A 136,511-nucleotide genomic window follows, 5' to 3' on the forward strand; every position below is an offset into this window, starting at 1 on the left:
ATCACTTTTTCCTTTCCTGCCTCCCCCATCGTACTTTTTGACTCTCGTTATTGCCTCTCGTTTGATCTGGTTCTGCTCTTCTCTTTGGTTAGATGCTGGAGGCAATACCGATAAATATGGAAACTAAGCTTTGGTCTCAGCCACAAATACGAACCATTCATACTTACATAGAAAGTTGACAGCACCCTTCATGTACAGTGCCAGAGGGTAGCTGATTAATACGCTATATCCAGAAATGCAGGTGCCCATATTAATCAAGGGGGCAATTTTCAAACCAGCAGGGAGCTGGCAGATCCGATGGTACTTGATACCTTGTGGAATTTCCCTTTAAAATTTGAGGGTGGTGTGAAGCATGGGTACTTTTGTACATATCTACTTTCAACCTGCTTTACGCCTGTACCTTCCTTCTCTTTGAAGCTTGGTGTAAAGTCTGTGGGGAAAAAGTACCTGCAAACTTTGTCCCAAAGTGGATAGTCTGAAAATTGGCCCCAGGCTTATATCTAATCAGTGATTTAGAGTTTTGCCATCCTTAGGCACTCTTAGTGCCCGGGTCAGAAAACAGGGAGAAAAGAAACTAAGGCACAGCCTCAGTTTCCTGCAACAGCTCAGCAGTAGATTCGGCACCAAAAATTAGAAAATTCTGAAGTGAACTGGCAAACATGGGGGCCAATGTAATAAGATCCACAGCAAAACAAGCGCTCATTAGGAAGCATGGGTTTTGATCACCCCACGAGGGTGAAGCTGCCGTTTTCATGGGATGTATTAAAAAAATATATATATGCAAATGACTTGTGCGCAGAAATCTGCGCCTGTACAGAAAAATGCGCATACCTAAGCATGGTACAGGGGCTTTGTAATAACTGGCCACATCCGTGCTCAAAACGTGTACCGCTAATCCACGCATAAAAGCGAATGAGTGAGCAAACGGGTCTCCCTATTAAGAGAAAGTATGACCCTGGAAAGTATTTTTTAATATTTCAATTAACTGTGCTGCAGAAAACAGGGCAAATATTTTCATGGGTGATAATTCACAACAATCTGGCCGTGTATCTGTCCACCCAGGGAAGTGCCTACCTCGGACGCTGTGAAAAGCTGGCCACTCGGAAGCAGAGATAAATGCTTAGCCAGGCACTTATCAGGCCGCGCGAGCTCCGTTTGTGGCAGAAAGATCTGTACAATCAGGCAACCAGAAAAGCGCCTAGCTACCATTGCCACTCGGGCGCAACCAAGTAAGCACCTAGCTCAGCGCCCGAGCGGCAACGGTAGCTAGGCGCCTTTCTGGGCGCCAGACAGCATACATTCGCAACCCAGTAAAGCACCTAGCCTTTCTGGACACCTAGCTACTGTTGCCACTCGGGCGCTGAGCTAGGCACTTACTTGGTTGCAAATCTATACATTCCAATGCCCAGAAAAATGCATAGCTAAGCTGGCCATTTGGACATCGAGATAGACACTCAGGTGGTTTTCAGGACGCTCAGACGCAGACATAGCCCCCGCCCCCCCAGGTCAGCGCTGACACTTAACTCGTGCCCTGACCATGGAGGTAAAAAACCCACACTAGCGTGGCTCCCTGCATTGCCTATAATTACCTAATCACCTCCTTTGCATGCCGTTAGCATGCATTCGTGCAGGAAAAACCATGGATCTGTGAGTGCATTCATATGCGCTGTTTTCCCCACACACAAAACCCTTATTACATCTGCCTACAGGTGTTCACAAACCCGCGGCAGCTTCAGCGCACCTTATTACATCAGCCTCATTATCTTTTGTATTACTATAAAAATAATTTTCCAAACTTGCTTACTGCTGCTTTCCTCCGCCTGCCAGACCAGGTCAGCAGGCATGACAGATATCATTAGGGAGAATGGAGATCAGGCAGGGTAGGCAGCAGAGCTAAGGTGTTCAATCCCAACAGGTCACAGATGAAGAGTGGGAGTGGGGGAACAGCATAAACTTCATCCCCTCCATGGACACACTGGGAGGCAGTGGCACTAGCAACCAGAAGAATTGCTAGATATTTAAGCCTCAAGACTCAGACCTGTGGGGGCTTATACCCTAAGATTCTGATAATTAAACTCATCAATCATAAGTGCTTTCCCTCTTCCAAGAATAATCCTGTCAAAACTCAAAATACTAGTATAACTGAGATCCTGCTGGCCTTACACTCGGGCTGATACAGAAAAAAGTGCGGGAAAGCTGGCGAGTGCTTGCTCCTGTGTGCTCGATTTAGTATCGGCCCGCATGCAAATGAGGGCCCGCGATAAAAAGAGGCACTAGCGCGTCCCTAGCGTCTCCTTTTTGACAGGAGCGGCGGCTGTCAGCGGGTTTGACAGCCGATGCTCAATTTTACTGGCGTCTGTTCTCGAACCCGCTGACAGCCATTGGTTCGGAAAACGGACGCCAGCTAAATTGAGCATCTGTCTTCCGACCCGCGGGCTGATTTTTAATTTTTTTTTTTTTTTGCTTTTGGGGCCTCTGACTTAATATCACTATGATATTAAGGCTGAGGGTGTACAGAAAAGCAGTTTCCCAGTACCGGCCGATAATTTCTGAAAGTAAAATGTGCGGCTTGGCTGCACATTTTCTGTATTGTGCAGGAATGACTAATAGGCCCATCAACATGCATTTGCATGTTGCGGGCGCTATTAGTTTCGGGGGGGAGGGTTGGCCACGCGTTTTGGACGCACTATTACCCCTTACTGTATAAGGGGCAAAAATAGCGTGTCAAACGCGCAGGCTAACAGTGCGCTTCACCGGAGCGCACTGTACTGTATCAGCCTGACTGTGCACTAACACTGCAGGGAAACACACTGCACTAGAGTGATCGGTGAGTCTCCACGCCTGCAGGGGTGGGGAGTCCGAAGGGAGAGTCAGGAAGTTGAGGTGGTAACCCTGTGCAATTATCGCTATCACCCATTGATCTGTGGTGATATGCTGCCAATTTTCTAGAAAGTGGCTTAACCGACCTACTGGTATAGTTGGAAGAGGGATTTGGCATCTGCTCTCTAATTGAAAGTCAAAAACCCGATGCAGGGCCAGGTTGTGGAGCTGTTGTGGGTTTTTGTTTTCGAGACTGACGAGGCTGAGTTTTATGGTAAGGCCTCGCAGGCCTAGACTTGGCTAGTGGGGGATAATACTTCCGTGGACGGAAGAATGACTTTTTTGAGTCCTTCTTAAATGGTTGTTTAGAAGGCAAGTCAGAAGGAATAGATGAGAGCTGTTTAAGTGTCTCATGATGATCCTTTAGTTCAGCAACAATTTGCTGAATTTGCTCACCAAATAAATTATCCCCTAGACAGGGCAAATCAGAGAGCCTGTCCTGAACTTACGGGCGAAGGTCAGACGACTTAAGCCAAGCCCAGCGTCTGGCAGAGATGGCCGTAGCAGAAAGTCTAGTGGAAGCATCAAAGATGTCATAAGCTGTTCTTATTTCATGCTTCCCAGCTTCAAACCCTTTGTTTAGTAGGGACTGAAGCTGTGGCTGGAACTGCTCTGGTAAGGCATCTGAGTACTCCTGTATCTGTTTCAGGATGACCCTATTGTATTGGGTCATATACAATTGATAAGAAGCTATTCTGGAAATTAGCATAGCTCCTTGGTATACTTTCCTACCTATACTATCTAGGAATTTATTTTCCTTAGTAGGAGGTACGGAAGAATGTGGCTTTAATCTTTTAGCTTTCTTTTGAGCTGATTCTACCACAACAGAGTGATGGTCTAATTGTGGTTTCTGAAAGCCAGGTGCTGACTGTACAAGATAGGTAGAGTCAGCTTTTTTGTTCACTGGAGCAACAGATCCAGGAGATTCCCAATTCTTTTTGAGAAGGTTCAGAAAAACCTGATGAATTGGAATAGAGGTGATGACTTTAGGAGCATCCAAGAATTGGAGCAACTCCATCATCTGGTGCCTGTCATCTTGTTCTGATTGAAGCTGAAAAGGGACCAACTCAGACATGTCCTTCACAAAATTTATGAAAGAGAGGTCCTCAGGGGGAGAACGCTTTCTACTCTCCGCAGGAGAGGGCGGTGAAGGCAAATCATCGGTGTCAGTAGAGGTATCATCACCCCAGGTGTCATAAGGATCAGGCTGCTGACCTGTAGGACCATGAGGGGGCTGTATACCTGAAGGCCCCAGTTGAGGCTCCGAGAGATTCGAAGGAATTACCGGGGGCATCGAGAATGTCCTCGATGGAATCGGTGCCGGTGCCAGCATCGAAGGAATCTGTGCCGTCATCAAATCTCGGTGGAGCTGATGTGCGTATCGCCCCCGAGGAATGTACCGGTGGCGAGGGACGACAAGGCACCGATGGAACTACCCCCGAAGGGGGAATTCGGTACGGTGTTTCTCCACCTGATGAGAAGGCTGTCGGTGACCCGGGTGTTGCCGGTGAAAGGGCATTCATAAGCGCTTCCATCCGAGCAAGCAGCGGTGCCAGTGCTGCTGGAATCGGGTCGGTGACTGGTTCCACTCTCAGTGCCGGGGTCGGTGCCGAAGGAGTCTGGAACCGTAGCATCGCCTTGTCGATGGCCTCCTGGACCAGCCGGTCCAGTTCTACCCGGAGACCTGGGGTAACAAGACCCAGCTCTACGGGAGAGGGAGGCTGAGGCTGAGCCGGAGGGACCACCGTCACCGGTGGAATTGCGGCTCCCAAACCCCGGAGGGGTGAGGGTTGCCTCGGTGTCTGCAAGACAGGAGTGGACGGTGCCACTTCTGGTCGAGACTTCTTAGACGGAGGCTCGGACAGCACGGAGGTCGATGACTTCGATTCCTTGACGGTCCGAGACTTATGACGTCGATGGCGATGTTTGTCTTTCCGATCCCCTCAATCTTCGGGGGAAGGGACAGGCGTCGATGGCCGTGAAGACGTCGATGGCGGACGGTCACCGGGAGGCTGTCGATGACGATGGGACTTCGACGGTGCCGTTTCCGATGACGTCGATGCAATCGACGGCATCTGAGTGTGAGCATGGAAAAGGAGTCCCATCTTCTCCATTCTAGCTTTGCGACCTTTTGGTGTCATTAAGGCACATTTGGTGCAAGTCAGGACATCATGGTCACTCCCTAAACACAAAACACAGACGCTATGTGAGTCTGTGATGGACATAGTAGGTGTACAGTCCGGGCACCGACGGAACCCCGACGCCATGGCCATAGGCCAAAAATTTAGCCGCGGGACGGTTGACTGCCAACAGGCCTCGAGGGCCAAATTCGAAGGTAGTCGACAAAAACAACGGCAAAAAACTTACCGAAGTACCGCGGAGTAAAAATTGAAGAAGGGAGACCCCTGAGGAGCAATTTTTTCTTCAAGAATAAAGTTGAAGAGATTCCTGTCAGGAATGTGGTAAGAGCTCCTTAACCGCGTGGCAACTGCTACGCGGAAAAAAAGAAGACTGAAGGGAGACCCCTGCTGGCTGCAGGGTTAGTGCCGTGCTGGGCATACCCAGTAGGGGCCAGTCAAAGTTCCTGAAACTTTGACAGAAGTTTTCCGTGGTTGGGCTCCATCCTCGATGTCACCCATTTGTGAGGACTAACATCCTGCTTGTCCTGTGAGAACCATGGTTTTTCAGTCTTCTTTCAGCTTCAGTCTTCAGCCCTAGCAGTAGAGGAAGATACATATACAGAAGGCCTTTGTCCCAATACAGGACAAAGGCATCTAAAAGTTAGTTTGGCCTGTGCCTGTTTTCTGATACAAGAGAGCAGAGGACACAACAAACAGATCCCACTGATAGAAAATCAGGCTTGCTGATTTGATAAGTGACTAGAACCATTCAAGTGGTTCCAGGATCTCACACTGTCTGCTAGGAGATTCTCCACTCCTTCCAAATATGTGGACCTGAGAACTATCCCCTGAGAAATGACCCAGTCCCATAACTAGACTCCTGACACAGGAGTGATGATCACATGCTTCCTGGTTTGTCGATGTAATATCTCAACCTAGTTGTCCATTTGAACTAGGCCTTTTTTGTTGGCCAACTGATCTCTGCATGCCTTTAGCACATACCGGAATGCCCTTAACTCCAGGAAGTTTATCTGATGACATTGAGTGAGGTGGGAAGAATATACACTGAGCACCGTTTGTAATTCACTGAATGCTTGGAGAAGCAGCCGAGGGGGTGCTCTCTCAGCCATGAGTCACCTCCAGTAGCAATCAAGGTACCTAATTCAACCAGCCTCCCATAAAACATGAACTTGTATACAAAGAGAGCTGGAGTCTTCTCACTGCAAGGAACTGATGGATTAGAAAGAGGAGACCATGCATGATGAGAAGCTGATAAGAAACTAGCGGGAGTCCAAACATAACATGGAAAGCAAAGTTGCTTACCTGTAACAACAGTTGTTCTCATAGGACAGCAGAATGTATTTCCTCATATATGGGTGACAACATCAGACGGAGCCAGGCACAGAAAAACTATGTAAAGATTTCCAGAACATTAACTGAGCATGCTCATGGCATGCCATTATACCATGCATCAACAAAGGGTCCCTTCCGTCACCTTTTAGCAAAAAATGAAAAATAAAGTTGGAGTTGGGTGGGTTTTATGAAGACAGACATCCTGTTGTCCTTGGAAATGCCTGTTACAGGTAAGCAACTCTGCTTTCTCAGAGGACAAGGAGAATGGTAGTCCTTACATGTGGGTAAACCCTAGCTCCAGGCTGTCCCCAACAAAAAAAAAAAAGGGATAACAAAACAGTATCAACAGTTTTAAGAAAAGTATTTTTGTTAGCAACAAGCCTTTTTTGTATTCTATTCTCATCCTATGAGGGACAGCCTGGAATAAAACAGACCCTAGGAGGGAAGGAGTTAGGTTCTACATTTCAAACACATTCAGAAGGACAAATTGGCCAAATCTACTCGTGCTGGCCATCCCTGTCCAGATTGTAATTAGACATGAACGAGTGGAAAGAACTCCAAGTTGCAGCCTTCCACATCTCCTCCATGGGGACTGACTGCAGGTAAGCCACCAAAGCTGCCATGGCTCAGACAGGATGAGCTTTGATATGGCCCAACAGATTCAACCCCACCTGGGCATAACAGAAGGAGATGCAATCTGCTAATCAATTAGAATAGTCTGTTTGGCAACTGCAATCCCCAGGGATGGAGCCCACTCAAGAGGTTTGGCAGGAGAGGGGGTAGGGAAGACTCCTCAGCCACTCTGGTAGAAGTCACTGCCATAATCTCTGCCTGTAAAGCAGGCGCTTCTGAGGTCCCTGCTGGAACAAACTACCCTGTAGAGATCTCTCCGTGGGCCTCCACATACTTTTGACACACACTGAAGGACCTCTTGGGACTATGGACCCTTATATGGCATGCTGAGCAGATGCGAAGCTTCTTCCTGCGCTGCTCCCTGAATGCTATGTCACACTCTCTCTCTCTTCCTCTAAAAGCTGAGCAATGCGTCCCACCACGTGCCTCAGCAGTTCCTGCCAATCAAAATGGTGCCTGCTGCGTGTGGCTTTGCCGCTGAAACTTTGCTGGTTCTAAAATTAGCCCCGCAGCCATCCTGAATCAGGTGACTCAGCACGGCTGTGATCGCAGTTGTCTGTTGCCCAGCCTGCAAAAGATCGTGCTGGCACCTACGCTTTTTTTTTTTCCTTTCAATAAAATTTCCACAGACAAAACCAGCAAAATAAAGAAAAGCAGGAAGAGAGTAGAGGGAAGAAATCAGGACCAGACACAGAAGAGGACTATGCAGCAGGGCTGAGCCCAAGGCCTCCTTTCCCTACTGAATCTCTTCTGCTGCCTGGAGGAGGGCTAAGGCTGCAGCCTTCACCTCACTCCTGTCTTTTTATTTTTTTTATTTTTTGCTTGTCTCTTGAGATTGGTTCTCAGAAATTCAACTGAGGTAGGGAGCTACTGCTTTCACCAAAGGAGATCAAACCAGTCTGTTCAATCCAGGCAGGACAAGATCCACAAAAGCAGGATGCATGTCCATCACACCTGCTGGAGATGGAAAAAAATTGGCTGGCTGGTAACTGAGCAGAGCTCTATGAGGGTGATGTCAGCGAGTCTTTGTTCTCGGTCTCCACCTGCTGGTTGGAGTGCACAACCCACTGGTGTAGACTGGCTTGACTGGATGAAGAAAGACAGAATTGAACTCCCCTCCCCTGTAGGTTGTATGCTTGGATCCTAACCTTATCCTCTCACTTGTCATTAAGTGACAGTCAGCTCACTACTGGCAACAGTCACTGCACATCCTTTCAGCCAAATTGTTTAACAGTACAGTCTTAGTCCAGTAAAAATAAGACTAAAAGAATCTTTAGCATGTAAAATCTTGCTGCCATAGTGTTACTAGAATGGTCCTTAGCAGCGACGAAAGCTTGCATCTTAAGCACTCAGCCTGATAAAGGCATCATCTCTGTAAGACTAAATTACTGGTTTGCTTTTTTATTGATTTTATTGTTGCCTCTGAATCAGTGACATTTATTCTTACAGGTTTTTATTTTTTTCTTTACTTTCTTCATGAAAAAGTTAAAGGTTTTAAGGGCAACATGGACATTTCTGGACAGCAAAGATGTGAAAATGAAGCAAAAAAGGCAGGATGGGACAATCTTGTGGTTCCAATGTATATCTCTTAAGCCTGCAGTAACATGGTGATAAAGAAATGCTAGCAATTTCCAAAATTCCTCTGTTAACAATTCCTGGCACTGTTCCTTTTAACTGCAGCCTCCATGTTACCCAACAATATTTCCAAAATATACAAAGCAAGTGGAAATACAGACTAGTTTCTCATTAAATACTACAGTTAAGCCATTGTTTAAACACCACTTGAAATTGCTGTCATAGAATCAGTCATGCTTGGAAGAACATTGCAAGCAACATCATAATACATGTAGGCCAAATGGATCCAGTGAGAGTTTGAAGTCATATTGACATCGTTCCAAACAACTTCAAAAGTAATGGTACCAGGTGTAAACTGAATCAAGCCTGATTTTGCCCGATTGCATGTTAGGACAACTAGTAATTGTTTTTCTGAGATTCTGAAACTGAAGTCCCACAGCTGTAAAGGGAGGCAAATTCCAGGACTGCCTCAGCCTATGCTTTTTGACCTGGAGTCAGAAGGTCACTTTATAATAGAGATCCTCTTGAAAATTGTTTCCTAAGTATGGACAAGGAACGATCAAAACTGATAACATGGGAAATGGAAACAATTCCAGTTCAGTGCAGTAGAGCAATGCTTTTTAACCCAGTCCTCAGGACACACCTAGCCAGTCAGGTTTTCAGGATATCCACCAATGAATATATATGAGATAGATGTGCATACAATGGAGGTAGTGCATGCAAATCTATCTCATGCATATTCATAGTGGATATCCTGAAAACTTGACTGGCTAGGTGTGCCCTGGGGACTGGGTTGAGAAGCACTACAGTAGAGCCATATCCATTGTACAAGAAAAATTTAAAATAATGGAGAGGATTTGGATTGGTCTGACACACATATAACCAAGCAGTCCTCACAGCACATAATAATTATAATAAATAAATAAACTCCCCATCAGGAGGTGATTTATCTCGGAAGGAACACTTCACGAAGCAAAGTTTTACTTTCCGCAGTTCTCCAATCCTCTGGAGGAGGAAGAGTTGGGGAAGGTAAATTTAAAATCCATTATTTACACTTTTAGAATCTGATGCTTTTTAAGACTCCTGCCCTCCACCGCCTTCCACGGAGGGGCTTACACTGGGAGAGCACTGACGAGAGAATTGCTCTGTGCCTGCAGTGCAAAATACCACCCAAAAGAGATGGGAGGGGAGATGGGAAATTACTGGCGTATTTTATTTCTAATGGGAACACAGATGAACTGTGTATCTCAAGAGTCCATGGGGACTCAAGAGTACATGGTTATTAACAAAAAAAAAATGAAAACAGGAGTGTTTAAAGATCTACATATTCATTATTTCTTATGCTTTACCCAGATCTTGTGCTTTACATGTTCCCCAGCAGAAATGTAGAGAACGCCAAAACCCCAAGGCCAGTCCCAAAAGGGATTCATGGACATAATCATTTTTTTAAACTAAAGTTTGTAATGGGAAGTGAGGCCACAGATTATAACATAACTCTCTCTTACAACAAAATCATATAAAATGACTAATCCTTTGCATATATTCATGGCAGCAGAGCTCTGTAATTTTTGGTGAACAGATGCTCACTCTGTCATGAACTCTAACACAGCTCTGGTTTCTTTGTATTGTATTCTAGGATTGATATTTTTGCAGTACCATACTTGCTGATGTAGGACTACAAATCCCAGAATGCTTAGGTATGAAAACCCAAAGCTACCTCTCAACTGCTTCCTCAAATGGCTAGAGTGGCTCTTTCCCAACCTCGGACTAAAAAAAGGAAACTAGTCACTGCCAGCATTCCCTTTTAACTGGCAAAAGCAAATATAAAATATTTCAACATGGCACAATTCAATCCACTTCCCCGAAGTCAACAAGACCATTTCTCAGCATAACACAGCAGCAGCTAGAAACGTTTTACAGCAAAAGGTGGTCAGTCCTGCGGGAATGTGGTTTAGGAGGCACCAAATTAGGAATTCAAATTAGTTTTCCCAATCTCCTCCTCTTGCTGCACTTTTCTCTCTCTCACCATATCTGGGCCTGGCTCCGGGCTGTTAAAACAGAACAGTATGCAATGAGATCTATCACTAATGTTGAGCATCTGTCTGTGTGAATACATCCCTGCTTCCCTCTAGGGGGCTAGTATTCATGAGTTGAGGGTGGGAGGACAAAGCAAGTTTGATGTTACCCCCCCCCCATTGGAGCAAAGGCGGTACACACAGGCCCAGAATACTGCCTTGGGATGAGATGATGAACTGTTCTTGCCTAGGACCATGTTCTCGCCTTCAACATCCTTAGATGTAGGCATCCCCTGGGACTGCACTAGCACTGGGCCGGTTCTCAGAAACTGCTTCCACAGCAGCCTTCCTCTTCTCCGAGCTTGTGATACTGATGTCACCAGTCCCTTTCTCATCCAGTTCCTTCTGAGGATTCTGTGGTGGAGACTCTTTCTTGCGGAAGGAGGTCTTCTTCTCTCGTTTCTGCTTTGCCACCTCCTTGACCCGCTCCTTTTGCAGTCTCTTTTCCCTCTCCCTCTCCTGCTTTTCCCGCTCCTTCTGCTCCCGAGCCCGCTGCTTCTCCAGAAGCTTCTCCTGCTCCCTGGCTCGCTCTCTTTGCTTCTCTAGATCTTTAGCCTGCTGCTTCTCCAACTCCTTCTCCTTTTTCCGCTCCTCTTTGCTCTTCTTTGGGTCCCCTAATGGCGTGACAGTTCCTGTGGGTGAGGGCAGTGCAGGGTACAACCCTTCTGACACAACCTGGCTGCCTAGGACAGGCCCTTTTCTTGGTTGCGCATCTTTTTCCTCCTCCAAAGGTGCAATGGAACTAACAGATACCACGCTGATAGGAGCCGGTGCAGCCGAGCCAGGGAGATTGCCAGTGGAACTTGCTGGGGTGATGCCAGAAGCGTTTCGTGGCCCTTTCTCCCGCCATCTGTCCTCCTTGGAAGCTCGGCGCAGGCCAGTTAGGCTAAGTAAGCTGGAACTGGCAGCCAAAGGTGGATTTATGCGACGGCTTTCTTCATAGACAGCATGGCAGCCGTGCAACCGGCGTGAGGGCTTGTGCTGCAGCTCCCCCCGACTCTCCCGCCACTTCTTCAGCTGTGTGGTGTTCTCCCGCTCGATCAGTGCTTCTGTCACAGGAAGAGAGGTAATCTGCCAAGGTGCAAGAAAGGTAGCAGAGATGTTAACCATTTCAGGTAATTTTAATGTCTTGAAGTTTAGAGAAAACAAGATGGAGGCAAGACAGGTATTCATATTAAGTTTCACAGAATTCAGACCTCCATGATGCAAGGAGATAGATTGATATCACAGTGCAAAGAACTGGAAAGCAAGTTTGCTTAGCTGCAAACAGAGTTCTCCGAATTAGCCATTATGTGTGGATGACATTATCAAACTGTGCCGACATGGATCCAGCTCTCAGAGCTCAGTAAAAAATTAACTGAGCATGTGCACATTGTCTTGTGAGCCTCAGTCTCTTCCAGAATTTAAACTTTAGTGAGGTCGCTGATTCTCCAGGAAGGTGAATGGGAAACTATAGATTGGTGAGCTTGATGTTGATGCCAGGAGAAAGTGTAGAAGCCATTCTTGAAAACAAGATAACCGGCCATATAAATATACATGGCTTAATGGAGAAAAGTTAATATGGTTTTAACAAGGGGAAGTCTTGGTTTATCAATCTTTTAGAATATTTTGAAGATATAAACAAATATGTAGATAAAGGTGAGCCAATTGACAGTGTATTTGGATTTTCAGAAGGCAACTGACAGTCACCCATGAGACAATCCTCTGGAAATTACAATCATGAGATATGAGACAATGTTCTATTTTGGATTGGTAACTGGTTAAAAAAGTTAGAAACAGGGTAGGATTAAATAGTCAGTTTTCCAAATGGAGAAAGGTTGTTAGTAGAATACCACAGGAATTGGTACTAGGGATGTGTATTTGTGCGCCCATACGATTCGTTTCGCCACTAAATGCGTATCTAACGAATGGATGAATGTACGCACAACAAATGGTGTGCACCTATGTGGACGCACAATACATGTACATGCATACCATTTGTTTTGTGTGCACATTTGTTATATGCATGCTTAGTGGCAAAACAAATGAAACGAATGGATGCACAAATGTCAACGAATGCACATCCCTAAATTCGGTACCGAGACCTGTGCTGTTTAACATTCATAAATGATCTGGAAAAGGGGAAGATGAGTGAGGTGATCAAATTTGCAGATGAGAAAATTTTCAAAGTTGTTAAAACAGAAGTGGATTGCAAGGAACTGGAGAAGGATCTTGTGAGACTAGGAGGGAAGGCAACTGAATGGCACAAAATTTAATGCACAAAAGTGGTGCACATAGGGAAAAATGATCCCAGCTGTAAATACACAATACTAAGTTCTATATTGGGAATCACTACCCAGGAAAGGACCTTGGAGTCCTTGTAAACAATATATTGAAATCCTCTGCGCAATGCATGGCAGTAGTCAAAAAGGCATATAGAAAGTTAGGAATGATCCGAAAAGGAATGGAGAATAAAATGAAAATATCATACTGTCTCTGTATCAAGCCATCGTGCAACCATACTTTGTATATTGTTTGTAGTTCTAGTTGCCCCATCTCAAGAACGGCATAGCGAAATTACAAAAAATACAGAGGGTGACAAAAATGATAAAAAGGATGGAACATCTCTCCTATGAGATGCTACAGATGCTAGGGCTCTTCAGCTTGGAAATGAAACAGTTGAAAGGGGACATGTTAGAAGTTTATAAATCTTGAGTGGGGTGGAATGGGTAAATAAAGGACAGTTATTTACCCTTTCAAATAATACTAAAACAAGGGGACATTCCATGAACTTAACCTGCAGATTCAAAACAGATCATAGAAAGCACTTTTTCCACTCAGAGTACTATCAAGCTATGTAATCTATTGCCAGAGGACATACTCAAGGCAACTAGCATAATGGGATTTAAAAGAGGTTGGGAAAAGTTCTTGGAGGAAAAGTCCATAACACATTATTAGCCAGGTAGACTAAAGCGAGTAAAAGAAATTAGATATACTTTATGGGATCTGCCAGGTACTTGCGACCTGGACTGGCTACTGCTAGAGACAGGATGCTGGGCTTGATGGGTCTTGGTCTGGCCCAACATGGTAATTCTTATTAAGAATGGCTGATTCGCCCTTTTGTCTAAGGAGAACTTTTTACAGTTAAGCAAACTTGCTTTCATTGTTGACAAGCAGGTATGAATTTGCCATGAGTTGTGGGAGTCTCAGGCTGAAGGCTGCACTGCAGAAGCACTTACTTAAAAGCATCCTTGCCCCTAACTAGGTAGAGAGTGGGCTCTTCAGTCTGATAACAGAATTATGATAAGATAAAAATTAAAAAAAAAAAATAGGAGAAACCCAATTCCATGGGGTGTCAAGAAGGTTTCATGAAGACTAACATACTGCTGTCCTTGGAGAACACCTGTTACAGGTAAGCAACTCTTTCTCTGGAGACAAGCAGGATGATAGTCCTCACATATAGGTGAAAGGAAAATTGGTTCTTACCTGCTAATTTTCATTCCTGTAGTACCACGGATCAGTCCAGACTCCTGGGTTTTGCCTCCCCTCCAGCAGATGGAGACAGAGAAGTTTTAACGGACTCCGTCCTATACCCCTGAGGTGCCACCTAGAGTGTCAGTATTACACTGTTCCCAAGCAGAAACATTAAAGCATAACTTCCACATAAACAACCTCCAATGAACGAAACCATGCCCATACTCTTTCCCTCAAAAGGGGGGCATTCGGTAAACTTGCAGAAATATGACTAACTACCGGCCGAGCGGACTGTTTTCCCATGGGCGGGACTCTGGACTGATCCGTGGTACTACAGGATCGAAAGTTAGCAGGTAAGAACCAATTTTCCTTTTCCTGTATGTACCTGGATCAGTCCAGGCTCCTGGGATGTACCAAAGCTTCCCTAGACAGGGTGGGACAGAGAGTCCCGCTCGGAGTACACTGGCCCTGAAGGAACCAGGCTCAGGGGCCCGGACATCTAGATGATAATGCTTGGCAAAAGTGTATAGATTTCCAGGTAGCTGCCCCACAAATTTACTGCAGCGACACCTGTTGACATTCTGCCCACGAGGCCGCTTGTGATCGAGTAGAATGAGCTTTAAGACCAACCGTAATCGGATGGCCCTGAACAAGTTCAGTGGCCTAACCATCTTACACAACACAATATACAACATTGAAAGCACCTCTCTAAACAATATAATACAGACCACAACGCACTACAAGAACCTCTTGCAAATTACAACTTGACGTTCCATCAATAGCACACGCCAAACTATCCAACGTAAAAAACAGAGCCCTCTCCATAGCAGGACCTATACTCTGGAACTCACTACCAGAGTAACAAATCTCACAAAGCAACACCAAAACATTTAAAAAAGAACTCAAAACATGGCTTTTCAGACAAGCCTTCAAAGATGGAATTGGATAATCACACACAACATTAATATCCACTGACTGTTAAATAATAACACTGACGAATCTATTACAGTTGACAATTAGCTCTATTATTATTCAAAATGTTGATATTCAATATTTAATCGCAGGCTTAATTGGTGTCGATATCTGAAGTTGGATATAAACAACTCGCTACCGGTATCATAATCCAACTATAGCCTTTACCTCCCCCGTTACATTGTTTCACCAGATATTACTTAAATTGGAATATGTACCATAACTTGTTGCACGTTGATATAAGTTGATCCATACTTTGTTTCTTAACCTGTAATATAACTGTATTTCAGTTGCTTCTCAAATTGTAAATTGTTGTTTTACCTGTAAACCAGAGTGAAAGCATCTAGCTAAACTTCAGTATATAAAAGCTTATAAACAAAAAAAATAAAATAAAAAAAAAATAAAGATAAGCCGAAACAATAGCTTCCTTTAGCCAGCGTGCGATAGTGGCCCTTGAACCTCCTGGGTCCACTCCACAGAACAAACAGATGGTCCGAAAAACGGCAACTGTTCGTGACCTCCAAGTAACACAACACCACCCTCTTTACGTCCAACTTCCTTAAATCCCTAGACTCTGGAGTAGAAGAATCCAGACCCGCAAAAGAAGGGAGCTCCACGGACTGATTCAAATGAAAGGAGGTCACCACTTTTGACCGAAAGGAAGGAACTGTTCTTAAGGAGACTCCTGCTTCAGAAATCCATAAGAAGGGCTCCCTGCAAGATAAGGCCTGAAGCTCGGAAACACAACTTGCTGAGGAGATAGTCACAAGAAAAACAAATCTTCAATGTCAGATTCTTCAGGGTCGCTTGTTTCAATGGCTCAAAAGGAGCATTACAAAGGGTACGGAGAACCCGATTGAGCTTCCACGAAGGACAAGGGTTCTGGACATGAGGACGCAAATGATTAGCCCCTCTCAGAAAACGAGCCACATCCGGATGAGATGCTAACGCAACCCCCTGCACCTTTCCACGAAAATAACCAAGGGCTGCCACCTGAACTCGTAGGGAATTAAATGCCTGCCCCTTGGCTAATCAAGCCTGTAAAAAATCCAGAACATCCAGAATTGAAGCCCTGGACGGCTGCACTTCGTGGTCTAGACACCAGGATTCAAACACTCCCCAAACTCTAATGTACGCCATGGAGGTAAAAGTTGTACGGGAATGTAAGAGCGTGGCAATAACCGCATTGAAGTAACCCTTACTCCTTAATCGTTGCCTTTTAAAAGCCATGCCGCTAGACAAAAGCAATCTACCTCTCCGAAACAAATGGGAGATAAGGTCGGCAAACCATGGACACCTCAACTACCCCGGAGCCACGAGTATCACCTTGCCCGGATGAGCTTTGATGCGGCGCAGAACGTTTTCGACCAATGGCCACGGTGGAAAGACGTACAACAGAATGTCCTTTGGCCAGGGAGGGACTAGAGCATCTACCCCCCTCTGCTCCTGGTTCCCGTCGCCGACTGAAAAATCGAGGAGCCTTGGCATTGCGGCACGTCGCCATGATATCCATGGAGGGCATGGTCCAGCGTGTGCACAGAAGACGAAAGGCCTCTTCAGAGAGTTCCCACTCCCCCAGGTCCAACTGGTGGCGGCTGAGAAAATCGGCTTGCACATTGTCCACCCCAGCAATGTGAAAGGCCACAATCTTGTAGAGATGTTGCTCCGCCCTGTTGATTAAAAGCTGAGCTTCTGCCGCCCCCGGATGACTTCTGGTTCCCCCCTGACGATGGATGTAAGTCACCGTCATCGCCTTGGCGGAGAGTACCCTCTACTAAAGGAAGGAGGGCCTGCAGCGCCAACCGAACCGCTTTGGTTTCCAACCAATTGATCGACCAGGAGGATTCCGTTCTTGTCCATTGGCCTTGCACTGCTGTTCCTTGACAAACTGCTCCCCACCCGGAGAGGCTGGAATCGGTGGTTACCACTATCCAGGAGGGAATTTCCAAATCCACCCCCGCCGTAAATTGTCTGGACACAGCCACCAAAGAAGACTGGACTGTGCTGAATCCGTAGGTGGGAGGAGAAGATGAAACTGTTCAGAGAGTGGATTCTACCAGGAGAACAAGGCTGACTGAAGAGGATGCATATGCGCAAAGGCCTAAGGCACCAGTTTGAGAGTGGAAGCCATCGAACCAAGGACCTGCAAATAATCCCAGACCCTGGGACGAGGCATGGATCGCAAGGACTCCACCTGAGTGAGAAGCTTGGACAATCTTTCCTCTGTAAGAAAAACTTTTCCCAAGATAGTGTCAAACCAAGCACCCAAAAACTCCAAGGACTGGGAGGAAACCAGGTGACTCTTGTCGGGGTTGCCCACCCAACCCAACGAGCTCAACATCTATAGCACCCTCTGCACCGCTGTTCTGACTTCGCTCGAATCAGCCAATCGTCCAGGTAGGAGTGTACCAGAATCCCCTCCTTGCACAGGGCCGCTGCCACAACCACCATCACCTTGGTGAAGACTCTGGGTGCTGTCGCCAGACCGAACAGTAGAGTGCAAAATTGAAAATGATGCCCCAGGATCGCAAACTGCAAATATTTCTGATGATCCAGGCGTATAGGAATGTGCAAGTAAGCTTCTTTCAGATCCAGAGCCGCTAGAAATTCCCCTTTGTGTACAGACGCTATCACCGAATGAAGAGTTTCCATCAGAAAACGAAGCACCTTTAGAGTCCGATTGACTCTAAGTCTAGGATGGAACGGAAGGTGCCCTCCTTCTTGGGCACCATGAAGTAGATGGAGTAGCGCCCTCCCTGAGCTCTCCTGCGGGTACCGGAACTATGGCGCCTAGGTCCTGTAAACTGCCAAAGAGTGTGTCTTGTACTGCCTGGTGTTTTTGGTGGTACCCGCATGGGGAAACCAAGTACTGCTCGTGGATCGGCCGAGCAAAATCTAACGAGTAACCGTGTTCTACTATACTGAGGACCCACTGATCTGAGGTTAAGTTGGTCCACTCTTCTAGAAAAAGGGATAACGTCCCCCCTATTCTTGGGACGGAAGAGTGGACCGGCCTCACTTCATTGCGCTGACTTGGGACCCCAATGAGATTGTGGGGCTCCATCTCTGGCAGGCCGGTACCATTGAAAGGACAAATTATAAGAAGATTGGCAGCCGGGACCCTGTCGAAAGGACGAACTGGGAGACCGTGAAGAGCGAAACCAGCGATTTCCCCGAAGTCTCGCCCGTTGAGGAAAGGATCCTCTTGTCCTGGGTCTATCCTCCGGCAACCTATGGATTTTATTCTCCCCCAGAGATTTTATCATGTCCTCCAATTGTTGCCCGAAAAGCAGCTTACCCTTGAAGGGGAAGGGACCCAGTTGAGCCTTAGACGATACATCCACAGCCCAGTGTCTAAGCCAGAGGAGTCTGCGGGCAGACACAGCTGAGACCATATTACTGCCAGAAGTCCGTAACAGATCATAAAGCGCGTCAGCACTGTAAACTACCGCTGCCTCCAGGCGCCCTGCTTGTACCGCCTCACTCGCAAAAAGGGATGCTGCTGCTTGCAAATCCTGCACCCAGCAGAGACTGGTTCGTAACGCGAAACTGCTGCTCATAGCGGCCCAGACCCCTAGGGCGGAAACCTCAAAAATCTTTTTCAGTTACAACTCCAATTTGCGATCCTGCAAATCCTTCAGGGCAGTGGCTCCTGTTACCGGGATACTGGGTTTTTTGGTCACTGCCGAGACCGCGGCATCCACTTTAGGGACCTTAAGGAGGTCCAGTACTTCCTCCAGAAGCGGGTATAACTTGTCCATAGCCCGACTTACCTTTAAACCAAGGTCCGGAGTGTCCCACTCCTTAAACAAAAGATCCTTAACTGACATATGAAATGGAAAGGATTGAGCTGAACCCCTGAGCCCCACCATCACCAGATCCTTAGCCCCAAACTGTGAGACCTCAGGAGGAACCTCAATGCCCAGTTCCTCCAGAATGGCCAGGATAAGTAGACCTAGTTTATCCCTTCTGAACAGGCAGACCACTTTGGGATCATCGCTCTCCACTAGAGGCGCGCCCACTGGCTTGGCCGGCTGGAGCTGGTAATCCTGATTCGCAACCGGTCCCTCACCAGGGGCTTGCAGAGGAGACTCCCCTTCATCTGAACTGTCCACTGGACCAGAAAGGGACCGGAGAGGGCATTTGGCCTTGGGGGCTTCTATGCCACTGTGTGACTTGGTACGCTTGTGGAGTGATGAAGTTTCTGTCCCAGCCCCCAGCAATGCTGGGACCTCACGGGGTACCTTAGTACCCTGGCTCTTTGCTGCTTTCCATGCTTTGAAGGCTTTATACAGCAACAAAACTCAGAGTCTTTCCCCTGTTCCTCCTTAGAGGAAGAGATCTGAGCTGCCTGCAAGTTGCACCCTTCCCCCCCCCCCCCAGGGGCAGCAAGACGCGGCGGAAGAGGTGACGGGGAGCTCCCCTCCCCCAGGGCAGCCTTTTCCTGCTCCCTGAACATTCGCAGTAAGGCTTCAGTACCTGCGCTGAGGAGAAAAGGGTCCTGAGGCTGCCACAGCAATTCTGCCCTCCCAGGGTCCCTGCATGCTCTAGAGCTGCTGAGATGCGATTTCGCCAGAATTGGCTTCCCCGAAGAGCCTTCCCCTCCCGACAAGCAACCGGTACAAACTCCAGCCCGCAGGCCGCACCATGCGGCATGATCCCCAAGCTAAATTAGGATCGGGGCCCGAAAAAAGAACCAGCGCGACCAAGACAAACCCCCAGGAGCTGGTAGGAACTGAAAAGGATGACGAAAACGGCGTCAGAAGGAAGGATGGCCGAAAGAGACCGCTAGGCCGGCTCAGAAATTAAATAAATCACCTGAGCGTTTTGTTTTTTTTTCTCCTGTGTGCAGATCTTCAGAGGGTGAGTGAACCGGGCTCCCTGGTATCATCCTCAGCCGCGGGCAGTTACAGAGCTCCCAACCCTCTGCTCCAGAGCCTCTGCTACCAGGGGGGATGGTCCCACCAGGACCTAGCAACCCCCTGGGAGGCTTAAAGAGATATCTTCTCTCTTTGTTTTGTTTTTACTAAATCCTTATCTTTTTAAGATTCCCGAAGGAACGAATACCAACAAACTAAAAACCTAACACCAAACCCAGACTAAAGGTTTTGCACCTCCAGCATCTGCTGGAGAAAAGAAATACTGACAGACTCTAGGTGGCATCTCAGGATTTAGGACGGAATCCGTTAAAACTTCTCTGTCTCCATCTGCTGGAGGGGAGGCAAAACCCAGGAGTCTGGACTGATCCGGGTATGTACAGAGAATCCCTAGCTACAGGCTGCTCCCCAACATAAATTGGGACCAACAGATACCTAAACAGGTGCCAACAGGCACATCACCACTGGTGCTGTTGGTAACAGAGGAGGAGACAGCCTGAACCCTAGGTAGGGAGAGTTGGCCAACTTGCTCTGCAGGGGTCATATGTTCTGAGGGACCAGTTGCTAAAATGACAGCTGTTTCTACCGAAAACACTGACTCTAGGCTCTGGTGCCCTGCTCCCTGAGCAGGAAGAAGACAACTCAATTCTCGTGGCAGCTAGCCCTGCTGATATAGAAATGGAGGCATTAGAACTCTCTCTGGGCACTCCTCTGACTTTGAGGCAAGCCATGCAGAAAATCCCTGAAGTGGAAGAGGTATGCTTGCAGCCACAAGCCAAGCACTGGCAGCTCTTCTCCTTCTCTATCAGGAGCATGGGTGGTCAAATTAGAGCAGCGCTAAAGGAGCTCATACTCAAAAGTTAGAGGAACTTATCCCCAATGCCAGCAACAGTGCTCACACAAAAAGAGCCTCAAGCTAGTCCAGAGCTGCTCTTCTTTTTTAATTTTTAAAGGAATCTTTAAAGACAGAAAAACCAGGTGGCGAGAAGAGTGTGGAGGAGAGGAAGCAGACTCAGAGGATCTTCAATATTTTTTTTTTTTTTTTTTTTTAATCATCTGCCAACTCAAGCCCTTCAGGCTCAACCAAGCCACTCTGGGGCTGTCTGAGACAGACATACTACCTTGTTATTACAAAACCAGGAGCCTATCCCTATGACACTGGAGAAACCCTTGCCTTACTCCAACCTACCATTTGCTGAAGAAAGAGAATATTGAGGGATTTGCTGAACTGCACCACATGTAAGTAGCTGTGATGAAGTCACAGAGAAATCTGTGCTCTCTATATCCATGTGCTGGTAGGGAGGAACAACCCAGTTGTTTGCACTGGTGTAGCAAGACGAGGAGGAAGTTCTGTTTCAGAAGCTGCTAAGACAGCAGCAAAAAGTTTGAAAAACAAGCAAATAAAAAAAGCCACAAGGCCAAAAGACAAGAAAATTTTAAGAGAGACTGGGACATGTCCATGTGGTAACTTGGATGACGTTAGACTGAGGGGCTCATGAGGCAGTGTGCACATGCAGAAATATCTCCATTTGTTCAGTGAAGTCTTGAGTGAGCTCTGCGTGCAGTGTCCATGTCAAGGCCATCGAATGACATCACCCACACGTAATGGCTAATTCATGCTTGCATGTCGACAGAAGAGGAGATATGAATGAACACTGGAGGTTCTAATTGTTTTGATGCAATTATAGCAGAAGAAAAGACAGGAGAAATTAGTCTGCAAAGCTTAGAAATACCAGATTGTACCTGGTACAGAATCCTAGGAGGGACCAGTTCCCCTGCTCCCCATATTGGGCTGCTTGTAATCCATGTCCCTATTGACTGATTCTGTAATAGGGAAGGGCAATGCAACATTACCTCATGAATGAGGAAGTCCTCCTGCATATATTGTGTAGGCAGGTTCCTCAGCTTCTCCATAGTTTCGTACATCCCCTGACAACTTCGCAGCTTGTCCACTGAGCCCAGTGTATGCCGCAGCAGCACTAGCCCCACTCGAAAGATGATCTTCACTCCTGTAGAAAAAGAGGGAGGAAAGGAATCAGTGATGGATTTCCCATCCATTATGCCTACCTATACATAAATGCATTAGACATACACAAATATATATGCAAGCAGAGAGAGCGAGAGAGACATGTATGTATTTAAAAAAATGTAATTTCTGCAGTCATAGGGGCCGATGCAATATTAAATGCGGAAAGTGGGCGCTGACTTTTCTGCGCCCGCTTTCTTAATGCGTGCATGGCGCCCACAAGGGGGCGCCATGTAATAAACAAATTAGGGGGATTGCGCTAGCAAGGAGGATCTAGGGTCGCTTGCGTGACCTTAGCGCTTCCTTGCTAACGCAACCCTGCGGTTACCGGCGATCTGCCGGTTATGAACACTGATAAACTCGATGTTGGTTTTCAAAGCAGCTGGCAAGAGGTTTTTTTTTTCTTTTAACTTTTAAAAAAGTACAGAAAAGCATTTTTTTCTGCTTTTCTGTACTTTTTTCAATGCGCTCAGCTATTAACACGATAAATGTGTATTAGGGGGTGTATTAGCACTTATTTAACCCTCGTCCGACAGAGTTATACAGTGTGCTGGCTGAGCACACTGTATTGCATCGGTCCCATACATAGTATGCTCGAAGCGGATTACATAACACAGCATCCTCTGTCACGTTTGTTTGTTTATTCAAATAATAAAAAATGTTTGAACTAAAAGGACATTTTTTGAACTAACGATAGTTACAACATAACATAAGAAGTTGTCATAGTGGGTAAGACCAAGTGTCCATCAAGCCCAGCATCCTGTTTCCAACAGTGGCCAATCCAAGATATAAGTACCTGGCAAGGTCCCAAAATTTAAATAGATCCCATGCTACTAATGCCAGTAGTAAGCAGTGGCTATTTTCCTGTCAACTTGACTAATAGCAGTTAATGGACTTCTCCTCCAGAAACTTGTCCAAACCTTTTTTAAACCCCGATAAACTAACTACCTTAACCACATCTTCTGGCAAGAAATTCCAGAGCTTAATTATGTGTTGAGTGAAAAATAATTTTCTTTGATTTAATTTAAAATGTGCCACTTGCTAACTTCATGGTGTGCCCCATAGTCCTTGTATTATCTGAAAGAGTAAACAGATTTATATTAACCCGTTCTAGTCCTCTAATGATATTATATCTGCCCTCAGCCATCTCTTCTCCAAGCTAAACAGCTCTAATCTCTAAAGCCTTTCTTCATAGGGGAGCTGTTCCATCTCCTTTATTATTTGTCTCTCTTCTCTGTACGTTCTCCAGTGTATCAGTATCTTTTTTGAGATGAGGCAACCAGAACTAGAACCAGTATTCAAGGTTCGATCTCACCATGGAGCGATACAGATGCATTATGGCATTCTCTGTTTTATTTACCATTCATTCCCTTCCTAACATTCATTTGCTTTTTTTTTTTTTTTTTACTGCCACAACACACTGAGCCACCAATTTCAATGTATTGTCCACTATGACGCCTAGATCTTTTTCCTGGGGGGGTAACTTCTAACATGAAACCTAACATTGTATAACTACAGCATGGGTTATTTTTCCCTATATGCATCACCTTGCACTTGTTCATATTAAATTTCATCTGCTATTTGGATGCCCAATCTTCCAGTCTCGCAAGGTCCTCCTGCAATTTAGCACTATCTGCCTGTGATTTAACTGCTCTGAATAATTTTGTCTCATCTGCACATTTAATCATCTCACTCATGGCTCCCCTTTCCAGATCATTTATAAATATATTAAAAAGCACTGGTCCAAGTACAGATCCCTGAGGCATTCCACTGTTTACCTTTTTTCACTGTGAAAACAGACCATTTAATCCTACTCATAAGAACATAAGAAAATGCCATACTGGGTCAGACCAAGGGTCCATCAAGCCCAGCATCCTGTTTCCAACAGTGGCCAATCCAGGCCATAAGAACCTGGCAAGTACCCAAAAACTAAGTCTATTCCATGTAACCATTGCTAATGGCAGTGGCTATTCTCTAAGTGAACTTAATAGCAGGTAATGGACTTCTCCTCCAAGAACTTATCCAATCCTTTTTTAAACACAGCTATACTAACTGCACGAACCACATTCTCTGGCAACAAATTCCAGAGTTTAATTGTGCGTTGAGTAAAAAAGAACTTTCTCCGATTAGTTTTAAATGTGCCCCATGCTAACTTCATGGAGTGCCCCCTAGTCTTTCTACTATCCGAAAGAGTAAATAACCGATTCACATCTACCCGTTCTAGACCTCTCATGATTTTAAACACCTCTATCATATCCCCCCTCAGTCGTCTCTTCTCCAAGCTGAAAAGTCCTAACCTCTTTAGTCTTTCCTCATAGGGGAGTTGTTCCATTCCCCTTATCATTTTGGTCGCCCTTCTCTGTACCTTCTCCATCGCAATTATATCTTTTTTGAGATGCGGCGACCAGAATTGTACACAGTATTCAAGGTGCAGTCTCACCATGGAGCGATACAGAGGCATTATGACATTTTCCGTTTTATTCACCATTCCCTTTCTAATAATTCCCAACATTGTTTGCTTTTTTGACTGCCGCAGCACACTGTACCGACGATTTCAATGTGTTATCCACTATGACACCTAGATCTTTCTTGTGTTGTAGCACCTAATATGGAACCCAACATCGTGTAATTATAGCATGGGTTATTTTTCCCTATATGCATCACCTTGCACTTATCCACATTAAATTTCATCTGCCATTTGGATGCCCAGTTTTCCCATCTCACAAGGTCTTCCTGCAATTTATCACAATCTGCTTGTGATTTAACTACTCTGAACAATTTTGTGTCATCTGCAAATTTGGTTATCTCACTCGTCGTATTTCTTTCCAGATCATTTATAAATATATTGAAAAGTAAGGGTCCCAATACAGATCCCTGAGGCACTCCACTGTCCACTCCCTTCCACTGAGAAAATTGCCCATGCTCTGTTTCCTGTCATAACCCAGCTTGCAATCCACAAAAGGACATCACTTCTTAGCCCATGACTTTTTAGTTTTCTTAAAATTCTCATGAGGGACTCTGTTAAATGCCTTCTGAAAGTCCAAATACACCACATCTACCGGCTCACTTTTATCCACAAGCATATTCACCTCTTCAAAAAAAATGCAGCAGTTTTGAGAGGCAAAACTTTCTGTGGGTAAATTCATCCTGGCTGTGTTCCATTAAATCATGTCTACCTATGTGCTTCTGTGATTTTGTTTTTTTAGAATAGTTTCCGCAATTTTTCTCAGCACTGAAGTCAGGTTCACCCTTCCTGGATCAACCTTGGACCCTTTTTTAAATATCAAGGTTACATTGGCCACCTTCCAATCTTCAGGTCAATGGACAATTTTAACGATAGGTTACAAATTACTATTAATAGGTCTGAAATTTCATTTTTGAGTTCTTTCAGAACCCTAAAGTATGTACCATCTGGTCTGGGTGATTTGCTACTCTTCAGATTGTTAATCTGAACTACTACATCTTCCAGGTTCACCGTGATTTGGTTCAGTTTATCTGAATCATCACCCTTGAAAATAATCTCATGAATGGATATCTCCCCAACATCTTCATTTGTAAACATGAAGCAAAGAATTAATTTAGTCTTTCCACAATGGTCTTATCTTCCCTAAAAGCCCCTTTAACCCCTTGATGATCTAATGGTCTAACCAACTTCCTTGCAGACTTCCTGCTTTGGATATCTAAAATAGAGGCAGAAACTTATAATAAAAACTATGGCCAACTTTTCAAATTCCCTCTTAGCCTGTATTATCAGTGTTTTACACAACTTGCCAATGCTTATGTTTTTTCCTATTTTCTTCAAATGGATCCTTCTTTCAATTTTAAAGGAAGATTTTTTTGGCTAAAATATCATTTTTCACTTCACCTTTTAACCAAGCCAGCAAGATTTGGCTTTCCTTCCACCTTTCTTAATATGTGGAATGCATCCGAACTGCGCTTTTAAGATTGTTTAAAAATACTATGTCCATGTCTGTTGTATATACTTAACCTTTACAGCTGCACCTTTCATTTTTTTCTCTTTTCCTCATTTTATCAGTTTCCCCTGCAAGTTTAGTGTTAGAGCTGTAGATGTATTTATTGTCCCCTTTCCAGTCATTAGTTCAAATTTGATCATGTTATGACCACTATTGCCAAGTATCCCCACCAATGTTACCTCTCTCACCAAATCCTTTGTTCTACTAAAAATTAGATCTATAACAGCTCTCTCATCGGTTCCTGAACCAATTGCTCAGTGAAGCAGTCATTTATTCCATTCAGGTTTACCTCTCTAACATGTCCTGATGTTACATTTTGCCAGTCAATATTTGGTGAGCTTCCCTTATTTCTCTTAGCATGTCATTGTCAGTTAGACGGTAGTAGACACCTATCAAATTCTTCCCCAACTTGTATGGGATTTCTACCCATAAAGAAGATGATGCATTAAAAGGTGCCCAGCCTAGCGCACAGGTTTACACGTGGTTGGATGTGCATTTTCAAATGTGTTACACTAGCAACCAATGCAATAAGTAGATTAGCGTGTCCAGAAGTACGCACTCAAACAAATGCATATCTGATAGCGCCCATCACATGTAAATTCCATGCAGATGAGGCTATTAGCTATTACACCCCAATGCAGAAAACTGCTGGATGCCCAACGCATAGTTTTTAATAAGGCAAATTTGGAGGTGGTGTAAAGTCACACTGCGAGTCAAGGGCTCATGAGAAATTTTAAAAATATGGTTCTCTGTGGTTCCTCCTACTTAGTAACATTGTGACACTTAAATTTGCTACTTACGGTATTGAAAAATAAATGTATATTGACTTGATTTTAAAAAAAAAAAATTCTTCTGGACGCACAATTTAGATGCCCATAGCAAAGGACGCTTAGCTATGGGCATCTTCAGCAACCTCAGCAAAAATAGACCAGAAGAAGCAGGATAAAAGTGGACGCTCATATTGAGCACCTGCTGCAATTGTGATTGTCTGATGCATTTGAACGCTAGGGACGCACAACTCTCCCCTAGCGCATCCTTTTTTAGGGGGACACAAAGGGGATGTGGCTGCATGCGTGTTAGGAAAACCAGCACTCAACAGGAGCACTCGTTTTCAACTCGCGATTTACTGTATCGGCCCCAAAGTTTCTACTATGCATTTGGTCTCTTTCAGAAGACCTTATCAATTGCCCGCAGATCACTTCAGGCCTATCAATCCAAGTACACATACTGCTTTCCAACCCTTAATCCTGAAATGATCTGCCCTCACCCATGTGGGGACAAAAGAGTAGATTCATCATTTCCATGCAACAAACCCCAGGCTCCTGTTTGCAAATCCTCTCCCCAAGTGGGGGTCTCACCTTCACAGAAGAACATGTCCCAGACTCGCAACACAGATGCCCAAGGAAGAGTACGGGAGAAGATGCACATGAACCACTCAGTCATGTAAAGAATAGGGTCAATCTTGTACTTCTTTAGGTGGCGGTAGGCCATAGGCGACACACGGCGCAGCAGTGCAAAGAAAATCTCTCCATCCAGCTGGATTGCCTCCTGGAGGAAAAGAAGAGAACAAGATCAGAAATCACATGTAAAACCTGTCTGACCTCTGGGAAAGAGATAAGTAACTGCTTACCTGTAATAGTTTTTCTCTGATAACTACAATACAGTGCACCACACAGATGGGTCACATGACCTTGACTTGTGTTCAGTTAGACGACTCTTCCAGTGCTTTCTAGGAAAGTTTTTGAGTAAGCACTGAAGTTTCCCAAATGATGCACGACCTGCTGATCTTTAGTTGTTTGTATAACTTATTTAAACAGCTAATTTATACAACTGTAGTAAAAACAACTCCAAGAGGCAGGTGAATTGAGTGGCTTTCAGACAATAGGTAAGCAATTACCTTTTCAGCAGTAACAATGAGCCACACTGAAGCCTTTTATGACAAACAATCCAAACCTAGAATCCCAATCAGAGACTATATCAAGGCCAAACAGGCAGTAAGTTTGCTTACCATAAACGGTGTTTTCCGTAGATAGCTGGATGAATTAGCCATTACATGTGAAATGTCGTCATCCAGCAGCACCAAATGGATTCTTCGCTCCCAGCTAGTAGAGCTTTGAGCTCTAGAGTACATGCGGGAGTTCCCAAAGGAGCGTTGCCTCATGAGTCTCCTCAGTCTATACCAGAACTAATCTATATTTATTTATATATTTCCAAACTTTGATATTCCGTTTTCCAAGACTGAACTCAAAGCATTAATTTAAGAACAGTACAAGTTCAATACCAGAATCAGAAATTTAAACAATAACTCTGTTGCTCTCTGAGGCAAGTGCTCAAGAGTGGCAGAAATTAGTCAATTTAACAGACAGACAAATTATATCATCTTCGAATGGACTAGAAGTACAGAATCACTAGAGTCTAGAACAATAGCTCCACTTGCCCACCATGGAAGTACTCATGGATGGCAGGGCTTGATCAATTTATCAACAGACTGAGATCTGGTTAAATAGCCAGGTCTTTGTTTTCTTTCTGAAAATTAGGTAGCATGGCTTACGATGAATGAAAGAGGCATCTTGCTCCAGAGTTTGGGGGCAAAGCAAGCTGAAAGCCCTCTGACTTAAGCAGGTTTAGTTTTGCAGATAGACTTTCCAGTGAGGCAGGTACGTATTCCATGTCTAATTCATCCTACTATCTGTGGAAAACATCATTTACGGTAAGCTTTTGATAAGCAGGCTGAATAAGCCATTACATGTGCGTAGTCCCAAGCTGAGGGTTGCAGTGGAGCATTTACTTAGTAAGCAACCTAGCCATCACCATGGAGAGTGGACTACTGCAAGATCAGATTTTGGAAAACTACTTCTTCAAATTTAGTCAGTCACTCTTCGTGGAACATAAAGGTGTGAAGGGAAGACCAAGTTGCAGCTTTGCAGATATCTTCAATAGGTACTTCTGGAAGATGTGCAATGGAAGCAGCCATGGATCTCACTTGATAAGCCTTCATAGAATCTGTGATTTGCAGCCCTCCTAAGGTTTAGCAGTGATGAATGCACTCGGCCAGCCAGTTAGACAAGCTTGGAAACTGCTACTCCTAATCGGTTGGGATTGTATAAGACAGTTGAAAGGTTTTTTTGATATGGGTGAGTTTGATTCTTGTAATACACTATCAGGCCGATGCAATATAGTGCGCTCAGCTGAGCGCACTGCTTGACATGCGTCCAAAACCTCTTATGCAATACGGGGATTATAGCGTCCAAAACGCGCATCCTAACCAATGCATAGCTAATAGCGCTCATCACATGTAAATTCATGTTGATAAGGCTATTAGCTATCATCCTGATGCAAAACAAAATGTGCGCCCAACACGCACATTTTCTCTCTCAAAAATTAACGTCTGCCCCGAAGCAGGTGTTAATTCTTGAGGAGCCCCTAAAGAAAACAGAAAAGGAAAATTGGTTCTTACCTACTCATTTTTGTTCCTGTAGTAACACAGATCAATCCAGACTCCTGGGTTTTGCCTCTCTGCCAGCACATGGCGACTGAGAAAGTTTCACTGACACTGTATATAACCCAGTGTGCCACCTGCACTTCCTCAGTATTGACCTGCACCCAAGCCAAGATGACAGCAACAACCATAAATTTCTAAGCAAGCTCATTCCCCTCCAACAAGCTGGAAGAAGGTAAAGTTGCCTAAAAAGACAATGGAAAACTCATTTCCCAAATTTTTCATAAGCGATCAGCACTGAAACCTCTAACAACTCTGCATTATATACAAAGCAACAATACAAGTGGAAGACTCCCCCTCCCCCACTGTGGTACTAGAGGAATGAAAATTAGCAGGTAAGAACAAACTTTCCTTTCCCTATTCAAACCCAGATCAGTCCAGACTCCTGGGATGTACCTAAGCTCCCCTTAAGTCGGGTGGGATGAGGAGAGTTCCACTCATAGAACACACCCACTAAAGCACATGGAAGCTGGAGCTCCAACATCCAAGTGATAATGTCTAGCAAAATTGGGCGACTTCCCAGTACTGCCCAGCAAATTTCATGCAGACACACCTGCTGTGACTCAGCCCAGGAAGTCGCCTGAGAACGCGTCAAGTGTGCCCCTAAACCCCGGGCAGCACATGCCTTTTAGAAATGTAAGTCGACTCGATCGCTTCCTTCAGCCACCACATAATTGTAGCCTTAGACAACTTAATTCTCTTCTTTGGACCACTCCACAGTACAAAGAGGTGATACAATCTACAAAGAGGTGATGCAATCTATGGAAATCATAAGTGATCTTTAGATACCTCAATAATGCATGCCTTCAAATTAAGAGCCTAAGCTTCCCTACATGAGGTATAGACGAATCCAAATCCATAAAAACTGGAAGTCCTACTGTCTAACTAAGATGGAACTACCTCAGGCAAAAAATAAGGCCCCATGCATAAAGATACCCCCGAATCAGACATCTGTAGGAAGGGATCTTAACATGACAGCGCCTGGAGCTCCAAAATGCTCCTGGCTGAACTAGCCACCAAGAAAACCACTTTAAGAGTCTAATCCTTAACCGTAGTTCTCTTTAGTAGTTCAAACTGAGCCTCACACAATCCTTTAAGGACTAGATTCTGATTCCAAGATGGACAAATGTTCCGCACCTGAAGACGCACGTTCTTAGCTTCCCAAAAGAACCATGTACAGACAGAGGATACCCTTGCACCTTACCCCAGAGACAACCTAATGTTGCCACCTGGACACTCACAGTTAAAAGCCAGTCCCTGGACCAGAACCTTTTGGTAGAAAAGCCAAAATATGCAAAACCACAGTCTGAACAGAATAGAAAACCAGGACTCAAAGATTCTCCAAATCTGAACATATTTATTTATTTATTTGTGTGTTTTTATATACCGAAGTTTGGTACAGGCCTTCACTCCGATTTACAGAGAAAACAACTTGTTACAGCGAATTTCATAACATAAAACCTATACTCATATATTCATAATAAAAAAAAACTGTTATATTCATAACATAAAACAGTGAAAGTCATAGCATATATAAGACAGATATAAATATAGATTATAACTTCTCGATAAATTAAATCTCAATTTAAATACAGGTTAACTAAGTAGCTTGTTATAGAATTTAACTTTACTATGCAGATTTACTAAAAGATTTATCTTTACTATAATTAACATGGAGATATTACGATATGCTGTAGGTAGTTTGGTTACATTCAAATTTTTGTTAGCAGAAGGGGTGAAGATGGATATGTCAAGGATTTAGAAGGTGGAAATAACTGCTTCGGAATATCCACTCCATCTCAGCTGTCTCCTCGCAGTAGCGAAACCGCAAGACAGAAGTGAGCCATCTGACCCAAAAATAATTGGCCCTAGTAGAAAACAGTCGACCGATGTCCGAAACTCAGGAGCCCTTCTATGGCCATGCTGATCCGATCTGGGTAGTATGGTTGATGTGGCCACTCTGGAGCTACCAGGATCACGTTCCCTGGATGTTTCTCTATCCACCGTAATCCCTTGTCCACCAGAGGCCTCAGAAGGGAAGACAAAGAAGAATCCCTTGAGTCCACATTAGTTCCAATTCCTTTGTACCATGTTCTGTTCCGGGGCTGTAAAACCACAACACCTTGGTATTCTCTTTAGTCAAGATATTCCCATCTTCCGTGAACGAGACATCACTGTCTCCAACAGCTCCCATTCCCTGGGGTCTAATTTTCTCCGACTGAGAAAATCCACCTGAACGTTGTTCACTTCGGCAATGCGAGACGCTGCCAGCTGCTCCAAGTGCTGTTCTGCCCAGAGAATCAACTCCCGGGCCCCTCGAGCTGCTGCCTGATTCTTGGTTCTGCCTTGACAGTTGATGTAGTTCACTGTCATCACAATGTCTGATAGGGTCCAACCTGGATGGCCGCTTAACCTTGGAAGACAGGCAAACAACGTGAAATGCACTGCTCTAGTCTCTAACCGAGTGAAAGACCCCGACGCCTCCTGTTTCGACCACTGCCCCTGCGCCGACTGATCTTGCCACACCACCCTCCATCCAGAGAGGCCGCATCGGTAGTGACTATTATCCAATTAAGAATCTCCAATTCCACACCATGCTCAAGATTGGTGCAAGTAAGCACCACGAAAGACTGTCCCCTGGCTTCCTCCTCTAACAGAAAACATCATAAGAACATAAGAAATTGCCATGCTGGGTCAGACCAAGGGTCCATCAAGCCCAGCATCTTGTTTCCAACAGAGGCCAAAACCAGGCCACAAGAACCTGGCAATTACCCAAACACTAAGAAGATCCCATGCTACTGATGCAATTAATAGCAGTGGCTGTTCCCTAAGTAAAATTGATTAACAGCCATTAATGGACTTCTCCTCCACAAACTTATCCAAACATTTTTTGAACCCAGCTACACTAACTGCACTAACCACATCCTCTTCCAATAACAGATTCCAGCAAGAGAAGAGCCCCCTATAGACGCCGCACATGCGCAAACGCCCAATGCATTAATTCTAGTGTTGATGCCATAGAACCCAGACCTGTAAATATATCTGGTGGATATTATAAACTGCTCCTTTTCCCAAAGAACTGTTCCCGACTCGCTGAAACTCGCCACACTCAAACCTCTGCTAAAGAAACCCAATCTGGATCCCGCTAACTCCGCAAACTTTCGCCCCATCGCCAATCTACCATTCATCGCCAAGCTAATGGAAAAATTAGTCAACAACCAACAACCAACCAACTATCCAAATACCTAGACTTCCACAAGATCCTCTACTCTTCTCAGTTCGGATTCTGTAAACATCTAAACACAGAATCCTTCCTGATCTTACTCACCGACAACATCTTAATGGGCCTAGACAAAGGGCAATCCTATCTACTGGCTCTACTCGACATTTCAGCAGCTTTTGACACCGTGAATCATTCAATCCTCATCAACCAACTTATGGACATCGGCATCTCTGCTACCGCCCTCAATTGGTTTAAATCCTTCCTCTGCAACAGGATCTACAAGATCAGAATAAGTAATAAGGAATCCCACCCTATCTCCTCTACTCATGGAGAACCCCGGGGTCGTCTCTCTCCCCAACACTGTTTAACATTTATCTGCTTCCCCTCTGCCAGCTCCTCACAAGTCTAAACCTGACACACTTCATTTACGCTGACGACTTGCAGATCTTGATCCCCATCACAGATCCCATCTCCAAAACCCTCAATTTCTGGAACAGCTGCCTTCACTCCATTAACCTTCTACTCTCCAGCCTCCACCTAGTCCTCAACACTTCCAAAACGGAGCTCCTCATCATCTCTCCCAGTGACTGCAACCCCCTCATCAGCAACCTCAACATACCATCAGTGAACCACAAAAGAATGCTTCTATAAGCTACATGTTCTAAAACAGCTCAGACCCCTCCTCCACTTTCATGATTACCGCAGTCCTTCAAGGCCATACTGTTTTCTAAAATCGATTACTGTAACGCATTACTCCTCTGTCTTCCTGCCTCCACAACTAAACCATTGCGGATGCTCCAGAATGCCGCCGCGAGGATCCTAACCAATACCAGGCAAAAAGACCATATCACACCCATCCTCAAAAATTTACACTGGCTTCCCATCAACTTTAGAATCCTGTACAAGTCCCTGACCATTATCCACAAAACCATCCACCTTCAATCCACTCTCCAACTCAAAATTCCTCTCAACTTCCACGAGACCAATCAGAACGGCCTATAAAGGATCCCTTGATGTATCACCTACTAAATCCTCGCTTCACCCCTCCATTCAGAAACGTGCACTCTCCACAGCTGGACCCGCTCAATGGAATTCACTACCACCAGAGCTTCGCCAGGAACAATGTCCTTTCACCTTTAGAAAGAAACTGAAAACCTGGCTTTTCAAACAAGCCTTCCCTTGAAATGCCAAGCCTCAAATCCTGTCTCGTACATCAGTCATTTCTGATTCCATCCAGAACAATTCTAATCTTTTAAGAACCTTCATTATTCCTGCTGCACTCTTGCTTTAATCCTGTAATTACATCCTCCACCCTGCTGGATCCTCAGCCCTCCGTTCCCTTACTACCAACCTTGTCTCATTCTTCCTCCCACTCCCCTTTACCCCCCTCCCCCCTTCTCCTCTAAGGTTGGATTCCAATTCCATTTTTAACTCTCTTAATGTAAAATAGGGCAGAACTCGCCCTATTCTCTCAGTTACCTGGAAACCGATGTGATATCTCGATTGAATGTCGGTATATAAAATAAATAAATAAATAAATTTAATTACTCTATTAAGAACTGATTGTGTGCAATTCCGTTCTCATGCTAAATTACTCTATTTAATTACTTGTTTTACACTAATTTAGCTCTATGTTAAGCTAAATCTTCCTTTCATAGTTGTCCTGAATTCATCACCCCTGTTTTTTGTAACTTTCTCCTATATCGATGGTTTTCCCTTGTTTGATGTGACCCGGTACGATAAGACATGTGTCTTGAATATCGGTATAGTAAAAAGAATTAAATAAATAGTCCCAGATCTTTGGGCACTGAAAGCTCTAGCAGAAGCCTAATCTGCAATTTCAGCAATCTTTCTCCGTGCGAAACACTCTCTCCGCCAGTGTGTTGAACTGAGCTCCAGATACTCCAGAGTTTGTAAGAGGACTAACTAGCTTGTTGCTAGGTTCCCCATCCATCCTAGAAACTTCAAGCACATTGGTACCTTTTGCACTGATTGTCGACAGAAATCATTTGATTTTGCATGAATAAACCAGCCATCCAGCTACGGACACACCAACACACTCTCCTTTTGCAATGTGGCTGCCCCTACCACCATCACCTAGGTGAAGGTACATGGAGCAATCACCAGTCGAAGGGAATGGCTTGAAACCGAAAATGTTCCCTCAGCACCATGAACCTCAGGAATCTCTGGTGCTCCGGCCTCATAGCTATGTGCAGATGTACCTCTATCAAGGCAAGAGATGCAAGAACTCTCTCCCTTGCGTACAGCCACTATGACGGACCTCAGGAGTTGGATCTCAGAGTTTCCATGCGGAAATGGGGAATTATGACAGTTGCATTTACATTCTTTAAATCCAATCTCTTGAATTGGATACAGGGGGAAAAGAAACAGGACACTTAATTTAAAATTGACCTCCGGCCACACTAAGCGTGTTCAGGATCTGAGCCAACAAATTCAGCAAGGCATCTTTGTGAAAAAAGAAAATATCAGAACAGAGTCCAAAGCGGCTCTCAATCATATGCAATTTCTCCCTCTTCTAGAAGTGAGAAAACCAATTCCCCATCGGAATCCTCTGATGTCTCATGATCCACATCTCTTGAACAATATCAGGGACAGCCTCCCTGCAGCATTTGCCCTCTGTGACTGACAAATGGGAGGCCCGAGCACGTGATCCCTATTTCGCTTTGCCTTCACTGACTTGGCACCCCTGCAGAAAGGTCTGCAGGCCCTGGAAACATTCCACTCAGGAGGAGGAGGATGGATCTATACCAGAGTCCATAGGTCCAACCTTGCTCTCTCTCAGGGAAGCTTCTGACCTTAGGAACAAAGGAGGAGAACTGACCATTGCCGGATGGAGGAAGTGACGTCACTCAAAAAAATGGTGGCTTAAGCGGAGCTCTCCATGCCCGAGCCAAGCAAATCCTCCTGATCTGCGATCAAATCGGAAGCATAGCATACAAAAATACAAAGTCTGGTTTCAGAGGGAGAGAGGATGTCAGCGCAGTGAAAAATGTTGGATTTAAAGCAGTTCTTGTTTGAATAAACGGCAGTGAAGCAACAAAACAGCCCGGAGGGGGATCCCTCACCAGAAAATGGCACCAGTTTGGTGGGAACAGAAACAGGGGAAGAGGATGGTGCACACAGAACATCGCAAATAGAACAACCCCCTCTCGGGATGATTTTAAACAATGGTTTAATGAAATGAGAGCTGACATGGGGCAGCTGAAACAGGAGCTACAAACAATAGTGGCTGAGCTGAGAAGTAACTGCTCAGCACTGGGAAGCCATATGAAGGAAGTGAAACGACAGGAAGATCAGGCAGCAGCAGTGGGGGAAGTCCAGCAAACATTACAAGAACTTCAGGAGGAAAATGGAAAACTAAAAGACTGGGTGGAGGACCTCTAGAACCGGTCCTAGGAAGAGCAACCTCAGATTTAGAGGGATCCCTGAAGAACCTGCTTACTTAGATTGCCAAAAAGTGATCAAAGATATATGTAATAATTTACTGAACCCAATGGAGAGTGAAGCCGAACCTGTGATCATTAAACTAGTGCCCATAGCGCGCTGGCTAGAGCGCAAAATAACTCTCCCAGAAATATCGTGGTCTGCTTCCATGAGTTTGCGATCAAGGAACAGGTGATGTTGAAAGCGGGACAAATGAAAAGCATCCAATGGCATGGGCACAAAATTGAAGTATATCAGGACCTCTCCCCACTAACAATAAAGAAAAGAAGAGACTTTAAGGAAGTGGTCCAAGCCCTGAGAGAAGCAGGACATTGCTGTAAATTATTTCCCTTTGGATTACAATTCACTATAAATGGTACATCATCAAGAGTGAAGTCGGTGGAAGAAGGTCAGAGAATCCTGCAAGAAGCTGGGCTACAATCTGGGACAACACCTAGAACGAGGCAGGCGGTGACTACTCAAGGGAAGGGCCTCACTGCAAGATGGCAGAGTGCAGAATGGAGGGAAGTGGTTACGCTGCCACTCGGAAGACCCCTTTCCAAGGAGAGACCCAGACACCTGAGAGCCGACGGGTAATATGGAGTGTCAAATTTATCCACGGAAGAACTTTGAATCAATACTGAACTTCTCCTGAACTATAACGATGTACGACACGTACTTTACTTTGAGTTCTAGGCTCTGCTTGCAGGGCAAAAAATGTGTTTCTAGGAGTTAACCTTTATTGCTACACTAAATATTTAACTTCAAGAGGTGTTTAACAGTTAAAATTTTACAGTAATCAACCAATTTAGGCCGGGGAGATGGTGGGGCTGTCAAGAAGTTGTAGTGGCGCCATTCCTCACGGCAGAAGGCGATACTGACCTGAGGAGGGAGGGAAGGGAGAGGTGGGGGTGGGGGGAGGTGGAAAGGGAGTGGGGAAATGGAAACTGGAGAAAAGCAGGGAAGGGCAAGTCACCATGCGAACGGGTGGGGGTATTTCTCACAAGCACTTCAGGGCTATGTCAAGGGCAGATGTAGGCGAGGGTTAAAGTTATCATGGCAGCTTTGAAATTTATTTCTTGGCATGTGAAAGGTCTCAATACATATACAAAAAGGAAAAAGTTAATACTAGATGCTGTACGTATGCAAGCAGACATTCTCTGCCAAGAAGCATATACGCACAAGACACAAGTGTTTAATGATCTCTAAATATTTCCCCCAGCAATATTTTGCATCCGCAAATTGCATACCCCACTATATTTAGACCTTGCATTTTAATTTCCCAAAAAGTAGCCATCGATGTAAAATCGGCAGTGAGGGACACTGACTGCAGATATCTGATTATAAAATTTAAACAGGGGACAGAAATGTATTCCAGTAGCTAACTTGTATGGCCCGAATACAGGGCAGGAGAGATTCTTGGAAAATTTTTCAAAGATACTAAAACAGTGGGCAGAAGGACATATTATTCTAGGTGGGGACTTTAACATTACTTGATACCCATATCTAGGCAACAGTGGGAGTGCTGGGGGCACCTAAAGTGGAAAGGAAGGGGCTGAAAATGCCAATGGAGGATTGGGGCTCGATTGATGTCTGGAGGCTATTCCATCCCTCGGAGCGTAATTTTACTTTTTTCTCAAAGCTGCATAAAGTTTTCTCTAGGATTGACTTCTTTTTGGCGGACAAGTCGCTGGTAAACAAAGTGGTTGACTCAGGGATCCAATCTATAACATAGTCGGATCATGCAGCTGTTTGGATATCCTTGCAAGGCCTGGGGGGGCAATCTGGGCAAAAGAGTGTGGAGACTAAATGAGAGCCTGCTGGAAGATACAGCATTTTGTGTACAATTAGGTAAAGAAATGGGAGAAGATCTTGCAGACAATGAGAATGGGGAGGTCTCGCTAGGCAGCATTTGGGAATGCTTTAAAGTGGTTGCCAGGGGTAAACTTATAGCTAGAACATCCCACTTGAAAAGAAAAGGTCGGAAAAACGATTGGAACTATTAGAGCAATTAGCCAAACTAGAAATTAAACATAAGAGAAATTTGGACAAGAAACTAGGGAGGCAATTAGACATTCTAAGAACAGAATTGAAAAATATGGATGCAGCGGAAATTGCATTCCAGCTAGAGCGGGTTAAACAGGACACCTATGAAAGTGGCAATAAGGCCAGCAGACTATTGGCTAGGAAATTAAAAACCAAAATACAGAACCACATTTTCAAGATCAAAAATAAAGATGGAGCAATGCTCTCCGATAGTGAGGCTATTAGAGCCAGGTTCTCTCAGTTTTATAAAGAGCTGTATACCAACCGGTCAGATATAAAAAGTCAAAACATTGGGGACTCTCTCAATAACTCCCATCGTTAGACAATCAACAAGTCATTTTAAATAAAGAAATTTCAGAGTTTGAAGTAACGGAGGCCATTACCGAACTGAAATATGGGAAAGCACCAGGGTTGGATGATTTTCTGCAGGTTTCTACAAGCACCTCAAGGAGGTGATAATGAGACCCTTAATGCCAGCTTTTAATAGTTTAGTTTACTGTCGGCAAATCAGATTGCTAAGGATACGAATACAGCAGGCATAACAGGGCTCCCAAAACCAGGCAGGGACGCGACACTATGGGGTTCCTATAGACCTATATCATTAATCAACATCAATTTAAAAATGTTAGCAAAACTCCTGGCCAATAGACTCTGGGGAGTAGTGGATACGCTAATACATCCAGATCAAGCTGGGTTTATGCCAGGCAAATTAGCGGCAGATAACATCTGTAGAGTTATAGACTTAATCTGGTAAGCCCAAACTTCGCAGGCCCCAATGGCCTTACTAACAATAGATGCAGAAAAGGCCTTTGACATGGTCCACTGGGAATACTTATTCACCTTGTTAGAGAAAATAGGCGTAGGAGGGAATTTAACGACCTGGATAGGCAAACTATATAGTAATCCAAGTGCCTGCATTAAAGTTAATGGAGGATACTCAGAAGTGTTTCCGATTGGCCGGGGGACCCATCAGGCCTGCCCATTATCGCCGATGCCATTTGCCCTATATTTAGAACCACTGGCTATTAAGATCCAAACAAATCCGGGCATACAAGGGATCACAGATAACCAAGATTATAAATTATCCATGTTTGCAGATGATATCCTGTTTTCTCTGATAGACCCCGAGAGCTCATTGCCCATATTGATGCAAGAAATTTCGACCTCGTAAGGTCTCGGGATATCAATTGAATGCATCTAAATCGGAATTTTTGACTATTTTATGGAAGAAGCATCCATAGCAACAATCCGAAGTAGTTTCCCATTTAAAATTCAGAAATTAGAGGTCAAATATCCGAAGATTCAACTTTGTGTGGATTTGGATAAGCTTTCTAGTATCAATTATACAAGGATCTGGGATAAAATTATGGCAAACCTTAATAAATGGGAGAGACTAGAGCTGTCCTGGCTAGGAAGGATAGCAGCCATAAAAATGAATGTGCTACCAAAACTATATCTTACTTTTTTCAGTCCCTAGCAGTTGAAATAAGGGACACCCAATTATCCATATGGCAGCGCAAATTCTTACACTTCATTTGGAAAAAAAAAAAAAGACTGCCAAGGGTGGGGAGACACATACTATATTTACCGAAAGGGGTGGGTTAGATATTCCTTGTTTAGAGTGGTACTATGCGGCTGCACAATTAAAGTTTATCTTTGATTGGCAAGCAGGAATGAAGGGAAATGCTGGGTAGTTTGGAAGCAGCTCTACTACTTAAATGTTACCCAGACACCCTGATATGGCTGCCAGCTAAGGCCAGGGATCTCCGAGCCCCAATCCCTCCACCAGTTGCATTAACGTTAAAGATATGGGACAAATGGAAGACAGAGATAGTGGGTAGTAAATTCTATTATTATAGTTCCCCAATATTCATGGATAGAGAATTTATTCCAGGTTGCTCCAGAGCCACAGCAGTCAACTGGGCCGGAAAAGGCTGTAGTAAACTGGAACATTTATGGACTGGAAATAAGATAAACTTCCAAGAACTTCAGGACCTATTCCTCTTGGACAGATCGGATTACTACTTGTATCTGCAATTAGTTCATTTTATGTCTCAACCGTGTTAAAGAGGGGTTATTAATGGGGAAAATCCCTGTTTGAAGGGCTATGTGCTAACCCCACTTAATAAAGAGAATCATATCTAGAATTTATCGTATGCTGAATAAAGACAGACCCTCCAATCCTTCACATAGCACACGCTGGGAAAGAGATCTAGGGCAAGAAATGGGGGACAAAGACTGGGACTTGTGCTTTATGTCCATAAGAAATAATTCAATCTCAGCCTAATATCATTGAAAACGATACAAGGCTATCGATTCCGTATAGCCGGCGCGCGCCAATCCAGGATTTTAGCGGCTACGCGCGTATCTACTAAAATCCCGCGTACTTTTGCTTGCGCCTGATGCGCCAGCAAAAGTACGCCAATTCGCGCGGTTTGAAAATCTACCCCTTAGTGCATAACACAGCATCTACCCAACACCTGGGAGGAAGGGATACTAGGCATGAGGGGGTGAAAACAATAAAACATTACACTAAATACTCAAGACACAAAAGAAAAGTGCTTTACAAAGAAGCAAAATGTTTATTGTTCAAAACAAAAATATTGTTTATTTATTTATTTATTTAACATTTTTATATACCGACCTTCATGAAAGAAATTCATATCAGATCGGTTTACAAATAACATGAGGGGAATAACAAAGTCAATCATATAACAAGAAATGAAAGTTACATATAACAGGGGGTATTAACCTGGATGGCTAGAATAGCCGGAGCGATAGAAGGCATAACTGAACAAATTAGATAATACAATAATATGATGAGAAGAGGCGTAAGTGTATAGGCTACACTTGTCATAGAGTTTAGCTAGGAGTCAGTGTCTGAATTAGTGAGGAATTGCTGGAACTGTTGGTTAAGTGAAGGCCTGGATGAAGAGCCATGTCTTAAGTTTTTTGCGGAAGGTAGACGGGCATGGTTCTAATCTGAGTTCTGTGGGCATCTTGTTCCAGATGGCTGGGCCAGCTGTAGAGAAGGTTCGTTCTTTGGTAGATGATAGGCGGGTAGATTTCGTTGTAGGGGGTTGCAGGGTGCCTTTATATGCTTCTCGAATCGGTCTGTCTGATGTGTATAATTTGAGGGGAATCTGGAGGTCTAGTTGTTGTTGGTTGTTTACTACTTGACAATTGTTCTAGTTGACATAAGAAATACATCTGCATATGATGCAAACACTTTGTACCTTTTTACAATGTCATGTGCAATAATATATAATGCTTATGTGCATTTGCCGAATAAACAACAAATTACAAAAAAAAAAAAAAAAAAACCGACCATTGCCTCGCCTCCTACTCTACTCCCCCTCCAGAGACATCATAGACCAAGGGGATGCCCCAAATAGGCAAAAGCTGTAGTAGTCAAATCACTTTGAGCATCTAAACAGCGCTGACAAATGGAGAGCGAGGACTGAATTGCTATCAGACGGCAAGTCTCCAGATAGCAAGGCGCTTGGACCTGTTCATCCCCTGCGCCTAGCTCTCCTGAACTCCGGCTCTAGGCGGCCTCCTGTGTGCACACCAATGCCCACCTGGGCGTACACGCATATCCCTCCAGGATGCACACAAATACCCCCTCAAGATTAGGTCACAGTCGTATGCGCACAATTACACACACAAATACGCGCTCGTATAGGCCATGCTCCTATGCACAGGAACTCCAAATACACACTCCAGTCTAGGTTGCGGCCTTGGGCACATAAGGACCTATGTAAACACGCACTCAAGAACCTGAGCAAATACGCGCTCAAGTCTAGGTCACAGACGTACGTGCTTAAATCTAGGGCGTGACCTTATGCACACAGGTCCCTGTGCATGCAACCGACATGCGGTGAGAATGCGCGCACACATCTACGCACGCGGGAAAAGAACTACTGCCGTGGACTACCACATGGCTAAGCAAAGCCTTCCTCCACCTTCAGCGCGTTTAGGCCCATATCCATTTAACATCTGGCACCAAAAATCATTGGCCTGAAGAACTTTTCAACTGCTTAGGCCTCTTGACTGGCCGAGAATCCATATAGCCTGGGGCCAGGTGCCAGCATCCCGCTAAACACAATTTGCGCATAAGCGAATTAAAGCTGGCAGGAGACCTCTACAGAACCAGAAACGACTCCTCAGTGCAAGTGCCTCTCTGCACCTCTGCAGGACAGGGAACCACTGGCAATAGTTGAGGAGGAGATTCCCCTACCTCTCTCGCCGAAGCTGCTAGGAATCGAAAATGGCCGCCGTTTCCACCCTGGTAGGGAAAGCCTCAGCGCTAGACCCTATCACCCGTGAGACTTGTTCTACCGGTGCGGTCAAGCTTGACGCAGACCCCGAATGCTTTTGCTGCACGCACATGCTGTTCCTCCCCGTACCTGCGGCACCACCAGCACCTAAACAGGGGAACAGTCCCTCAGTGCCACAGAGCCGACACCCGGCAGGCAGAGAAGCTGATGAAAAACCTCACTGCTGAATTCCCTGAGCTGCTGAGGTAGCTTCCCCCTGGAACCTCGCTGCTGCACAAATTCCTCAAACTAGTTCCTCGGTTTTTTTTTTGGTTTTTTTTTACTCTGAGAACAAATAAAGATACATAGAAACCAATACTTTCCTTTAGTGCAGAGGTTCAGGTTCCAGGAGCGCAGGCCGCATGCAGATCAGAAAAAAGCCAAACCACTGGCTATATCAGTCTCCTTTTTCCAAAATTTAGCAACCCAGCCCAGGACAAACTGTATAAAAGGATACTTCCCTGCTCCACTGGGCTTGCCACGCAAAACTGCCAGCAGGTTCCACCGCTCTCTCGTGAGGTATGAGGGATCTAGACCATCAGATGTCCACTCCACGGACCTCTGGACTGAGCTATTAGAAGGGTCATCAACCCCAAGCTCGTCCACCTCAACCCAGGGGGGATGGCCCCTCCCGGACCTCACAACCACCTGGGAGGATCGAGAAATTTTGTCTTTTAATCTTTTTCTCTCTCTCTCCAGACTGCAGGTTTTACACCATCTACCATCTGCTGGACACAGAAAAATACTGAGGGACTGCAGGTGGCACACTGGGTTATGACCAGTGTCTGTGAAACTTTCTCTGCCTCCATCTGCTGGCAGAGGGGCAAAACCCAGGAGTCTGGACTCATCTGGGGACGTATAGCGAAATACTGCTTTTCTGATCCCTTTTTTGGTTCCTCTGACTTAATATCGTGGCAACAAACGGCTTGGATTATGGGATACTCATTTGTGTATTGGGCTGAGCGCCATGCCTCGAAGGGTGGACACGGCACACACCTGGGTCTCATGCCCAGGAATGTGATGGTGCTATGGATGGGTAGAAGAGAAATGCATTGGAATCAGCTCATTCCCCCTTCTGCAACACTTAGTAGCCAGATCCCTTCCCCTCCTCCCCCCGAGGTACTCATTAGCCTGGGAGGCAATGATCTAGGGGAAATTCCCAGATGGCTTCTAATTGATAACATCCGGAATGATAATGCCCTCAATTCATCCTTGATGCCCTGCAAGCAGGTTGTATGGTCCGAGATCATTCTTCGCCACCAGTTCATGCACTCACGACTCTGGGGACACTGGATGCAAAAAATGAACAAACATGCAATTTCACCAAGTGTCAAGGAGGTTTTCTCAGGCACAACTGAATATGCATCGAGTGTGAGGACCTTTTCCATAAGGATGGGGTGCACCTTTCAGACATGGCCCAGGGCTTCTTCCTGAATGCTCTAAAGCGTGCCATCCTGAAGGTAGTGCTCGAGGTTGGACACTGCGGTTGCAGCATTAGAGTGAAGATGGGTCCCGAGATGCCACATTGCCACCTGGTCCGTTTGACGGGGTACCTGAGCCAGGAGGGGGGAGGGGGATTTATAACCAGAAGCAGTGCAGAGAAGGCCATGTTAGGCTTTCTATTCATCACAAAAATAGCACTCAATAACCATAGTGTATTCCAGAAACCTTTCAGTACTAATACAAAAATACAATTGGTTTCACTTTTATATCATTTCAATTAGCCACATAATCAATCAAATCACTACACATTTATAATTTGATTTGTAGGACCCATACGCAAGGAGTTTGTCTATCAAACTCACAATTGGTCACAGGTCACATTCCTTTATTTATAACTCCAATATTTTTTGGTATTTACTTCATTTTCTATAAAAGTCACTTGCAATAAATATTGCTAAGCCTTGTCGAACTTAAATGTTAATAATACATATCTCAATTGAAAATAAAAAAAAAAACCGGTAGTATGAGTGCAAAAAAGTCACTTCCTCTGTATTTTTTTCAAGTGAAACAATGCTCATCTCATAGAAGACAATGTTTCAGCTCAATATCCCGACGCGGTTGCGTTTCGAACCCAAAGGTCCTGCTTCGGGGGAATTGTCCGCTCCAAACTTTACATCTCCAAATCAGATCTTCCCTTCGTTCCCACGGCACAAAAAATGGCTTATTTCATCTCTTTTTCCCGCGGTGTGAGTCTTTTATAGAAAATGAAGTAAATACCAAAAAATATTGGAGTTATAAAGTAATGTGACCTATGACCAATTGTGAGTTTGATTGATAGGCTTTCTATTCAGCCAGGGGGATTGTCTGCCGTCAGAGCCGGGAGGCCCTGGTGCGGGGGCAGCCCAGATGTCCCTGTATGATGGGCAGTTACCTTGCTTGTGTGTGGCAGGCCAACCGGGAAGGCCCACAAGAAGCGCCTCTTGGAAGGACTGGGCTTTGCTTGCCCGTGGCGGGGCCAAGTCTCAGAGGTGATGCACTGCCTGCCTCATGTACTGAGGACAGTACCTATCTCTGTTATGGCTCAGGTATGTAGGTATGGTTTGTATTGCTGTTTATCTTCCATTAAATCTGCAGCCAATTTATACCATTCTATAGTCAATGTGGATTATGTGAATTACTGAGGCAGGTGTGTGTTCCCTTTACCCCATTACCTTCACAATGAAATGGTCGTAGCTACCCAGGTTAATGGATTTCTGATGCTGATCAATACAGCAATACCCTCCCTGATTCATAACAGCTGGAGTGACCAAGCAGGAGGAGCTTTCACAAACACTACCTCCATAAGGTTATGTGTTAAAATCTGAACGAAAAAGAGGGAACAAGTTTTGTTTTACCAACAAGTATCTAAAATACGTGTTACTACATTTGTTTCAAACATTAGCGAAATTTAAGGAAGCTCTGTCTACATCTTTTAGGCACATCTTCTGAGTGAACAGGATTGATCATTACCAGGAACAGAATGCTGGGCTTGATGGACCATTGGTCTGACTCAGAATGGAATTTTTTTTATCTTAAAGTCAAAAAACGACTAAGGTAGAATGAGGTATATGAGCTGCAGGTTTCCTATTGCTGCAGCTCTGTGCCCTGCCCTGAAAGTGGAAGTACTCACCAGTCCAGCACTATAGTACCCAGGGAGGTATTTCTCACAGATCTGCACCAGGCACCAGAAGGCTTGCTGCAGGGAGGAAACAGACAAGAGAGAATCAGGAGAAAAGTGTGAGGCCAGCCACCAGTAGACTTGCTGAGGTAAGCAGAAAATTCTCTTGCCTCAGCGGGCATGTGCATTAGCAAGACGGCAGCCACAGGAGCCTGGGCCTGGCAGTAACCTTCATCTGGACGGTATATAGTGTATGCTTTCAGAATCCGGTACAGGTCCTGCTGTCTGCAACGAAGATGAAAGAAGAGCTTCAGAAGCTACACAAAAGTATCCAAAAGGAAGTCAATGCACGAATGAGGGAGAAGAAAAAAAATACACGTACAAGGCAAAAGAGAACAGTCATGGTAAAGCAGGTACAAGTCCTGTTGTCTGAAACAGGGCGATAATACATGGCGCTAAGTAGCGAAGGATACTACAGGAGCATGAAGACACATGGAAACTGAACTGCAACTTGACTGTTCTCACCCATGTCCTCCTCGGGCTGCAAACATCTCATGGAAAGGGAATTGTCGATGAAGATCCTTTTCTATCACATCCAGCCACTTGGGCTCTCCAGGGCAGCGCTCCAGCTCCTTCAAGAGATGAAAATGTAGTTTTTTGCCAAGCAGATATCCACATTTTCTCCACTCGTCAACCCCATTCACACACTAATGCTATCACCAGGACCCCCAAAATGTTCCAAATTTATTACCTCAAACTTGCCCGGGTTCTTCTCCAGGAGCTCTTTGCTGTTGGACAGGAATTGCCATGCCTTTGCACGCAAAGAAGAGGGGATTCCCTTCCGACACCTCAGCTTCACCTGGAAAAGAGAGAGCTTGCACAGAAAAGTCTCAACAGCAACCCAAGACAGGAGGGTGACAAGAGATAGTCAAGCAGGATACACAGTCTCAATCTGCATTCTTGCAAATTTCAAGTCAGCCAAGATAAAGTGTTTTATTCTCCTGAACTGCATAAGGCTGGTGAATCAATTGGCTTGTGTTAAAACCGTAAGAGTAGTTAACTTCAGGAATCCCCATCACTGGAGGAGTATATTAGACAAACATCTGTCTGGGAGAATTTAGGTGCAGGGGACCCTGCATGAAAGCGGACTAGATCAACTTTTCAGGTCCCTTCCAGCCCTATCTTCCTATGATTCTTGCCGACTTCTCAAGGTCCTTTCCAGTTCTCTAGGATTCTAGGTGACCTCTCACCTAGAAGGAGATAGATATTAAAGAGGGTTGGGGAAAGGGAGTACCCCAAGGCTCCTTCCTTTCCAAAACCCTCTTTAATATCTACCTCCTACTCCTTTGCCAGTTCCTCGCTAAACTAAACTTAGCTCATTTCATATACGCCAATGAAGTGCAGATCTTGATCCCCATAACTGATTCCCTCCCCAAAACTCAAGTTCTGGGACAGCTGCCTTCCCTCCATCAACCTCCTCCTTTTCAATCTCAATCTCGTCCATAACACAGCCAAGACCGAACTACTCCTCATATCCTTGGACTATAATAAACTTTCCCTCCCTGACCCCGCCCCGCCACGGCTGCCCAAGCAAGAGACCTCTGCGTAGTATTGGACAACTGACTAAACCTAAAAAAATGTGTTAACACCACTACAAAAAGACTGCTTCTACAAATTACAAATTCTGAAAAAACCCCAAGACCACTCCTTCACTTATATGACTTCTGGACAGTCCTCCAAGCTACCCTTTTTTCAAAATTCAACTACTGCAGCTCCCTCCTTCTAGGCCTCCCCGAATCTACCACTAAACCCTTGCAGATGCTCCAGAATGCTGCCGCTAGAATCCTAACCAACTCCGGCCGAGGAGACCATATCACACCCATCCTCAGGAATCTCCATTGGCTCCCTATCAGCTTTAGAATCCTTCATAAGTCTCTTACTATCATTCACAAAACCATCCACAATCGGCACTCGCTAGAGCTAAAAATCCCGCTACAACTCTATACCTCAAAAAGACCAATTAGAACTGCTTATAAAGGAGCCCTACACGTTCCCCCTCACAAATCCATTCTTCACACCTCTACTAGGGAGCACGCCTTCTCCGCAGCTGGGCCATCCCTATGGAACACACTGCCTCCAGACCTACGCCACGAACATTGCTCAATGACCTTTAAAAAAAAAAAACCAAACACTAAAGACTTGGTTCTTCAAACAAGCCTATCCTTAACCATTTAATCGGTAACTCTATTCTTCACGCTATATTTTATGGTTCGAATTGGCTTCTCTTATTTGTTGCCTCTCACCATTGTAAATTATTCATGTATATGCAACCGCTTCACTTCCTACATTGTGTTCTACATATTTATACATTTTATACATTTATTTATACATATACTCTGTATATACTTTGGCGATAACTTGTATCACTCAGCCGCTCCGCTGTATTGTTGTGCTCTACATATTTATTTTACATATAATATGGCTCCGCTCCACTCTCCTTATTTTGCGTCCTACATATTTAGCTTATATATTCTATGACTATAACCTGTATCACTCCTCTGCTCCTCTTTACTGCTATGTTATACATATTTAGTTGGTATATACGGTTATGTTACATACTTATTTTTGTATATACTATGTTCCTGCTCTCCTTACTCTCCTCCAAGTTCCTGTAACCCTCACTCATTGTCACTTACATCTTCTCTTAACTTTCAGTTGTACTCTAGCTATGTTGACTGTTAATGTTAAATTTCCTATGCTTGTGTAAACCGATGTGATATGACATGTGTCATGAACGTCGGTATAGAAAAGAATTAAATAAATAAACAAACAAATAAATAAATAAAGGGTCCATTTCCATCCTCTCTATGATCTTCAGTGATCTGTAGAGGTGCCTTCCAGAGCTTTAAATGAATCTAGGTGGCAATCAAAACACAAATGGAAGCCCCTTTCCTAGACCATGTCTGGTGAATTATCGTATTTTACTTATCAAGTTTAAAGTTCCATTTGAATATGAGTGCGACAGATATAAGCTCAAAGTGTTTTCTTAGCCACTGACTTTTCTTACCTTCTGAAAACGCCGCACCAGCCACTTGTCCCAGTGGCTGAACATGTCCAACCATTTCAGCTCACGCTGCCGGGAGATATCAACTGCCACTAAATTTTCCCTGAAAAGAAAAGAAAGAATAAAATGAACCTGTGGAAAAGGTAGTAATCTAGCCAAATAAGCACTCTCTTTCCCCAATGGCCTCAGCTACTAATGTATCAGCCAGGGAGCCCTGCAGGACCACCTACCATACTACATAACCAGCTGGCAAGCAATGCTGCACAACTGCAAACCCCCCCCCCCCCTCCACCTCAAAACATTGTCAGTGAAGTTCCAGAGTAGCTGGCCATGATCATATAGTAGTATGTCTTCTACCTTGTGCCTGTAGCAATCTCCCTTCAAATCAGAGTCATGGCAGAGGGAAAATGCTCTATTCCCTAAAGAGTAGTAATATATGACGGCATCAGTCCTTCAAGAAAACACTGGGGTAAATTTGCATGGAGAGGCAGTTACAACCACACACAACAGTGGTACAACAACAACACTGGGCATCTAAGAAAGTCTGGATAACCATTATACAGGAACCATAGTTAAACTCAAAACTTCAATGAACATGAGGAGGCCAGATCATTTTTTCCATAGCAACACTAACTTTGGTGGCTAAGGTGATTATTATAAAACTGTGCAATAAGACAGAGAAGGGGACCTGGGTATTGGCTTGGTAAGAAGCAAAGTTGACACACAATTAGGCTCTGGAATTCATTGCCAGAGGATGTAGTTAGGGCAGTTACTGTAGCCGGGTTTAAAAAAAGGTTTGGATATGTACCTGGAGAAGTCCATAAACCATTAATCGTGTTGACTTAGGGCATGACCACTGCTATTACTGGCATTAGTAGCACGGGTGTTTGGGTACTTGCCAGATACTTGTGGCCTGGATTGGCCACTGTTGGAGGCAGGATGCTGGGCTTGATGGACCCTCGGTCTGACTCAGTATGGCAACTTCTTATGTTCTTGAGGTTGGCAGGGCCCGCTAGGTGGCCATTTTGGAATATTTAGGATAGATGTGGAGGACAGTGGTAGGAAAAGGAGTGAGAGACAGGGTGGAAGATGATGGCAGAGGGAGAGAGGAGAAATTGGTAATGGATTGCATAGGGTATTTTATATGTGCATCTGTACAAACTGGATAAGTCTCTATTGAGCAGACTGAATGACCATTTTGATCTTTATTGGCCATCATGTACTATGTAAGAATCTTCAAATAGTTCCAAACCCAATAGCACGGCCATAATTCCACAGCAACTGTCTCAAGCTATGCTTCTTGCCATGAACTCAAGCTAATCTATCTTCTTAACATAGCACTCCATGTTATGGCTGCCTGTCTCTCCTCCATCTTGCAGCCCAAAGTAAACAAACAACAAGCACACTCCCTAAATGCAATTCAATGTGGATTGCTCCATCAAAAAAAGCAAGGATGGAAGCAGCTGTAGCAGTGGTAAGCCTAAGGGGCAGTGAGGAAGCAGGAAAACTGGGGAAGGATGGGGAACAGGAGAATAGCCTACTAGTTAGAGTAGTGGCTGATAACCAGGGAAGCTAGGATTCAAATCCTGCTTCTTCTACTGATGCTCCTTGGGATCCTGAGCAAGCCACTTCACCCTCCATCACCTAAGGTGCCAACTTTGACTGTAAGCCCGTTAGGGCAAGGACCTATCTACTGTACCTGAATGGCAAGGTGCCTTGAGCTGGGTTTGGAAAGGCAAGTAAATCAAATACAAATCCAATAAACTGAATGGAGAGGGATAGAAAAAGGAAAGAGATGAGAAAATGAGACTTATGAGCAAAGAAATCTGACTGGAGTGGAAAGTAAAACTGAGATAATACATTAGTGGAGAGGAAAAAAGTTTAGAAAAATGGGACTCTAGACGAGGGAGAAGTGGTGTTGAGATGGAAGGGATGAAGTTGATAGATGAGGGAAGACAGAAAGAGAGGATGGTAGATTGGGAGCACAAGCAAAAGGGATAAAAAGGAAACTTTAAATTAGGTGGGCCTATCCTCAATTGTAGGAGTTCTTAGAAAGGAAACTGAGGGCAAGACAGTGCCTATTCTATTACACTTCTTAACAATTTGTACTACCAGCATTTGGCAAAGCAAAACAAAGAATGAGATTTACAACAGATTAGAAAACTCTTCTCCCAAGGGCCATGTTCTCCAATACTCATTTGCCTAATCTGTAATGTTTCATGGTAGAATGAGTAGAAGCCCACGCAGCTGCACTGCAGATTCTCTTTACAGGGCTTTATGCCATCTCAAACAACAGACCCTGTTCTGTTAAGTATCCTTGGAGAAGTCTCAGGGAGTCTTGTATAACTCAGTACTGCAATAATAAGTCCATCTAGACCTGAATCCAGTAGAAGCCACTAATCCCTTCTGAAAACCATCCAAACAAAAAACCCCTTCAGAATCCTCTTTCTGGGGCTAGCAGTTGCCTCCTGTTCCTCTGGAACTGCAGCTCAAATACAGCCAGTCTCAACTGGACTATGGCAGAGCCCTTCATTTCACATGGGGGGGTAGAGAAAAGAGGCCTTCCCATTTTATAAACTCCCTTTATTAAGCCAAGTCATTGCAGCAACCGTCCTTTAACTGGGGCCACAGAGCACTGCCCCTTCCAGAACCCAATATTTGTGCACCTTCTGTTTGGCCACCAGTATTGCTGCTGGGTTATGACTGGTGTTCGTTCCTCACCAGGGATGTGACTACTGCCTTCACAGAATCTCTGGCCCTGGTCAGCCCAAAGAACAAAAGTGAGACCATGGGAATTAAACATGAGCCTCCTGCATGCTACTTGGCTAAAGGTCCTTAAGCAGAACAATTTTTTGGTTAATGTGAAAAACAGAATTAACTTGAGGAGCATCATCATCATTTATTTATAATCACACTTTTCAAACAAGAAAGCACAATGTTACGGTAAGTTAGGGTTTATAAATACCAAATACAGTAACTAAAGAGAATAAGTACATAAGGCAGTATAATGTGTATTATAGCAGGTATGCAGTCTATTGCAAAATAAAGAAAATCAAGTTTGTTTACTGTAAACAGGGTTCTTTGTAGATAGCAGGATGAATTAACCATGACACGAGTGACATCATCTAACAGCACCAAATGGACCTCTCTCTCTGAGCTTAGAGTTTTTGCTCTACTGAGCATGTGTGGGAACTCCCTCTCAAGCGCTGCATCATGAGCACTGTCAGTCAATTTCAGAGATACATATAGCTAGGTAGTCAATTCTCCAGGGAGGGAAGCAGGCATGTACAATGGCTAATTCATCCTGCTGTCTACAGAGAACACCGTTTATGGTAAGCAAACTTGCTTTCTCTTGAAGTAGCTAGGACACGTGAGGTGCCCCAACCTGAAGGGTGCAACACAACATTTACTTAAAAAGCAACTTGGACCCCACCGTGGAGAGTAGACTATTAAGTGAACAGGTTATGCAAAACTACTTGCCTGAATTCAGTCACTCTTTGAAATAATGTTGAGAAAGTAATGTGTCGTAAAGGTACGCACTGATGACCAAGTTGTAGCTTTGCAGATGTCTTTGAGGAGATACAGATGAGCTACTGATGCAGCTATGGCTCTAACTTGAAACAGTCTGTAATCTGTAGCTCCTCTAACACAATATGCAATACAGTCAGCTAGCCAGTTGGACAACATACGTTTGGCAACTGCTATGCCCAGTCAGATATGATGGTTAAGAGACAATTAGTTGTGAGGCCTGATGATGTGGCTGTGTTCTTTTTTTGCAGTAAGCTAAAGATCTTCTGCAGTCAAACGAATGAAGAGCCTTCTTACCTTCATGTGCAGGTGGATTCAGAAAGAATGTTGGTAATACAATGGCTTGATTAATATGGAAAGCTGAGAGTAACTTTGATAGAAACTTTGGGTGGGTATACAGCACCACTCTATTGTGGAAGAACTGTATATAAGGGACTAGTGAATCAAAGCCTGGAGCTCATTAACTCTTTCTGGCTGATGTGATTGCCACAGAAATAATACTTTCCATGTGAGAAATTTGAGAGAAGCCAACTCCAATGCTTGAAAGGATGGCTTCACTGGTTATGCAAGAACCAAGTTCAGGTCACACAGTATGCTATAAAATTTTCATGAACTTGGCCACCAACGGATGAGTGAAGATTGATCTACTCTCAATTTGAATATGGTAGGCTGCTATGGCACGCGATATACTCACTGATTAGGTGCTAAGACTTTTGGAAGAAAGGGGGAGCAAGTACTTAAATACTCTTTTGGTTCACATACGAATGGATCTAAAGAACTTCAACACCAGGTGAAGAACCCTTTCCATTTAAATCCATAAACTCTTAGTGGATGGTTTCCTGGCAGAAACTAATATTTTCCCAACTTCTTTGGGTAAGGTGAATTTGATGATCATTGCATGTTCAACATCCAAGCTACTATTTATTTATTTAAACATTTTTATATACCGACAGTCGTTGGGAACATCTCATCGGTTTACAAATAACATAAAGTAGCAACAGGCTTTACAATAAACACTGATCTGGGAAATAGTGATTAAGAGGAACTATCAAGAGCTATCAAGGCAAAAAATGGGAACCATGGAGGGGGGCAGAAAATATTTAAACAATACCTGATAACCTGAAAGCATTATTTACAATCACAGAGGTCAATATGACCTGAGTAGGATACTTATCTACTATTAATTTGAGGGAAGGAAGATTCAGTTATATAGATGTCCCTCTTGAGTTAATAAGAACAGATCTGCCCAAAATGGATCAGAGGCCTGCTGGATAGCTGTACTTGATAAGTAAACTATACTTGTCTGGGCCAGCAATGTGAATTAGACAGGCTTGGTCTTTGAGCATTTATTTTGCACCGTTCTGGCTATCAGTGGGATCATTGGAAGAGCAAACATGATGAGATCTGTATTCCAGTTGAGCACAAATGCATCTTGAGCATATCTGAGTTTGCTGGGAAGAACAGAGCATGATCTTTCCGCTTTTCTATTCTCCTCGTTGCAAAGAGTTAATTGCCCAAAGTCCACACAGACTGAACAGTTTGCCGGCAGTTGATCATTGTAGGGGCCATTCGTGTGGTCTGAATAATCTGCTGAGGTGCTCTGCTGATATGCTGGAGATCTCTGGAAAGTAGGTTGCTTGCAGGACAGCTTGATGTTTGCATGCCCATTTCCATATCTTTATTGCCACCTGGTAGAGCCTGTGACCTTGTGCTGCCCTGCTTGCTCATGTAGAACCTGGCTACCTAGTTGTTAGTTTGAATGAAAATATTTCATGCTAGATAGTTGTCAGAGCATTATCTGATCACTCACCGTTCTAAGAGCTTGATCTGGAATTGTCTTTCCACTAATGATTAAGTGCCTTGAGTTCAAAAAGGGCCTGTGTGGGCCTACCAACCCTTTGTGGCGTCATCTGTCACCAATGTTACTTGGTAAGAATTCATACAAAGAAGAGCTCCCTCCTGAAAGGTGAGGGGATCTAGCAGCCAGCATAGATTCTACTTCATTTTTTTGTGAAACCATCACCTTGGTGATCAAGGCTCAGTTAACTGGTCTCATTGGGAGCAAAGGCCCTACTATAGAAGTCGCATGTAAAAGTAGGTTAGTGAAACTACATGAATCCCCACCATGTGGCCCAGAACAATCAGAACTTCCCTGGCTGTTGCCTGATCTGCATTCAGTAGTCTGTATAGCAGGATCATTTGTCCAATCTGACAGGAAGAAAGCTCTCTTGCAAAAAGCAGAGTTGCTTACCTGTAACAGGTGTTCTCCAAGGACAGCAGAATGTCAATCCTCACACGAGTGACATTATCCAACAAAGCCTGGCCCAGAATTTTGACTTCAAAGATTCTAGAGCTTTCAGCCTGCTCTGACCATGTGCACCTGTAATTACCTTCCTGCCTTCCATTCCATGATAAAGCTAAGACATGGAAAAACCAATTCCCAGGGGAAGTGGAAGGGAATCCTGAGACTGACATCCTGCTGTCCTCAAAAACATGTTTTACAGGTAAGCAAGAGGACAAGCAGAATGGCAATCCTCGCACGTGTGATTACCAAGCTACAGGCTGCCCAAAAATAAGAAAAAGGGGGAAAACGCCATAGTGCTAAAAGCACCACCGAGTAGTTGCAGAAGAAACCACTCTATTTAAAATGATTTGTAACCTACACCCTCCAAAGTTCGGGGCAGGCAACAAAATTATGTACATAAAAATAATAATAGCTGGGATTCCAATTTGTGAGCAAATCACCCCATATTTTAAGAAATTTCATTTGTTACCCGTTAAGGGGAGGGTCTTTAAGACTGTAATGTTGGTATTTAAAGGCTTGAATGGCCTAGTGCCTGCAGGCTTTAATGCTGCATTGACGTTTTACCGTCCAGTTAGGTCTTTGAGTCAGAAGCGATTGAATGTTCCATCTTTTAAATTGATCAGATTGGACGAATCTTGTGAAAGACTATGTGCAAGGTCCCAAACTTTGGAACAGCCTGCCTTGCAAGTTGAAGGATTGGTTTTCCTTGGTTTCTTCTGAATGATGTATTATATCAAGAAGAAAATACTAAAATGGTATTACCCTATCTTAATTAAGGTTATGGATGGTAAAAAAAAAAAAAAAGTTAAAAAGGTACAATTTAGGACAGTAGATAAATTTTAAAGCAAATTACAGTGGAAGACTAACGAGAATGGCAGGACAATGGGTAAATGTTTACGAGATGGATGGTGTTTCCTGCTGTTTTAATGTCTTGATGTATTTGATTTGTCTAGTTTTGTTTTTATAATAGATTTTATGAATATTTTATTGTTCACCGCTTAGAAATTATGATTTGCGGCATACATACATAATAAAAACATCGACAGACAATAAGCGCATCTCTAGACAAACTGGCATAAATTAGCACTTTCATTCTATGTCTCCCTGAAAAGCACAATTTCAGATTATAATAGACTTGAGGGTTCAGTGTGAAAGAGGTGGAGAATTAAGCATCTCTAGGAGGGAGTTGAAACTGTCTTTTTCTAACAGGGAGAAGGCAGCTGTGAACAAATGAGTTTTCAAAGATCTTTCAAACTCCTTAGTATCAGTCATGCAACACAGCAAGTGCGGAAAGGAGTTCCAGAGGGAAAAATTAGCAAGGGAAAAGTCATGTTCGCGCGTCGATGATAAATCAGGCAGCTTGAGCTGAAGCGATTTCTAAGAGAGACTGAGAAGTGGAATAAAAGTAGGGATGTAAAATTTCAAAATGCAAGTAATGTGATGTAATAATTTATGTCAGAATAACAGGTGTGCTGCAAGCAAATGTATTATTGATGGTACAGATAGCCACAAGCAAGAATTGCCTTCAGAATATGTATATAGCAAGATTTATTAAACAATAGGTCCCCCGAAATGGAACCGTGTTTCGCATGGGCTGCATCGGGAGGGACAGCCTATATGTGATAAAGAATCCATACAAATAAATACAAATAAATTGCTGAATTGGAATTTCAAAATAGCAAGTGATTACAATAATGCCATGTACATTCAAACATTCCAAAAGAGGGCTTATGTACTCATAATATTAAATGAGGATTAGCTACTGACGGGTAGACAATCTGAAATCATCATAACTGATGAGGAGTAAATAAAGCAGAGTCAATGAAGGGACTGAGAATAAAGACGACTTCTGAAGCATTCAAATGGGGGTCACAAAGTGCGACTATTAAAACCAGTTCAGCGAGATTGTTTGTTGTATGTCAGGCTGTGAGATATATTCAATTCAGATCAGGAGAGAGGGTGAGCGACAGAACAATTGGTAACTAGCATAGTGTAAGGGGGAAATTTATCACAGAGATTGGAAATCTTAGCTTGGAAGTGTGTGGCATACTGTGTTCAGTTCTGGAGCCCAAATCTCAAAATAGTTAAAAACAGGACAGAGGTGTCCAGAGAAGGAAATATTTCTTCAGGGTGATGCCTGGAATGCCCTTCCAGAAGAAGTGGTGAGAACAAAATAAACAGCAAACAGATTCAAAATGGCATGGGATAAACCCTGTGGATCCCTAAAGGCTAGAGGTTTGAAATGAAAGAAAGTGTGCATGGGAATAACTTGCACAAAGCGGCAGATACAACCCTTAACAGAAGGCACAGGAATTACTACCTATAACCAAATAGCCTTGATGCTTGTGATGCAACTGCAACATCACTCGCTGCTTTGACGGTCGGGTACTCCTGGGGGAATTCTGCAAACTTTATATTGGTCAAAACACCACAATTTACATGACAGTCTTTAAGAAATTACATTTTAAACTAATACAGAAAAAGTTATACTTAAAGATGCAGAATGTTAAATACTTTGAGCAGAATTTCCCTAGGAATTCACTGTAAGTGTGTCCCTTCCACTCGCTCTCCCTACTCCCCTGGCCAATTTGCCCTCTCAGGCCCCAACTCTTTCACCTGCCAGTATCTCCCCCCTCCACTCTATCACCAGTCCCAGAGTTTGACCCCATTCTCAGTTCTGCCCCTCACACAGACTCCCTCTGTCCCTCCCTCTCTCACACACATGCTCCCTCTCTCTAGTACACAAACACAACCCTCATATAGGCTCCCTCACACACTCATACACATCCCCTCATACAGGGCCCTCTTTCTTGCATACACACCCACACAAGCTCCCTTTCTCTCTCTCACACACATACATACATACATCCTCACACAGGTTACCTATGTCTCTCTCTCATGCACCCGTTCACACAGGCTCTGTCTCACACATACACAATCCTTTCACACAGGCTAGCACCCTCACATACACATGATCCCCCAATCTCTCACACACATACACACTCCTTCACAATCTCCTCATATAGGTTCCCTTTCTCTGAAACCCACACTCAAGCATTCTCTTCCCCACCCCCCCCCCCCCGCTCTTTTATCTCCCATGCTCTCACACCACACACATTCTCTCGCACCAGGGCCTTCCATCTTCGCCGCGAGCGGAGCACATCCTGCAGCACATGCGTGACGCGCTCCGTTCGCAGCATGCCGGAGTCTCCTCTGCTATTTTTTCTGCACTCCACAGTAGCGCAGAATTCCCCCGGGACTAGTGGGAGGAAAAAGGGAATTCGATTCAGAAGAGAGCTTATGCTCGGCCCTGACTTTTACTGTTCAATATACTGATACAGACATTAGGGATAAAGCACAGGACTGCTTCTTCAACCAAGACCAAAAGCACGACATGTTCAAGCAGCATTGTCTGAATTATCAAGAAGGCTGCTCACCTCGTAAAAATGTTAGTGGTAGTAATTTTGTTATGGATTAGACAGATGCTTGGTTTTGATTATAAATATTGCTACCTTTAACATAAGGCTTGGGAGAAATCTGCACAGAGTGGCAATTACTACCCTTAACAGAAACATGGTGGTAACCTGCATGGAGCAGAAGTTACTACCATAAGAAACTTGCTGGGCAGACTGAATGGACTATTTGGTCTTTTTCTGTTGACATTACTAGGTTACATGTAGGTCCCCTGAAAAACTATTCCTGCCTCGAGTGCACTGTGGTGGGGGTCAGGACTAGTATGCCCATTATTGTACTGCGAAGCAGAGGGTCCACAGGTCTACAGTGATGAGGTTGGATGCATCAAAAAAAGTAGACAGCTGCAATCAAAACGAGGGCCGAACTGAGGGCGATCCAAGATTCAGTGCCAACCACCAGCGGCTCCCAAACATGGCCCTTCTTCTTGTGTACTGAGCACTGCAGGGCATGGGTGGGGGGGAGGGGGCCCCCCACAGACCCCCCTGCTCCTGCTGCTTTCACATCTTTCTCAACCCTTGCAATTCAGTGAATTGGTGCTGCACAGATTGGGATGCGCCAAGCCAGAGGAATGCCTGCTCTCCAAGAGAAGGAAAGACTGACTTTTGTAACGTAAAAGGGCTTTATATTAGCAAAAGATTGTGCCTAGTCTGTTAGAAAGGGGCAGATTTGAAATTGATACCTGAAAGGGTGCTATTTTGTCTGCTTTCTAGGGCTAAGAATTAAAAAAGGATAGCCAATCCTCCTAGCCATTGTTTATGTCCCTCCCTCCCTCTCTACCCACCCACCCCTGGCTTTACTTTCATATATACTCTACGCTGGTCTCCTAGATAATTAGCTTCAATTACCTCATCCCCAATTACATAGCAGTTCCTTACAGCCTAGATATAACTTATATTGTCATGTTGCTTGTAAAATTTGGTTTGCATAGTCTACCTATTAACCTTCACTGGATAACATACTTTTAGTTCTTAGTTCAAATACCTATTAAAAATCTCTGCTAGGGACAAATCATACCTTACCTTTAGGATTTTAATTAATCAGAGAGATTGACTTTAATTCAATGCAACAATTGTGGTGCTTATGTCCCAAGGCCTATCATTTGGAAAGCCAAGGTCTGTCCTTTTTGTCTTCAGCTGTCTAAAATTAAAATGGAGCTGATCCATCTAAGGCAGGGGTCGGGAACCCATGGCTCGCGAGCCAGATATGGCTCTTTTGAGGGCTGCATCTGGCTCGCAGACAGTCGCCACACTTTCCCGCTGACCCAGCTGCTCCCCGGTCCTCCTCCGCCCGGGCTTAAAATGCCGGGCGGAACGCGGCAGGACAGCTGGAGTCAGCGGCACCGGCGTGCACTCTTCTTCCCGCCCCCCCCCCCCCCGCGGCCCGGAAGAGGAAGTGGAGAGTATCGGGTGCGTGCGCGGCAAGAAGAGGCCACGCTAGTGCGATCGGCATCGGCCCGAAGAAAAGAAGACTGCAGCGCGGCTCGGAGGAAAATGAAGAGGTTCAGCCGCAGCCGATGGGACTCCGCCTCCGCGAGGGCTGAAAATGAAGAGGTTAGCGTTGGGAGAAGGCTGCTGCTGCCGCGAGTTCCCGGGGTGGGGGAGAGAGTGAATGAGCGAGCAAGCTGTGTTTGCTCGCTCATTCACTCTCTCTCTCCCCCACCCCCACCCCGGGAACTCGCGGCAGCAGCAGCCTTCTCCCAACGCTAACCTCTTCATTTTCAGCCCTCGCGGAGGCGGAGTCCCATCGGCCGCGGCTGATCCTCTTCATTTTCCTACGAGCCACGCTGCAGTCTTCTTTTCTTCGGGCCGATGCCGATCGCACTAGCGTGGCCTCTTCTTGCCGCACACGCACCCGATACTCTCCACTTCCTCTTCCGGGCCGCGGGGGGGGGGGCTGTGTGTGTGTGTGTGTGTGAGAGATTGCATGTATGTGAATGATTGAGAGCCTGTATGTAAGTTTACCATTGGGAACCTGTATGTGTAAGTTTGTGATTGAAAACCTGTTTGTGTGAAAGAGTATGTGTGTATGATTGAGATCCTTTGTGTGTGAGAGAAATCATGTGTATGTATGATTAAGAGCCTGTGTGTATAAGTAAGAGAGAGATCATGTGTGTCTGTGTGTGATTGAGAGCTGGTTTAGGTGATGGAGCATGTGAGTATGTGATTGAGAGCCTGTGTTTTAAATGAGAGAGAGAGACCATGTGTGTCTGTGTGTGATTGAGAGCTGATTTAGGTGAGGGAGCATGCGAGTATGTGATTGAGAGCCTGTGTGTAAATGAGAGAAAGAGAGGACATGTTTGTAAGCATGTGAATGAGAGTCTGTGTGTGAGAGAAAAAGACAGCATGTATTTATGTGATTGAAAGCCTGTGTGTGTGTGTAAGCGTGAAAAGATAGACAGCATGTGTGTAAATGTGGAATTAAGAGCCTATATAAGTGAGAGAGAAAAAACATGTGTATATGTGAGTACTGAGAGCATGTGTGTATAGGTGTGTCATTGAGAGCCAGTGTGAGAGAGAGCGCTGGTATGTGACTGAGAGAGGAGAAAGTTTCAAGCAAACCACCCCACCTCCTGCTAATTCAGAACAATCTCAGGACACCTGGATATCAAACGTTCCCAGGTATGAAGCAAAAAAAAATTTTGTATCCTTATTATTTTCATTACTGGGTCTTTGTGTCTGCTATTTTGAAATATTTTGTTGGTATCTGGAAATGTTTTATATGAGTTTTTAATTATTGGATATTCCACTCATCAGCTGTTTCAAAATATGTTCTTTTTGTTAGTACAGTTTTACTGCTGATGATTTTATATTTCTTGATTTGTTTTATAAGGATGGGTGATGTTTCTTTTTTCCTTTGTTACACTGCATACAGAGACTCTGGCTTGTTGCAGTTTCCAATTCAGTTTTTTCTGCATGCTTCTTGTTATGCGTTTTGGTCTCTTTATTCTATGTTAGGTGAGGGACAGCACGTGATTCAGGTGAGGTTTTCTGCTGGCGTGTAGTTTCTGTGTAGGACTCTATAGCAGCCTGACTTGGTCCGTTTTCCTAATAGGAGATGTATTGGTGTCTTAAGGCCTGGTGTAATATTTTCAGAGACTTATTGTACTTTAAAAGTGTGATCTTACATAAAATGCACACGTTTACTTGTATTTAGTTTTAAACATATTGTATGGCTCTCATGGAATTACATTTTAAAATATGTGGCGTTTATGGCTCTCTCAGCCAAAAAGGTTCCTGACCCCTGATCTAAGGGATCAATTGGCCAGGAATCAATTAACCTCCCCTTCCTTGAAACATCCACCTGGCACCCATCTCCCACAGCGTTTACGGGATCCCAGGAAAACATGTTTTACAGTGGGCAGTGGTAGAACTAGGCATGTGGCAATTAGGCACCAACCTGTACCTTAACCCCCACTCCCACAGACTTGTCAGACATGTGGGATTCAAAAACCCAGAATCAATTGGATAAACAGTAGGCTCTGGCAGAATAAGACCTGTGAAAGACATGAGAAGTGAATATAACAAAATAAATCAGCTCAAAAAAAAAAAAAAAAAAAAGAAAAGAAAAGATTCCTAGGAAGTACATCATAGAGAAAAATTGGAAAGCTATGACTACTAGAGATGTGATTCGGCCGAACATTTCGGTTCGGTCTTCGTTATCGGCCCGCCGCAGGAAATTTCGTTTTCCCACGGTTCGGGCCAATTTTATTTCGTCTGCCACCGAAATGAAGCCTGAAACCTGCCCCAACCCTTCAGATTTAATGAATTCCAATGGTGGGGGGGGCTAAAAAACCCCAAACCCACCCAACCTTTCAAATTTAATTGCAACCCCCCATGACTTGCCTGACACCCCCCCCAAGACGTACCGAAAGTCCCTGGTGGTCCAGCGGGGTCCCAGGAGCAATCTCCCCCTCTCGGGCCATCGGCTGCCACTAATCAAAATGGCGCCAATTGCCCTTACCGTGTGACAGGGGCTATCGGTCGGCCCCTGTCACATGGTAGGAGCAATGGATGGCCCACGCCATTTTTTAAGATGGTCTGATGTCATCCTAAGAGGCCGGACCCGGTTTTTCCGCCGCTGGCCCTTTAAGACAAGGCAGGCCAGCGCGCGCGCGCCTAGGGAGCACCCGGAAGACGACAGTGGTCGGCGGCATCTCAGTCTTCACATGAAGCATGGGAGCCCCGGAGCAGGGGCAGAGTGCGAGGATGCTGGGACCTGCATCGGCTGCCGAGCAGCAGGTGAGCGGGGCTGGCTGCGGTAACCCAATGTCGGTGTGCGTAACAGCATTAGAGCATCATGCAGGGGAAAGCCTTTCAATGCTTCCTCAATTTCAGTAAAATGGGGGTCTCCTTTCATAGCCTAACTAGATTGGGTGTCAGAGCTTTAATGCCCCCTGAACCTTTTGATGAGTGCTGTGAGCTCATCCTTCCAGAAGAGTCAAGCAACTGCAGAGCTTTCCTCTTCTAATGAGGCCTGGTCCTCATCCTGAAAGAAGAGGGCCTCCCCTGGTTCTGAAACAAGAAGTGAAGCCTTTCTTCACTGGAGTCTGATGTGGAGGCATCCGGCTCCCTCATTGAGGCTCCTCTTTCTCGATTCCTCCAACCCTAGGAAAAGGATCCTAGATCTGCCACTGAACCAGGCTTCCACATGGCGCAGAATGCCTGGTGTATCACCAGTGCAAAGTCTGGGGTAAAGCCCTTACGGCATCCCCTACCTAAGGGAATCCTTGGCTAGTTAAACCCTGGGTCTCAGCCCTAGGGCCAGCCAGCCAGGCCCTTCCCCTGAGTCCTTCTCTCAAAGGGGGAGCCCAGGACTTGGCTGTCCTGAGGGTAATTGCTCCTCCTTTACAGGGAAAATGCCCCCTGCTCTAGCCCCATCCCAAGATGCTTCCGCCTTCATTGAGGGATCCTCCGGAAATGCTCGGCCTGTCTCCATATTGCAGGCCGGACAGACTGAGTATGGAACTGTTGGGAACTATGTGTTGCAGCAAGCTGAGCACGTCCAGCCAGGCAATAATCACTCTCTGACGCCCCCCCCCCCCCCCACGAAAGGTCTCCTCCTGTGCCCGACCAAACTACCTGGGTTACCACAAATACTCTGTGGGCCTTTCTATTCCCCCCCCCCCCCCCCTCGGGTCTTGATTCTGGTTCTCAGCAGATGAGGTTCCTCCTCCCTGCCTGTGGCCACCATGGCTCTGCTACTGCCATGGGCCTTCCTACGGAGTCTCTCTCTTTCTTTCTGCCCCCCCTTTTAAATTTATTTTTTTTTTTTTAATTATTTTGTCAACTGAGCACAGACAATGGAGCAAGCCAGCCAGGAGAGAAAGGCAAGAAAGTGGAAGGGAGAGATCATAAGGCTTAGGTTTTGTTTTTTTCAAAAATTTGATAGCTTATGGCTCTCAAGCCCCCTGTTCCCTAAGGAGATGGGAGGGCCTTCCTAGAAGGAAGGGAGGTCCTGTACTAGAAGCCTCAAATGGTGGGGGGTGGGGATTGCCTGGGAAGGAGCTACACTGGGGAAGTTACCCTAAATGGGTCGTTTTGCCACGAGCTTTTGCGCTCAATTAGGCCTGGGTCGAAACCTGGCTCTGGGAGATTCTTTTTCCTTTAGTCTGTCAGTAGCTGTCGGAGACAAAGAGCTACTGGCATGGCCTACAATCGCTCCAAGAATGAAGTCATCAAGGGGGTGTGCCCTCTGTCCAGCAGTTGAAGAGCAGGGATTCCTTAGTGTTATGGACTGGTCTAGCAGACGAAAAGGAAGGGTGCTTTCTTTAATGCATTTTTGACCTGGCAGTTTTCTCCGATGTGAGCTGGAAGCCCAAAGAAGCACAAGGAAACCTGCCTGGTACAAAAAAAAAAAAAAAAAAGCAAGCGACAGGGTTTACTTTTGTTATAGGGCTCTACTGAAAGCCCCTTTGACTTTCCAAAGTTTTGGATGACAATCAGAAAGTTTAGGGGGAACAATTTAGAACATCTACAAATAGTTGAGTCACCAATAAAAAAAAAAAAAAAAGAAGATACCCCAGAAATTATGATTCTTGGTAACTCATCATTCCCCCATATTCCAACACATTACTCGACAATATTAACATCAACATCACCAAGAAAGTGCGGAACCTCGGCGTACATGTCGATCCTAAACGTAATCTGCGATCTTGTATCCAATCAGTTGTCAAAACATCATTTTATAAGATCCTTTTATTAAAACACATCAAACCTACAGTACATTTTGTACTGTCCTGCAGTCCCTTGTTCTCATTGGCTTGGACTACTGCAACACTCCCTACACTGGTCTCCCCACATCGTCCCTACACCCACTGCAACTTGTTCAAAACTCGGCTGCACGTCTTCTTTCCACCTCTAAGCTCACCAATCACATTACCCCTGTATTACATAATTTTCACTGGTTAGCCATTAGCTGGCGCATACAGTATAAATTACTATCATTCACAACCTAATCCATGAAAGAAAATTGTCACCTCTCCTCAACCTTACATTTATACACTCCCTCCCGCATTTTAAGATCTCAGAACCAAATGCTACTACAAATACCTTCCCCTAGATCCACTAGGCTAGTTACCACTTGGGAAAGATCCTTCTCTATTGCAGGCCCCATCAGCTGGAACAATCTCCCCACACACATTCGTCTCATATCCAAAACTAAGGAATTCATAAAGGCACTAAAAACCCGTCTTTTTAAGTGCGCCTTTCCGGATTAATATCTTCATCCTTTCCTCTCTCCCTCCCCTGCCATCTCTTCTGGTCCTTTGACCCTAGCTCCCGCTGCCCTGCCTACTCTCCCTACTTCCCTCCCCCTCTTCAATAAACTTTATTATGCATTTTATTTCATGATGATTTTTATTTTGATTTTATTTTGTTACAACTTATTTTAATTTTATATGTTTTATGTTATATTCACTCTATGAATGTTTTATTGGAAACAGAACTGAACCTTGGAGGGCACAGTATATAAATATTTCAAAATAAACAAACAAACACTTCCTTCCTAGAAACATATGAGAGTCTAGCTGTCCCATAACAAAGCAGAATAGTATTTGTAAAAGCACCTATTATCCTAGAAACCCTAGAGCAGAGCTTTCCAAACTTTTCATGTTGGTGACACACTTTTTAGACAAACATAATTTCGGGACACAGTAATTCAGTCTACTAGCAAACCAGAAGTTAAAGGTTAAACGAACAAAATGTATTTCATCAATTTATGTATGTTTCCTTAAATATATACATACATAAAATGTTTCACGACACAACCTCTCTCATAATAAATATTTGCAGGCTTCCACTTCCTCCATGCTGATCTCGTACATTGTGAGATCCGCATAGAGAAAGTGCTACTCTTGCACATTACCAAAGATTACATGTGCCAATCACTAAAAAGTAATTTTTTACCTTTGCTGTCTGATCTTAGTTTTCTAATCGGTTGGTCACAGGCTTTTTTTTCCACCTTTCCTTTCTTGTTTTTTTGCCAATTCCTTTTACAGGGTCTTTTTTTCTATTTCTTTTCTCTCCATCTGTCTTCCCTCAAACACACAATCAGGTTCTCATTCTCACACGCTATCTCACACATTCTCACACACACAGGCTCTCACTCACATGCAATCTCACACATCCACAGCTCTCACTCTCACATGCCTCTCTCTCATACATACATACTGTCTCTCTCGTGCACATGCTGTCTCACTCTCACACACACAGGCTCTCTCACTCCTACATGCTCTCTTGCTCAAGCACAGGCTCTCACTGGCACATGCTGTCCCTCTGCACGGGTTGCCGAAGGATGGGCTCTTCAGAGGCCCTGATCTTCCCTGGCCGTGACATGGGATCTGCAGCCGCCCTGCTATCGGGTTTCCTCCTCTTCTCGGGCTGCCGCAACGTGGGATCCGCAGCGGCCCTGCTATCGGGTTTCCTCCTCTTCTCGGGCCGTCGCGACGTGGGATCCGCAACAGCCCATTAATGCTGCTCTTCTTCTGTATGCAGCAGATGCTCCTCCTCCTTCCTGCCCACATGGCTCCGGCAACGTTTTTCTTCCAGGGCTGCACAGGCAGGAAGGAGGAGGAGTGAACGTGACCCTTTTCTTCGGGCCGTGGTGATGTAAGCTCCACCACTGCCCGCCGATCTTCCTGCTATAGTTCCCTGCTTCCGCCGGCCCTGTGGACCGGGCGACACACCTCCACACTATAGGCGACACACTAATGTGTCCCAACACACACTTTGGAAAGCTCTGCCCTAGACCAATAATGTTGCATTTGAATGCAGTTCCACCCAATATGTTTGGATGTCCCTTTTAAACAACAACTTCGCCAACAGATATTGGGGTATCGGGCAAATTTTGCTAATCACAGCAGAGGGGAGGTAAACCTAGTATACAGAGTATCCAGGTAAACTGTGCAAATGGAAGACCTAGATGGATAAATTACTACTTACTTGAATTTCCTTTCGTCTAAGGAAGGCAGGCCAATCTACATAAGCGGGTTATGCACCTCTACCAGCAGATGGAGACTGAGTAAAGCTGACGTCACGGATATATAGCCCTGTCCAGACATCAGCCCGCTAGGATTCTTTGGAAAAGCCAAAGCGTGGACAAACTGATTATACTTGAACATGACTATTAACAGATAATCACTCATGCTTCTAATCTAATCAGGACCTGAAACTGATGATGTCCCAGAACAGCAAGCCGCAGGAATTGTTGATGTTCCCAGTGAATGGAAACATGCAGGTATGCCTCCTTCAGATCCAGAGACATGAGAAACTCCCCGATTACAGAGCAGTGTTTCTATTTGAAAATGAGTCACCCGCAAATGCGGATTGACTCCTCTGAGATCCAGGATGAGCCGAAAGGATCTCTCTTTTTGGGTATGACAACATAAATGGGATAGCTGCCCACATTTTCTTGTGATTTGAGAACAGGAATTACAGTCTTCAAATCCAACAGCCTCCTTAAGGTAGTCTCCACTGCTACCCTCTTCTGTAGAGAGTTGCAGAGAAAAACCATAAAGGTATCTGAAGGAATGCAAAGAAACTCGAGCATAGCCACCCTTTATCACTTCCAGGACCACTGGTCTGATGTGATCTGGACCCACCTCTGATAAAAGCGAGATAGGCTCCCACCTATCTCCTGCACACCACTGTGAAGATTGGGGTGTTCTGTTCAATCAACTCTGAATTGCATCCAGGACGGGAAAGAAACTCAATGATTTGCATAGGATCTCCAATATGGGGTTCTTTTTTTGCATACACAGTCACCAAGCGTCTTCAGAGTCTAAGATAACAGACTTGGCAACTCATCTCCATGAAAAAAACAGCAGAGCTTATGTGGCTCTAAACCTGAGGGATTTTTCACCTTTTCCAGAAGGGAGACACTCAAATCCCAGAGTCATCCAACATGTACTTATCTATATCCTCCAAAACATCATCAGGGGCTGCATCACCACGGTGCTTGCATGCAGTGGTGAACAAGTAGAAACCCTGAGCATGCAAACCTGATTTAGAAGGTATCACAAACTCCGATGGGCGACCCTGCAGAAAGGTCTGTAGTCCCTGGAAAAGTTCCACCCAGGAAGAGTAGGATGGGTTCACACCAGGCCTCACAGGCTCCAATCGGACGCTCTCCAACAGAACACCCCATGAAGATGCCTCTGTCATTGGGTAAACAGTAGAAGGGGAGACCCCTGTTGTGTCGTCTTCAGCCCCACTCCCCTCTGTCTGAAGGGATGGACCAGAATCAGCAAAGTCAGGAGGTGGCAAATCACATCAAGCATCCAGGCAGCACTGACACAGACTCGCAGAAATCCCTGGCTGTATTGGCCTTATATGGCAAGCAGACAATTGCTAAACACTTAGAATTCATCACTGGCACCATAATTCCCCAAGCTGAGCTGTGTACGGTTTCTTAAGCACCCAAAATAAAGACTACATGCTCACCAATGCTAAATACACGTTCACCAGAAGGCTGCCAAAGCATGAGAACAAGAAAACTTAGCGCATAATTACAAGTACAAATATAGGCTGTGGCCTTGTGCGCAAAAGTAGACACGCACATTCGTGCCATTAGTACACCACCGCATGGCGAGAATGCGCACATGCAGGAGAAAAACTCCACCGCAGCCTACCACGCGGCTGAAGAGACCAAGCCTGGGAGTGGGGCCTAACCAAAGGCTACTCAACCTGCCGAGCCTGCACCACCTCTGCACATCACTAAACCTCTCTAGAGAAGTGAGAAGGAAGAAAGGAAGAGACACCGACCACCAGAGGTAAGAAGACTCGATAAGGAAGGAATAAGGGAAATAAAAAACGTCCCTAATCTTTTTTTTTTTATTATTTTTATTTTTTCCTGAGCCCTCCCTGGCTGAGAGCATGAATGGGTCTCTGGCTACGGGGGGGGGGGGGGGGGGGGGGGGGGGGGAGAAGAGGGTGAAAGCCTTCACTGCCAAGCCTCCCTCAACCTCCAAACCATTTTTTTTTTTAAAGTCCACACCTGGCTAAGCTGCCAGACTCAGAATGCTCAACTGAGGGAGGGCCCCACTGGTGTCACCTCAGGAACTTAAGCAGCGCTTGCAACTTCTCCTTCTTATTTTTTCCTACAAGCAATTCCCAGCAGAGAGATGCATGTTCACCATATGCTGGAGACAGAATACTGGCAGCCTGATGTCAGGGCAGGACTAAATGTCTGACGTCAGCTTTACTTTGCTTCCATCTGCTGGTAGAGGTGCATAACCCACGCGTGTGGCTTGGCCCGCCTGAGTGCAGAGGAAATAGTTTTCTAAACAGAAGTCCAATGGGCGTTTGAAAAAAAAAAAAAAGGGGGGGGGGGCCTAAATTCCACCTCATTTATATTGGTACCTGAAAGCAAACTATCTTGGAAGGCAATCCCAGGTAATAATACTTAATGAAACTTTTATGGCTTACACTTACATCTTGTTGCCAGAGGATATGGTTAGTGCAGTTAGTATAGCTGTGTTTAAAAAAGGATTGGATAAGTTCTTGGAGGAGAAGTCCATTACCTCCTATTAAGTTGATTTAGAGAATAGCCACTGCTATTACTAGCAACAGTAACATGGAATAGTCTTAGTTTTTGGGAACTTGCCAGGTTCTTATGGCCTGGATTGGCCACTGTTGGAAACAGGATGCTGGGCTTGCTGGACCCTTGGTCTGACCCAGTATGGCATGTTCTTATGTTCTTAAGATGGCGTTTAAACTTACTTAAGAGCCGCAAGATTTCAGCTCCGTGTATTTCTAAAAGGTTATTTGCATTTGACTGATTTACATCAGAGCAGTTGAGTTTGAAGTTTCCAGTATGTAATCTTAAAACAAGTTACATTGAAAAATTATTTATATTCTGACTTTTGTGACTAGTTGGCCACTTCACAGTGGATTGCATTCAGGTACTATAGGTATTACTCAGATGTGCATTTGCCCTGTTTCGGCAACCCCAAAAAACGGGGTGGCCGAAAAAAAAAAAAAAGGCCCAAACCGCGGGAAATCGAAATTTCCCAAGGCGGGCCGATAACTAAGGCCAAGCTGAAAGGTTCAGCCAAAGCACATTTCTATTACTCATTACCTTTTTAATGTTAACCAATTATAGCTAAATGGAGTTAATATCACTTAATATATCTAATACATAACTTTTTCCAATTATGCAATTTAACCACTAAGACTATTACATAGAACGTCCTTACGTTTTTGGATTGTTTCAGATAATATTACTGATCATTTCCCTGCCTGTCCACCCCATAGTCATAGCTTAAGCACAGATTTATCCTGTTTAAAAAAGTTGATGTCAAATAAAACAAATAGTTTACAAAGTTGATGACAAATGTACTAAATAGTTTGTTTTTTATATGATTCTGTTAATTGTACGAAGTTGTTGTACTTGTAAACCGGAGTGAAGGCAGCTAGCTATACTTCGGTATAAAAAGACTCTTAAATAAATAAATAAAATATCCTGCCATAGAACAAACCTTGTTTTCTTTATATTGTTTCTACCAGCTTATTTATATTTGTAATTTTCACACTGAGCACTGGTAGATTGTATCAGTTTATGCTTTTACCGAACCAGGACCTATGTGATCTCAAAAGTTCATGTACATCATCTTTGAATTACTCGTATTGGGTCCAATAGACGGTACCACAGCATACAAACTATGTTGTTTCCTTCAGGACCAATAAGGCTACTAGAACTCAATCTTACCAGTGAGAAGTGTATGTGAACCCAGAACTCCATTTCCTGGGTCAATCCCAGACCATTTTCTTTCATAGAACAATGGAACATTCTGGGATGGTAAAAAGGACCATGATAAGTCTAACCCCTTTGGTATCCATCCATATACAGACCATGTCGTCAATCAGAGCCCACAAAGACATTACACAATAGGGATGCCAGTACATGCTCATATCACTAATGACTACTAGAAAACAGAGTAGTCTACACCCAAAAATGCACATCCCAGCTGCTTTTTTTTTTTCATTATTCATTCAAGGAGTTCTATGTTTGTGTTCAATTAACCCAGGGAACACAAAACTTTTGAGCCCAGTCAGGGCACCCTTGGAAGTCTGAAGAAGAATGTGAAGCACCTTTCGGAGTCCCCGAGTCTGAACCGTAGTGATGGGGTCGAGGGGAGAAGGAGACGAGGGAGTGTGGAAACAGTTCCAATAGGCTGGTCCAGCATTACTGCTGCCCAACAATGTCACTTCCACCTGAAAATGAGACCGTCTCTGCAGCAGACCAAATCACCACCTTTCGTGGGACAGAAGCAGCTCATGGATCATAGTTTGCCCACATCTGAAACAGCCTGTTCTAGGATTTCTTCCTTTCTCCTCACCCCAGGTTCTCACTCACACTTCAAAGATCTGGAGAGCAGCCTGTTTGCAAGAGGAAGTGGTAGACCAACGCACTGCCAGGCAGCTCACACAAAAAGGCTAGGAATAACAATTTAAAAAAATGATTTCTCTGGAGACTTTGTCATCCACAGGAAGCATAGGCATGACTGTATCAGCTCTAAGCAAAGTAACACAGGAGGAAGAGGAAGTGGGAGTGATAGGATGCTGATAAGGGCACATGGTGGCTGCAACTGCTAAAAGAACCCTTTCAGAAGGCTACGTTCTTTGTGCTTCTATCTAAATAAAGCTTACCTTCAGTACTGGTTAGCATTATAGAAAGTGGAGACTCACACGTTCAACTGTAGTGCTGTAGCAATCTCCATTCTCTACACCAATTACGCACAGAGTCCCATCTTGTTCATTCCACATATACAATGAGAAAGATGTCACTAATGCCTCTGGAATGACTTCTAATGATAACAAACAGCACAGTGTGCTGTAGCAGTGAGCATGACAATACCATCAGGCAGCAAATTACAGAACTGGGAAGAGCTGAGTAAAACTACCCCCCCCCCCTCCTTAACACATAAAAAAGGAACCTGCAATTGCTTACCCATATTATACAGGAAAAGATGCAAAGGGACATTCACACCTATATTAGCAATCAGAATAAGTAGGGCAGCAGGAGCCTCAGAGTCAGAAAGGTGAGACAAAATGCAGCTATGTTGTGTCTAATAATCAGTTATCAGAGAGGAAGGGCAGCACCAGAAAGAGAGGGAGGGAAGAGGCAGAAAGTGAAATAAAAACAAAGGGGATAAAGGGAGAGAGAGCGCAACCTGTAGACACGGGAGAGACAGCACCTTCAGCAGTGCAGAGTTTCCCCTAGCACTGCCCTACAGCATCAGCACTAGGACAGTGCCTCACTACCTCTAGCAGTGGCAGCACCGACGCCACAGAGCACATCCTTTACTATTACCCTGCAGTGTCAGCACTGGAACATCTGCAATCAACCAGTAAGAAAGAAAGGCCATTTCATATGCCATAAAAGATGTAAATCAATTTGCCCATTAAATTATACATTTATGAGCCGTCTGAGATTATACAGTAACAGTAAATGACAGCAGAAGACATAGCCCATCTAGTCTGCCCAGCAAAATTTTTAAGATGTAATTGCCTCCTCTTAAAGATTACCCTGTCTCCTTCTGTTTTGCGTTGTATCATTAGCAACTTTGATTAAATCATCTAAGAAACAGCTACCTAGACAGTCTCTCTTTGAAAATTCACTTAAAACTCACACAGGTACAAAAATCCATGCAGTCTCTGTACCTACTTGGGTGGGCAGAGGAAGAGGCAAAACTAGGTATGAATGTTTGAAAATACAATCTCTGGGAATGCTTCTTTTCAAAGAGTTTTATCCAAAATGTGGGGTGCAAGTTTCTTCCTGGGAGAGTTAGCCAAGTTACCCAGACAGATCCCTTTGAAAACCGACCTTATAATGATTAACTTGCTCCAAAACAAAAGTATTTTATGATATATATTGATAACTAGCAAAAAGTGCCCAGCATTGCTTGGGTAATCAGGTCTATAAGAGCCTGTATGGGTGTATGGATGCCTCTGCCTGTCTGTGTGGGTGCATGAGCCTGTATATGTTCATGTTTGGGGGATCTTGTGTGTGTATGCTTGTGCATGTGGGGGCCTCAGCCTGCGAGTATGTGTGCACAAGTGGAAGCGTGTGTGCACTTACATAGAAACATAGAAATGCCAGCAGAAGAAGACCAAACGGCCCATCCAGTCTGCCCAGCAAGCTTTCACACATATTTTTCTCATACTTATCTGTTACTCTGAGTTCAGGGCCCTTATTGGTAACTTTTTGGTTCTAATTTCCTTCCTGAATGAGCTTATGTGCGCTAGCGCAAGCTTGCTTGCTCACTTGTGCAAGCCTGTGTGCGTGCCCAAGCATAGTTGTCCCTGTGTGCGGGAGCACGAGAGATAGGGCTTCAGGCAGAGCATATTAGCAAACATTACTGCTAATATGCTCTGCCTGAAGCCCTATCTCTCGTGCTCCCACACACAGGGACAACCAGGCTTGGGCACACACATTGTTTTGGAGCAAGTTAATCATATGAAATGCTGTAGGGCAGTGCTAGGGGAAACTCCACACTGTTGAAGGTGCTGTGTCTCCCGTGTCTACAGGTTGTCTCGTCAAAAACAGCCTATGTGTGTGTACACATATGAGCAGCTGTACTTGGGGGTGGGTGTGTGTGTGCGCGCTCACACACACACACACACACATCAGCGCTTTGAAAACAGTATAGTGTCTTTGCACATTGCACCTTACACTGTTCCAGGCACCACCTGGTGGCCATAGACAGATATGACAGCATAACAGATACTATCAATTGACTGACAGAAGCCTTTCATACATAGATTATTCAGTTTGGTTGTACCCCACATTAGGTATGTTTAGTGGAAAAGTGTGTAAAATACTAAAGATTAATCTAAATCAGACGACAGTTGATGGGACAGAAGAACTGCAGGCCTGAATCACTCCAGATACAACATCCTCTTTCCACAGCCCAAGAAAAACATCAGTCCTGCATTTTCCACTGCACTTTCCACTGTAGATGGTGTCAAACGTCTAGTGCAAAGGAGCAAAATAATGTATATAAATAAATTAAGAAATCGGAAAAACTTCATATCACCAGTCAAATTGCTAACTACGGGTTTTTGCTACTTGTTCCCTTTAATATTTATCCCAGCAACACCACTATAAAATATGCATTTTCCCCATTACGGTGTGGCAGAGAAAATGATGGCAGTGTTTTCATTTCTCTTCAAATCAGACACTGCAGCTAGGTAGTTAAAAAAATGGTATATATATATATAAGCGCCAGTCCTTCTCAAATGCCACACTAATGCCTTCTTTAAAATGGGTTTTGCATGCACCTGCGATAATTGTAGCTCTGCTTCGTTCTCCTATTTTAGAGCACTTTTTCCACGTTAACCCTGGTATTTGGCAGAGCTAAAACAGGCGTGACAGCCTGCACTAATATCAGCAAGCCTTATTCCATTGGCCCTGCTGTAAAGTCACCTTTTCCTTTCTGAATCTCTGACTCTTAGTCCCCTGCTGCTTCCAATGGGTTATCTATACTGGATCAATGCTCCTAAAGGATGTGGCCACTTTAAAGTATTTATTTGGGATTTTTATATTCTACTTTTCGGCACTTCAAAGCGGATTACATTCAGGTACTGTAGGTATTTCCCTATCCCCACACGGATTACAATCTAATTTTGTACCTGAGGCAATGGAGGGTAAAGTGACTTGCCCAAGGTCACAAGGAGTGACAGCAGGACTTGAACCCTTGTCTTCCCGGTTCATAGCCCGCTACTCTAACCACTCAGAAGTGCCATTTCTCTCTCTGGGAATCCAAGACTGGGTTATGAAGAGGTTTTCCAAGGTGCATTTCTTTCATTATAGCAAGTAATGTCACTTCCAGTGTCCTCCTCCTCCCCCTCTCCGTGTACATGGATTCCATTTTAATAGTCTGACTGGTTGTACATCTTTTAACAAGCTCCTATGGAGTTGCTTTGGCAGCACCTTTGAAGAAACGGAGTACTAGAGGCTGATCTGATCCAGAATGAGTTTCACATTGCTGTATAATATGAATTAAAGTATGTGTGATTCACTGGTGAACTAAGTAGACAAAATGCATACCAACACTGTCTTTGTCTGTTACCTCTTTTCTCTTGACCCAATATAATTAGATGCATTGGGCTGTGTACTCATGTGAGTGTTATTTTGTACGCATGCTTCTCACAATTTTAATGAGCAGTTTTTGCACACACTGAATGTTTCACAACCAGGTGCTAAATGTACATATAAATGACTGCCCCTTCCTGCAAATTCTGTGTTAAGAAAGGAATTATCTATTATTTCCCAATGCAAAGGTGTCTTGGACATTTATCTCCTAGTCTCGCGTAATAAACAATAGAGTAATCAATCAAATCAACGCTTCCACTTGTTCCCCCATTAAGATAATATGCTTTATTGTATATACTGCGCTTCTTACTTTCGTATTTATACTGTGTGTTATTGCATTACTTTTACTTTTATTTATTTTAGTTTATTTTCAAAACTATCATACCCATCGTTATTTATCACTATAATATGATATTGATATCAAACGTTTTTCCTTACCTTGTAACTATCTCTATACCATGTTCAAGTTGTACGTTGTTTTATAGTTATATGTAAAGCCCCTTCCCTTTTGGGCATCTCACTGTTTTATGTAAACCGGAGTGATTTGTATCTGATACAAGAACCTCTGTATATAAAAATTAAAAATAAATAAATAAATAGTCAGAGGTGGAGCAAATGTTTCTAGGGCTAGTGTTAATCTATGGACAGAATCTTATTCTAGTACTTGGACTTGTACTCTGGATGTATGCACATCAAGCATGCTTTGTGCACATATATGTGTATTGTGCATAAAAACATGGATTTATGCAAAAAAAAAAATGGTTTTCAGTGCAGAAAATATTTTTTTTGTGAACAAATCTTATGACCAGAAAACTCGTGTATTTTCAGGTTAGTGTACTTCTTAAACTTTGGATGCATTAGCATAACAGCTTAATGTATTCGGAGTAAAAACAAAATGTTAAGTGTGCATTAAGAAACTGTACGCTAATTTCAGAGCACAGTTTCAACACACTGCTTATTACATGGACCTTCTGGTTGTCTTTTTCGGGCAACAGGCTTAAATCAAGGTGTGGCTGGTGATTTTCAAGGGTGTGGAGCAAAGATTTACAACCGCAAGGCTTGAATGCATTCGTTGGGATCAGGGCCAAAGTTGAACAGTTTCCTAACCTCAGCTCCAAGCTCTTGCCTACCTGTCTCACTTTTTTTTGCTTTAGAGAAAGCTGATAGCACAAAACAGCAAAGAGGCTCCCTGAGCATTCTGCTTCCTTTTTTGCTGCTGTTGTTAAAAGCTATTTAACTGTTACTTCCTGTTCGGAAGGTGGAGCCGGGGGTGGGCGCCTGGTCTGGCAAGGCACAGACAGAGGCTTCTTGAGAGGCTAGGGAAGCAGAAGGGGCAGCACTGTCACTTTAACCTTCAGTACAGAAGGTGGGGGAACTGTTTGAGCCATTTCAGTTTTTACTCTGAGCTTAACTGGCCCCCACCTGAACAGGAGAGAGGCTTTTAAAAATGTACCCGTGGTGGGGTAAAATAAAATAGCGACTTGTCCAAGTCCGTGGACAAGAAAAACTAGAATGGCTCTGTGACTGTTTGAGCCAGTCTTAAAAGCATTCCCTGCTGCTTGTGCACAGCTTCTGTTATCAAGGGGCTGCAGACCGGTCTGGTTCTCAGGATAACCAAACTACACAAACTAACTTAGTCCTTAAAAGAAGCAGCTACAGCACAAATAGACTATCAAAACCAGAATCCATGCACTTGGGGAGAGGAGGAGGACAATGGAAGTGACATTACTTGCTATAATGAAAGAAATGCACTACGGAAAAACCTCTTCATAACCCAATCTTGGACTCCCAGAGAGAGAAACGACAGTTCTGGGTACTTTAAAGTGGCCACAACCTTTAGGAGCATTGATCCAGTATAGATAACCCGTTGGAAGCAGCAGGGGACTAGGAGTCAGAGATTCAGAAAGGAAAAGGTGCCTTTACAGCAGGGCCAATGGAATAAGGCTTGCTGATATTAGTGCAGGCTGTCACGCCTGTTTTGGCCTGCGATTTTTTCACAGTAAGTTAAAACCCCTGCCAAACACCAAGTTTAATATGGAAAAAAAGTGCTCCAAAAACAGGAGAACAAAGCAGAGCCAAAATTAAAGAAGGCATTAGCTATTCCCTAGCAATGCAGGGAGATGTAGCTTATTTAATACTGAAAATTTAAGTCAAGTCATTTCTGCTACCGTGCCCAGTGTGGTCATGTCTAGCTCCATCTTCCACCCGGGACGCAGGAGTTACATTTCCAGCATAAGCTCTACATTAGAAAGGTGCACCAGTCCTGGGCAACCTGACTTTGGCATAAAAGTGTCCACATCAGAGAGCTTACGGTTTGGTTTGACTGTATTTTATTTAAAATATTTATATGCGGCACCATCCCTAGTCCACTTACAAATTAAAATATGCATATTTACAATAAAGCAGACAAAACACGGAAGGGAAACAGATCGATGGCAGGGGTGGAAGAGAAATAGAACAAAAAAAAGTCACTTACAAGGGACAGGAGTAACAGATAAGTATTGGGGGGGGGGGGGGGAAGCTTGCTGAGCAGACTGGATAGACCGTTTGGTCTTCTTCTGCAGTCATTTCTCTGTTTCTATAATACTCTACCACAACAAACATCTCCCAGCACTGACACTTATACTGCTTGGCTAATAACAAATAATGCTCTAGGAAGGCATTCTGCATCCAACAGGGAAATGAACTACTGCAGTTTAAATGCTTCACAGAAAAGGATAATCTCTAGCTGGTTTTTTGCAAGTTTTAAAACAAGTTTCCTGCTGAAGCAGTTCCCCATAGTAGCTACAGCAAATATCCTGTCTCGACATTCAGCTAATCTAATGATTTTCCACAGAGGAACATCAAGAAGGCATCTGCTAGCAGACTGCAAATTTCTTGTAGGCCCTGTAAATTTGGAGAAGTCATACAACAAGGTGCATCGCCACTAACAGCCCTGAGCAACAGTGGCAGGATCTTAAACCTTATCCTCCACTGAACCGGAAGCCAAAGGAGTGACTTTAAAGCAGTGGTAACATGTTTGGCAAGCCTGGCACCGTGCATCCCAACTTTTGGTCACATTCTCACATCCAAGGTCATTTTGGTCAAGGAATGGCAAGTAAAATCAACGTATACGTTCTGTGGGGAAGGCATCTACAGCTAGCTGAACAATGCGAAAGCTCTCTGGAGCAGGAATCAACAGCTGAACAGCTTGCACGGTGCTACTGTGGGTTAACTGGTCAGGAAAGCAAGAGGACTTGTGAATGGTGCCTAACACTGGAAATGTAACGCCTTCCTACGTCTGAGGTAACGTAAACTCACATTTCTGGTGGCTTCGTTATCCTATTGTTGTACCCAATGTAGTAGAAGGAGCTACACACTACCACACTGGGCAGGATAACAGACAACACTGGCCACCAGAAATGTGGGTTTACTCTACTTCAGACACAGGAAGGAGTTACATTTCCAGGGTTAAGCTCTCCAGGGCAGGCACCTACTCTTGTACAAAGCATAAGCTCTCTGAGGCGGTCACTGACAGCTATACAGTACACCAAAATCAGCATGCACAGAACCAAAGTACATACTTGTTTAGCTAAAAGTGCCCACCCCAGAGAGTCACACTTGCACCTCAAACCAACTCCCTTCCCTGATCCAAGGTAGAATAAAACTCACATTTCTGGTGGCCAATGTTCTTCTACCCAGTGTGGCAGAAACAGCTAGACACTATCACATGGCCACCAAAAACATGAGTTAACTTTTACTTCACCTCAGACCTAGGAAAGAGATTTCCAACGCTGTGCCAATCAAAGCAATTTCAGTTGTCCCCAGCCATACACAGGCACTTCCTGGCACGTACCCCTCACCCCAACACGACCCACCAATAACACTAATTCTCCCTCAACAGACAGGGAGGAGGGGCAGAAGAGAGAAAATGCATCTGCACCATACTCCCCCCACACCTTCCCGGATGAACAGTACCAATCTCCCATGCAATGCCATTGGGCCAGTTACTGATCAGCTGCACACAGCCAATCTTACAGCAAAAGCCTTTTGGTCACAGTCCTTCCATCTTCAAGACCTAGCTCCCTACTGCTATTTTTAAAGCACTTGTATGCATTAGTGTGGATTTTCAGGTTAACTCACACTTGTAGCGCTTTTGTTTTACTGCTTTCTGATTTCCATCCCATCAGCTTACCACAGGTTAACCAAAACCCATGCTAAAAATAACTGTTTTAGCAGGGGTTTTATTACATCAGCCCCAGTGTGGAACAGTAAGGCATGCACCAGGTCAGTCTGTTTCCCCCCACCTTCAATCTTCTGCAAGGGGGGGGGGCGGGGGCGGAGAAGACGCCTCCATCCCGGGACAATCAAGACAATCAAGGGCAGAGCGCACAAGACAACTAATATCGCCCACTGAAATGAAACATTTTCCTTTTAAAAATCTTTCTGATGCTCCGCTGCAATTACCTTGAATTCCTGTAGGCAGCCATATTCAAAAAAGTGCCCCTGCATCATCGAAAACATTGCATAAACTGTTCAGGTCCCTTTCTCTGTGAATTGGATGCACTGTTCTGAACAAGGCTGCTCCCAGGAGCTTAGATAAATAGCAAAGGAGCACCTGAAAAAGAAATAAAACTAATGGTTTACAAGTAAGAGATTTAACAAGAGTAAGAATCGATGTACATCATACATGCATGGTGACAAATGGCATAAGAACATGCCATACTGGGTCAGACCAAGGGTCCATCAAGCCCAGCATCCTGCTTCCAACAGTGGCCAATCCAGGCCACAAGAACCTGGCAAGTACCCAAAAACTAAGTCTATTCCATGTAACCATTGCTAATGGCAGTGACTATTCTCTAGGTGAACTTAATAGCAGGTAATGGACTTCTCCTCCAAGAACTTATCCAATCCTTTTTTAAACACAGCTATACTAACTGCACGAACCACATCCTCTGGCAACAAATTCCAGAGTTTAATTGTGCGTTGAGTAAAAAAGAACTTTCTCCGATTAGTTTTAAATGTGCCCCATGCTAACTTCATGGAGTGCCCCCTAGTCTTTCTATTATCCGAAAGAGTAAATAACCGATTCACATCTACCCGTTCTAGACCTCTCATGATTTTAAACACCTCTATCATATCCCCCCACAGCCGTCTCTTCTCCAAGCTGAAAGTCCTAACCTCTTTAGTCTTTCCTCATAGGGGAGCTGTTCCATCTCCTTTATCATTTTGGTCGCTGTCCTCTGTACCTTCTCCATCGCAACTATATCTTTTTTGAGATGCAGCAACCAGAATTGTACACAGTATTCAAGTACACAGTTTAAGTTAAAACAGCAATAGAAATTCAGAGTTCTAAATTAAACACCAATTCACACAGACAGACAATACCAAGAAACTCCAGGCAGTGTCACTTTGAAATTCACTTAACACAACACTACAAAAGTCCCTGTGTACTTTGTATCTATTTGTGCTGGCAGAGGAGCGGGGCAAAAGTAGACATATACATTTGAAAATACTATTAGTTTAATCCCCAACTAAAGTTTCCAATTATGCCTCTTTTTAATGCAGCTAAAGTATGCACATATACTTAGCCAATTATGTGGGGTGCAAGCTCCACCCCAGGGAAGTTAGCCAACCACAGTAACTCAGTAGTCATCCAACCAGATCCCTATGAAAATTGCTCTCATAATGATGATTAACTTGCTCTAAAACAAAAGTACATTCTTTTATGATGTACTTGCATAGAATGCTTTGCTTATTTAGTTTTATTGTACTGCACATTTAGCAGCAGAGTGAATAAAGTAATGGAAGATTAAACCAGGTCAGGTGACAATTGATGGGGTCAGGAGAAGAACTAAGAAACCTGAGCCATTCCAGATCAAACATCCTCTTTTCCACAGCCCAAGAAAAGCATCAGTCCTGTACTTCCCACTGCAGATGGTGTCAAAAGTCACATGTAAAGGAGTAAAATAAATGTATATAAAAATATTTTGAAAACAGATAAAACCTTCACACCACCTGTCAAATCGCTAAAGATTAATTTTTGCTACATGTTCCCTGTAATTTTCACATAAGAACATACCATACTGGGTCAGACCAAGGGCCCATCAAGCCCAGCATCCTGTTTCCAACAGTGGCCAATCCAGGCCATAAGAACCTGGCAGGTACCCAAAAACTAAGTCTATTCCATGTAACCATTGCTAATGGCAGTGGCTATTCTCTAAGTGAACTTAATAGCAGGTAATGGACTTCTCCTCCAAGAACTTATCCAATCCTTTTTTAAACACAGTTACACTAACTGCACTAACCACATCCTCTGGCAACAAATTCCAGAGTTTAATTGTGCGTTGAGTAAAAAAGAACTTTCTCCGATTAGTTTTAAATGTGCCACATGCTAACTTCATGGAGTGCCCCCTAGTCTGTTATCCGAAAGAGTAAATAACCAATTCACATTTACCCGTTCTAGACCTCTCAAGATTTTAAAGACCTCTATCATATCCCCCCTCAGTCATCTCTTCTCCAAGCTGAAAAGTCCTAACCTCTTTAGTCTTTCCTCATAGGGGAGCTGTTCCATTCCCCTTATCATTTTGGTCGCTCTTCTCTGTACCTTCTCCATCGCAACTATATCTTTTTTGAGATGCGGCGACCAGAATTGTACACATTATTCAAATTGCAGTCTCACCATGGAGCGATATAGAGGCATTATGACATTTTCCGTTTTATTCACCGTTCCCTTCCTAATAATTCTTAACATTGTTTGATTTTTTTTTTACTGCTGCAGCACACAGTCGACAATTTCAATGTCACTATGATGCTTAGATCTCTTTCCTGGGTGGTAGCTCCTAATATGGAACCTAACATTGTGTAACTATAGCATGGGTTATTTTTCTCTATATGCATCACCTTGCATTTATCCACATTAAATTTCATCTGCTATTTGGATGTCCAATTTTCCAGTCTCACAAGGTCCTCCTGCAATTTATCACAATCCGCTTGTGATTTAAATACTCTGAATAATTTTGTATCATCTGCAAATCTGATTTCCTCACTCGTCGTATTCCTTTCCAGATCATTTATAAATATATTGAAAAGCACCGGTCCCAATACAGATCCCTGAGGCACTACACTGCCCATCCCCCTCCACTGAGAAAATTGCCCATTTAATCCTACTCTCTGTTTCCTGTCTTTTAGCCAGTTTGTAATCCATGAAAGGACATCACCACCTATCCCATGACTTTTTACTTTTCCTAGAAGCCTCTCATGAGGAATTGTCAAATGCCTTCTGAAAATCCAAATACACTACATCTACCGGTTCACCTTTATCTACATGTTTATTAACCCCTTCAAAAAAGTGAAGATTTGTGAGGCAAGACTTGCCTTGGGTAAAGCCATGCTGACTTTGTTCCATTAAACCATGTCTTTCTATATGTTCTGTGATTTTGATCTTTAGAACACTTTCCACTATTTTTCCTGGCACTGAAGTCAGGCTAGATGGTCTGTAGTTTCCCGGATTGTCCCTGGAGCTCTTTTTAAATATTGGGGTTACATTAGCCACCCTCCAGTCTTCAGGTACAATGGATGATTTTAATGATAGGTTACAAATTTTTACTAATACATCTGAAATTTCATTTTTTAGTTCCTTCAGAACCCTGGGGTGTATACCATCCGGTCCAGGTGATTTACTATTCTTCAGTTTGTCAATCAGGCCTACCATATCTTCTAGGTTTACCGTGATTTGGTTTAGTCCATTTGAATCATTACCCATGAAAACCTTCTCCGGAACGGGTATCTCCCCAACATCCTCTTCAGTAAACACTGAAGCAAAGAAATATAGTTTAATCTTTCCACGATGGCCTTATCTTCTCTAAGTGCCCCTTTAACCCCTCAGTCATCTAACAGTCTGACTCCCTCACAGGTTTTCTGCTTTGGATATATTTTTAAAAGTTTTTACTGTGAGTTTTTGCCTCTACGGCCAACTTCTTTTCAAATTCTCTCTTAGCCTGTCTTATCAATGTCTTACATTTAACTTGCCAACGCTTATGCTTTATCCTATTTTCTTCTGTTGGATCCTTCTTCCAATTTTTGAATGAAGATCTTTTAGCTAAAATAGCCTCTTTCACCTCACCTTTTAACCATGCCAGTAATCGTTTTGCCTTCCTTCTAACATTCTTAATGTGTGGAATACATCTGGACTGCGCTTCTAGGGTGGTATTTTTTTTTTAACAATGTCCACACCTCTTGCACACTTTTTACCTTTTTAGCTGCTCCTATTTCTCTCATGTTATCAAAGTTTCCCTTTTGAAAGTTTAGCACTGGAGCTGTGGATTTGCTTACTGTCCCCCTTCCAATCATTAATTCAAATTTGATCATATTATGATCACTATTGCCAAGCGGCCCCATCACCGTTACCTCTCTCACCAAATCCTGTGCTCCACTAAAAATTCGATCTAAAATTGTTCCCTCTCTCGTCAGTCGCTGAGCCAATTGCTCCATAACACTGTCATTTATTCTATCCAGGAACTTTATCTCTCTAGCATGCCCTGATGTTACATTCACTCAGTACTCTTCCCCAACACACAAGGGATTTCTACCCATAAAGATTTGAATGTACATTTAGTCTCATGCAGAATCTTTATCCTGTTGGACTCTATGTCATCCTGGACATAAAGCGCTACATCGCCTCCCGGGTGCTCCTCTCTGTCACTGAGATATAATTTGTACCCCGGTATAGCACTGTCTCATTGGTTATCCTCCTTCCACCATGTCTCTGAGATGCCAATTAAGTCTATGTCATCATTCACTGCTATACATTCTAATTCTCCCATCTTACTTCTTAGACTTCTGGCATTAGCATACAAACATTTCAAAGTGTATTTTTTGTTTGCATTTTCATTCTGCTTTTTAACTGACAGGGATATACTGGAATTTTTTTTAGCTCAGGTGAGTTATTAATTACAGGCACTTGCACTACTTTTCTTATTATTGGAACCTCACTGTCGGGATGCCCTAATTCTAATGCATCATTCGTATCCTTTGAAGATACCTCCCTCCGAACCATGCGCTGCTGAGCGACTGTCGGCTTTCCCTTTTGTTCTAGTTTAAAAGCTGCTCTCTCTCCTTTTTAAAGGTTAACACCAGCAACCTGGTTCCACCCTGGTTAAGGTGGAGCCCATCCCTTCAGAAGAGACTCTCCCTTCTCCAAAAGGTTCCCCAGTTCCTTACAAAACTGAATTCCTCTTCCTTGCACCATCGTCTCAGCCACGCATTGAGATTCCGGAGCTCTGCTTGCCTCTGGGGACCTGCACATGGAACAGGGAGCATTTCAGAGAATGCTACCCTGCAGGTTCTGGATTTAAGCGTTCTACCTAAGAGCCTAAATTTGGCTTCCAGAACCTCCCTCCCACATTTTCCTATGTCGTTGGTGCCCACATGTACCACGACAGCTGGCTCCTCCCCAGCACTGTCTAAAATCCTATCTAGGTGACGCGTGAGGTCCGCCACCTTCGCACCAGATGGGCATGTTACCAGGCGATCCACATGCCCACCAGCCACCCAGCTGTCTACATTCCTAATAATCGAATCACCAACTATGACAACCAACCTAACCCTTCCCTCCTGGGCAGTAGCACTGAGAGACAAATCCTTGCTGCAAAAGGACAATGCACCACCTGGAGAGCAGGTTCTTGCTACAGGATCCTTTCCTGCTGCACCAGGTTGATGCTCTCCGATCATGAGAACTTCTTCCTCCAAGGCAGCATCAGAGCTGCCAGTCTGAAGTTGGAACTTGGCTACTATGTCCCTGAAGGTCTCATCTATATACCTCTCTGTCTGCCTCAGCTCTCTGTCTGTGCCCGCTCTCCCAGCGCATGCACAGGCCAGTATCCTGTGCATGCGATTCAGTAAACTAAAATATTTACATTAGGGCCCGCAGTAAAAAGAAGCAGCTGTCAACGGGTTTGACAGCCGACGCTCAATTTTGCTGGCATCGGTTCTCGAGCCCGCTGACAGCCACGGGTTCGGAAACTGGCAAAATTGAGCATCTGGTTTTCAACCCGCGAGCCACGGGCTGCTTTTACATTTTTTTTTTAACTTTTGGGACCTCCGACTTAATATTAGAAAGGGAATGGTTAATACAACGGAAAATGTCATAATGCCTCTATATCGCTCCATGGTGAGACCGCACTTTGAATACTGTGTACAATTCTGGTCACATCTCAAAAAAGATATAGTTGCGATGGAGAAGGTACAGAGAAGGGCAACCAAAATGATAAAGGAGATGGAACAGCTCCCCTATGAGGAAAGGCTGAAGAGGTTAGGGCTGTTCAGCTTGGAGAAGAGATGGCTGAGGGGGGATATAATAGAGATATTTAAGATCATGAGAGGTCTTGAACGAATAGATGTGAATCTGTTATTTACACTTTCGAATAATAGAAGGACTAGGGGGTATTCCATGAAGTTAGCAAGTAGCACATTTAAGACTAATCGGAGAAAATTCTTTTTCACTCAACGCACAATAAAGCTCTGGAATTTGTTGCCAGAGGATGTGGTTAGTGCAGTTAGTGTAGCTGGGTTCAAAAAAGGTTTGGATAAGTTCTTGGAGAAGTCCATTAATGGCTATTAATCAAGTTTACTTAGAGAATAGCCACTGCTATTAATTGCATCAGTAGCATGGGATCTTCTTAGTGTTTGGGTAATTGCCAGGTTCTTGTGGCCTGGTTTGGCCTCTGTTGGAAACAGGATGCTGGGCTTGATGGACCCTTGGTCTGACCCAGCATGGCAATTTCTTATGTTCTTATGTTATGTTTTTAAAAAGTTGAAAAAAAAAAGTCTAGTTTTGTAGTCGTTTCTCACTGCTTAAAGAGACAGTACCATGATGGCCACAGCATATTGCAGCATTTTCCTATGGAACAGCAGCATTGATTGTCCCTACCTTCTGCACAAGCATTTCAACAGAAAATCCATTTACCGTTCCTGCTCCCTAACCCAAAATCACACGGAAGTTTAGACTGACCCTGTACATATGTACTCACTCCCATCATTCATGCACACAAATCACAAACTTTAGGAAAAACCACAAAAATGCCAAACATCAGCCAAAAATATAACACATATAAAGAAATATCTGAACTTCTCCTATGTCAGAGAGGGCAGACCAGAATAAGGGTTCTCCCTCCACCTCAGGGTAGGGGGGAGAGTTTCCTGCTCCTCATGCTGATCTTCGAGGTAGAGCACAAGTATGTCTAGTCATGCTGAAAGAGAGATAAAAGGATAGTCACTGAAGATGCCTCAAATGCATACATCTCTAACACCACTACCTCATCAACTCCACAGCAAACTCCAGGGAATGCACACATGCATTCACTGGTGGCATACCTGGTCAACAGCCCTATGTAGAGATTGCTGTACCCTCTGGAGAGTAAGAAGAGAAAATAAGAAACAGATTACACTAAGAAGCATGAACTGAACAGACACTGTATAGGCAAGATGCACAGAAGTAAGAAGACATAATGTAACCAAGAAAACAAACATGACAGTCTATTCAGGAGCACAGAAAAAGCACATGCCTTTTTGCTGCATCCAACAAAAGATGGTGCCTAAAACACAGGAAGGAAACATCACAGTGCACGCACACACATACAGACGGAAGAAAATAGAAAGAGGAAACAGGCATGGGGTTAAAATGGACCAAATGACATAAGCAGACAAAATAGGAGAATACAGCAGATGCCACACCAGAATATTCCAAAGATAGATACCTTACAAAAAGACATTTATAGATACAAAACATGACCATGATATACAGACTGGTACAGGGAATTATTCGAAGAGGGGATGACCTCCACTAGCCACAGCTGGTTCTCTAAGCCCTCATACCCCTAATGGTCCCCTATCAACCAAAGGGGCACCTTTTCTGTCTCCTGGACAAGAGTCTCACAGTGCAAGGTCAATCTGAAAAATGTCCAAAAAATAAACACATTAAAGGACGGAGTCCAAGGGGAAAGCAAAGTATCAGTCCATAGAGAAAATATTCACACCCTCTAGCAGCACACATTGGTCCCATCAACAATCTGAGGATCCCATCCATCTTGCACAAACAAATAAGACACAAAACATGCCAAACTTACAGGACTTGGGAGGAGGACTCATCAGGGATATTGCTCCTTATCCCAGCATTAGTTCCAAAGGACCACTTGCAGGAATGACTGTGGATTCTAGGGGACATGCTGGCCATGAAAGCCACCTTCTCTTTGAATCAAGCAATGAGCATAAACATGCAAGGTCTGCATTTTTATACTGTGATAGGGCAGCACATTACCGCCAGCATTGATTGGGTTCAAATCAGTTTGTGCAGCTTAAGTACAGCCGAGAGATATCTTGTGCTCTTTGAGGATTCCAAAAAGCAGGCTTTAAAGAGGAGGCAAAAGAGAGTGGCAATAATCACTCTTTGGCCTTCAGAAGTATCCATTGGTTTGTACATAATATGGTTACCTCTATTATCCACGTGTACTAGCATATAAAACAGCAGGTAGCGTGCAGTGCATATTAACCTTGAGATACTATATGAACCTATGAGAATTGTACTACAGAAGTTGTCAGAATGCTTGCAGAAGGATAAAGGCAAAATCCTCCTGTGTAATGCCATGACTTGGCACTGTAGGACAGACTGTGATGAAAGAACTTGTGTGTATCATAGATGAAGACCCAGTGGCCAGTACCCCTGACCTATCTGGAAGGGGGTTGTGAGATGCTGAGTTTAAGACAACAATACAGGGGTTGAAGATGGTACAACATGTGCAAGAACTGCGATTACTTTCCCTTCACTGAGAGGATAGAAGACTGTGAACAAAGGAAGCAGAATAAATACTGCATACATAGGAACAAATGGGGGGTGGGGTAAGGAAGGGTAACTTTCATTTGGACATATGCTGGTTTTGTATGCCAACAGTTCCTCATGCCCTACAATAGTGGTTTTAGTAATTACAATAATTTTTTTCCATGTTCAGGAATGCTGGGATTTTCATTTCTTTAAATTTTTATGTTTTTTTAAAATCTGCTCCAGTTTACAAATTATGCTTAAAGATAAACACAGCAAAGTTAAAAAAAAAAACCCAAAACCCAAAAACTCAAACCAGATCCACTTATAAAGCCACATTTTAACTTACTACACAATCTATGCTCAAAATACATTTTCCCCATTAATGCCTACAGACCACAGCATATAAATATTTCAGAGTATGCAAATAAAATGGTTTGAAAATAAGTATGGGCAGGCATTTTTGTCTTTTCACCCCAGATCGTACTGACATGGCCTGTACAAGCTCAGTGTGGTTTCCCCACTTTTTGCAATAGGTCACTGACATCATACTGTGCATGCCTAAAAAGGGATGAGGCTCATGCATAATAAAATGAGACAGCTAGTGCATTTCCACAGCTCGGAGTAAGGCAGGCCTAAAATACCACATTTTTCACCCTATGTCGTCCCCCCATGCAGTCTCTGCTCAAGCTTAAAATAGCAAATATTTTTATTTGCTGGACTGCATGAATAGCTATTTGCCTCAGACTCCTTTCTGGCTTTAAAACTGAATGAATGGAATAGCTCAAACTCTGTTCATAAGTGCTTTGGTAAAAGACAAATTGGCTTTTACCAAAGCAAATTGGTATGTGATGCACATACCAATATTAGAAATTATTCTTGAACTCAAATCAATACTCACATTCCACTTGAGAACTGAGAGCCACCAAGAAAGCCGTATTTATCTGTTTTTCTGTATGCCAGGCCATTTATCTCAGAGTCGGAGCCAAGAGAGCTGGTGTCATCCAAATGGGTAAGTGATTCCAGTGTCCCAGACATCATGCTTACTGAATCCAAATAACTGAGTGTATCCGGGGCTGGTGGCTGGGACCTGGGGGCTGGGATGCCAGGGCCCAGGCTGGAGAGGGACCCCATTACATGCCGTAGAGTAGGATGCCCTGCTCCTCCCAAAACTGGAAGAGAACCAGAGTCCACAACCAGTTCAGTCGTTGCTGCCGGGCAGAGACTGGAATATAAACTGGATTTAGGAGCTATGTGGTACTGGACGGAGGATGATGATGGGGATCTGGGATGATTGTAATCTTGCGGTCCCAAACCACCAGGCAATGGCGGTTTGGATGCAAAGTTATGCTGTGGGCTGCTGGGGACCACCAATGGCTGAACATCAGAAAGCAAGCTGGGCTGGGTCTGAATGTCAGTAGAACAAGGTTTTGGGCTGGTGGGTTCTACAGGTGGATGGCTCTCAGAACCACTCTTGAGGCTGGCAAGTTCTATCAATCGTTGGCTCTCAGAACCACTTTTGGGACTGGCAAGTTCCATTGATGGTCGGCTCTCGGAACCATTTTTGGGGCTGGTGAATTCCACCAACGGCTGAATCTCAGAGGAATACTGCATAACTTCTGGACCTGTCACCACATGGACCTCAGCATTGTACTTAAGTGCAGAGTTTGATGTTGCCACTTCCTGAAATCCCACAGGCGTAACCCCTGTAACAACCATACTTCTTGTGGGGCTGACATTAACCAAACTCTTCATTTCCACATCTTGGGACTCACTAGGCAGGCGGACATCAATTGCGTCATCCTGGGACTTTATCGATCTGGTGGTGGAGGTCACTATGCTAATCTGGCTGGAGGCGTTAGGCGGAACTCCCCTCTCTTCATCTTGCGATACCCACGTTGAGACTGTGCCAGTCGCTCCCGAGTTCTGTAAAGCCCTCTGCGGGATGACATTTATCAGGTCCCTTGACAAATCATCCCCTACCGGGCTTACGTCACTGCCAGATCCCCTCGATGGCGACTCCTGAGACAAGGGTGGGACTCTCTTAGTAGAATCGCCACGACTGGGGCGAGGGGGGCGAGAGGGGGCAGGTACCGCATCCAAATTATTGGTTGCCCCCCCTTTGCCACCCCAGCCAGTACCTCGTTGCATTCCACTGCGGCGCTCACTTAGGGCGGCTACCGCCGCCTCCTTCACACCGCCCCCGCCGGGAACGGCCGCTTCAGGCTGAGGGCGGGCGGGCGGGAGGCAGGAAAACCAGCTGTGATAATGGCCGCGCCGCAATCTCCCCTCTGCGGCGCCGCAATCCCTCTCTCCGGCACTGAGCAGGCGCACGCATTACGTCGCCAGCACGCCGGCCTCTTGCAGCGCCTCTTGCTCCTGGAGCCAGCGGTACGCTGCCGAAGCTCCGCCCACCGGGCGCGCGATTGGGCAGTCCGGCTGTCACGGAGACTAGAACGTAAGAACCACAAATTATTCGAATCGGTTTGGCGCTGTTGACGTGCTGCTCTGCCCGGTCGCGCGGATTGCTGGCTGCCCTACGGAATCGGGGTCAGAGGGAAGGTGGACCGGGAGGGCAGGCTTGTTCTGACCGGTGGAGGGTTGGAGACGTGATTAAAAGGCGATGATTGCTATGATTTTATTATTAGTAAATATAAACGTGATAGTTCACCTTTTCCGAGCTAGTCTCAAAGCGGATAACAATCAAATGTATAGTACATACTCATGGTAGCAGATCCTTCTCCGTTCTCTGATGACAACTTCTGCAGAGGGATAGAGAGGGTGTCGGAGCACTCAATCAGGTTGAGCCTGTGCGGTTCCCATGCTGAATGGGGAGTCCTGCACAAACCAAAGGGCGGATGCAATAGTGCGCGCTCAGCCTAGCGCACAGACTGAACGCGCGTTTTGGCGCTAGAATAACTCCCGATGCAATTGTAACCCTTTCTCTGCTGTTTGCCCTCAGGAGTGGATTTTTTCCATATGGGGGGAATGGCTTAACCTTTTTAAGCCCAGGCGGTGAATGTGAATCCTCTCAGGCAGGACCTGACGTGGTTGTTCAAAAGAAACTACTTTGATTTGCAGAAATTAAATAAATGTTCAATCGATATGTTACTTGTTTTACTTCACATCCGTGTTCAATTTGGGTCATACATAGGGAACTCTCTTCTTCACTCTGTGCAGGTGTCCTTAGTACTACTCTCTGGGAGCAGCTCACCACCATTTCTTGTCTGGGGCAAGGGTCCCAGCTGGGAAGGGAAACCTATTGAGGAGAGCCCCCTAAATCCTGAAAAAAGTCTCGTTCCTGCTGTCCAACAGAGTCCCAGATTTCCCCAGCTTGTGTCCTGGCGTTCCCTAGGGTGGAGATCAGGTGGGGTCTCCGATTTGATCTTGAAACCCTTCTCCACTGGACTCTTTCTGTAGTTTGACCTTTTAGGGGAAAAGAGCCTTTTCTAGTTACAAGCAGGGCTTTTACAGTCCAGCCACACAATGAGGAGAGATGGTACCAAAAAAACTCACTAAAACACAACTTTCAAAAATCCAAACTTCACCACTGGGTGAGGAGTTACTGTAGTCCTCTCACTAGCTGGAAAGGAATAACCAGGTCTTCTCCCTCCTGCCCCATGGTTATGGAGGTTGCCTCCCTAGCAAGAACAAGATTCACCTAGGCACAAACAAATTTAGAAAATCTTCTTACTACTCTCAGGAAAGGATAGCCCCTATCAGGGAAGGCGTGTACTGGAATTGGGCAATCTACCAACAAAAAAAAAAAGCATAGCGCAAAACCAGCTCCTCTCTCAACAAAACTCAAACTAAACTAACCACACTCACTCTCCCCTCCCCTTTTTCTGAACAAGGACTGAACCATTGCAGGCATCCTCAGGGGAAGGTGCTGCAAGGAATGGTCTGTCCCTCCTAGCTGTTACCTACCAGGCAGGGATCTAGGGCCAGCTAATTCCCCACACAATAATGGGATTAGCACATCCAAAACAAGTGTCCAAAGCTGCACATAGCTAATAGAACTCATCACATGTAAATGTCATGTTGATAAGGCTATTAGCTAGTATCCCCGACGTAAAAAATCACAGTGCTCCCGATGCATATGTTTTAATCCTCAAAAATTAATGCCAGCCCCGGAGCTTTTCTGTAGTTTTTCCTTCTTAATATCGTCGCGATACCAAGTTGGATGAACCACAGAAAGCAGCATTGAAAAAAAAAAGGCTTGATGGCGGTTAGGTTAGGAAAACAGACGCTCAATTTACCAGCATCCGTTTTCCTAACCCATGGCTGTGTGTGCACAGCCAAGTCTTCTGGTAATCCGATGCCAAGGATACGCTAGGGATGCACAGTTTCCCCTAGTGCGTCCTTTTTAACATGGCTGTTCATTTGCATATGGTATTGCGCGCCAAGAAGAGGAGAATGGATGCACGTTAGGAAAATGGGTGCTCAGTTTGGATGCCTGTTTTTTGGGGGTTTTTTTAATTTATTTTCAAATTTTTGAAAATTTACTAGGAATAAACATTCCTATACAGAAAAATCAATGTCAATAAGGTAACAAATAACACAATAAAGTAAATATTATATTCCATATAGTATGACATTTAAATTATAAGAAAAATAATAGTACTTGGGGGCAGAATGGAGCATATCTTCAATATAAATTTAACTCAAACATTTATAATTGATAACTCACCGAGTTGCTACCACTTCTTACACTATTTCACACCGAGCCTGTGGAAGTTATAACAGGGGACCGTCCTGCTAAGAATGATCTCAATTGCACAGGATCAAGAAAAACATAATTTTCATTCAGATATCTGATGCATGCCTTGCAGAGTTATTTCAAAACGAAGCGAGCTCCCAATTTGAAAACTTCAGGTCGCAGCCTAAGAAATTCCTTTCTGTGTACCTGACCACATCAGGCAATATCCAAATAGGATTGCCGTAAAAGGGAGATTGCCTGTTCCTAAAGAACAGACGCATGACATGATTTTTTTCAGAAAGAAAGGCAAACGACAGTAACATAGGTCTTCTTAAGTTAATCTGCAATTCTGACGACATTTCTAATATATTAGTCAGTTCCAAAGACTGTTCTTATTCCTCATTTTGTGGTTTTTGCTGAAAGTAAAATGCTTTTACAACGACTGGCAAAACGGACTCTGGAATCTTGAGAACTTGCATCATGTATGTTCTAAACAAATCCATTGGAGAAATCAATCTCACTACAGGAAAATTCAAGATCTGGGGATTGTGAGCACGTAAAGCATTCTCTATTGACTCTTGGAGAAGAGACGGCTGAGGGAGAATATGATAGAGGTGTTTAAAATCCTGAGAGGTCTAGAACGGGTAGATGTAAATCGGTTTTTTACTCTTTGGGATAATAGAAAGACTAGGGGGCACTCCATGAAGTTAGCATATGGCACATTTAAAACTCATCGGAGAAAGTTCTTTTTCACTCAACGCACAATTAAACTCTGGAATTTGTTGCCAGAAGAAGTGGTTAGTGCAGTTAGTATAGCTGAGTTTAAAAAAGGATTGGATAGATGAGAGGTGACATCATCCTGACAAATGGCTGCCGAAATGTAAGCCTCTCCTGACAACAATGTGAATCTCCTCGAATCTCCACCATCTGCGGCTCAATCTCTGCGTTTTTGGCCCACAATACTATATTAACTAAAACTGATGACGGCCAGGCGGAAAAATATAGACTTAAAGAAGTTTTCATACCAAAAACCAGTTGCGGACGAAGAGGCCTGTGGAACAGCGCTAGCGATGGGGGAGACGAGCGCCCACATGGAAGAAGTGCTGCTCGATTCGTCGGAAGCTGATGAAAGCGATCTCCCCACGAAAGCCGAAATGAAAAGATGGTTCGAGGACCTGAAATCCGACATCACAAAAAACCACTAACGAGATTATGAGCTCCATCGACGATCTAAAGGGAGAGCTTGCTTAACATGGCCGCCATCTCTTCGAGGTGGAGACGCGGGCGGAGGCGAACTCCCATTTTCCCATTGTGGGAGCCTCAGAGAGAATGGCCATAAGCGAGGAACCTACACTTGGGGAGGCCCTCTGACGTCACTGGTAGAGCCACTGCTGCTTCCACCCCTGCTGCTGCTTGCTGCCTCAGATGGGAGCGAGACTGCAGGCATGTTGTTGCTGCTGGCGGCGGTCTTCCCGGTTCAAGCTGGGGGCCAACAGCGAGTTGGACCGAGAAGGGCATCGGAGCATGCTCGAAGATCCGTGCAGCTGGCGAGAAGAGGAGCAACCACTGCCATGTGGGGGCCGCACTGCAGGAAGCTGCCAATGAAAAGTGGGGACTGCTGCTGGGACAGCCCAACTCCACTGCCCAGGAGAGAAGAGAACTGGGACAGGCTTTGTTAGTGAGTGCAAGGGACGTGGGCCACAGGGTCCTAGGGTCTGGATCCATTGAGCAAACTCTTAAAGGGACAGATCCCAAAGTAAGCAGGCTGCAGAGGAGCTTTTCTACTCTAACCCTCTCTTTCCAGGACTGTGGCAATAGTAGTGCTAGGATTGGGGGGGGGGGGGGGGGGAGATGATTTTGGCTGCATGGAGGCTGTGGAAAACAGAACAGGAGAGCAGGAAGTGCCAAAGAGGATCTCTACACACACTGTACAACGCTGACTGAGGAAATGGGCTGGCGCCTGTTTGTATTTGTCTCTGTGTTGTCTGCATTCTTTTTCTCCCAGCAACAGTGTGAAAAGGGAACCAGTACTGATGTGTGCCTATATGGCCATGTAATGAAATTGTGCCCAGAAGAGAGAAGTTTGCTGTGCTAGAACTCCTCCACAGATGCCAATGGATCATCTGCTATTGGGATACTAGCTATTTTGAGTACACAGAGTCATATACTGACTGAATTTCATGGTTAAAGGCTTGCATTTCTTATGCAGATTCTGTGCATTTTAGCTGCTGAAGTGATTGCTTGCTATGTAGAGGTATTTCAATGATTCATTTTTGTCTGATTGTTTCCCCTCCCCCAAAGGGCATGCTTTGCAAAATGCACGTTAGTGGTTTTTCCTTTCAATCTGCATCCAGCTTATACATAAGGAGGTGCACACTGAATAAGCCAGAGAGCAGGAAATTTTGTCCTGATATCATCCTGGAAGTGTTCTGCTAAAGTTAGAACAGTGATTTTTCCAACCAGGCTTAACTGGCAAAGTTTATCTGGCTAATGCTGAAGATTGATGCAAACGTAACCACACCCATAGAACGACTCCTGCCTTGCCTTTTTTCATCTGGCTAAATTTTAGTTTCTAGTTCAGTAATGACTTACCCAGGTACAATTGTACCCGTGAGGGGGCAGGAAATTCTAATCTCGGGGTTTGTCTGACTAACTTAAAAGTCAGCTGGACAAATCCTTTGGAATATGAGCTCAGTGAGTTTTTACCTTCACTTGTCAGTGTGCCAATTTTTTTCTGCGCTCTTAGAGACCAAAAACGATGAGGCTGAAGTCTCTCTCCTAGTCCAGAGAAGCAGATTGGTGGCCATGCAAAAAACTGTTTTTGAAAGTATTTCTCTTTTTTTTTTTTTTTTTGCTTTTTTCGAGAAACATAGGAGTGAAAGAACCATTTAGGCGGGAAGCAGAGTAGACGATAGCTGTTCCTCTCTATTCAACCAAAATCAAACCAACAAAAAAAAACACTGCTGTCATATAGGAAAAGAAGAAGTGTGATTTTTGAGCAGGAAGTGGAGCCTGAGAGATATCAGTTCCAGCACAAACTATGATGCAAACGAGACATCCTATTTCTGCATCGTAAAATGAAGTTTCCTGCATCCTCCTGGTATTGTCACATCATCTTATCTTCCAGGCTCCTATTTTATCTGTGTCATGCAGACAGCCAGAGCTCCAGTGTCCTTTCCCCATCCCACTATGTTCCGTCCTATGTGGCCCATGAGTCCCATCTGTCTTTGTGGGATGAGGAGGGGATAGGACTGACCCATGTACCCTTTCCATCTCTGTGTAACAGCAGAAGGAAAGGACTATAGACCTTTTCTGTCTTCTCTGCTACAGTGTTACAAGGGAAGAGAGGTACATGATAAGACTATAAGCCCTTTCTATCCCTCTGTCACTGTGGGAGCGGAGGGTGACAGACCACAAGCCCCATCTGCGTTTGTATTACAGTGAGGGGGAGGAACACTGGACCACAGCAACAACCTTCCCCTGTGTTACAGTAGGAGGCAGATACTGGGGGTTGGTTGGCGAGGACAGTGCAGTGATAATACAGGGATATCCTATGCTTCCCCTTTTCCTAGTTACAATGCTAGAAATTAGCTATTGTGACAATTTTCTCACCACAGATGTTACAGAATAATCTCCATGTTGATTGCACACACAGCCTTTCCTTCCTCTCTCTTCCTGACAGTTTGCTCCCTGCGCCTTCCTCCTACATATTTCCCCTTTGCAGCTAAGGAGACAAGTATTTCTGTAAACCTGACCATCATTAACACATCCCTGGACACTGGCAAATAAAAACAGCCCAGAGATTGTATCTTAATGATGTGGGGGTCCATTTTCAGCCACGGTGTGGCTCAGCTAGTTAGCCAGTTAAACATATCCGGCCAACAGCAGGGTATATTCAGCGGCGCCATTGCACCACTGAATATATCTGGCTACCTTAAAATTAGCCGTTATGTCTAACCGGCTAACTTTGGGACAGCCCTACTTCCTGAGCAGAGTTAGCCAAATAGGTTAAGTGGCTAATTCCAAATATGGGAGTTAGCCGCATAGCTTATGCAGATAACTTTGTTCCTCACGGTAACACCTCCCGCCCACCACCGGAACGCCCCTAATTTATGTGGCTAAATTCTAGAATTTAGCTGCATACGGCTTTCAATATTCCCAGGTAGCCCGGATGGATAACTTTTCAGTTATCCGTCTAAATGGCTTTTGAATATCGACCTCGTCATACCTTGTGAGGTGATGGCCCAGAGAACATGTGTACCTGTGTGTGTGTTTAATCACACGTCTTTATAAAGTAAAAAAAAAAATTGTTAAACAATGGGATCCTCACCCCGAGAGTCTTAAGGCATTCTGTATAGATTAAGGACCCGATTTTCAAAGCCATTTACGTGCATAAAACCTGGTTTTATGCTTGTAAATAGCTGTTACAAAATAGCCCAAGGTTCAGTGCACGCATAAGCTTCCATTTAACCTGGCTTTGCACTTATTTTTGTGCACACCGAGGAGAGACGTACCAGAGGGCCAGAGCTGGGACCTACGTACATACTTTTTGATTTTAAGAAGTAAGTGCTTAAGTTAGCTCACTCAAGTTATACCCTTTGAAGAGCACATTACCTGAGCATTTTCACAGCAAACTTATACGCATAAGCTTGCTTTGAATATGTGGGATAAAATCTGCATGTAAAAGGTAAACACAGATTTTAGCTGATTCTGCACAATTATAAAATCATCCTCTTAAAATGCATGCATCTCATGCAGCGTTGCCAGAAATTAAAACGGGTTTGTAGCCCAAATTAAAAAAAAAAATATATTGTAGCCCAAAAATAGTCTAATTTTTAAATATAAAGGTTAATATAAATGGAGTTGTTAGCAATAGTTTTACTTATGTTTTTATATTAGCCAGACAGACGTGGAGAAAGCATTCCCGTATCCTTGGGAGTGAGCAATAAGGAAAGGATCTGCTCTTTGGAATTTGCCAGGTGCTTCCAAGTAACTTGGGTTAGCCACCGTCAGAGATGGCCGCTGGGTTTGATGGACTTTTGGTCTGACCCAACAAGGTACTTATGTTCGTTACATCTGCATTGTTAAAGCAATCACAAATGTTCATTTATAGTATGGAATTATTATGGATATGCAAGGGGGGGAAATGGTTTTCAGGTTTTGGTTTTTTTTATTTTAGGGGTGTCGTTCCCCCCCCGTGTATTGCTTCTTTTAATGTGTATTTAATTTCTGTAGTTTGTAGAAACAAAATAAACATTACTCCTCCCCCCTCAAAAATAAAGAAAAAGAAAAGAAACAGGGCCTCCCCTGGTCCCCTGCATCCCATCTCACCCACCCCAAAAATGCTGCGGCCAGGAGCCTCCCCAACCCCCATTTTCTAATCCATGGGGCTTTGCTAAACTTGGTTCCATCCTTGAGGTCAGGGCCTGGCGCCTGGTCCTGGCCTAACATCAGGGCCCAGCCCAAGGCTTGGTTCCAGCGCTAAGGCCTAGGTCCTATTTATTTATTTATTTATTTTTATATACCGACATTTGATCTGAGATATCACATTGGTTTACATTCAGGTACTGTAGGTATTTCTCTATCCCCAGAGGGCTTACAATCTATGGGGCAGATTTTCAAAGGGTTACGAGCGTAAGATACGCACGTAACCCCTGAAAAGCCGCCCCTGCCTGCGCCAAGCCTATCTTGCATAGGCTCGGTGGTGAGCGCAAACCCCGGGACGCGCGTATGTCCCGGGGCTTGCAAAAAGGGGCAGGGCCTGAGCCTCCAGACACAGGTTTTAAAATCTGCCCCTAAATTTGTACCTGAGGCAATGGAGGGTAAAGTGACTTGCCCAAGGTCACAAGGCGTGACACTGGGACTCAAACCCTGGTCTCCTAGTTCAAAGCCCACTGCTCTAACCACTAGGCTATTCCTCCTCCCTGGAGCCCACCCTGAAGTTCAGGCCCAGAGTCAAGACCTAGCCTAGGCCAGCTAAAGGCCTGGTCCTGATGCTGGGGCTCAGGTCCAAGACCTAAATCAGATCTCTGACATCTTTTCTTTTCTTTGATTTTTCAAAAAATTATGCATTCGCTTTATGTTTAAACATTTTTATTGGTTTTAAACAGAACAACATGAAACAACAACTCTGAGAGGGCATGGTCCTTGGCCTCCCTCAGTGTACAGAACCAATAAATTAAGTGACAGCGAATTTAGTTCCCTATTGCCCTCCCCCCTTTCCCCATCGAGTAATATCAGTGTATACAAATTATCAAATACATGTCATCACCCATCACCGACCAAGAGACAGAGGTTCCCCCCACATTATTCATTAATAACAAGACTACGACCCTGAGGTGAGAGTGATTGTACATAGGGCTGCCACACCTGAAGAAACCGCTGTCTGTGTCTACGAGAAATTCGGGATGACATACTTTCCATATTCATCATGTTATGCCAGCTATTCCTCCACGCCCAATATGACGGAGCTTCAGGCACCCTCCAAACCGAGAGGATCACCTTCTTCCCCACCAGGCAGGCCTTATGAAGATGCATACGGGAGCCAGGATCCCGATGATGCATTCGCTTTAAGAAGTGACTTAAATTGCGGCAGCTTCAGACCAATGTTAGCTTGAGATGCAACTCAATCTGCTTGGTCTTCAGTGAGTTTAAGAAGGGAAAAGGCTTATTGTTTGGGCAACTTAATGGATGAGGTCCGTATAATGGAGCTTGCCTTTGTATTAAAAGAGTCAATACCTGGCTCTCTCATAATCGTTTAAAACTTAACACCTTAAAAACTGAAATTTTTCATTTATCCCACTATACCAAATTCCTCCCATCGACCTTCGAGTTATCTATTGATGACTATTCCATCCCCATAACTTCTAAGGCCTGCAAACTTGGCATCGTTATGGATGCAGAACTATCTATGATTCATAACATATCCTCAGTTGTTAAATACTCATTTTACAAGATTCATCTACTGAAATGGTAAATGATTTCCTTCTAGTTTTACAGGTTCTAATTCTCACAAGTTTCCCGTCGATAGTAGGGCTGAATTAGCCATGCTGTCTGGGAAGCATCGCAACCCCAAGTAGGCGGAGTTTCCTCAGTAAGTCACCGAGCTTTGACTCTGTGCAGCTGTGCAGTGGTCTTCCCGCGCAATTCCCTCTTCTCCTCAGTTTTTTTTTTCCGCGAGCCGATCGCATGCAGGGTTTTCGCCCTCAGTCGATTTTTTCCAGTCAGGAAATCTTTTTGTGATTTTTTTCGCCTTTTTCGGATATTTTTCGATCCAAGATGGCTCCGAAGCCATCTGGATTTAAATATTGTCAGTATGGCAAAATTATGTCCATCACTGATGGACATAATTACTGCTACATATGTTTAGGCTCCGACCACAACCAAGCCTCATGCAGAGATTGTGGTTGAATGTCACCAAGGGCCCAGCGCCAACGTGCTGAAAAAATGGAGCATCTAAGGATGGGCTCTTACGCCCCAACAACTTCCACACACTCTTCACCGGGACCAACAAAGAAAGAGAAAGTCTCCACCAAGAGGGCCTCCTTCCTCAGACCCACCGAGATGCGTCGACCCACTTCAGGTACCAGGCCCAGGTTTGACAGACCCTTAGAGCCTTCCAAGAAAGCTGGGGCTCCGGCAGCGGTACCGCATAAGGAAAGAGTCAGAAATGTGTCGATCGAGTCACAGGGCTCTGTTTCCGGTCGACCCCGTTCTCCGGCGCCGAAAGCCTCAACACATAAGAAGCGTAAAAGGAGGTTGACACACAGGGCACCATCGGTGCACGGCGCACCATTGGCACACGCACGACACACCGGCGCATGGCACATCACCGGCCCACGGTGCATCTTCGACGCACTCGACTCCATCACATGAGAAGCGTCCTAAACCTACGACGCACCATAAGCATCCAACTCAAACTGCGACTCATTCAACGCAAAAAATATCTCAAAAGGACAAACACATCCATGGAACACCAAGAGGTCCAAGTGCAAGTCCAGAAATTGATATTGAGATCCTTTCTGACCTGGAGTCTCTCTCCTCAAGACAGACATCAATCAGTGAAGACTCTTACTTAGGCCTCTCTTCGGTGTCTCGCACCAAAAGGCTATCTCCTCCATTGCAGTCCCCCTCACAAAGAGGTACAGACCATCACCTGTCATTCCACCTACAGCTCAACTCAAAAGAACGTCTCATCAAGGCATACTATTAGCTGCAATTCCTACAAGACCATCTCCAAGGCCAGTGCACTTACCACCACAACAGGGTACCTTGGCAGCTACAGCCATGAAGAAGATTTCCCACGTTTTAAGTTCTTTTTTTGAGGATCTTGAACATGCAAAAAGTGTTCCACCAATAGAGTCTCCTAACCACTCTCCACCTGCATCACCTTACCTGGACCATCTGATCCAATTGACATTCCAACACCGGTTCCCCTACGCAGTCCAAACTGTCAACTATCTTCATCCTCATTAAATTCCTCCACAGGAATGCCCTCTGACCCGCTGGAAGGTTTACCGGAGCCTTATTCACCTCCAGAAGATCTATCATATGCCAAATTCATAGAAAAGGTTGGAAATCTTCTCCAAGTGGAGACCGGAAAAATCCCTGATCCCAAAACTGAGATGATGGGAATTCTAAAAATTTTCGAGATGCCTCCAGAACCAACAGCATTACCCCTCACTCGGTCCTGGATAGCGTACTTCATAAGATGTGGGAAACCCCCTTTACTACAACTGCCACATCTAGAAAAACAGATCTCAAATACAGGATGTGAAACTCTACGATCTATGAATCCTTTCAACTTTCCCATAACTCCATAGTAGTGGAGTCAGCCTTAGCGAAAGCGAAACGTTCTAAGTTGCACGCAAATGCTTCTCCGAGCTGAGATAACAAATGCTTAGATAATTTTGGCAGGAGAATGTACCTCTCCGTGATATTGTCCACAAAGATCCAACATCACCAATTTTGTATGACACAATATCTTTATGAGTGTCTCCAGAAGTTGTGCCCAGTCTGCCTAGCGGAAGATAACACCCTCCCACAGCCTTTCCTAGTTATTGAAGAGGGTCTCCGGCACTTGCTTAAATCGATCTACGAGGCTTTTGAATCCTCTGCATGAGCATTTGCTACAGCCATAGCAGCCAAGCGCCTGGCTTGGCTAAAAGCAAGTGCAATTTGTGATGTTGTTCATGAGAAATTGGCTGATATTCCATGCGGGGGCGATAATTTATTTGGGGACAAGTTCGGGGAAACGGTGTCCCACTTGAAGGAGCAGAGCACAGCCGTACTCTCTCTCACCATCCCCTCAGACACTCACAAACCCCATCAAAGGTTCTATCCCTCCTACCATAGGAAGTCCTATCAATGACCATACTCCAGACCATTTATACATTACAGGTCTCAACAATATGGTCTACCCAGGCATTCCTCCCAACCCACTCAATCAAGGGACAGATCTCGGCAACAGCAACAGCAGAAACAAGCACCTGCGCACAGCAAAAGCAGTCACCTGCTTTTTTAGTGCCAAGGAGCCACCACCACCAGCGTTTATAGGAGGACGCCTACGCTTCTTCCTCAGCAATTAGGAGTCCATCACCCAGATCAATGGGTGCTCAACATAATCAGAGAAGGTTATCGCCTAAACTTCGTAACCATCCCATCCCTTCCCCACATCACTCCTCTACGGACTACATCTTCCCACTCATCATCCCTCAATACAGAGGTAACGAACCTGCAGATCCAGAAATCTATTCAAACAATCCCTCTTCAACAACAAAATCAGGGATTCTATTCCCAATACTTTCTGATTCCAAAGAAGTTGAGGGGTCTCCGTCCCATTCTGGATTTACAAAACCTCAACAAACATATCCAGAAAGGGAAGTTCAAGAATACTTCACTCAAGAACATCTTACTGCTGTTACAGCCCAACGATTGGATATGCTCCATCGATCTGAAGGATGCGTATTCCCATATACCCATGCACCATCTTCCTGGCGCTACCTCTGCATTCAAGTTCAGAACATGCACTACCAATACAAAGTTCTGCCATTTAGCCTGTCCTCAGCCCCAAGAGTATTTACGAAATGCCTAGCACTGGTGGTGGCTCATCTCAGACAACTATCGATCCAAATATTCCCTTATCTGGACGACTGGTTGCTAGTGAATTATAAGCCTTAGTTCACTACTCTTCTTATTTAGAATTCTACCACAACAAGGTCACCCTTCATCCTCACCTCACCTTCCTTCCTAAAGTGGTCTCTGTTTTTAATCTTAATCAAACCATTACTCTGCCCATTTTCAACTTCTCCACTCGCTGGACTGTAAAAGGACTCTAGCTTACTATAAACAAAGGACTCAATCTACTATGAGACCTTCTTAGCTCTTCCTTTCCTTTAATCCAAATGATCCTGGTCAACCTGTCTCAAAAAGAACCATCGCCAGTTGGTTATCACAATGCATTCTATTTTGTTACAATAAACGCTGTCAAATTTCAAAACAGGCCTCAGGCGCACCAAATACGCGCCACAGCAGCATCGGTTGCCCACTTGAACAAAGTTCCATTAATAGATATCTGCAAAGCGGCAACTTGATCGTCCATCCTCACCTTTACGTCACACTATTGTCTACAGCAACAAACGACCTCTGATGCAGCGCTGGGCACAGCAGTCTTGTCGACTCTTCAAAACCGATGAGACTGTCTACTACCATATGGGTGGCTGTCCTGGACTTCAGAAAACATACCAAATAGACACAACCCGGGAGCTTGGGACTCCCAGACAGCATGGCTAATTCAGCCCTGCTATCGACGGGAAAAAGCAAGTTTGCTTACCGTAAACGGTGTTTCCATAGATAGCAGGATGAATTAGCCATGCGATCCCTCCCTCCTCCCTAGACAGTCCCACAAAGGACACATTGTGTTTATTACCTCTCGCTTGGCTACAAAGAAACTGAGGAGAAGAGGGAAGACCACCGCGCAGCTGCACAGAGTCAAAGCTCGGTGACTCCCTGAGGAAACTCCACCTACTTGGGGTAGCGACGCTTCCTAGACAGCATGGCTAATTCATCCTGCTAACTACGGGAACACCGTTTACGGTAAGCAAACTTGCTTATTAGGCTACTGTAATGCGCTATATCTGGAGCTTCCAGTTAATGCCACACGTCCACTGCAACTAATCCAAAATGCAGCAGCATTAACACAAGCCACCGAGAACACATAACACCTACCCTTTGTTCATCACACTGGCTTCCTGTTTCTTTCCGTATTCAGTACAAAGTCCTTACTATAATTCATAACTTACTATACAATAAACCTTCAGTCTGGTTATATTCTAGTTTTTGCATTTATCAACCTAGTAGACATCTTCGTTCAATGAACAAAAATCTCCTTGATGTCCCCACATTTAAGTTAGCAAAGTTTGATCTCACCAGAAGGCATGCCTTCTCTGTTGCTGGTCCTAAACTCTGGAACACCCTGCCTGATTCACTCTAGTTAACTAAGGAATTCAAAAAAACCTAAAAACTTATCTCTTCACACTAGCCTTTGACAAAGCAGTGTAGTATTTGATTTATGTTATGTTTTTGTAAGGATGTGAACCCTGGGCCAAAATGAGAGGTGCCTCCGCCCACAGGGAGGAGCCTTGTGAGCCTCACTGTCGGTAGGTGTGGTCTCAACCAGTGGCTCAAATCCCCTGTTTTGTTTCTTTTCAAGTTGCTGAAAGGAATAAGCTCACACGTACACAAACATATGGGCACAGAGAGGAAGATACCTCATAGTGGGACTGACAGAAAGCAAAACAGATAGACATAGACAGACACCTCAAGGAGTAGTTCTATCATGAGGGAGAGTAAGGCAGCAGCCTCAAGTGGCAAAATTTTAAGTTGGCAAAAAGTGCCCCCAAAATACTCCTGCCGCGGCCATCTCACACTGCCTTCAGGCCAAAAGCAGCAGCGTGGCATCATGAGTTGCCCACAGGGTTCCCACCTGCTGTGGGCAGAAGAGAGAATCCTTGGTGTGGGCTGGTGGCATAGTTTCAATCCGCAGTGGTGTAGTTCCTGCGGCTCATCTTCAGTGATAAGGCCCCGCCCTGCAGCTTCAGTGACATGGCCCCCCCGTGGCTCATCTTCAGTGATAAGGCCCCGCCCTGCGGTGCATCTTCAGTAATAAGGCCCCGCCCTGCAGCTTCAGTGACATGGCCCCCCAAGGCTCATCTTCAGTGATAAGGCCCCGCCCTGCAGCTTCAGTGACATGTTCCCTGCGGCGCATCTTCAGTGATAAGGCCCCGCCCTGCGGTGCATCTTCAGTGACATGGCCCCCCGTGGCTCATCTTCAGTGATAAGGCCCCGCCCTGCGGTGCATCTTCAGTAATGAGGCCTCGCCCTGCAGCTTCAGTGACATGGCCCCCCGCGGCTCATCTTCAGTGATAAGGCCCCACCCTGCAGCTTCAGTGACATGTTCCCCGCGGCGCATCTTCAGTGATAAGGCCCCGCCCTGCGGTGCATCTTCAGTGACATGGCCCCCGTGGCTCATCTTCAGTGATAAGGCCCCGCCCTGCGGTGCATCTTCAGTAATGAGGCCCCGCCCTGCAGCTTCAGTGACATGGCCCCCCGTGGCTCATCTTCAGTGATAAGGCCCCGCCCTGCGGTGCATCTTCAGTAATGAGGCCCCGCCCTGCAGCTTCAGTGACATGGCCCCCCGCGGCTCATCTTCAGTGATAAGGCCCCGCCCTGCAGCTTCAGTGACATGTTCTCCGCGGCGCATCTTCGGTGATACATCTCCCCTCCTTCCCCCTGGTGGTGCATCTTCAGTGATGCGGCTCCAGTGGCAAAAGAAGAAACTATGGGACCGCTGCAGAAATGATCCGGTGAAGCTTCTTGAAAAGGCCTATAAGAGAGGGTGAGATCTTGAGTGTGTATGTGAGAGAGAAAGAGAGTGCCTGTGTGAGTCAGGGAGAGAGAAAAACGAGCCTAAGTATGTGAGAGAGAAAAAGAAAGCCTGTGCATTCATGAGAAAAAGAGAGAGCCACTGAGTGTATGAGTGCCTGTGTGTATAGAGAACCACTCAGCCTAAAAGAGTGTCTGTGTGGGAGAGAGTGCCTGTATGCTCATGTATATATGGGAGAGACAGCCACTGAGTGTGAGTCAGTGCCTATGTATGAGGGAGATGGAACCTCGAGTATGAGAGAATGTCTGTGTCTGTGAGAGAGACAGAGCTACAGTGAGAGACTGCCTGTGTGTATGTGGATGGGTGGGAGAGATAGCCACTGAGCTTATAGAAACATGGAAATGTCGTCAGAAAAGGTCCAAACGGTAATTAATGGTAAATATCTGCCATGCCATACAAGTCACTTCCATACTTATCATCAGTTTCCCAGACCAAAGTCTGGGCCCTTGTTGGTTGCTGTTTGAGTCCAATTCCCCGTCACCTCTTGCTGTTGAAGCAGAGGACAATGTTGGAGTTGCATAAAAAGTTTCAGGCTTATTGGTTAAGGGTAGTAACAGCCACATCAGCAAGTTCCCCCCATGCTTATTTGTTTTCCTAGACTGTAAAATTCAATGTCCTTGTTGGTTGCTGTCTGAATCTAATTTCCCTTTTCCTCTTTTTCTCCCTGCCGTTGAAGCAGAGAGCAATAATGGAGTTGCATCAACAGTATGAAGACTTATTGGTTAAGGGTAGTAACTGCCACACCAGCAAGTTACCCTCGTGCACTCTTTTCTTCATTTCCATCTCCATTCCAGTTTGAGAGAGTACCTCTGTGTGTGTGGGAGAGAGATTCACTGAATGTGAGACAGTACCTGTATATATGTGGGAAAGAGAGCCACTGAGCACAAAATGGTACCCGTGTATGTGTGTGGGAGAAAGTGCCACTGAGTGTGAGGGAGGCGGAGTCACTAAGCATGAGAGCATGTATGTGTGTGTGTATGTGAGAGAGAGAGGGACACTGAGCATGAGAGAGTCCTGTGTGTGTGTCTGTGTGTGAGGGACAGAGAGCTATTGATTGTGAAAAAGTGCCTGTGTATATGAGGTAGAGAAAATCACTGAACATAAGCGAGCGCCTGTATGTGTGGGAGGGGAATGGGAGGAGACAGCCACTGAGTGTGAGAGAGTACCTGCGTGTATGTGTGTGTGTGGGATAGAGTGCCACCGAGTGTGAGAGTACCTATGAGTATGAGGGAGAAAGAGCCACAGTATGAGAGAGTCCTGTGTGTATGAGAGAAAGAGAGCTACTGAGTGTGAGAGAGTGCTTGTGCGTGTGTATGTGTGTGTCCGTGAAGGAGAAAGAACCACTGAGAGTGTAACTGAGAGCTTGTGCGTATGTCATGTAGCGCTAAAGAAATGTTAAGTAGTAGTAGTAGTATATATGAGAGAGAAACAGTCAGTGAATGAGGATGACTTGTGTGAGGGAGTATGCGTGAGAATGACTATGTGTTAGAGTGTGTGTATGTGAGAGAGAATGAGCATGTGTTAGAGTATGTGTATGAAAAAGAGAGGAAAAGGTTTGTACACTGACCGTCCTCTCACTTCACCTTCCCAACTAATCCAGGACAAACTCAGGGTGGCTGGAAATCAACACTTCCCAGGTATGGAGAGAGGAGGAGGTTTTTTTTTTATCCCTATTAATTTTAAATAATTGGATGTTATTTGATGTGTCTGCTGTTTTGAAATATTTTATTGGAGTTTGATAAATCTTTAAAATTTTTTGCATGCATTTTTAATTATTGAATATTGTTCTATTCATCAGCTGATTGACATATTCTTTTTATTGGTATGGTTGATGTTTTATATTTCTTGATTGTATTTGATATTTAACAAGGAATAGTAATGATTTTTTTCCATTGTTACACTGCATACAGAGCTTGGCTTGTTGTGGTTTCCAGTTCAGATTTTCTGTTTCTATTTATATTTTATAGTCCGTTTATTCTATTTACAAGGGTGTTATGTTTCTGGCTGCTGTGCAGCCTCCCCTCTACCAAGGGACCCCAGCGAGCTCCTCTCTGAACTGTAGCCTCCGGTATGTCCCTGGTTTCCTGCCTTAGCCAGTCCTACAGCCTCCACTCCATCAGGGGACCCCAGCGAGCTCCTCTCTGAACTGTACTCTCCAGTACGTCCCTGGTCTCATGGCTCAGCCAGTCTTACAGCCTCTGCTCCACCAGGGGACGTCCACAAGCACATTCCCCTGGTTGACCAAGCTCTCTTGCCTGCCTGCACCACACCCAGACTCCAGCACTACTTAAACTTATACCTCAATGCTTTGGCATCGAGTTCCATTTGACTTCTTGCTCCAGGCACTTCCGCCTTGCGGCCTTCTCAGGCCTTTCCTTGTTTTGCTTCGCGGCCTGGGGCCTTCTGACCATCGCCTTGCCTTGTTTTACCTTGTGGCCTCTCGGCCTTCTGTTCCTAGTCTAGCTTTATTTGTAGCCTTAGTGCACCGGCCCTTCCCTTGCAGCCTATCTAGGCCATCCCTGACATCTGGCCTTACTAGGCCTGGCCTAGCCCTGTGGCCCTCGCTTGGCCTCTCCCTATCTCTAGGCCTCTCCCATCTTGCCCCTTGGGGCATCCCTTGTTTCTGTTGCCTTCGGGCTTTCTTGTTTCATGTTCTGTATTGTTCATTTGCTCTTTCTTGCATGCTCAATAATACCCTCTCGCTTGTTCACTTTCTCTCACATGCTCAATCATACACACACACACACTAAGCTCTCACATGCTTAATTTTACACATATATGCTCATATGCACTCTCTAACATGCTCAATCATGCACACATGCTTTCTGTCACATGCTTAATCACACACACACACACACACGCTCATATGCTCAGAGTGGCCTCGGAGGGAACAGAGAAAGCCAGCTGGTCTCCCCGAGGGCTCGGCACGCGCAAGTTGTACTAGTGTGCACCCCCTTGCGCGCGCCGACCCCTGATTTTATAACTTGCGTGCGACTGTGTGCTCATCATATAAAATCGGGTAGTGCGCACAAATGTAGGCCGTGCACGTAGGTTTTAAAATCTCCCCCATAATGTATGACAAACTAATTGTGACTTATGTAAGAGAAAGAAAAAATGTATGGGGGAATAAATTCCTTTCACAAAAATAAGTCTCTTCTATTGTTTTGTTTTTTTTCACATAGCCTCAGTACTTTTCCCCAGCTCTCTTCTCCCCCCCTTCCTGCACAGGCCCAGCACTCACATCTCCAGGCCTTACAGCACCGTTCACAGCACTCTTCCCTGTTCTCAGCCCTAACGGTCCCAGACGTCTTCCTCCCCTCAGCCCCTTCTCCCACACCCGCCCCAGCTGAGATCTGCAGTACAGTACCTCAGCTCCCCTCTCCAAGTGAGATCTGTTGTTCCCAAAGCCATGCCTGCCTCCCCCTCAGTCACCTCCTGGTAAGATCAGCTGTCCCTTCCACTCCGGCCTCAGCTGACAGAGTAGTTCTTACTGCTGTTATCAACTGTTCTTCAGGGTGGCGTCAGAACTGGCCTCTTTGTGCAGGCAGGCTAGCAGCCGCACCTCCAACTGAAGCCCTTCTTCCTTGGTTAAGAGCATAATATAACCAGCATATAGACACATCCCATGGTGCCCAACAAAGCTGTGAGTAATCTTAGGGAACTTTGAACTGCAGCTGGGGGAACAGTTCCAGAGGTGCAGCTGCTAATATAAAGATAAAGGTCTACTGCCAAGGTTGGAAGGTAAGAGGTAACAGAGACCTGCATGTCTGTCCTCAGAGAGCCTCAGGCTGCAGACCCCTGCTCTAGGGCATTAGTAACTGGAAGTATAATTCCTAGTGCTAATTTGGGTATCCTTGTCTTATATTTGTATATGTTCTGCTATTTGTTTGAACCTCCCCTTTCTAGGGGGTCATACTTGCAAACACTGCTGAGCACATTGCAGTGGTGGGGGACACAGGTTCTGCGATGGCAATAGGCTTAACCTCTAGGGTCCTAAAGAGCGTCACTCTCAAAAATAAAAGTCTTCACATCAAACATTGTTTTCCAAGCTAAAGAGATTTTACTAATCAGAACCACAAAGTAGTACAGAAATCAAAAGCAGGAAACAGTTCTTTACATTCCAAACTCACATAAAGGGAGCTCAGTTCTTTATGTTGCTTAAACGGAACTTAAGGCCATTGGACTCCCGAGCCACTCCTGAAAAAGCCTCCGACTCTTCAGACCCCAAAAGTACTGTAGAGAATCCTCCTGGTGTTCCCATAGATACACGGATGGCTAACTTAACAATCTTCTCCCTGGTGTCTAAGAGTTGGATCCACTTGACATAGCCCTTAGCCACTTGCAGGAGAGGCCAACCTTCTCTTATGAATCCACAAGCAGAGCACGGCCCCCTTAGCTGCCTCCCTCTCAAGACGTCTCTCACCTCTTATTACTGTTGCTATTGACTCACGGAGCCAATATTTTATACTCCCGGGTGACTGACCCGCTCTTTATGTGAGGGAGTCTCCCTGTCACTTCCAAGTGACACTAGTACACCCCTAAAGAACTCCTTGTACCAGAATGGTTCTCTGTTGTAATATTATGGATCTAAATAGCCCTACATGGCTTTTCCCATCCTTTGGGGTAAGTGTACTGGGGTCTACAGGTTGGTTTTGCAGAATGCTGTTGCTCCATAAGGGAAACTGAATTTGATAACATGAAGACTGAGAAGCAGAGTGGAGAACAAGGTTGAAAAGAGACACTATCTCCCCCACTCCAGGTAAATAACCCCATTTATCATATTTTGATATTTGCTGTTCCTAGATAATTTGTTTTCCATTGGGTCCCCCTCCCTCCCCTGGTGAATTAAATATACAGTGGATATTACACACAGTTTCACCCTAACCCTCACTGGTGTATGGAAAGCGTAATACACACTATTAAAACCAGCCAGCATAAACGAAATAAACTAATAAACTAGCATTCTTCAACCATTACTAACCTCCTTTCCCCTCCACTGCCCCTTTAACCATCTGCTGGGATCCCTGCTGCCACCCTCTTTCCTATTGATTGGCTCTGTTTCAGACTGCTGTTGAATCTGCTGTTTAACCACTTCCTTGCCTAGCCCCAGGTGTTATTGTTTGTAAGGTTTTGGGTGGACCCTTGGACGACACTGTGGCAGATGAGGGGGGAAGTCCTGAGAGGGGCCACAGGTCAAGCTCAGCTTTAGGACACACAACACAGAATTATCTTTTATTAAACAGAGTTGAGAAGCCATCAGAGGTGGCAGTAGTGAGTAGAGATGAAGCCCGGCTGGTCTTGTAGTCCCTCAGGACACTGGAACAGAGATCCCTCAATAGCTGTGCTGTAGTGGAGAGAAACTGAGATAGTAAGGACAGTGGAGCATACACAGGGTTCTGGTATAGAGCCTCGTTGGTTGATTACTCACATAGCGGTTTCTCCCGGAAGGTAACACAGAAGCTGGAATAGAGGCAGGCCCTTGAGGAGCGAGTACCGGTTCCAGACAGCAACCTGAAAGAAAAGAGAGAGGCCCCTGAGGAGCGGGTACCCCGATAGAGTAAGTCCAATAAGGAGAGGCAGAGTAGCTAGGACGGAGAGTGAATCCCATCCGTAAGGAGTCCCTTGCTAACTCAAATATCTAGCAAACAGAGTAGGCTTTTGTATCTGAGATGTGTGACGTCATCACAGGGGGACGCCCCGGAGGTTCACGCCACATAGGAAATAAGCAGGGCCGCGCGGCGCGCGCGCCCTATGGTAGCTGAAAAACATGGCGGGATGCAGCGCCCAAGCCGGACCGGGAACGCCGGCGAGGACGGCAGGCAGACGCCGCGGCAGCCAGGCGTCCATCAACCGCAGGAGGAGTCGCCAAAGAGGTAAGGAGGGCGGAGTGGAGATGTCGGGCAGCGACAGTCGTAACACCAGGACAGCCACCCACTTATACAGCCCCTGCCCTGACTGGCTAGCCCTTTAATTGATTATTCCACCAGTTCACTGCCTTAGGGTTCCTTCCTACTACTAGCATGAAATCTGGACTAAATACAAAATCTGAGCTAACAGCTGAAGGCACTTCAGTTATTTTCTCTAGAACAAATATGAAATGTAGGCAAGTATCTGATGATGTCACAGATGTCCATCATGCATCTGCAGATTTAACAGAGGAATCTATTTTTTTTTTAGAAAGAATTAGAATGGCTTCTGTGTATTTAGAATGTAATTCATGTCTTGCTCCCATTTCTGTTATGTGCTGCATAGAGGTTGAATGTAGAGCATACTGTGAATAAGGTGCCAGATATTAACTAGTTTCGAAATGTGATGTCATTAAAATTGGATGTAACCCTTTTCTCTGAAGCAGCATATTCTCCAAGGGCACCCAAAAATAATTTATTCTGGAACAGTTTTCACTGGTATTTATCCCCTCCTGTTTGTTTTACCCCAGTGGTGAGTCCTTTCTGTGGGGGGAAGCTGATGCTTATGGCCCAGGGAGTAATGTGCTTTCTCTGACCTGGACCGGATGGTATGCATCCTAGGGTACTGAAGGAACTAAAAAATGAAATTTCTGACCTGGACCGGATGGCATGCATCCTAGGGTACTGAAAGAACTAAAAAATGAAATTTCTGATCTATTAGTGAAAATTTGTAACCTATCATTAAAATCATCCATTGTACCTGAAGACTGGAGGGTGGCCAAAGTAACCCCAATATTTAAAAAGGGCTCCAGGGGCGATCCAGGTAACTATAGACCAGTGAGCCTGACTTCAGTGCTGGGAAAAATAGTGGAAACTATTCTAAAGATCAAAATTGTAGAGCATATAGAAAGACATGGTTTAATGGAACACAGTCAACATGGATTTACCCAAGGGAAGTCTTGCCTCACAAATCTGCTTCATTTTTTGAAGGGGTTAATAAACATGTGGATAAAGGTGAACCGGTAGATGTAGTGTATTTAGATTTTCAGAAGGCGTTTGACAAAGTCCCTCATGAGAGGCTTCTAAGAAAACTAAAAAGTCATGGGATAGGAGGCGATGTCCCTTCGTGGATTACAAACTGGTTAAAAGACTGGAAACAGAGAGTAGGATTAAATGGTCAATTTTCTCAGTGGAAAAGGATAAACAATGGAGTGCCTCAGGGATCTGTACTTGGACAGGTGCTTTTCAATAAAGATATAAATGATCTGGAAAGGAATACGATGAGTGAGGTTATGGAATTTGCGGATGATACAAAATTATTCAGAGTAGTTAAATCACAAGCGGACTGTGATACATTACAGGAGGACCTTGCAAGACTGGAAGATTGGGCATCAAATAGCAGATGAAATTTAATGTTTAGATTTTTTTTTTTTAATTTTAGATTTATATTCTGCTTTTCGCACTTTTTTCAGCACTTCAAAGTTGATTACATTCAGGTACTGTAGGTATTTCCCTATCCCCAGAGGGCTTACAATCTAAGTTTGTACCTGTGTTTGTAATGTGGACAAGTGCAAGGTGATGCATATAGGGAAAAATAACCCTTGCTGTAGTTACACGATGTTAGTTCCATATTAGGAGCTCCCACCCAGGAAAAAGATCTAGGCATCATAGTGGATAATACTTTAAAATCGTCAGCTCAGTGTGCTGCAGCAGTCAAAAAAGCAAACAGAATGTTGGGAATTATTAGGAAGGCAATGGTTAATAAAACGGAAAATGTCATAATGCCTCTGTATCGCTCCATGGTGAGACCGCACCTTGAATACTGTGTACAATTCTGGTCGCCGCATCTCAAAAATGATATAGTTGCGATGGAGAAGGTACAGAGAAGGGCAAACAAAATGATAAAGGGGATGGAACAGCTCCCCTATAGGAAAGGCTGAAGAGATTAGGGCTGTTCAGCTTGGAGAAGAGACAGATGAGGGGAGATATGATAGAGGTCTTTAAGATCATGAGAGGTCTTGAACAAGTAGAAGTGAATCGGTTATTTACACTTTCGGATAATAGAAGGAGTAGGGGGCATTCCATGAAGTTAGCAAGTAGCACATTTAAGACTAATTGGAGAAAATTCTTTTTCACTCAACGCACAATTAAGCTCTGGAATTTGTTGCCAGAGGATGTGGTTAGTGCAGTTAGTGTAGCTGGGTTTAAAAATGGTTTGGATAAGTTCTTGGAGGAGAAGTCCATTAACTGCTATTAATCAAGTTGACTTAGGAAATGGCCTCTACTATTACTGGCATTAGTAGCATGGGATCTTCTTGGTGTTTGGGTAATTGCCAGATTCTTGTGGCCTGGTTTGGCCTCTTTTGGAAACAGGATGCTGGGCTTGATGGACCTTTGGTCTGACCCAGCATGGCAAGTTCTTATGTGTATGTAATTTTCTCCATGGGATGTGATGATGTAGTGCTCCAGGGACAAATTCACTGGACATAGTCTGGGTTTTCAAATAATATTTTACTGATTCTGTAGAAAAGTTAAATCAATCTCCAATCATCAGTAGACTGGAATTAAAGCTGAATGTCCCTTCTCTCTGTATAAATGTCTCTGGCTCAGGTTCCTCAGGTGATTCCTACCACTCCTGCACTGAATGTGTACGAGGCCCAGCCTATGGGGGAAAATCCTGCTCTGCATGGGATCCCCTTATAACATGGAGCAATCCTACCTGAGTCCACAGTTGTTTTTCCTTTCACCCAACCTGTGCTTGTGTCCCTGGGGGGGGAGATCCAGTGGTGGGTCTCCAATTCTGTTCTTCTTCCTTCTTTCTCCAAACTCAGTTCTGATGACCTTTCAGAGGGAAAGGTCTGCAGATGTCAATGATCAGGCTATACATCCCAGTCTCCACAGGAGCGGAGGGGGGTGTCAGAAACCTCCTCTCAAACCAAAATAGGAGTTCTCCAAACAAGTGTACAAAACCCTCTGGAGTGCTGCTGTCACTGCAGTCCTTCTGTAACCTAGAAAGGAGCTAGCAGGTCTTCAGTGTCTCGCCCTCCAGATCCAAGGGATGGCCATCTCTTGGAGGAACCCAGGCTTCAGACCCATGAAAACAACTCTCAGTGAGAAAATCTTCTTAGATAAAGTTTATCCTAAACTTAAGGTAGATTCTTAACAAGCAGGGAGAGCCTAGCAATGATTTTCCTCCGAAAATATATTCATTGAGGGGATAGGCCTCACTCTTAAGGAAACATTCTAAGAGCTGCTCACTCTCCAAAACCCGAACTCAAATGCCACACCTAAGCTACTCCTAGCCCCCCCACTCTGAGGGAGGTGCTGATAAGCAGTACCTCCTTTTACTACCTAACTTCTCTGGTAGGGACCAAGGTCCATCTAGTGGCCGACCAGGGGGACGCCACATGGAAATAGAATAAGCGCTTGCAGAAATGAATAAATAAGGGCCTGGAATGTGGAAGGCAGTTCTGGTATGGCTTACAACAACATTCTGGAAAGATAAGATATATTATGACAGTAATTCTGTATTCTGCTAATTAATAAGTTTTGCACTCCTTATCTCTGTGAAGCTGGAAACTGCAAGTTAGCAATATACACATAGCTTCTCGTATGTCAAGAAAAAGTATATAACAGGTGATTTCTTTGGTTGTCTCTCTCTCTCTCTTACTAGATTAGCTAGTGGCTGTGAGAGAGACCTTGCAGCTGCATTGTATTCTGTGTCTTATCTTTGCAACCTCGTAGAATAAAGCCTTTTATTTTTCACTGATCTGCCAGTTGCAGTTAACTTATTAATTTTTTTAATAACGCTTACAGGTAAGGATTTGTAGCCCCCATGTGGATGGGGCACACAAAATGTGAGAGGGTCTGGTACCTCAGTAAGCCGAGTGCCAGTCTCTCAGGAAGGATTCGGAGGGATTGGGGGGTCAAACAGATGGTGTAGTGGAACCAGGCCCAGAGCCAAGGAGGCTGTAAAGGTCTCCTTCCCTAGATATGGATCTCCTTAATGAGAAACCCCTCTATGACCCCCTCGGATCTCTTCCTTGCTCCAACATTCACAACTACCAATAAGAAATGGGCCTCACTCTGAGGATATATTCTAAACAAACCAAACTTTTATTTTCTGGTATTACCAGCAGTCAAAGAATGTAACAGAACGGAATTTGCTATTTAGATCAGGGTACTTTTATTTATTTAAAACTTTTCTATACCGACGTTCATGAAACATATCACATCGGTTTACTTAGAAATCGGGTAACTTAACACAGAAGCAGAAAGAAAAGTTACAATAAAACAGTGGAGGGGGGGGGGATAACTAGGGGGGTGGAAGGAGACAGAGATAGGTAGAGATAAGAGGGGTACCAGAGAGGGGTAGGGGGAATTTATTCAGTGATTGTATAACAAAAGGCTTATATACAAGGTTGATACACAAGGCTAAAATGCCGAGGATTATATACAAGGAATATATATATACAGTGGTTATGTAGAATAGGGTGTTAAACAGCGTCATCTACAATTCGGAGGGGAGAAGGAAAAGGGGGCAGGGAGAAGGGGGATTAAATGTGAGTAATGGGGGGAGTACTAGAGGAAGGCAGGGGAGGGAGCGCGGGTAACTAACAAAGGGGGGGGGAGGGGAGGTGGGGGGGGAAATACTGGGGGGAGAGAAGGAAGATGCTTCCTCCTAAGGGCTGTGGCTAAGAAAAGGCTAAGTGAAGGCTTGTTTAAACAGCCAGGTTTTTAGGGTTTTTTAAAAAGGTTTGAGTACAGTGTTCTAGGCGCAGATCTGGGGGCAAGGAGTTCCATAACTTGGGGCCTGCTAAGGAAAAGGTCCGTTCCTTGGTAGAAGTGAGGTGGAATAGTTTGGGGGATGGAGTGTGGATGGATCCTTTGTAGGCGAACCTGGTGGGTCTGTTAGATGTACTATAGTGTAAAGAGCCATTTAGCCAGTGAGTGTGTTGATAGTGCAGGGACTTGTGGATGATGGTGAGGCTCTTGTGGATTATTCTGAAGTGGATAGGGAGCCATTGTAGTGTTGCGACCATCGCTGCTTGACGTCCTCTCTCCGCCCTCCTTACCACTGTGGCAACTCCCTCCAGGTCTGATGGACAGTTTGCTACCGCGGCATCTTCTTGCCGTCTTCCTCCGGCGTTCCCGGAGCAGCACGACGCTGTGGATCCGCCATGTTCCTGATGACGTAGGGTGTGTGCGTGCGCTCCGAAGTATGTACCAGCAAGGGCACGAACCTCGGGGGCGTCCCCCTGAACTGACATCATCCACTTCCGATATAAAAGGTCTCAGAAATTGCTAACGGATCGAGTTAGCAAGGGAAACGCATTGGGATTCGTTCCAAGCTACTCCACCTCCTCGGACTGACCAGGGGTACCCGCTCCTCGGGGGCCTCGCTCTCTTTTCTCTATTTCAGACTGCCGATAGGAACCGGTACTCACTCCTCGAGGCCCCATGTTCCTGAACACTCTGAATATTCTCTACTGCCTGGAAGCTATCACAGATATAGACAATCGTGAGTTACCATCATTCTCTCAGAGCTTTCCCTGGAACCAGGTACTCGCTCCTCGAGGGCCTAACCCTTTCCAGCTACTGAGCTTTCTAAGACCTTATGTGAGATATGTCATCTAGTTCTGGCTATGAACACAGTATACCTATCTACTCACTATCTATAGTTTCTCTACAGCTCAGCCTCCCTGGGATTGTGGTTCCACTACCTGAGGGACTTCAGCCCTGCCGGGCATAGCAACTCACTACTGCCACCTCTGGTGGTTCTACTACCTGTCTAATAAAAGAATTCTGTGTCTGTCTCCATACTCAAGCCTATCCCTCTCAGGATATCCTCCTGGGGGCGCTGTCATCTGCCATCGGCCCAAGGATTCACCTATCTACATTCTTCTACAGCTGAGTGTCCTCTCCAAGCACTCTGCTAGTAACAGATGGCTACTCCTTTCCTATCAGGAGTCTTCAGCAACCGATTCATAAAAGCCTGCTAACTCCATCTCCTCCTGGAGCTAGTATACAACAGATTGCTACTCTTAGCTCTAACACAGAGCTTTCCTTACAAGATTGCTAACTCCTCCTCTTCATAGGAGTTTAACCATAACAGAGTGCTAGCTCTTCCCTCCAGAGGAGCCCGCACATAAGAGATTGCTAACTCTCTAGCAGATCTGCTACAGATTGCTAACTCCTCCCCTCTGGAGGAGCAGATCTATAACAAATTGTTAACTCCTCCTTCCACAGGAGCCGTTTCATAATAGAATGTTAACTCCCATATGATGTCTCCACCCATCCAGCATCAGAACCATAACATGTAGATCCTTGAGGATAGGAGTGATGTGCTCCTTTTTGCGGGTATTGGTGAGGATTCTAGCTGCTGTGTTTTGGAGCATTTGGAGGGGTTTAATTGTGTTCTTTGGGAGGCCAAGAAGGAGGGCATTGCAGTAATCGATTTTTGAGAACAGTGTGGTTTGGAGGACGGTCCGAAAGTCATTGAAGTGGAGGAGGGGTTTTAATTTCTTTAGAACCTGAAGTTTAAAGAAGCCGTCTTTTATAGTGGTGTTAATTAATTTTTTTAGGTTCCACTGATCGTCCAGAGTGACGCCTAGGTCCCTTACTCGTTGGGCAGTCGATGTGTTCAGTGTGGCTGGGGTGGGGGTGGAAGGATGGCTTTTGTCCAGGGAGATGATGAGAAGTTCCATTTTTGCTGGGTTAAGAGCAAGATTGAGGTTGGTGAGGAGCAGGTTAATTGAGTTGAGGCAATGGTCCCAAGTCTTAAGTACTTTGGTAATGGATTCAGTTATGGGGATGAGGATTTGGACATCGTCTGCATATATATAGTGGGTAAGGCCTAGATTAGATAGAAGTTAGCAGAGGGGGAGGAGATAAATATTGAAGAGTGTAGGTGAGAGGGATGAACCTTGAGGGACACCTCGGGTGAGGTTTACAGGGGTGGATTCTTCATTATCAATTCTAACCTTGTAGTGCCTCTCATTAAGGAAGGACTGAAACCAGCTGTTTGCAGTTCCTGAAATGCCTATTTCTGCGAGGCGATTTAGGAGTATATTGTGATTGATCGTGTTGAAAGCTGATCTTATGTCCAATAATGCAAGGATGAATGGTTGGCCTTTGTCTAGCCCCTTGATAATGGTGTCAGAGAGGGATATTAGGAGGGTTTCTGTGTTAAAGAATTTCCGGAATCCGAATTGGGAGGGGTAGAGGACATTTTGTTTTTCTAAAAAATCAATCAGTTGGTTGTTGACTACTCTTTCCAAGAGTTTAGCTGAAAATGGAAGATTTGATATAGGGCGAAAGTTGGCGAGGTCTCCGGGATCCAGGTTGGGTTTCTTCAATAGTGGTTTGAGGGTAGCTTGTTTCAGAGCTTTTGGGACATGTCTGAGGGAGAGGGAGCAGTTAATAATTTCAGCTAGGGGTTTAGTGATTAGATTAGATATGATCAGAGTAATTTAGAAGGGATGGAGTCGGACAGGTGAGATTCAGGCTTCATTTTCTTTAGGAGGGTTTCAATTTCAAGAGAGGATGTAGACTCAAACGAGTTAAAGGAGGTTCCCGATAGATTGGGGTTGGTATTGGAGGGAGGGAAGGAAGAATTGAACCGTATCAGGAGCTTGGAGATCTTGTCCTGGAAAAAGGCTGCAAGTTCCTCACATTTGCCTTTGGCTTCCTTTTCAGAGATGGAAGGCAAGGGAGTCTTAATGAGGTCAGAAACAAATGATAAGAGGGCTTTGGTGTCAAATTGGAAATGATGGATTTTGAGGGCATAGAAGTCTCTCTTAGTTTTTAAAATAGAGGCTCTGTAACTGTGGAGGGAGGTTTTGCATGATGCCTGTAGGGCAGCAGAAGATTGCTTGCGCCATTTCTTTTCCTTGGATCTAAGTTCCTGTTTTAGTTTTTTTAGTTCAGGAGTGTACCAAGGTTTTTTTGTCTTAAGGGCGGGGTTTAATTCTTTAGTCATTAGTGGGCAGATTTTATTGGCGATATTATTGTTAATAGTGTTCCAAGAGGACAGGGCTGATTCGGCATTGGAAAGGTCTAGGTTGTTGATATCCTTGGTGAGGTGAGAGATGAGGTCATCCTGGGTGCAGGGTTTTCTGAAGTCAATAGTATCTTTGTGGGGAGGGGAGATGTTAAGTTTTTTAATGATTAGGTGCAGCTGAAAAATTTGCAAAAGTTATGACAAGGATTAAAAGTGTAAGTGCTTCAACAATTATATGTACCCTTCTTCCCCTCAGCCAGGAGAACCATTTACAAACACTTGTCTCCACTCTTAAATCCTAATACTTACATTCTGTCAGAGATCACAATTATCATTTCTCAGACTGCACTATTCTCCCTTCTCTTCAAATGACAGCAATGTTGCCACGCAGTATACATTATCAGTAGTTCCATAGTACTCACAACTTGTTACACAATATCTTTTCAGTCCAGAACCCCCTTTTCCCCAGTTCCCATCCAAGGGATAGTCAGGAACTTCCCCAAAGTCCTTATAAACATTTCTCAGGCTCTCCGCTCCAAAACTCTTTATACTAAGGGTGTGCTTCACATACAACTGCACTCCACCTCTGGGACTCAGGCTGGGTCCCCTTGTTGCTTGCCCTTGAGAAGAAATGCCTCACACCTCGGACCTTTCCCCTGGAGTGGGAAATCCCCTGCAAGGCCCTCTCAACCATGAGGCCGCCACAGGCTCAACCCTGTACTCGGCTGGGATCTTCTCACTCCTGCTCCATCTTGATACTCCTGAACTCCCTGCCAGAATCCTCAGCCACCCCTTTTATAATGGGTGACACTCCCTCTACTGGATTCTGTTCCCTGACCTTCTTAAATAAAACCTACAGACACATTTCCCAATATTTCACATTAATACAGTAGAAAAGCTTTGTGTAACTCCACCAAAATGAATGCCCTCTAGTGGTCATTCATCATACCACACCCTTACATTTCAATTAACTGGAAAAAGCAGTGTTTCCTTTTCAGCAGTATTATCACATGCTACAGCTGCATCCCAGGTGACACACAGGAAGTCTTCTCCATCCAGAATTCTACCCAGATATCTCTTAAATTATGAAAAGGGCTCCTTGGTGGGAGACCCATCATATATTGCATTAGAATTGTTATTATCCCAGGACAAGCAGGATGCTAGTCCTCACATATGGGTGACGTCATCCACGGAGCCCTTAAGCGGGAAAAACTTCTGGCAAGTTTCTAGAAGCTTTTAACTGGCTGCCTGAGGCTACTGAGCATGCCCGGCATGCCATGATATTCCTTGCCACAGGGGTCTCACTCCAGTCTTCTTTTTTCCGCGCTGCTAGCTGCATCGCGGTTTCCAGGAGCCCCGTGAGTTACCTCACAACGATTAACTTAAATTCTCAACTTTTTACCCTTTACGGGTCTCGCTCGGTTTGTCACCGGCTGGTGACAAACACCATACTCTTTTTTCGAAAAAAGGAATCCGAATTCATCGATGGATGTCGACGGAGAAAACTTCCGGATTCAAAAAATGTCCGGCCTGCAACCGGACTATGTCGATCACAGACCCGCACGTCGAGTGCGTACGCTGTTTGGGTGGAGACCATGACATCGCCTCTTGTGCCCAGTGTCAAGAAATGACGGCGAAAGGTAGGAAACTTCGCCATGAAAAGATGGCTCAGATTTTTCAAATCCGAGCATCGCCGTCGCCTTCGTCATCGACTAAATCTTCACCGGTAGGCTTATCGAAGAAAATACTTCTCAAAACAAGAACCCCAGAAGGTTCGGGAGACGCTTCATCGCCAACACCATCCGTGGCATCGTCAAAGTCCGTAACTGAACTTCGCACAAAGCATAAGCACCGTAGACATCACTCGATTCCTCCATTGCCACCGCCGGAGGAACCGGTATCCAAACAGCGGAAATTGTCATCGACCTCCGTTACACCTACAGAGGAACCGATACCAATGACTTCGGTGACAGACTTAACAGCATTGATTAAGAAAATTGTCACTGATGCCCTAAAGGAAAGCATTCCGGCAACACTGCCGATGCCGACCTCCGGGTCGATGCCGACTTCTCAGTCGATGCCGGCCATCGGGCCGATGCCGATAATTCCATCGATGCCGACTATCGAGTCGATGCCCTCCTCGATATCGATGCCGGTGCCACCATCGGTGCCACCGTCGATCTCCATGCCGATATCGATGTCGGTGCCACCATCGGTGCCACCATCGATACCAATGCCGGTGCCATCGTCCATCTCGATGGCGAGGACGACTGCAGCGTCTCCGCCAACAACGCTCTCTATGCCGATGGAGGCGGCCTGCTGTTCTTCAGTGATACCGACTGATCCAACGATACAGCTGTCACAGCCATCGATGGAATCGACTATTTTACAAACCTCGATCTCCACGATGGCTTCCAGGCCTATCTCCACAGCACTTCCTACTGCTGCACAAACAACACCACATTACACCCTAGCTCCATCCAGAGCTCCAGGACAGGGAAAGAAGGCATCAAGAAAGTCTAAGCACACATCTTTGCAGGCTCCAGAAGTTTCTTCTGAGAGAAGACTACATGCAATGCTAACAAAAAGATATCAGGATCTTTTAGCTTCTTTGCCTTCACAACCTGAGGAGGAAAGTGATGCCAGTGAGAATGAACAAGACACCCAAGATCCCTTACAAGGGCCATCTGGGATATCACCATCGCAAGGGCTGGACCATCATGCATACCAGCCACCTACTGATACTTGGTCGGATACACAATCGGAGCATTCTTCAGAGGATTTTTTATCAGAAGGTACTCCACCTCAGGCCAAGAAACAATCCCCTCCTGAGGATTTATCCTTTGCTTCTTTCATTCAAGAGATGTCAGAATCCATCCCTTTTCAGCTCCAAGCGGAGAAGGATGAAAGGCAGCAGACATTAGAGATACTACAGTTCGTAGATCCCCCAAAACATAACCTAGCTATCCCAGTGCATGAAGTGCTACTACAACTTCAACAAAGGATTTGGGAGCACCCGTGTACAACTCCTGCAGTAAATCGTAGAGTGGACTCCACTTATTTAGTCCAAGCAGCCCCAGGGTTCGAGAAACCACAACTACCACACACCTCGTTAGTAGTGGAATCTGCACAAAAGAAGTCACGTAGGTCTAGAACGCACGCCTCTATCCCTCCAGGGAAAGATAACAGATTTCTAGACCTTATGGGACGGAAGATTTATCAGGGAGCGATGCTGAATTCTAAAATAGCAGCTTACCAGCTGTATATGACACAGCATCAAAGAAATCTGTGGAAGCAGATTGAGGAGTTCCTCCCATCTCTACCTCAACAACAACAGGAGGCAGCTCAACAGATTGTGCAGAAAGGTCTGGATTCGGGAAAACATGAGGTGCGAGCGGCATATGATGCGTTTGAGACTTCCTCCAGAACGGCAGCATCTGGCATCAGTGCCCGTAGATGGGCCTGGTTGAAGGCTTCGGACTTACGTCCAGAAATTCAAGATAAACTGGTGGACTTGCCTTGCCAAGGTGACAACTTGTTCGGAACAAAGGTGCAGGATGCTGTAACGCAACTTAGAGAGCACTCTGAAACATTAAAACAGCTCTCCACTCTGTCCCATGACCCTTCAACTCACCCTGCTCGCAGGCCGCCGCGTAGAGACACCAGACGACCTTTCTACCGGCCGAGGAGATATTACCCTCAAACCTCTAGACCACGCCCTACAAGGCCTCAACAACGGCCTCAACAGAGACAGCAGAGAGCTGCAAGGCCGCAGCCTCCGCCCCAAACAGCTTCCACCTCTGGCTTTTGAAAGCAGTCCCGGAGAACAAAGACCAAACCCCTTTCCAGAGTTACCAGTAGGGGGAAGGATTTCCCAGTTTTACAACGAATGGGAAAGTATCACCACAGATCAATGGGTATTATCCATAGTTCAACAAGGTTACCACTTGGACTTCACAGCTTCCCCGCAGGAGTTCCCTCCACAAAACTCCTATCTCGAACACATTCCTCAATTACAGATGGAATTATCTACTCTTCTGAAAGCAAAAGCTGTGGAACACGTACCACACTCCCAGAAGGGAAGAGGATTCTATTCCCGGTATTTCCTCATTCCAAAGAAAACAGGAGGACTTCGTCCCATTCTAGATCTCAGAAATCTCAACAAATTTCTAAAGAAAGAAAAATTCAGAATGGTATCATTAGGCACCATGCTTCCTCTCATACAAAGGGGGGATTGGCTTTGTTCTCTGGATCTCCAAGATGCTTATACTCACATACCTATTTTTCCCACCTCATCGCAAGTACCTAAGATTCAAGGTGGGACACCAGCATTTTCAATACAGAGTTCTACCATTCGGCCTCGCCTCAGCTCCCAGAGTATTCACCAAATGCCTAGCAGTAATAGCAGGACATTTGCACAAACAAGGGGTTCATGTCTTCCCTTACCTAGACGATTGGCTAATAAAAAGCCATTCGCACCAAGGAGCACTAACTTCTCTACGTTACACAATACAGTTACTTCACAAGCTGGGGTTTCTCATAAACTATCAAAAATCCCACCTTCAACCGTCTCATCTGCTACAATACATAGGAGCAGAATTAGACACAAACCTAGCACAGGCTTTTCTTCCAGAAGATCGTGCTCAAACACTGTCCCGGTTGGCGTACTCCATGTCCATACAACCACAAGTGACAGCTCATCAGTTTCTCATCTTACTAGGCCACATGGCGTCAACGGTTCACGTCACTCCTATGGCAAGACTTGCCATGCGACTAACCCAATGGACTCTTCGATCACAATGGATCCAAGCAATTCAACCACTTCACTCTCGCATCCAAGTAACCCACCAACTACGCTCATCACTACAATGGTGGATACTCAAGGACAATTTGCGCAAGGGCCTACCCTTCCAAAAACCGGTCCCTCAGATAACATTAACTACAGATGCATCCACCTTGGGCTGGGGAGCTCATGTGAACTCTTTCCAAACGCAAGGAACTTGGACAAAACTCGAAGCCACTTATCAAATCAATTTTTTGGAACTTCGAGCTATACGTTATGCGCTGCATGCGTTCAAGGACTGCCTTTCACACAAGACTGTGCTAATCCAGACAGACAATACTGTAGCCATGTGGTACATCAACAAACAGGGAGGTACGGGCTCGTATCTCCTTTGTCAGGAAGCGGCACAAATTTGGGACTGGGCCTTAAACCACTCAATGTTCCTACAGGCCACTTATCTAGCAGGGATTCACAATGTACTAGCAGACCGACTCAGTCGCCAGTTCCAACCTCACGAGTGGTCTCTGAATCCCTCGATAGCGACAAAGATATTCCAACGTTGGGGACAACCAACAACAGACCTCTTTGCGTCGCAGCTGAACCACAAAGTGGACAACTTCTGTTCTCTGCACAAACAGAAGAACCAGCCAGCCAAGGACGCCTTTGCTCGCCCTTGGAATTCAGGCCTACTATACGCATATCCTCCAATACCGCTTATCACCAAGACGCTGGTGAAACTACAGCAGGACAAGGGGTCCATGATTCTCATAGCCCCCTATTGGCCTCGACAAGTATGGTTTCCCACACTGCTAGACCTGTCAATCAAGGATCCAATACGCCTGGGAGTGGCTCCCACTCTCATCACTCAGGATCAGGGCCGGTTGCGCCATCCCAACCTTCAATCCCTATCCTTGACAGCATGGATGTTGAAAGCTTGATCTTGCAATCACTTAATCTCTCATCTAATGTTTCTCAAGTGCTTATAGCTTCCCGCAAACCGTCCACAAGAAAGAATTATTCTTTCAAATGGAAACGATTTACTTCCTGGTGCAAGCAAAACAATACAGATCCTTTCACTTGCCCCACAACTACTCTTCTAGATTATCTGTACTATCTCTCAGACTCTGGTCTTCAGACATCATCAATCAGAGTACATTTGAGTGCAATCTCAGCTTATCATAACAAGATAGGAGACGCTCCTATCTCCACACAACCTCTCGTCAGTAGATTCATGAGAGGTCTAACTCAACTTAAACCACCAATGGGACCTAAATCTGGTCTTAACAGGTTTAATGCGTTCTCCCTTTGAACCTATAGATACCTGTGAACTTAAATTTCTCACATGGAAAACTATTTTCCTCATAGCCATTACATCAGCTAGGAGGGTTAGTGAACTACAAGCACTTGTCACATATGAACCTTATACAAAGTTTCTCCATGACAGAGTGGTTCTCCGAACACATCCAAAATTCCTTCCTAAGGTAGTTACGGAATTCCACTTAAATCAAACTATAGTTCTACCCACATTCTTCCCAAAGCCTCACTCTCATCAAGACGAAAGAGCTTTACACACTTTGGACTGTAAACGTGCGTTGTCCTATTACTTAAATCGCACTACGTCCCTCAGAAAATCCAATCAGCTTTTTGTCTCTTATGACCCTAATAAGCCAGGTAAAGCAGTGGGAAAGCATACTCTATCAAATTGGCTAGCAGACTGCATACAATTTTGCTATACAAAAGCAGGCCTTCCTCTCCAAGGGCGAGTAAAAGCACATTCAGTAAGAGCAATGTCAACCTCAGTAGCACATTTTCGTTCAGTGCCACTCATTGACATTTGTAAAGCAGCAACATGGAGTTCCCTTCACACCTTCGCAGCTCATTACTGTTTGGACAAGGAAGGGCGACAGGATTCAGCCTATGGACAATCTGTCTTAAAGAACTTGTTTCCAGTTTAATCCCAACTCCTTCTACATCCAACCTGCTGTGATCCTCGGCTGACTCATTCAACAGAAACATTGCACTACACAATGACTCAGCCTCTAGCTTGCTAATCACCCATATGTGAGGACTAGCATCCTGCTTGTCCTGGGATAAAGCAAAATTGCTTACCTTGTAATAGGTGTTATCCCAGGACAGCAGGATGTAGTCCTCACGAAACCCACCCGCCACCCCGCGGAGTTGGGCATCAGACTTTATTATATCATTTTTAGCTAACGCTTATTGCTACATACAAGACTGGAGTGAGACCCCTGTGGCAAGGAATATCATGGCATGCCGGGCATGCTCAGTAGCCTCAGGCAGCCAGTTAAAAGCTTCTAGAAACTTGCCAGAAGTTTTTCCCGCTTAAGGGCTCCGTGGATGACGTCACCCATATGTGAGGACTACATCCTGCTGTCCTGGGATAACACCTATTACAAGGTAAGCAATTTTGCTTTCTTTTCACTAAGGCTGGGAAGAAGAAAAAAAATCTCATTTCGTTTCGATTTTGGGGATTTGGTTTCCCATAAACTACAGATTGGGAGGTCCGTATACAGCCACTGTTAGCCAGATAAGTTTATCTGGCTATCTTTAGGACAGGTCTATGGCCAAACCAGAGGTAGCCAGATAAGTTATCCGACTAACTCAATCTCGGAGTTAGTTGGATAACTTATCCACTTAACGTAGCTCCTCCCAGTTATGCCCCTGGATTGCCATTAAATTATCTTGCTAATTCCTAGCTGAATAACTTATTATTGGGTTAGCATTTAGCTGGATATTAACCAAATAACTTCTGAGATATCCAGCTAAATGCTTCTGAATATGGACCGCTGCATATATACAGTAAAGGCAAAACCAGGACTGGCTCAGCCCATTCCCTGAAGAGATGGAGTCATTTGGTGATATTTCTTTATTAGGCCCATAAAACTGCATCTTTAAATGCTCAGCCCGATAAAGGTAGCAGTGTTGCTTTACTTTGTGCATACTCATTCTTACACTGAAGCCAACATGTGTGTGACACCATTTGTGACGCTGACCGTCTCCTGGGCATGGTTGCTCCCAGAGGAATGTGAAAGTGATACAGCGCTGATAAACCACCACAGCTGAGGCACTGCAACGCAGGGGTGAGAATTCTCTCTTTTAATGTGAAGTGAAATCCCTTCTCAAGCCGGTAGGATGGAGGCACAAGCACTCACATGTGTCACATTTATTATAGCCAGGCATGTTGAGACAGCTGTCCTCCGCAGCTGAAAGGACCTGATTTATCAAAGTTTTATCTCCATTCACTGGAACGGGAGACACCCGCTGACGTAACTCTGCCACTGTGCAGTTTTCTCTGGCCCGGAAGAGGTGCAACCTGGTGTACAGATGCTCTGTTTTTTCCTTGTCCTCACTAAACATTTGTGTGTGACCATAGGACGAGTCACTTTGGGGTCTGTAATCCACATTAAAATTACCAACTGATTAACACAGACAGTAAATCTAATGTTAACCTTGTTATGTATTAAGTTAATGGCATGTACAATGCAGGAGCTAAATAGTAACACGTATGCATTACTGACACAATGAGTGCATTAAAGAATGGACATTTCTTAATGAAAGTCTCTTCATTAAGGTCTATGGTCCTCCCACAAGAGGAAGGTCCCCCTTGGAGTTTTGCTGAGCAGTCACCCTTTGGAGTCTGGCCCTTTATGTGATTTGAAATACAGGGGAAGGGGGGGGAGGGGGGGCAAAGGGCAGGGTTCCCAGAGGAGTGAGAGAGTATCAGTGATAATGCTTCTAGAAATGTGGCAACCCTGCCACCCTCCAGGCAACCCAACCAGTCTTGCTCCCTTTCTACTTCCTTTTACCCTCATTCCCCTCTTCCACCCCTTCCCTTTCTTCTCACACTCCCTGTTTCCTTCCCTCACCCTCACATTCCTCCTGCCCTCTCTTCTCCCTTCCCACTCTCTCACACACCCCCTTCCCCCAGGTCTTCTTCCTCCTGCTTGTATCTTATTGCTCCACCGTGTGTGAGGTCATCCTCCTGCCAGCAGGGGGGGTAGGAACACCCCCAGTATAGCATGTTGCCATGGGTCTTCTTCCTGCCGGTGGGGTGTGTGAGCCACATCAGCACATCATTAAATCATAGAAACATAGAAACATAGAAATGACGGCAGAAGAAGACCAAACGGCCCATCCAGTCTGCCCAGCAAGCTTCACACATTTTTTCTCTCATACTTATCTGTTTCTTTTAGCTCTTGGTTCTATTTCCCTTCCTCCCCCACCATTAATATAGAGAGCAGTGATGGAGCTGCATCCAAGTGAAATATCAAGCTTGATTAGTTAGGGGGTAGTAGGGGTAGTAAACGCCGCAATAAGCAAGCTACACCCATGCTTATTTGTTTTAACCCAGACTATGTTATACAGCCCTTATTGGTTGTTTTTCTTCTCCCCTGCCGTTGAAGCAGAGAGCTATGCTGGATATGCATCTAAAGTGAAGTATCAGGCACATTTGGTTTGGGGTAGTAACCGCCGTAACAAGCCAGCTACTCTCCGCTTTGTGAGTGTGAATCCTTTTTTCTTCTCCCCTGCCGTTGAAGCTATGCTGGGTATGCGTGAAGTATCAGTTTTTCTTTTCCCCTGCCGTTGGAGCAGAGAGCTATGCTGGATGTGCATCGAAAGTGAAGTATCAGGCACATTTGGTTTGGGGTAGTAACCGCCGTAACAAGCCAGCTACTCCCAGCTTTGTGAGTGCAAATCCTTTTTTCCACATTTCCTCTTGCTGTTGAAGCTTAGAGTGATGTTGGAGTCACAGTAACCATGTGTATGTTTATTGAATAAGGGTATTGTGTCCAGGCAGTAGCCATCATTCTGGCGAGTCACCCACTCTTCATTGGCGGCCTCTTGACTTTATGGATCCACAGTGTTTATCCCACGCACCTTTGAAGTCCTTCACAGTTCTGGTCTTCACCACTTCCTCCGGAAGGGCATTCCAGGCATCCACCACCCTCTCCGTGAAGAAATACTTCCTGACATTGGTTCTGAATCTTCCTCCCTGGAGCTTCAAATCGTGACCCCTGGTTCTGCTGATTTTTTTCTTATGGTAAAGGTTTGTCGTTGCCTTTGGATCATTAAAACCTTTCAAGTATCTGAAAGTCTGTATCATATCTCCTCTGCTCCTCCTTTCCTCCAGGGTGTACATATTTAGATTCTTCAATCTCTCCTCGTACGTCATCCGATGAAGATCCTCCACCTTCCTGGTCGCCCTTCTCTGTACCGCTTCCATCTTGTCTTTGTCTTTTTGTAGATACGGTCTCCAGAACTGAACACAGTACTCCAGGTGAGGCCTCACCAAGGACCTGTACAAGGGAATAATCACTTCCCTTTTCTTACTCGATATTCCTCTCTCTATGCAGCCCAGCATTCTTCTGGCTTTTGCTATCGCCTTGTCGCATTGTTTCGCAGACTTCATATCATTAGACACTATCACCCCAAGGTCCCTCTCCTGCTCCGTGCACGTCAGCCTTTCTCCCCCCATCGAATACAGTTCATTCGGATTTCCACTCCCCATATGCATGACTTTGCACTTCTTGGCATTGAATCTTGGCATTGAATCTCAGCTGCCATATCTTCGACCACTCTTCCAGTTTCCTTAGATCCCGTCTCATTCTCTCCACTCCTTCCGGTGTGTCCACTCTGTTGCAGATCTTAGTGTCATCCGCAAAAAGAAATACAGGGGAAGGGGGGGGAGGGGGGGCTGCTGATGTTTGGAGATGGCTGCCAAAGGGGTATTTTGAGGGGCACTTGCTGCTGCCCTAAAATTTTGCCACCAGAGGCTAATGCCTCACCCTGCCTAATGATAGAACCTCCCCTGGTTTGCAGAAAGAGAAGGAGAAGGTCTGTCTCTCAGGAGCTGGAGAGGGCAGAATCAACCCTCCTGTCTCCGGGTTCCCATCATGAGTATAGAAGGCCACACAGTAAATTTCCTATGGCGGTGCCTATAGTATCTCACAGAAGTAGCTGTTCTGAAGGATCCAGCAGCAAGACAGAGTATCCCTGCTCTGAGGGAGTAAATCACTCACCTTGGGTTGGTCTTTCTATAGGGAGGAAAAAAGACCCTGATCCTAATTCCAAATATGACTAAAGATCTATACAGGAGGAATGAGAAGTGAGTGTCAGATGCTTATCTAGACACCAGTGTGTGATGGGAAAGAGAAGGAGAGAGCTGCCCATCTGTTGATTTGATCCAATGATCCAGGAGTCCAAAGAAGCAAGGAGGGAAGGGTAAGGAGAGATTCAAGCAAAAAGAGATTCAGTACCAAAAAGGCTCCTTGGAAGTCAAGCATCCTTCCAAAGGAACTTTAAACTCCAAGAAAATGAATGAGGATCCCAGAAGGGTATAATAGCAAGGACTAGAAAGCACCTTATGAAATCCCAGTGCCTATCTGGAGAATTTGTTAGGGATTTGCATCCCCAAAATTTTCAGTTCAGTTTGTTTTTTTCATTTTGGGTTTCATTTTTATCGTTTGTTACATTTTTTTTTTGTTCAGGTCATTAGCCATACCATAAAACAAAACAAAAAAAAGAAGAAATGACTCATTAAAGATTATAAAAAAGGGCTTCTGGATTTCTGTGGTGGGATAAACGTGATCGTATTCTTCTTCAACACTTGTTGGGTGGAGTGAAGGGGGCATGGGTGTTCCTAATATTGAGCTGTACAATATAGCTTGCAGCCTTTGCCATCTCCGGGATTGGTTATTTGATACCTCTTTCTATACACCCCGGTCTTAGGAAGCAGGGTGGGTGGCTCCATTGGCCTTGCCTTTTGCATTGCATGCGGAAACCTCTGCCATACCGAGTGCTTTGCGGACTCATTGGATTATTGGGTCCTTTAGATGGGTTTGGAGGTCTCTTTGTTCTGGATTTAGCCATAGCTCTCGAGAATCTGTTTTCTTACCTTTATGTGGTAATGGAGATTTCTTACCTGGGATTTCTAGTAAATCATTTTAGAATGGGAACGTAAGGGCATGTGGCACAGGTAGTGCATATGGATGGGAACATTCTTTCTTCTCAGGAAATACAACTTCATTTTGGCATGTCAGTGGGGCAGCGCTTTGCTTATCATCAACTAAAGCATTATTGGCGGTCCATCTCTAGTGATAGTCTCCAGGGTGAATGTAAGGTGCAAGTTGAAGATGTTTTTCAAATTGGAGAAAGACAGAAGATGAATATCTCTCATCTTTATAAAGCCCTTTTGACTCTTTGCTCGTTGCCTGTCTTTGAACCTCTGATAGATCAATGGAGGGCTGAGATTCCCTTGCGAGTGATGGAGAAGCAGATGCGCTCCACTTTTGTCGGTATTCCTACTTTGCTAGGGAATACACACTTGAGGGAGCTGCAATATAAATTTTTAAGGAGGGCGTGTCTTCCTCCTACTTGGTTGTTTTTGGGTAGAGTGTTAGGTTCGTCGACTCTTAGTCTGACTAATTTGATTAAAAATAAGTCAACAGGCGGATCAAATAGCTTACAGTCTTTAAACTAAACTGACCTTATCAGATACTAATACTGTAGTGGATTATAGTATAATCCAGAGTGTTATGAGAGTATGCTGAATCAGAAGTAAAACAAATATGAAACAATTACCCAATGTCTTTTCAAAAATAATGAATCCAAGAATGAGAAGTTGAACTGATCAAGCTGGTGATTCACTTTAAAACTATTTATTCTCTTTCTTTAAAAAAAAACAACTTAGGTTCAAACTTTCTAACAATCGGGCCGATTCAGTAAAAACGTGGGAGAGTGGACGAACGCCCGCTCTCTCAGCGCTCGCACCAGCCACTCGCCGGTGCGTGCGATTCTGTATGCTAATTAGGCCCGGCGGTAGAAACGGGCAAAAGGCGCTAGGGACACTAGCGCGTCCCTAGCGCCTCCTTTTGACCCAGAGCGGCGGCTGTCAGCGGGTTTGACAGCCGACGCTCAAGTTTGCCGGTGTCGGTTCTCAAGCCCGCTGACAGCCAAGGGCTCGGAAACTGGACGCTGGCAAAATTGAGCGTCTGGTTTTCGGCCCGACAACCGCCGGCCCAATTTAAATTTTTTTTCTTTTTCTTTTTTACTTTTTACACCCTTCGGGACCTTCGACTTAATATCGCTATGATATTAAGTCGGAGGGTGCACAGAAAAGCAGTTTTTACTGCTTTTCTGTTCACTTTCCCGGTACCGTCAGAAACTAGCGCTTACCTTTGGGTAGGCGCTAATTTCTTAGAGTAAAATGTGCGGCTTAGCTGCACATTTTACTTTCTGTATCCCGCGCGCATACCTAATAGGGCCATCAACATGCATTTGCATGTTGAGGGCGCTATTAGGTGCCGCGGGTTGGACGTGCGTTTTCCGCCCCTTACTGAATAAGGGGTAAGGGAAAACGCGCGTCCAAGAGCAGGCTAACAGTGCGCACCGTTGGAGCGCACTGTACTGTATCGGTCTGAATGTAAATACATGGAAAAAGACAGAGACAAGCAGAAGAGAAACGTTCACCTTTGCTATCAGTTGCCAAGGCAACCTGAACGCTTCCCTTCAATTCATAAATACAGCAGATCAATGACGTACCTTTAAATAGTAAAAAGCAGCTCGAGCCCGCCTGTTTTCCCCTCCGGAGACTCTTTCAAATGTCTTGAGTGCACGCGCGCGTTCAGACCGACCACGTGATCAAAACCACGCATGCATGCGTCAAAACGTCACGCACACCTGCGTGTACACGCGTGCACCCCAATGTCAGGCGCGCCGAAGCGAACGAGCCATGGCGAGCCTCAAAATCCCCACCGTACCTCCCGACCGACGCGCCAACCAACCAACTCGGTGGTGAGCTCCTTCCCACAAGGCAATCGAAGAATAAGGACCCCAAACCCCATACAGTCCAATCTTGGTCAAAGGTAAACTCATAACACAGGGTTGCTACCATCTGACTTATGTCTCAAATGTGCCAATGATAGGGGAACCCTGGGACATTGTTTTTGGTCTTGCCTGGTTGTGCAGTTTTTTGGGGGAAACTATAGAGGTACTTACAGCAGATTTTACAGTTTTCTATCTCCCTTTCTCCTGAAGAAGTGTTATTTGATTGTATGGTGGTTAGACCAGGGGTGGGAAAAGGGGATCGCCTTTTCCTTCGGACAGCATGGTTACTGGGGGAAAAGGCTGTACTTTCTGTCTGGTGCACCTCGGAGGCCCCGGCGTACTGGGCATGGAAAATTTAGACACTATTAGATCTTTCAAGGGTAAACTGAGATTTGTGTCAGAATGGGAGAAATACAATCTTTGTCCATGAAGGCTAGGAGACTGGTACTTAATTATCCCTGAAGGGAGAGGATTGGCTAGGGATATATATATCTAGGGGGTCTCCTGTGTTGTTCAATTTGCTCCACTGCTATTTATAGCTTTGAATGTTGGGGGGGGGGGGAGATATATGATAAATGTAAGCTGTAATTTTCTTCTTTGTCCTGGTGCGCATAAGTATCACATATGCATCAGATTTGTATTTTTTGTGGCCTGCTTACAATAAAAACTGTTTCAAACTAAAAAAAAGGGCTTCTGGTGGCCCTGACAATAAACTGCCCTGAGCCGGGCCTAGCGCTAACTCCAGTGCAGAAGCCTAACCTTGGCACTGAGGCCTAGGGCCTGATCCAGGTCCAGTGCCAAGGTCTAAGCCCAGGTCGAGCCAGTGTCAAGGTCTATGCACAAGTCAGGCCCAGGGCTGAGGCCTATGCCCAGGTCAAGCCCAGTGTTGAGGCTTAGCCCCAGGCCAAGCCAAGAGCAAAGGCCATTTAGAGTACTGAGTGTAATTCTGGTCACCACATCTCAAAAAAGATATATAGCCGAACTGGAAATGATTCTGAAAAGAGCAACCAAAATGATAAAAGGAATGGATTGGCTGTATACCGCCAGTTGATGCAGCCCCAACTCCCCTAATATGTTAATAAAAAAAAAAAAAAGGACTGCAAGATGATGGCCCCAGCCCTCCCCTTCTCCCCTCCACAAAGCTAAAACAGAAAATGTGGCCCCAGCATCCTGTTGCCATACTCCCCACCCCCCAAGTGACAGAGATCCCCCCAGAAAGTAAAAAAAAACAAAAAAAAGAGTCCTAGGCCCAGCCCCCTTTCCCACCCACCCCGATCCCATTCCCGCATCCCCCCCCCCCCCAGCCCGAACCTTTAAAAGGATCTAGGGTAGGGGCCAAGTGACCCCTTTCACCCAGCCTGGTTGGCACCATTTTCTATAATGGCGCCAACATAACCTTGCCCCAGCCATGTAAGTGCGTAAGGGCTGGGGATCGGACCCAGGCCATGTGGCCTTGGCACCGGGCCACTGGCAGCTTTTTTTCAAAATTTAATGCAACAAATACAAAACCACTAAAAAAAAATTTGGGGTATTTTAGTCGGAGATGATTTTCGGTTCATTTCATTCAGAAAATGGCCTTATTTGTTGCATTGATTAAAAACAAATGAACATCTTTAGAATTTTTCCTGCTTAAAGACTGTATTTTGGAATTTATTCATTTGATCTGTTCAGTAAAGACTTTTCTTTTGGAGCACTAGAATCTTGTGTACAGGGTCTCCTGGTATTACCAGCTAATGTCTTGTGCCTCCAAGATAATCCTTCCCACCAGGGTTTGCAGGACTACATGTGCTCCGAGTCTTAGTGGTGTACCTTAAACGTGTTCCTGCATTAACACACCTGTGTTTTATAGCACATATGCAGTTGTATTCCTCTCCAATTCATTTATTTTTTTTTTGGGTTTTTTTGAGGAAGAGGCCAAGAGTTTTCTCTGTACGCATCATCACTAGCTGAAGGATCCCCTGAACCTTAAAGAATGTGTGATAGTTTTAGAATGCAGAGGACAGCAGACGGACAAGGGAACAGAGAGGGAGAGTTAAGAGTTGATTCCTCTTTCAGGCTGCTTAAAAGCAAAAACATTCTGAATTATGAAAAGAGACAAGTAGTGAAAACACAAAAGAGTGTTTGCGTGAATGAGTGTGAATTGTTTTAAGGGGAGGAAAACCTAAAAACAGATAGGATTTAAATTAGTCAGGGTTAATTTATTTATAGGAAATGTTAGCTTTTATAGTTAAGTTGTGGTGAATGAACACTGAATGAAAGAAGAATTGTGAACAAAATCTGAGCCACAAATAAGCTGCCTAGGAAAAGAAAGAAGTACTCCCTGACTTATCTAACCATGAGCCCAGCTTAGAGGAGTGGCCCTCCTGCTGGGATAAGCTATATTGCAGTTTACTTGGGTGGAAACAGTGCAATGACAGAGAGAACATTTTGTTTTGTTTTGTTTTTTTACAATTGGAGGAGCAATCGCTGTCAGAGTGGGGAATCAGGATCGAGGGACGGGGCCACATTTGACTTTTGTGCTTTGGGGAGGGGGCCCTTTAAGGTGATGGCAGTCCCCTGAGGTTGGGGCCGCCATCATGTTAAAAATAAAAGAACGGGCCATAGAGCCACAATATTTTTTGGGGGGAAGGGACCCACTATCCTGGTGACACTCCCTTCCCCCCCCCCCAAGATAGTGGGACTCCCTCCTGCAATAAAACATCGTGACTTGATGCATCTAGGCAGGGAGAAGTTAGCTGGATAGCTTAGCTCTACTCCAGAACGCCCTCAAAACACCCTTGGGGTCCATATTTCGTAGGCCGATTAGTGGACAAGTCATCCAGCTAAACATCCCGCTGAATATACCATCTTAAAATTATCTGGCTACATATAGTCAGATACCTAAAAACCTAACCAGCTATATTCAAACATAGCCGAGCAGGATTTTAGTTATCTGACCTTGTGTGGCTAAATAAATAAAAGTGTGATGTTAAGGCCCTGTCAGGCCATATTATCCTACTCCCCCCCCCCCAAAAAAAAAACAAAAAAACCCTTTTTAAAGATTGGGGAGGTGCTGAGAGCGGGGCAGAGGGTCCCTCACTCCCGGCTCACATAAAAAAGGTATCGCACGGGATGGGGAGGGTCCTATGATTCTTCTTTGTGGGTGGGTGGGGGGAAGATAGGGAGGCAGCCCAATGGCATGTTTAACACTCGGGACCGGGGAACAGGACCTGGCCTAGAATGCCGGGCACTTCTTCAATCTTTAAAAAAGGTTGTGGTTTGTTTGTTTTTTTTTTGGGGGGGGGGAGGGAGGGGTTAGGAGAATATGGCCTGACAGGGCCTTAATATCATTCCACTTGAGGCTGGATAACTTTAGATCTGCTCAGAAGCAGGCCTACAGTTATCCGGCTAACCTAGTTGGATATACCCGATATTCGGCTAGGTTAGCCGGATATCTCAGCCCCTCCCTGGAATGCCCTCAGACTGCTGCATTATAGCTAGATAACTATTTATCCGGGTATAATTTAGACAGCTAAGTGACTGAATAAGCCACATTTGCCATTTAGATGTTCTGAGTTATCCATTTAAATGGCTTTTGAATATGGACCTCCCTTACGTTATCCAACTAAATTTTAACCAGCTAATAAGGTATCCAACTATAATTTAGACAGAAGTCCCCAATATTCAAAAAGTGGCATTCAGCCTGATAACTCAAAAGTTATCCAGCTAAATGCCCTTAATAATGACCTCAAGAAGTTTCCAACATGTCTGGCGATGCAGTTAAAGTTCTTATAGATCTGATGTGAATGTGGCAGCATTAATCAATACAGGTTTAATACGGGTCAGCACGTACTGTGTTAATTATGTCCTAATAAAGATATTTGCATACCTTACGCAACTGCTTTGCTCATTGACTATATGGTTTTTGTTGCACAAATCGCAGAGCTAACTGAAAAACTGGATAACGATCTCAAAGGCTCCAAAGAAGAGAAGCGAAAGATGCAACAAGAAGAAAGTAAAGCACTG

At 44.8% G+C, this 136,511-nt stretch overlaps 1 protein-coding gene across 1 annotated transcript; it reads right to left on the reverse strand.

Moving 5' to 3' along the window:
• Positions 1–8,371: 8,371 nt before the first annotated feature.
• TBC1D10B (TBC1 domain family member 10B) lies at positions 8,372–89,694 on the reverse strand. The gene is made up of 9 exons (XM_029606793.1): positions 88,228–89,694; positions 48,637–48,736; positions 46,321–46,428; positions 46,095–46,201; positions 45,740–45,854; positions 45,582–45,647; positions 27,297–27,486; positions 21,793–21,947; positions 8,372–11,707 (listed from the first exon to the last, which is right to left on the reverse strand). Exons 1-9 carry the CDS (start codon positions 89,475–89,477, stop codon positions 10,853–10,855), a joined length of 2,946 nt encoding a protein of 981 aa, XP_029462653.1. The 5' UTR covers positions 89,478–89,694; the 3' UTR covers positions 8,372–10,852.
• Between the last annotated feature and the right edge of the window lie 46,817 nt (positions 89,695–136,511).

This window comes from Rhinatrema bivittatum, chromosome 6 (assembly GCF_901001135.1).
Source record: "Rhinatrema bivittatum chromosome 6, aRhiBiv1.1, whole genome shotgun sequence".
Lineage (NCBI taxonomy): Eukaryota > Metazoa > Chordata > Amphibia > Gymnophiona > Rhinatrematidae > Rhinatrema > Rhinatrema bivittatum.

Bases quoted from the DNA above. Each gene is read 5' to 3' on its own strand.
- TBC1D10B (XM_029606793.1), bottom strand. From the start codon at position 89,477: ATGCAACGAGGTACTGGCTGGGGTGGCAAAGGGGGGGCAACCAATAAT. The intron at 48,737-88,227 runs GTGAGTATTGAT...TTTTCTTTTCAG, and splicing joins TCTCAGTTCTCAAGTGGAAT to GGAAAATTTAGTGGCAGTTG. The intron at 46,429-48,636 runs GTAAGAAAAGTC...TCTCTTTTCCAG, and splicing joins TGGTGCGGCGTTTTCAGAAG to GTGAAGCTGAGGTGTCGGAA.